At 37.7% G+C, this 144,179-nt stretch overlaps 1 long non-coding RNA gene across 1 annotated transcript; it reads left to right on the top strand.

The window, feature by feature from the left end:
* Window positions 1-58,260: 58,260 nt before the first annotated feature.
* On the top strand, window positions 58,261-127,064 carry LOC135580012 (uncharacterized). Its single transcript, XR_010474011.1, has 4 exons — window positions 58,261-58,568; window positions 59,123-59,164; window positions 116,684-116,751; window positions 126,934-127,064. It is a non-coding gene; the product is annotated as an uncharacterized LOC135580012 (long non-coding RNA).
* The last annotated feature ends 17,115 nt before the right edge of the window (window positions 127,065-144,179 follow it).

The following is a 144,179-nucleotide window of genomic DNA, read 5'->3' as shown; positions in this document are numbered from 1 at the left end:
TGGAGTATTAGCTGAGGTTGGATTGACTTTATACTGAGCCAATCTGCAAATTCTATAAGCAAACAAAGGTGCTGCAGCATTTATATTGCATGTGTGTTGTTTTACAAGACATTCAGGGCTTTCAGATTCAAGAAGGAAAGAACTGAACCTAACATTTCTCCTTTAATCTATGAAGGTGCTGTTGTTTACAATTCATTTTTATGTGATTTTAAGGCAATTTACTTCTACAGCTCACTTGTGAAAGCATTTATTCAAGTCAAAACAATAACACAAAGCATCGAGGACAAGGCAAATGAAATGATCTTCCCACTCTCTCCCTATTAGCAAGGATATTGGCTTCTGATCCACATTATAGGGTTGCATACCTTGCAGATAGTGTTAGCATTCTGGCTTTTGTGGTGTAGAACTGATTTTTAAAGACCTTAATTAAATTTTTTTGAATTTTTCTGTTTTATAAGCATGATAAATCAGACTACTCCACAATGTTGTTTTGAGTGCATTTTGTCAAAGCAAGGTTAAATCTTAGATTCCTGTCTGAATGCATAAGTCATTATTTGTTTCACTTTTTAAAGAAATGTACTCCTTTCTTCATTGTTTTCCTGTTTTCAAAAATAACTGTCAAGTCATCCTATGAACTTGTTACTTGACCATGTGTTTGTTCATTTAGAGATGAAGGAAGTGTGAGAAGGGAAAACAACCTTCCCTACTAACATCCAGTCTCAAATACTTATTTTTTTATAAAGTAAATCAAGCATGAAAAGAACATTTTTTTAAAAATTAATGCAAAAAAAGTCAAAACTCTTTGAAAGCGTATTTTAAAACCAGATACATTGGAAACTGCAAATCCAGAAAAGTGTCTAGCAGTGTGTCAAAGTCTAGAGCAGTGGTTGCATCCATGAAATGAAAACAAACCAAAAGCTTCAACAGCAAACCAGGTTACAGAAAATTCCCTCTCCACAGACTTCTGCTAGTCTTTGTTTTGGCACTGTGGATATCCTGAGAGAAATTATTCAATGAATTAATATTTGAAGAAGCAAGAAAAAAAGGCAAGAGAGAGTAAAGCAAGCAAATCACCTGCATGAGCAAACAAAAAAGTACCCTAATGGGAAAACGAATTTTATTCAACTGACCAAATTTGGCTTCTATGTAAGGTGGCAGTTCAGGATTCCTGCTGACTTCACAGATCAAATGTCACCTTGTGTCAAGGGAAGCAGCATCTCTGCCTCTGGTGATGCCTTGGAACTATTTGGGATCCTGTGACTCTCCCAGAGTTGCACATTCAGCCAAATTGCAGTGCAGCAGGGTTTCAAATCTTCACAGAAGTGCTGTCATCAGGTTAAGTCAAAACACCACAATTTTCACAGGGATGATTCTTTTCAAGGTGTAACATAACCTTCTACCTTCTCATTTTGAGCACTCTTTTAGTGAAGATCTTATTCATGTTTATGCTAATGCTGCTTCTGATAAGAACTCTTCTGTGACATAGGGGACTGCTAGCAACAGGGAAATAGTTTGCAGGGGGGTTCGGGAAATAAAAGAAGGGCTTGGAATCCTGCTCTCAGGAATAGCATACACTTCCAGATGTAGCAGATACACTTGTTTCTGACTATAACACTTTTCTGACCAGCTCTCCCTCATGTTTGTAGAGGAGAGGAAAAACAAACACATAGGAAGTCACCACCTCTTGAAAAAAAAGAATAACTTCAGGGCTGATTAAGCTCACAAATCAAGGACAGACATTCAGACAGAGGCCTTTTTAGAGCAGGTCCTCCAATGCTTGACAAAATCCAAGGAGGAACTGTATTGCTATGAGCCAGAAGAAGGGATAAAAATCAAGACCCATTTTCATAGGCTCCCAGTGGAAATATTCTGCTAGATTTTGATGGAACTGGATTGTTAATATTTATGAAGCCAGGCAAGACCTCCAGATGGAAGCTGCTCTGTAAGTGCAAAGCTTTGCTATTAATATTTATTAATCTGAAAGTACTTATTTAGTTTTTAGGCAATTTTTGTTCCATCTTTTTCTCAAGAAAACTAACATTAAATCTGTGGGATCTGTGAATTCTCAGCTCCCCACTGCTGCCTGTGATGTAAATTGCACTTCAAATTAAAATTAAGGGAAATACAGAAGAAAGTTTAGAAAGTCACAATGTGAAGGCTCCAGAGCTGCTTGCAGAGAGCGTTCCTGGTAAGTGCTGAACACTTGGACTGCACATTGAGCAACATAAACAAAGTTTTCAAACCTGATCCTGTGGTCCCTAGGAAGTATAAAGTCACAGGGAGAAGTTCGTACCCACATGAACTTTCTCCCAAGGTCATGGATGTTTTGTTCATGTTTATACTGACCGGTTTTACTAGATGGTATTTCATGATGGCAAAGATGCACCCCACCTTGTGGCAGTTGCACACCCCTACCCCCCTATCACCACCCTCCTGCCCTGGGATGAGATCGGGAGCTTTCAATAGGGCAGTTGATGGCCCTTTAGCACCTTTTGTGCCCCTCTGTGCCTGCCCTCACCTCACAGTCACATCTCCCCTCAACCCCAGGGCACGGTGACTCCTCACATACACCTCCCCACACCCCCGCTGGGGAAGCAGGAGGGATGGGACACTCAGTCAACAGGCAGGGTCTTCAACCACAGAGGTACAGAGGAGCTTCTGGGCCATGCTCATAATGGCCACTGCCAGATCCAACCAGGCTATAAAATGGGGCCTACGCCAAAGACGCCCTTTTAGTGGTCTTCCCGGAGCAGTAGGAATGTGATTGGGGCCCTCCCCATAGATCAGGAACACTATTTCAAGAGCCTTCATGGGACTGAGAGCCCTCACTTTCTCCTTGGTGAGTGATTTTCTTCTGATGTGTCCTTGTTTGAGTCCTTGCCCACCCTGAACAAACTATTTTTTCTTCTGCGTACTCTTGAGATGAAGAGGCCTCATGCTTTTGTGAGCATGTGCATGCTACAGATCGTTATTCATGTGTGGTTGTATGCTAATATCCTCAATTGGTATATCAAACCTGCAGTTTATTAAATGTTGCCAGAGTGCTGAATAATTTAGATAGACCCTGTTTCTAGTTAGTTCTCTGCTAAACAGTTCTGGTTAGAATCAAGCCTATTGGGAGCTTATCGCCTGCATAAATTGATTTCTGAGGTGCTTTCATGGCACACTGTCATGCCAGAGCCATGTGGCAATGCTTCATTAGTGCTAGTACTCAGGTAAGGGAAGTGAGAAGGCAGTTATGTGGGCACCATGGCTATGTCTACACTGCAGCCTGGACAGTCCTGGTCTCCTGGTCACCCAGACTAACTCACCCAGATTCCCTCTGTGTTCACATTGGGATGTCCTCCCATAGGAAGCCGAGGAATTAAACACGTCACGTTTTGTCATTGTGTGCAGCTGGAAGATGGCCAAGCTCTGCATCCAGCAGCCAGGACTGCACAACTGTCACAGCAGGGCCTTACGTGGCCCAGTTGCCCTTACTCAGGGGCCTAAATGGTACTACTGAGTTTAAAAAAAAGAAAACTAATTAAAGCCTTTCTGTGTTCAGAAAAAGGAATGGAAAGAATGAAAATTTACTGCAAAGCCTATGCAGGCAAGTAAAGGTTTTCTTTTAACTCATAGGCCTAAACCTAATGACTAGAAAGAATCAATGTAATTTACTGCCCGCAATCTCACTAATTTGAAAGAAATCACCCTTAAGTGCAACTTAGAGAAGGTTCATTTTTTAATCAAGTATGACAAAAGAAAACAGAAACTCTACTCTCATTAAAAAAACTGTTCTATAAATGGCCAACCTCATTTTAGCCAATGGGTTCACATAATTTTTTAAATTCCTTTTGGAAAAAAAAGAAGCAGAGCATATTATTAGTTCTTTTTTCTTCTGTCAGTCATATATCCTTTAATTTTTTTAGTGAAAAGTAAGCTGATGGTTTGTTTCCCCCTTGACATGAATATGCTTCTGATTATATGCAAATATTTTGAATAATTGTCCTTGCTTATTCAAGGACCAAGATTCTGGTATTTTGTTAATAGAATTAAAATCTCATTCTCCCATTAAAAGAAATACAAATCTTTTTTTCTCCTCTAATGAAACAGAAACATTAAAATAAATAATCTTCAAAGCAAAATAAAACAAGAGAAACTCCTCCCTAACCACTGAGTCTCAATGTTAGCATAGTATTATTAGAGACATGAGAAACCTACTAGCAATTTACATCTCCTAACACACTCCACCTTTTTGTCTAAATGATCTAATATGGGGTGAAGTGAACTCACTCTTATTAGAGTCTTGGTGGGACATGAGATGGCCTAAATTTCCTATCAAAGTTTGGTAGCACAAGTGTGAATTTAGTACAGCAAACCACACAGCAAAGTGAGTTTCTTGGGCTTGGCAGTGCAATAGTACAGCTAGAGGCTGTTGATTGACTCAGAGTGGTGTTTGTGAGATTTCTAGTCAGATCAGAGGTTCAGCCTACGCCTCATCCCTCCATTCTTTCTAAGTCTTCCAACAATTTGGAAAAAATGAAAGAAGAAAAGCCAAATGGAGTTTTCTGTTCTCAGCAAACACTGTAGATGCTTCTGCTTCCTAAGATCAGACTTCCAAAAGTTTTATATAATTCTGGATTCGGCACTGGCCTGACCTCTTGTATGGCAGGAATGAGCAGAGCTGTGGGTGCCACAGCCCAGTCCTCTAAGAGGTGCCCTGTGCCCAGCTCATCCCAGGGCAGCAGGGAGGCTGGGGCCCTGTGCTGTGCACATATTTATATGAGAAATGCTTGAGTTGTTTGACTCATTGTGCTTGTGGTTCAGCCTGCGCTTTTCTGACCGTGTCCTGCTCCAGTCTGAATGGTGCATAAGTACAGAGCTCCAAGTGCTTTCCTTTCCCCACTGTACATCAATGATTTCTTCTAATAGGTGATCCTGGGTATATCTTGACTCCTCTGGGGTGCCTAGTTCTGAATGACAGAGGTGGTACCATTCTTCCCTTCTCACTGAGTTCTGAATTTACATGTTAAAGATGTCTGTATGAATAAACTTCAAAGCTTGCTTCATTTTTAGAATACATATCTGCTGTTGGTAGCAGCAGCACACCTGCAAATGTAATCCCCTACTCCCATTCTTACTGGAAAGGAAGAAATTAGTGGAACTTGACAATGTGTGGTTATTTGTCCCTTCTGTATTATGCCAGGTATTTATTGTTGTTTTCCTCTTGCCTTCTCGTTCTTTCCTTGTATTTTTATAAATGTGGTTTCTCAGATGTACACCTTTATATCTAAAATTACATGAATAGGCAACAGAGCAGGAGGAAGAAAATCTCTGCTGATGATGTTGCTCATGCCTCCGCAGTCCTTGGAGCTCTTCAGCACTCTCTACTCTCTCAAGGTAGAACTGTTCTCAGTGTAAACTTTGCCAAACTTACAAACTGCATATAACAGTTTGGCTTTTGAAATCCTTCCTCTTCTTTCATGTTAGACACCATCCTCCTTATTGTGTGTTCCTTGTTAGCTGAAGACAAATACCCTCACACACACACACACAGCAACACAGTTCAGTTATCACACCAACGTCTCTCTGAGATGTGTTACAACCTGCTGGTTAAAAGGAAAAGTTGCTTCTTCCCATACTATGTCCAAGGTTTAACTTCAGGGGAACTGCCAGATGCTTCCAGCATGTCATTGTCTGCAGGTGTAATACAGATATTCTTCATTCCGTCACCCAGGTTCTTAATAACTTGGGCTGTGAGACTCGTGGGGAACCTCACACAATATATTCTTCTCTTTTAACAAGAAAACATTGATATTTGCTTTGTGGTATAGTTTTGTCACATTTCAATTGATTTCAAAGTACAATTTTTTTCTAAAATTTTAATGAGAATTTATTAAAAGAGTTACCAATGTGAAGCTGTAGCAGACATGTTACTTCTATATACTACTTCTCTCCTGTTTATCTTGCATGGACAGCCTCACTAAATAAGCTACTGAATCCAGTCTTACCCCTTTGAGTAATTACCGTTGGAGTTCAAAAAATCTCTTCATAAACTGCAAAATTTTCTCTTCCGTCAACAATATTGTGTACTTACTGCCACATTTAGCAGCTTCTGGTATTATGATGGCCTACAATGGATAAAATGGTTTTCACATTATTAATTTCCCAACTTCAGGTATCCAGGGAGCTAGAGGAATGATGACTCTTATCTACTACTTTGTTGATCAGCTCTTATTCTTAGAGCTTTCTGTTCTTACTACCTGCTTTGTCTCTTCCTCCAAGTGTCTCTCCTCACAGGTGTGTGTTTTCTTAGGAGAAAACAAAACTGATATTGTTTTGAGTCCTGAAAGTGACTCCTCTGTTAAGTGCAGATAAGTTCTCATTCAAGATGAAAAGGCACCTCTCATCTTCCACTAGGATAGTCTATTTCCTCTATAGCAAAAATCCCTACACTTCAGCTCCTGTCTGTCTATTTAATCTCCATGTGTATCTTCCCCAGGCATGTTTCTTCTATACATTATTTTCTTCAAGTTGCATGCCTCACACTCAATTTTTTACGACGTGTCTCCCAGTGCACACAATACTCTTCCAGAGAATCTGGGCCTGAGGCTTCTCTGTCCTTCTGGCATATGCTTTTGTCCTTGTTACCTGAGGTTTTCAAGATGGAAATTGGTCATTCTGGTTTCCTGGAAATGCAGTCCATTGTCCTGACAATGCTCTCTAGGGAAAAAATATTGAATTAATTTAGTGATGATGACACATTTATTCCATAATTCTCTTTAGAAACTGGAAACAGAGACCTTGCAATCACCGAAAGTAGATCTTCCATCTCTAATACAATTATGGCTAAGGCTTTAGCTGGTTCTGATATAGCTTGGATTTCTACTTATTTACGGAAATTCAATAACAAAGGCACCACAGAAAGCAAAGGCAACCACAACTGCTTTCAGCTTATGGCCAACTGGTGGAGTCCACCAGGTAGCATAAAATATTTATATTCAGATAGCAAATCACTGCAATCAGAAAATGAATTTTCATGCATTATTTTTCACACAGGCAAACACATGCATATCTACTCTGTCCAAAAAGCCTTTACAGCATGTTTAGTGTACCACACCCATAAATGGGAGGCAAACTTCAGCTCATGCTGCTTCTGCAGAGAATGCCTTTTCTTGGCTTCGGGTGGTTTCTCTTCTTTTATAGTAGTGAGAAAACAGCTGGACACTGAAGCTGTGGCACTGAGAGTAGTGGGCAGCTCAGGCAAACAGGTCACATTACATATAGGTAGTTGCATTTTTAAATCTTCTCATTTTCTTTGAGTCCTCTTCTGTCCCCCTCTACACACACACACACACAGGTACACACACACACAGGTGCACACACACACACACACAGAGTTTCCCTCCTTCTGTCTGCACTTGATTTCAGGGTCACACAGCTTAGATGTGTTCTCGTGATAGTCTAGTGATTTTGGAATGTACTGGCTCAGTCGAACAAAACAAGACAGTGGAGGGATGAAAGGAGCTGTGCAGTTACTGGTGGGGAACGGGGAGCACTTCTGTGGGCTGATACCTGTGGATAAGGAAGGAGCTTCAGGAATGAGTCATCTGTGTCTCACAGAGAAAATGATTCAGGCCTTGGTGGTAAGGAGTTTCTTTTCTGTCCCGGAAGAAAGTGCAAAGGGGAGGTGTCAAAATTTCTGTCTGAAGTGTGTGTGTGAAATGCTGATTCACAGGACACATGGCTTTGCTTGTGAATCCTTAGTTACATTGTTCCCCACTCCCATCCTTGTGCAGTGTGGTGTGCACTGTTTGCCTGCTTCCGGCCTCCCCAAACTTACCTCACACCTACACTGTGTAGGTGTAAACCTCTGTTTAGATACAGGCTTAAGTATATCTTATGGCCAGCTAGCCCTGACCTAATAATGCAAAAACAAAAGTAAAACCTCTCTGTTTTCTTTTTGCTGTATGCCTATCACCATGTACCTCACTTGTTTTTGCAATGTGAGATCATTGCCAATGTCAAGGGATCCAGTCAGTGCTGGGGCATATTCCAGACAGAACTTCATAAAACGTGCCATAAGAGCAAATGGGGACGCCTGGAGTTTAAATTGCTTTGCATACAGACAGGATGCACTGCCTTGTAACTCGTGTGTTGAGCTGAATCAAGGATTACATCAGGCTGGCTTTTTGGCCTGTCACCCAAAGCATGATGTGTTCCTGGCCGCTGATTTTTCTGGATGGAAATAATAAATCAGTTTGCAAAGTGCAAATACTCTTTCCGGTACAGGTTTCCCTCTCCCATGTGCTCAGGGTGTTCTGCTCAGGAGCTGGGGTTCAGCTCTCTCTTGCATTTAACTGAACTACACTGGAAGCTCCTTCTGTGTCTGAAGGGAAGTGAGGATCATTGCTGCCACTGCCCAGACACTCAGTCCCAGAGCTGGCATGATCCTTTGGTCTGCCTTGGTGAAGAAAGGACACAATCTACCATGCATGCCACATGATTCTCTTTGCAAAGGTCTTGAGTTTCATGTGTGTATTTTACACAATACCACAGGAAAGCCCGTTGCAAGTTTTTACTAAAGTTATGAAAGTGAATACAAATCTACACATTCCAGAAGACAGATACTGATATCTTTACCATTCTGAAAAGAAACCTTTTCACAAGCATAGACCTATACACAGAGGGAGAGATGCTCTTTCCTCTTCCCTTACACCCATTTATTTTATCCAGAGAAATATTTGACTGAAAAAAAGATGGTTTCAATTATTTCTTCTTTTATAATAATGGATCTTTAACATCTGCTAAGCCAGGTCAGTCCCACTGAACAACACCCTGTTGTATGGGTTTTTTTTTTGTTTGGTTGGTTGGTTGGCTGGGTTATTTTTGGTTTTGTTTTTTTTTTAAAAAAGAGTCCTTGTGTTCTCAGTAAATAAGCAAGGGCTGCATCTGAAAAAGTCACAGGCCTGTCGAAGGAACCATTGTGCAGTATGACCTCTGCTATAACATAAATCATCGAAATGCCTGGAGTTAAGTCCTGTTTAGACGAAAAACATCCCTTGATTTTAGAAAGACAAGTTACTCCAAATCTGCCCCAGTCATTGGTGGGGTGTTGCAAGGATCAGTTACTCTCAGGAAGACCTCCACTTTACTAAATGAAGCACATTGTGTTTTTCTGAGCCTATTCCCTTCAATGTTATTAAAATATATAGCACAGTGTCCTAGAGTATTATCAGTGTCCATGTGACCGTAATTTTTGAATTTGATCATTGGACTGGTTGGCTCCCAAAGGCCTCGACCATTATTGTAATACAAAAGGTGTCTCTGATGGAACAGTTCTGGAATAGTAATATTTTGAGATAGTTCTTCGAAGTCTTGGACAGATATAATAATCGATGCCATTTTGTTCTTTTTTACTCTCCTTTCTGTTTTGTGCTTAATGGTTATTAATTTCCTCCAATGCTCTTTCCAAAGAGTGTTGCAGGTGTAAAAATTTGTGTGAGTTCAAGGCTGAATAAGAGTTTGGAAGAAATAGCCTTTGGGGAGGTAAGCATACAACATAGATTCAGAACCCCCCCTGAGCTAAAATAATTGAAGGTTTGGGAGAGTATTAGGGAGCAAATATAATACATCCTTGCCTTGTTCTTATTCTCTTCTAGGAGTTCACTTAAGTTCCGTGCTGGATTCTGGCTAGAGACACCCTGGCCCTGATTCAGCAAGACTTTTCTTTTGTCTTTTCTTATGGCAAGTGCTCATCCTAAGGACGAAGAGTCTCTTGATAGTGTTTTGTTTTTGTTTTGTAGAGGATGTCCTGCCCTCTTGATTCATTAGGTTGCTCATTTTCTTCTGGTCTCTATTGCTCTATCCAATACCAGAAGGAGTCTACAAGGATCGTCACATCATCACATCTTATTATTAGGTTAGATTTGTGTTCCTATTCACTACTCAAATCTTTGGGTAGATGTTTTTGGTTATGCTGCTTCAAATAAAAAACGTGATGGCTCTATCTTTCCATTTATACACCTTGTACTAACAGTGAATGAACATTACTAAGGTGTGTTAGGGTCTAGATTGCTGGATCTACCACGTTAAACCTTCTGCATTCATCTGTACTTTCAGCATATGCCAAATGTGACTTTTGAGTAAACCTGTATGAAAATAGTTAAGCAAGTAAGACTGAGAAAACAGTGATGCAACTACATTAGCTGAATTACCTGGGCTGAAATCACTTGCCAAAAGACATACCACAATTAGAACAGAATTCAGAATTTTAACTAATTTCAGTTCAATGGCTCTGTCCCAATACAGTTCTAGTTCTTTATAAGATGATTTTAATAAAAGTCACTTAATAATGCAGTGTTTTTACTTCATCAGAATTATGCTGGACTCTTAAAAGATAGTCTCCCTCTGACATAGGTTTGACTCAGTGTGGTTATTGTACTAAACATCTACTGAAATGTCATCCATATAGATTATTTAATTTTCATTTCTAACAGGACTGTAGCACAGGCTGCCTGTTCAGCTTGCATTCTCTTGTGATTTGTTACCATTACCTTCAGTGCTGTCTTTGCACACAAAGTTATTAGAAAGATGGTGCGATGAGAGATGGGTAGTTACAAGGTGCATAGATGCAAGATAGAAAGAGGTTGCCTAACTATTTGGGTAGCTGGTGCACAAATAAAAGTGCATATGATTATGAGCAGTGTAAGTAGGCCACACATCTTTATCAGTATTAGCAAAGCTTCTTCACTGTGAGGATGGTGAAGCACTGAAATAAGCTGGCCAGAGAAGAGGATGCCCCATCTCTGGAAGTGTTCAAAGCTGGGTTGGATGAGGCTTTGAGCAGCCTGGTCTAGTGGAAGGTGTCTTTCCCCGTGGCAGGGGGCTTGGAACTAGGTAATCTTTAACGTCCCTTCCAACTCAAAGCATTCTATGGTTCTATTATTCTAAGAAAGCTGACTGTCACAAACAAAAAATCTCTGAGAGCAGGTCATGTGAAGCTGTTGTCTCTGGTAGGAAATTAAAAAGTTGAATGTCAGCTGAGAAAACAACAAGCACTGCCAGTCCTACCACTTTGGAGACATAGCCAAATACAAATACCGAGTACTGGGAGGATTGCAGGCTTGATTGGAAGCTTAGCTTTATCTGATTTTTTTTTTTTTTTTTTAAATAAACACATGAAATGCCAGCAACTACAGAAACATTTAAATGTAGTGCATTACAAATATATTTCATAGCATCATCAGATCAAAAGAAGAAACACACAAATAATTAATTCTTTACATTCCTATTCTAAAGAAGAGTAGACTGGCAGTGACAGCTCTTTAGAATTTATTTGATGTGGTAAATGACTAAAAAGATTTCAAAACACTTTTTAAAAAATCTTTTTACAAAGCACCTGTTTCAGAACCAAATGAAGAAATGGAACTCCAAGGAAACGACAAACATATAATCTGTATCATTCCAGTGCCAAGAAGCACCAAACCCATGGAAACATTTTTGTACTTTGTGCCTTGTCAAAAAGATGTTGAATGATAACCCTAGGCTCAAGATATTTATGCCTTAGATTGATACAGAAATGGAAAATATGAATTACTGTTATCCCCTTTTTACAGAAGTGAGAACAGTAGCACAAAACAACCATGTGATTTATGTGGGTCACAGAAGGAAACCGTGACTGAGTCAGGAAGGAAATCCAAACTGTTAAGATCTCCTCATCTTGGCACCCCTCCACTTCATAAAGATCTTGAACATGCAAACAAGGTCAGGATTGGATTTATCATTTCCAGAGTGTGGCATGGAACTAGTTCTGGGTTACCTCAGTTGAAAATATCTTCTAGCAACAGCTTTCCTTTGCCGCTGTATGACTGATGTACGTTTTTCAGTGTTTTCTTTAAAACCTGTTTTTCCCTCCAGTTGTAACGACTAGTTAATGACTCCTTTGTTGGAAACATGGACTAATGGCTCAAGCTTTGGCACAAACTATTACCAGGACAATTAGCCAAAAAGTTTTAATCAAGAGGTTTGCCTCTAGAAACATTCCTGCTTCCAGGCTAATCAACTTGCTGTAATGATTGAAAATGCTGATTATGTACAAAGCACTCAGACTAAAAATTTTTGCCATCACTAAACTTTCAGCTGTTCAATACCAGTATTTATTACACATCACAGCTCTTCAAGCAAGATTTCTTATTCAAAAGACTTTGTTTGGCAAAGACCAGTAGTCATGAACAGATAGTGTTTGTATGATCTTGAATAGTGTGAGAAAATAGGATAAAGTTTTGAAAATCATGGCTTCATGACACTGACCTGTGCTTGTAATTACCAAGAAAGAGTAGGGGGTTTCTTTGTTAGGTCTAGCAGCTAAGAAAAGCTTCATCTGCCATTTCAAATGTTCTTCCATATTGTGCATTCCCGACTTCCTCCTTCATATTCTGCCAGAACGTTGTTCTGAAAAATTCAGTCACTGAAAAGTAGCTGTTTTCCACCAGCTGTGATGGAAAATAACCTTTGTGAGTCATCAAAAGTAAAGTGATCACTTGTTCATTTATCAAGTACAATTCTTTATGAGCAAAAAGATTTTTTTCTAAAGAGGAATGGGAGAGTCAGGACTGCCACTGAACCCAGCCTATGTTATTATAGACAGCAATGTCAAGTAATTCCCTTAAGAAGTTTATTATTGTCTGTCTTAAAACTGTTTACTCACTGATACTCTTGGAAGTCAGTTCTACAATCTTACTAACCTAGTGGGTAGGATACGTCTGCTAATTTGCAATTTTAATTTATTCAATGCAAGCTTATGTCAATGTATTAATGGTCCCAAATTATCACTTAATTTAAATATCTCCTTTAGCTCTTCTTTCTCCTTGGAGATTCATTTTGTCCCCATGATGTATTTATAGGGATCAGTTCTATAATCTCCCAGATTGTCTTGTGTTAGAGCACAAAGGACAAACTCTTCCATCCACATGTGATAAGTTCTCCTTGCCTCCCATTAGCCTATCAGTGCTCTCTGCAGCTGCTTCTGTTTAATCTTACACTCCTTGAATGCAGATGGCCAGAACTGTACACAGTATTCCAGACAAACTCCCCATATCCTGCTGTTAATATTTCTCTGTCCATAATAGAAAAAGTTTGCCTGATTAGTAGCCAGGATTGTGTTTGAGGTTTTGATGTAGTTTGAAGTGTTGTCCACTGCACCAAATGTCTTGTCTCCTTCTCTGTAATCTCCAGTTTCTGAGCTCACAGCCTATAGCCTGTTAGTAGCCTCCAAACCTTGTGGTTTACACTATTATGTTCCATCCCATTTGTGCTGGCATTTTCAAGGTCATCCCACTCATCCTGACTGGTATTCTGATTATCCTCTATTAATGATGCTTTTCAACTTAATTAGAGCACTCCCACTTTTGTGTCGTGATTCTTAATGAAAATAAGTAATCTTGGAGGAATTCCACTACTAATGTTTCTTGAACAATAGTTCTCATTTTAAAACGATCTGTTGTTGTATCGCCTTTGGCAAGCTACATGCTCACATCAATTAACTGAAAAATGTCCAATTTTTTCTGCACAAGGAATGCTTCCTGATAGAACCATCTTTTAGCTGATGACAGTAGATTATGAGGATTAGATTCTTTCAACATTTAATGCTAAGTTTGAAAAACATGACCCACTGTCAAAGCACAACAGAGAGGAATCTTGCAGTGCTAGTGAGCTAGACTTGATGGTCAACCAAATCAAAATTTCTACACTTTGTGGCTGCCTGAAGGAAATTAAAGGAATTTGCAATTGCAAGCAAAATAAGTATCTACAGCCTCTGCAATGGAAAATATCAGTCAAAATCAAAATAACTATCAGACAAAATAATGTTCTACTGTGTCTTGTTAGCTTGTCAAGCTAATCCATGCAAATAGACTTTATGCATAACTGTCTTATTCAGATACTTGGATGTAATCCATCAAACACTTCTCATCCATTAAGTATGATTATATGCTTTGTTGGAGTAACCAGATGTTGAGTCCTAAGCTGAGCAGATGTCTGTGCTTCATACCGGAAGGTTATAAACCTATTTACACCAGCAATAAACTACAAGTATTAAAATGATGGAGGAAGTGAATAGTTCTCACTTCATTTTGGGAAATTGCCAGTAATTAATGCTCTTTGGATAAGCTTAAAAAAAGGTACTAAGCTTGCTACAGGGTAAATTTGACATAGGATTTTGTAAAACTTGGCTGACCTTTAGTAATGAGTATAATTATGACCACTTTGAGTCCCTTAAACAGACTTAATTTATCTTGCAGTGAGTTTGTTTTCGAAGATTTTGGGCCAGATTTTGAACAGGGATAAATAAAAAGAACACTGTTAGAATGATTCCCTTTCACTCCAGGAATGTCTTTCGGGTGGGGAATGCAGCCTATATTCTCTGAACAGTCTTTAGAATTGTAAAACTGAGTTTATGCAAATCTTTCCCTTTGTTCAGTGCACCTTCTCTTCTTTCCCAAAATCTGAGATCCAGATTCAAAGCTCTCAAGTAGTAGTCCACTGAAATGTCCAAAACATGTTTATTCTGAGACAAAAATAAGTGATGGCTGAGAATTTTTTTCTTTCACACAAATATATAACCATACTTGCCTGAACTTTAATCTATTTTCATTGGTTTATCTGCTGAAAAAAAAAAAAATCCAAGTAAAACTCTGCAGGAAACATGGATATTGGTATTTTTTACGGTGGTAACTGGAGTTGCAGGAATAATTTCCACATGAGTGCAGATGCCTATAGTCAGTAAGCTACTTAAACACTTATAAATACTTATAAATACTTTTACAGAATCCACTTTATAGAAGTTTCTCAGACACATACAATAAATATATTTTTATTTAATAATTTTGATGATCTAGAGAGATATCTTCCTTTTCTGTTTGTGGAATTCTTTTAACTTCTAAGCATTTCAGCAGCATCAAGTAACCCTGAACTATATATATTTCTTAACTGAAAAAGTTAACTGGGACAAGTAACTAATTAGTACATCTAATTTCTTGACTTGAAGCAATTCAGCGTAAATGGTGGCAGGAAGAGTGACTCATAAGTGATGGATCTTAGAGCAGGAAGAAAGCCCAAAGAAGAAGAGGGCTGGCTTAGACATCTTTCTCTGTGGAAAAGCAAGAAGTATTGCTCAAGAGGTGCTAATACATTGGGAAGACATGACGGATCCGATAAACTGCTGACTTCTAGAAGAAAAGTCTGAGGGAAGTAAATTGTGCTAGCATTTTGTAAACAAGGAACATGTAATGTGAGGTGTAAGAGTTGTAAAGAGTAAGGTGTAAAGAGTTGTGAATAGCAGTTGAGGGAACAGGTGCTCGTTGAATGGACATCTGTCTGCCTACTTGGGGTTTATCTGTTTTTCAAAGTAGGATTCCTCTGGGGTTAGTAAGGAACAGAAAGAAACTACAAGATAGAATTACTCAGGAGCAGAGAAAGAAAGTAATTTGACATCGGTCAAAACACAGTTATGTCCAAAGAATTAGACAGGAATCTGAAGGACAAGACTATAGCAGCTTGCGCAAATCTCTCACCAGGGATGCAGAGCCAAGGAAGATTTACTTCCCTACATTGCACCAGTATTGTGGTTCAGGCCTTGGTTCAAGAAGAAAGAAATATTTAAAACAGTGAAAAAAGCCTCACTTTCCTTCATTGATTATAGGAAATTGCTCCGTAAAGCCACACAACATCATTTCTGTTTCCTGACTTGATGAGCTTTGCAAGATTTCTGGAAACAATTTTTCTCTAGTATTCATTCCTGCACCTTTGAAGAAAAAATTATTTTTTTCATGCTCATAAACTATGATCAGTTGCATTTATACACCCTGAAATTGTGGTTACAATTGCACTGGGCAACTAAGCTAAAATTGGAACGGGGGACCTCTATATCCATTTCTTCTCCATAGAACACATCCCAACCTCCCACAGAGCCTGAAGAATAAGTAGATCCTTTTTAAACATTATCAAGGAGACAGCTTGTCATTGTATGTTAGCTGACTCATTAAGATTTCTATATCAGTGGTCATCTAGGCTGACGGAGGACCATTGAGCTGTTAAAATAATCCCATTCTAATGTCTGCAAATACAGGTTCTGTTTTAAAAGTTTTCATGTGGTTTACAGTTATTGAGTCATATTTTTTACTTCTAAATGAAATAATGAAATGTTTTCTTCAGTAATGGCAAACCAGTTTGAGATTAAATTATTGAATAGCATCTATTAGATCTCTGTATTTGTCTTCAACTGTGAGAAATGCTGTTTGAGCAGATCTGGTCTGAACCTTTCTTTGGGTGCCAGATTCTTAACCTCTTTTACAAACTATTAGTTTATGTTACTTAGCACTGGGTAATGCTGATGGGAAAAGGAGGGCAGTCTTGTGACAAAGAAGTTGGGTTTATTCCTGGTCTGTGGCAGAGACCATCTGTGAGGTATTAGATAAATCACAACATTTTTTAAGTCTTGAGTTATTAGAAGCAATAGACTTTACTACTCTATTTCCATTATGATTTTTCCATTTCATTTACAATATCATGACAGTGGAAAGTAAAAGAACATTAGCATGAATGTCCAGGTCTCAGGATTTGTCTTCATCATTCTTAAATCCTAGAACTTCAATTCCTGTTTTTCTTTGCTACTGGATGTTGCAGGTACCCAAAGTTGTGAGGACTAAAATGTATTTTCACTTTTTAATAAAAGTTGAGGTTGTTTGATAACAATATGATTCCTGCAAATGAGCTCTAAAAAGACAGCAACTGTGGGAGCATCTTGTGTTGTGTATTGCAACTGTCTAGAATAAAGAGAACATTTTACCATGAAAAAGTTACAATATTAGAACCTCAGTATCCTATTTTATTAATCTGGATCAAAGCCCATTCCTAATGCAAATTCTTTGACATGTCAGCTGAAGCACATTAAATATTTCTGAGGTTTATTTCTGCATTTTTAATTATACAAGGCAATCAATTAACAATCATGCTTCCCAGGGATTCTCTGCCAGAGGAATGGTATTAACTAAGGGATTCAATTATCACTTCTGTTCACTTTGAATTCATATGGCACCATGATAAATGGCTCCTACTGCTTGTAATAACAATAGTTTGCACACATTTATTTTCTCTTGTTTACTTAATAATTAATATGCCACCCGCAGTGACAATATGTGGGCTTGTTTACAAAACCTTCAGTAATCAATAATTGTCACCCACATGGCACCAACAAAACATAACCCCAAACACTGGCATGGCAACTCTTTTCTAATGCTCTCACAGTAAAGCCCTACATGGCTTTTGGCACTGATATGAAGGTTGAGTAGTTATGACAGGTCCCGCTTTATATTTGGGAAAGTTGTTTCGAGGTAGTCAAGCTGGCTTGCTTGGGGCAATTTAGTAGTGGTAACACAGACTATCACAGAGTAAATAATCTGGGAAACAGGTTTTGAGAAGTAGTTTGGGTATCTCAGCACTATTTCCTGTTGTGCAAGGCAGAAACACCCGACTCAGTTTCTTAAGAAGGGCACCAAAACTGTTTCTCACTTACCAAATTAGAGGCATAGTCCTCTGCAAAATACACAAGAGGATGGGCATGAATTGCATTTAAAGTGTTTTCCACACACTGCTTAAAACATAGACTGCTTCTGTGATTAAATAGTTAATTCTGGTTTTGGTAGCTTTTTTTTCTTTTTCCTGTAAAAACCCAAAAGACCAGACAACAAAATATTAATTTACTGAAACACTTAAATATTAATATAATCAGTCAAATCAGTCACTGAAAACCCTAGGCTGCCAGTTATTAAATGAAAAAGAAAAACTTTCAGCCCCAGATGTCTGTGCTTTCCCAGGCGCTAAAGAATAAAGAATCTCCATTTTGCTGATTCAGCACACATATGTATAAACAAACAACATAAAGGAGAAGAGGGATCTACACAGTGATTGATTCTGTTCCTTTCTAAGTGCCCATCATCATCTGCTCTAGTTGGGTATCTGGCAGTCATATGCACCAGAGAGGGTACTGAGTTCCTGTAAGGAGGCTGGCTGAGGGGTGAAAAATTTTCTATCAATTTCCAATACATCTTTTAAGAATTATTCACTTCAAGTTGTCCTGTAACTATGGTAAACCAGTCTGAGTCTTGTTGACTTTTGGTTTAGGACAACGTCTTTTTTTAAGGAAAGCTGTTTACTTCCCAGAGTGGCAAGTCTGACTCTTGCGAAAAGCAGTGCAACCTCTAATGAGACTGAGTCCTACCACAGCATCGCTAAACTGAAATCCTCAGTGCTCTCCAGACTGGGAAAGTCTGGACTGCCCAGCTAGGTGCATTCCTAGCTGGATGGCATGCATCAGCAACAAACTCATGACCTCTTCCATTTCATACAAGATCTTTGTGTATTTCTAGGAAACACAGGCTCTTGGCTTGCTGTTCCTCTGAGACCCATGACAGTCCAGATGCCGTTGCTCTGGGCTTTTGGTGGATTTCAGGCAGAATAAGGGGAAGCAGGAGCACAGGTGTCTGTGGATAAATAAATAACCGCATGTTCACATACCTGGACAGGTCACACAGAAATCTCCATGGTGCCCGACCACCATCCTCAACTGCTATCTCCAGTTTTGATTAGGATGGGAATAGAGAGTGGTGGAGCCTTTACTTTCCCAGGCTCTGCATTGTTCAACCCAGCCTTGGCCTTTTACAGTTCACTTCAGCGTTATTTATTTGCTCAGCTCTGCGCATTGCTTCTCTAGATCAGGAGGAAAATCTGAACAAAGAGAAACGTTGGTTTCTGCTTTACTACATTATACATGTAACAGCCAGCTGTAAAAATTCAGATCTACAAGCCTCAAAGTTTGTCTTTGAAACTAGGTTTCATCTAGGCATGTTTATTCTAAAGCCTACACATATATTAATTGAAAATGCTGTCAAGTACAGCCAAGTTAAGTCTGTGGGACTTCCTCGATTCTTAATCCAATCCATACTCTGCTAGATGTTGGGAAAAAAGTAATGTGATAGCATCCTCCTGAACACCTGTAGAGCTGGTACATAACTCAGTTTTGTTAGAAGTCACTTTTGTACCAGAGGTAGCCAGAGTAAATTTGATTGCTCCATAAAAATTCAGACCTTTTGGGCTGCGTTTCAAGAAGAATCTTGTTTCACAGTCTCCTTTTGCGAAATGGTATTTGCTATTAGAACTCCACCAAACAGGCACTGATCAGTCTATTCAGGCAGAAGAGATTAAAGGCTAGCCAAGCATCTCAGGTTATTTCATTCATCCAGTTTGGTTGCCAGAAAATTGTTCTAACGGTGGAGTAATCTGTTTTCTCTCTCTCTTTCCCTCTCGTTCTCTCCCCAGCTTGGACCGATATTATTGTTGAGGCCTGAAGGCAGATGTTATTTCAAGTTTGTTATGCTTCCTTTTTTTTCTTTTTTTTTTTTTTTTCTCTTTTCCTTAACCGGGAAGTTTAGTAAATAAATTAACTAAAAAGAAAGCACACCATGCTGTAGAAAATTATGTGAGTAGCTGGCAGCTCAGTTGTGTGCACTGGTCCAGCTCCTTGTTCCTGGGTGGTGTCCAGAACTGCCATGCTACCAGCTTACTCCCATTTCAGGAAACATGAAACCAGCCTGAGGCCCTGAAACCTAAAACTAGGTTATGTTCCCTTCCTTCTGCCTTTAGTCGTACAAGCTTCTAGCAGCAAATACCATGCAAATAACCCTCACAGTTCCGTGGTACCAATGTGTTAAGGCAGTGCTGAGTATAAGCAAAAAAGACACACTGATCTGGACTCTATAGAAACTGTTGCACAAGTTGTTGCACAAGTAGTTCTGGAGATGTGAATAGGGTGTGACCTGAAACTAGCTGCTTATGTACCACCATATGAATTTGCTTGTCTAGTTGTTGGCTTCTAGAACAGAAGTCAGAATTGAAATTGTCCCTCTACAGGTGTAGTGGTGAGTGCTGCTCTTGTAGCTGTTATGGATGAACCTGAGATATGGAATAACTGAAGCTTTACCACCATCAAAGGAAGGGACCCTCCCTGTGACTGGGGCTATCTGCACAGTTTGATACTGAGAGCAGATGTGGAGAAATTCCAGTCTGAACTGAGAAATGACATTTCTGCAGTTAAAACAATGATACTGGTTTGCAATAGATCTGCTGGTTGAAAATTTGGTGAGGAGGGAAACTGGTTTTCATTAACTTGAAAATATTATTAGAGCATACCTTTTAGAAAAGGAAAAAAAAAAAGCTTGTATTTAATTGTGGCTCTACCAGAAACATTTCATTTAAATTTAGAGATAATGTTCTGTACCATTTTTCATCTTATTTCTAACCTTGTCCTCTTGTTTTTTCCTTGTCCATTTTTGTGATCTAAAAGCTTAGTTTTGGAAATGTCGAAACACTTTGAACCTCTCTCCTTCCCCCTTTCAAAATGCAATGTGAGACAAAATCTTTAAATATTTTCTCCAAAACTTTATTTTCCTTCAGCAAAAGTTGCTTTCTTAACAAACAAGAAAATAATTGTGGGAGAGAAAGGAAGTTTGCTCTAGTTTGGCAGAATGGAATCAAATAAGATGAGTGCCATCTACTGGTTGTGGGTTCTAACCTGTAGATTGCTTAACCTGCTATGCACTTCGGCATTGCAGTGCTTGCCTTATATTAGAACTCATCTTTATTCAAGAAAGATAATAAAATACTTCATCTCTCCACTGTCTCATGCTTCTAGATGAGCAAAAGACATTTTGTCGTAGTCTTAAATTACAAGTAAAGACACTTTATAATTAAGAAGGTGCCATTAATCAAGTCAACCAGCAGCAGCTCAGTGTTTTAATTACACACAAATATTGTATTTAGTCTCTTCCTTTTGGTTATACATCATCTCCATCCACTAGACTGCTGTCTGTTTATTATTTATTAAATCCTACTGAAGACTTGTTATATTTTTATGAGCATAAGAAAGGTGCTTCAAAATTGATACCACCATTGCTTTTTTAACCATAAAGCAGAAAGTCATATTTATATTTATAACTGGATTATGTGTACTGTACTCTTGGCTGGATATGCATTTGCCTGTAGCAATAATTTCCATTTGTTATATATAGTGACTTTGGATAATTCTACTTTTTCTTCCACATTTAATGTGCATCCACACTAAACAGGATTTCTAACGATTATTCACCTTTCTCTTAGGCAATGAAGTTAACTTGCAAGAGTAAGGGAAAAGACAATAGCAGACTTTAAACTTATGAAACCAACAAAATGCATCTTTGATCTTATGAACTTGGATTCCTGAACCACATAAAGTTGTTAAATCAGATCACAATTAGCATGAATCAAGAACTCAATACTGTTTTAAAATAACTGATAATCTTGTTTTTCTTACTAAGAAAGCAGAATTGGATCAAGAATTTCAGGTTTCCAAAATTTTTCAGGGTTTCAAAGTTATCTTTCATTTTAATTACTGTAAACCTTTGACCTTCCCGAACACATAGTTGTTGGGAAAGAAAATCCCAAACCCCCAAATATATGATACCTGGATTCTGAGAAATACAGGATTTACTACTTGCCAAGAGGATTGAGATTTCAGCCTGAATATTCTCAGATGGCAGGTCTGACTACTGTGCTGTTGAACACACTCAGGTGTATCCCATAGGATAGTTCAAACCCTCAGATATGCCCAGCCATTAAAAAATAATGATAATGGGGATATTGAGGTCAAGTCTTGAGCTAGGATCCAACACTTTGTGAAAACTCAGTGTTATGCTTAATTTCTGATGTCAAAAGTCATGAGCTGTTCAGAATGTTCATCGTGATGCTGGACACATCACTGAGAGCTCAGTGTGTGTCCTGATCATGGAGAAGCAATTTGACAAACAACTACAAACATGAAAAAAGTAAGGGAAATTTAGTCAAAAAAGCCAAAAGGCTGGAGTCACCTGCTAGGAAAGAATGAAGCAATTACCTCTTTTTCCTCACAATGAACCAGTGTATATCTGCTTCATCCTAATTGATTAGATGTTTCTCCTGTTCTCCAATTTCCAGCTCCCCTTATTCATTCATTGTTGTTGTGATGAGCACTTAAATAGAATCACAAAAGAAATGTAAACAGAATTACAAAAGCTAGGTGTGGGTAGAGATTATTTGGAGGACAAGGAACAATTAAGGCTTCCTTGCTTGTAGGTCTTCAAATATCCAAACTTTCATTCTGCACTCAACCTATCGGCTTCTGCATTTAGTAAAGAGGAAGAGAAAAAGAGAGAGAAAGGAAACTTTTGGAAGATCTATTGTCACTGAAGTTACTTCTCTTTGAGAAAACTTCCTATTCTCTTCTCAACACCAGGGCCACAGTCACAGATGGTGTCCAGCAGCACTTTTCATAGTTAGAAAGGATGCTGGACTGGGGACTGTGTTTGGATTTGTGAAATGAAAAATGGTGGAGTGGGGCAGGACAAAATTGGGTTCCTTGGATTCACAGTGGCATGCGTTCCTGGTCTGAGTCTTTAGGATCCTTTAAGATGACAACTGCTGCCACAACTGAGCAGAAAGAGAACAATTTGTTTGCAGCATTTCTCTTATGACCTCATGGACTGATTGGCAGCTTTATTTGCAAATTGTGCCATTTGGTTTTGGCCTTTTGACAAATCCATTCACAAAGGGTAGTTCATGCCTGAAGGAAAGTCATTGAAATACTTCTTTTGATGGCAAGATAATGATTCAGTCATTTTTTGTGTGCTTGAAGGGTACGGTAGGATAGATCAATGCAAATGGTGAGTTTAAATGGCATGGACATTGTTGGGAGTCACAGCAACACTATCATAAAGCTCAGGTTTTAACATAGATGTAATGAACTGGACTGCTGTAAACTGAAATCTATCATGGAAACTTTTTAATGAAGTACCATGCTCTTTTTCTCCTCATTTGATCTCATGACTATCAACAGTAACCTATACTGTTCTTAGGGATGGTTGCCTAGAAACATTGATTTAATTTTAGCTACTTTTAGCCTTCCTAAAATCAGGCATCTAATTTAAAACAGTCAACATCTGTAGTCAGAGGGGATGGCTATTCCCTTCCAAAAGGTGCCTCCCAACTGCATTTGGACAGGACAAATGATTGCTTGTGTCCATCTCACTCAGAAGAAGTTAGTGCCCCCTGACCTATTTCCGACAGCCATCAAGAGCACTTGGCAGCCACAATCTCCACTATGAAATCTCTTCTATTTATCCTGCCAATGGCAGTCTGGATCTGTCCTGGTCTGCACAGACTGTTTTCTCTCTTTGCTCTCTCCTCCTGATGTTAGTACAAAGGCAAAGCCACATGGACTAATTTGCACAGCTGTTTCTGAGATCTCAGATTCTAATGACATTTGCCTCCAGAGTCCATCAGTCTCTTATCTTTACGAGATTTATCTGCAGTGGAAATACAAAGTTCCATGGAGGGCTCAGTTTCACAAAGTTGTGGTTTGATTTGGTTTTAATTTTAAAAATGTTTTTGTAGCTTACATAATTGTAATCCCATTATTTACAATCCTCTCATCCTCTAGGTCTTTTCTTAGCTTGGTATTTATGCTGATAGCTACTCATGATAGAAGAGAATACACATGAAAATCAATATGAATCCCTTAATTTAGAATGTACTTTATCTGAGTTTTCAGGAAAAAAAAAGGTAGAAATGCCTGCAGTACTACATGATGTGCTTCATGTACACCGTGGCAAATAAATATTGAAAAATGTGTCATCTCAGCTTTTCCAGAAGCCTCATCTTCAATTCTAAATTATTTGATGTGCTGTTGGATGATCTACCTGGAGCATCTGTAGGGTTATTTTTGGACAAAAACCCCTGTGTAATTTAACGCAGATCCAGAAGTCCAACCTTCAAAAACTAGCAATCAGTAAGAGTGTGGAACTTGGAAATATGTGTGGAATAGTTGACATTACACAGTGTAGTTTGATGAAGAGTCACGTAAGGTAGCACACATCCAGCTGGCTCAATAACTACAGAAAGAAAAACCCATGCACACAGAACCCTACTGAAGCAACCACACTGCTGTCAGGACTGGGTTCACATTTTTCTTCACTTCTATACCATAGTTTCTGGTCACATCACTTTAACTAAGCCAGAGTCTGAAAGTGTTTGTGCTGGTCACATGTACACAGGCCAGGGCAGTCAGATCTGAAGTTCACTTCAACCTAAATAAAATGAGCAAATATACAAACCCCTGAAATCTCTGTAGCAACATGCATCATAATGTGTAAGAGCTTGTAGTAGCTTGAGTTTCTTGATGGTTCTAGAAATCTTAACACTTTAATTTATTAATGAATTTAATTCCCCTTTTCTGTCTGTAAATCATTCAAAGAGAAATCTATACTTTCTCACTGCCATACATCTAACAGTTTCTGAAAATAATCCCCAGTCTCTTGATTAAATGGGAGACACAGTCTTTGTACATTTCCAACAACCAATGAAATTCAGTTTTGAATTTGAGAAAGATTATATGTTCTGCTCATGGCATAGGGAGGGGTAAGGTGTCACTTCCAGGTGTCTGTGTGAATACTAAATAGGAAATTTGTCTGCTGTGAATGTTCAGGAGCATGTACATATATTTTCTAAGTTTCATGAATGGCTTTTCATCAGCTCTGTAAAGTGATTTATAGTGATGACTCTCATTAAATACTAGCTTCATATTCAAGGGAGATTCTTCTTCCAAACTAGGGTGTAATATGCTTGATCTCCATATGTGGAGATATGTGAAAGCTGTATTTAATGGTGACACTAATCCAAATCTGTGAACGTTAGCGCTCCTGATTTTCAGACTTTTCACAAAAGGGATAGATTATGTAATCATTATAGAGAAGAAGAGACTGTTCATTAATAAGTATTATGAAAGGGATACATCTTAGATAACTTTAGCCATGTAAGAACGAGATATCCTGTCTAAAAGTTCTCTGTTTTGTCAAAGAATAAAAAGAGGTATATCTAAAGGATCACCGAATTCACTTGTGTGGTATCCCATTTTTGGCAGCTGGGATGGCCTAAAGACACCACTGTTTTGGTTATGATCAACTGAGACAAGGCATCTAGCTTTTCAGCAACAAAAAATTCAAAGTGAATTAAGCTATAATTATGACTTTGAGGGTAGATAAAATGGTAGAATAAATAAAAAGTGGAAGAAATAAAATTAAACCAAACAGATATTTTACCTGTCCTTTTAAGATCTCTGTTTAGTGATATCCTCAGTCTGTTTTCTTGTATTCTATAATTATCCTTTTCATTGAGTCAAAATCTATTATCTTGCTGTGCAACATTTCTTGTTCCAAATCAGCACCTGCCAAATAAAAAATATCTTCACTTTCATTGCCTTTAATTTTCATGTCTAAATAGTCCTGAATATACTGTGGAGTTAGTTAAAACTGAGATTTGGCTGCCACTCTTGTAGCATTCAGTTATCCCTTTCTCTTACAAATGTTTATGAAATGCTCTGTGATCAGAAACCTAACTTCTTTACTGGATCACAATCACTGATAGAAAGCAGCTGTAAGTGTTATGATCTAAGGGTTTAACTCCAAAGTATGAAATTGTCTGCTGGGGGAAGAGTAGAGAAGTGAATAGTAGATCAAATGAATAAGGAAAACATCAAAACTCTAGCTCATGATTTCAGTAAATCTAGAATAAGGTGTCCTTTTTTTTTCCTTCTTTTTCCTACTGGCATTTTGAAATTCAGCCTTTTTGGCTCAATACTTGTAAACTTAAGATGAGCTTTGTCTACTTGGTGCTATGTGCACGTCTCCTTGTATGACTATGCTGTTTTAATAGGTGTCCAGCATAAAGAACAATGAACCAAAGAATAAATCCCAAAAGAGCTGATGCTAAATATAATTCCTGCAGTGTTTTGATGGAATTGTATCAGCACCACACTTCCAGACACAAGGCTATTGATGGTAGATAAAAGAATTATTACTAGTCATGAAGTATTTTATGCTAGCAGTTTGTTCTTCCAAAGAACAGTACAATGTCAATTAAGGAAAATTCTGAAAAAAATGAACAAACAAACAATTCTTTTATACATATATCTACGTAACTGTAGGTATCTAAATGCTTGCACACCTGTAGAGACTTCTTTTGTCCTTGGGAGCAGTCTACATCAGTGAAGCCTTGTCAGAGCTCTACAAGCTTATTTAAGAAGTATGGCTCAATCAGTGCAGTGCTGTGCTTGTCCTAATTGTACCTGCTGAGAAGAATTACCTCTAGTGTAAGTTAATTAGTCTTATAATAAGCTATTATCCCTGTATCGTGCAGCACTATGGTGTATGGCCATGCCAAGGTCAGCCGGGTTAGGTCACATTCTTCTTACATGAATTGCAGTGAGCCATGGAGATACATCTCCAGTAATTAGTGACTGTGAAATCATGCCTCCTCAGTGGAAGTCAGGGTGAACGGTATCCTGAACAGTCCTGCCACCGCTCATGCCTCAGAAAGTAACTGGTCTCAGTGGATAAGCATAGTCCATGCTTTATCATACACCGTCACTTCCAGTAAAAGTGATTCTCAATGTCACCTGTGAAGGTTATTTTATGCCCATCTATTAAAAACTAATGAGGTTGGCATGAAGCATATAGAGTACTTCACTGGCATTTTTGTCTTACGTTTTTTACATTTATGGTGTTTTCCCCAAAAACTTCCTACACATGGTGGACATTTTTGGAAGAAACATAGCGTAGCACTTACCTGAGATTTCTAATAATGAGTTTTGTGGAAAACTAAGAATCACAGAAGTTCAGAATCACTTATTAAAGAAGAGACTGCCTCCAGCAGTCTCAACCCCTGCTCAATCTGGGCTATTATATTCGTATGCTGCTTAAGGACTATGAAAGTGATAACTCAGTCAAATAATCTGTATTTTTTAAACAGTTCTTGAAGCAAGTAAATATTTTTCTTTTGGGTCTGCAACTCACTAAGATCAAGGAAGATTTTTTTTTTCTGAAAAAAAGTGCTTAATATTGTAAAACTTTCTTAACAGAATTTTGTAGCCTGATCTTGTATCCGTAATTCTTCATGGTCATCTCTCTTAAAACTCACCAACGTTCTGAGTTGAATTTCTAAAAAAAATATCTAAGAAGGGATTTGTTATTTGTAGAAGTTCAGTAAGGCAGAGCCAGGACTACAAGAAGTTTCAATTGTTTGAGTCAGATTATTGACGGTCGTCCTCACCAATTCCAATAGCATCAATAGAAACCAATCAGTCCATCTGAGACTATAACATAAGTAGCAGTTCTTATACATGTTTTTTCAGCACTAAACTAGAATGGTATTGGTGAAATCAATGGAACAGCATCAGTTTGCATCTGCAGAGTTTCTGGTACATCAGTTTAGGGATGCTTTGTAACCTTTCGCGCTCATGATACTCACTTTGAACTCAAAGAGGATTTCAGCTTCATAGAGATATGAATCAGGCCTTGCATTTCAGATTTATCTAACTTGAAAGTTATATAGTTATCCATTTTGGATACCTCTCACAAGCATAGCTTGAAACTATCAGAACAGTTCATTAAAAACAACATGGAAGTTTTAACCTACTCAGCACATTGTCAGAACACACTTTGCTCCTGTTTTTACTTTACCAAGCATGATGAGCTCATCCAGCTTTGGTGTTTTCTGGGGTCTCTGGGATCTGCCCTTATTTCAGAAATTTAGCATATTGTGGAACACTTTCTGTGTTACCTAGTGATTTTCAGGAGCAGAATACATGAGCTTGACTCTGTAGCTTAAGTTTTGCCACCCTTTAAATTCTTCCAGCAAAAAAGCAGGTGGTAAATTCAAGCTTGTTTGGGACCACTAGAAAAAAAAAAAAAAAATGGAGTTGAACAAGGAAAACCAAACATTGCCAAAGAAAAATGAGTGAAGAAAAGTGAGTGAAGAGAAATGAGTATGATTACTGAATTCTTAACTCGGAAGTGGAAATATCTTGTGATAATGTGTGAGATTTTGAGATGTGAAGCTGTACAGTTCACTGATGTTTTTACAATGATCTGAAGTTTTCAAGTTGGAAAAATATGAACGCTTGCCTCCCAATCAGTTTCCATTACACATATGCTACATTTTGACATAGAGAAAAACAATATGGATGATTATGATTATTTCCCATTATGATGTCATCCTATTCTGAACCGAAATAGATTTATAACATTATTTAAGTCAATTACTTAAATGTCAAAGTCCATGAAGTTTTCATGATCATGAATTTATATATGTCTTTTTTTGTTTCTTTCATTTTCTTCTCTTTGATTTTCAACTCCTCAGTGCTGTAGGGATCTTAGGGAATTCATCTTTGTTAACAAATGAGGCTGTGTGAAAAATATTTATTGGCTCTCATTTCAAGCAGTCCTCTTTAGTCATAAAAGAGTATAAGGAAAGCACAACAAGCAATTTGCTTCATGGTAGATGATATTAATGACCTGCCACACTTATACCTCCTTGTATGATCTGTGACTATTTTTTTTTTTTAAGTGACAGATTGCAACAGAGAATGTTTGGTGTCAGTTGTCTCCTGTTCTCTGCTCCTTGTTAATAAGAAATGAGGCAAATAATTTTATTAGATGTCAAACCCAGGCACGACCAGCACAACCAGTGTACCTCACCTAGGGTCAGTAGAGAATGTCAAGTGAAAGAACATAAGAAACCAGGAAACCACACTATCTTCCTGTTAAGCTGGAGGATCCCTTTTTGCTGATAGTGGTAGATGTTCAATCTGTTGATTATAAACATTCCATTCATCATATTTAACTCTGTCATCACTCTGTGACTTCTCTCTGAAACAAGCACAACTGTCTTCTGTAATCAGTCAAGAGTCCTAACATATGAAGGTCTTCAAAGTCTTGTCATTGAAATTGATTCGCAACTGGCAAAGTTGATGGAAACACTTCAACACAAATGTGTTTGTCAGAATAATGATGGGGCCTGAGAGGCCTGAAGAGGTTGGAGGCCAGGCTGAAAAGCTGAGTGACAGTGGCAGGAGCTGCTGCAACAGCACCCAAGGCTGCAGCTTGTTGTTTGGGCTCGCGTCCCAAGCCCGTGAGATCTGGATACCTTGGGAGAGCCACACTGCCAGAGCATAAGCTCACAGTGAGTGTCTGGTCTGCGTCCCTCTGATCACATTGAGAGTGCTTGGGCTTGAAGAAGACACTTATCTTATCTTCCTCATTCCACTTCATTGCGAGATGGAGAAACACCAAATTTATCCATCAAGGTTATTGTAATGTTGCATATATAGGGCTTGGATTCTACTTCCAATTGGGCATAGTGTTTTCCCACATTTTCCACACTGACCTTCAAGCACTGGGTGCCAATGCAACAACCAGGATGTTTCAGACCTTAAAATATGAAAAAAAATTACAAGAGCCTTAGGTATTCCCAGTGGTTTATTGTTCTGATTATTTTTTTTTTTTTGAGCAATTTTACTTTGTAAAAACAAAGCTGCCTGCCACCGTTCAAAAAGAATTTTAAATCCTATGGATTTCAGACTGGTTCCTTAAAATACCAGCCTCCTGATAGACTGGTGTGTCTTGAACTATCTTCTGCTTTATAACCTTAACAAGAGCTTTTAAACTGGAGATGGATAAACAGAAATGCAATGTAGTGTAAGATGTTGTGGGAACTGAACCTCTTAATATTGTCAGCTATAGGAAGGGATTGCTTAGGAAAGTCTCCATTTGGAGCTCACCCGTGCTGCATATAGTAGTAATAACTACATGGTAGTTAAGCTCTGTAGCTGATTCTGGACAGTTGTGGTGTGTTTGGTGTTTTTTTTTTTTTTTTTCTTTTTTGTTTTGTTTTGTTTTTTTTTGTTTTGGTTTGGTTTTGGTTTTGTTTGTTTTTTGGTTTTTTTTTGTGTCCTTTTTGTTTTGTTTTGTTTTAATTCTGGTCAATGAGATCCATTTAGGTGTTCAGTGTGATATGTTTAACATTGTGAGTGTGGTGGGAACGTTAATGAAAGCAGCAGAGAAAATTCGAGATTTTGTGAGAGTGGGTGTGATTCCATTACAATCAGTACAATAATTATCCAGCCTTTTGTTTCATAACTGCTTAAATCTCTTACAGTAATCCACTTCTAAACCTCAGAGTAACCAAAAAGCCTCAAATTAAGGTAATACCTTAATTATATATAAGAAGTAGAAATTATTCTATTTTTTTACATATCTTAGAACGAAACAAAATTAGGGATTTTGGCAAAATGTGGATCTAGGCTTTGTATTTTTATGTACTTTGCAGATAATAATGGATATATCTTTTGTTACTGATTTATTTATGTCAAAATGTCCTGGAAATTTTGTTTTCATAATTTTCTAATGCAGCATCAGTGAATGTGAATGCACTACTTGTGTTGCAATGCATTGAAATCACCAGAAAATTCAAAGGTGTGTTTCCATTACTGTTTTCGCTGTTCTTGATCCACTCTTATTTCTGCTATATAAGAACTGGTAGCTAATTTGAAGGAGACTAATTGGGCTTTTTGGAGAACAAGCTGGGGTATACTCAGAGGCTCTCCAGTCTGGGTTTGTTTCATTTTTCTAAGGGAATGGTGCTCCTGTTCCCCTTTGATGTGTGTTATTAAAATCAACCAACAGGAATAAATCATTGGTACCATCATTTCATAGAGACTCCATCATCATGGTAACTCCTGAACTAAATTCAGAATAAGCAATTCAGTTAACACGCTGATACCAGTAATTCAATAAATTTATAATGCATCACCAGTAAACTACGAAACTGACAAGTTTCAAGTTAATAAAAGTTAATAAGCCCTCAGAAAACACAGAAAAAGGGAATCTGAAGGGGGGGCAGTCCATTTGTTTGTGAGTGCTAACTGAAGAGCTCCAGTGCTCACAGCTTGCTGTCTGTCACCTCACACTGCTACCTCACCACCTGTCACACCATCCGCTACAGAAATGACCTGCTGTGACATGATGCCATTGTGGTTACACTCAACTGTGCTGATCCCACATTCACCTCCTGTGTCAAGATTTGATATTACTCTTTGTAGTGACAGGACCCTGAGCTCTCTAGAGTGGTAAGTTAAAGTCAAAAGACCACAATCCCATACCACAGGAAAAATAAGATATTGAACTGGTGAAAAACAGATCAATGCAGCCAAGATATTGCTTCACTTTGCCACAGAATACATCCTGTGTATTTTTGATTGATACCACCCCAAGTGATTAACTTAATGTTGACAATTGAGATAGCTATCACAAAAAAAGGTACACAAAACTAGGAGCTGAAGAAGGGATTTATCCTTATGGAGACTGTAATCTGTAACATGAAAAGTTTCGAGCTCTGCTATAGGAAGTTGTGTGTTCTTATTTTAAGATATATTTGCTGAAAAGTTATTTCTTCCCTTTGGAGAGCAAATTTATGAAAAAAAAAAACACCAAAAAACAAAAAACAAGCAGCAAACTATGTAGTATACAGAAATGCAGCAAATAAAAGCACATCCTTAATCATTATGAATGTACCTACAGGGCTCAGCCCAAGAGACATCTGCATAAAATTGCCCAGATTCTTTCAGCTGAGCGATAGGCACAAAGCAGGGGATGCATATATGAAGTATATTAAGCTAGACTGTTATATATGGAAGGGTCTTACAGTTCAGCTAATGTTACACTTGAGGCTGTTCTGCAAAATATGCCAGCACAATTAATGTCAACACCAGATAACCAGTCACTGTAAATACCCTTGGAGGGATTTCTTATATCTTTTAGTAGAAATCCCATTTAAGAAGCAAAGTTTCCAAATGTATCCCTGAAAACCAGAGGTCAATTCAATAACCTACAAACCAGCAGACAAATTCCATCTCCCATTAAAGGCAAGTGTTATCTCCTTTGACAAGAGCAAGCTATTGGGAAATGAAGAAATGGATGTCTTTTTTTCCTAGGACAGACTCTGTATTAAGCACTGACTGTCCTTTGTACTTGTGTTGTGTTTGCAACTGTTATGCAGGACCACACCATAAACAGCAAGGCAAGTGCACTTTATACAACAGAATTTCATCTGTCCCCTTGAGGTTTCATGCCATCCTTGCAAACCTACTGACTCCATTGTCTTGCTAATACTTCTGCTTGAGCAGGACTGCCTCGCTGCTACTTTACATAGATTTATTCTCATTATTAATGAATTACCTGTTGCACATTAGTTTTTTTTTGAGGACTAGTTGAAGACAGAGAATTATATAGTATGAGTCATGATAACAAAGCAGCAGAAGGCAAGTTTGATGTTTAGAAATGTGACTGATAAGGAGAGCGGCAAAAGCAGATACTTAGCTTAGAAAGTGAAAGGCAAAACCAAGGACAGGGTTTGGCTCACTGAAGCTCTTCTCACTGGGCAATGCTGTCCTGCATAAAATTGAATACCATGACTTGATGTAGATATGGAACTTATTTCTTCTTTTATAGACCACATAGTGAAAATCTCATTTGCTGGAAAGAAATCTATATGGGAAGCCTATTGGAGGCATCTCAACCTTTTATAAATGCTGCTGCATCTAAGTAATTGTCAATCATAGCCAGATTTGAGTCTACGCCTACTTTTTTTCTGGACACTGATACCAGAAGGCTTCTTTTGTTATCATAGTATTTCTTCCATCCAAGTAAAAGCAAAGCAGAAAAGTAATTTCTTTTTGGTTTATCAGATTGCATAGGATTTTACAACATGATTCTCTACATGCCACTGAGAGCACTGCATTTCTCAGCATCTTTTTTTTTCCTGCAGCTCTGTTAAAGAAATGATTGTCCTCAAGCTGATGTGCTACTATCAGAACTTGTTGTTGATGTTGTTTGTCTTATGACAACCTTTAAGTTTTCATTTCCTTTACAATCCCACTTAAGTAAGTAGGAACTATTCTAGAAACTCACACTTGCCCCAAACCTACACTAGATGATTAAGAAAGATTATCTTATGTGGAAAGGCAACCGAAGGAACCTGATCTAAATCTATTAAAGTTATGAAAAATTCTTATTTTCTCTGTCAATTTACTTTACTTGAGGTAAAGTTTGAAGTAGCCATGATCTAACCAACTTGTGCTTACCATGTAATAACTGAAAGACAATAGTGATTACAACCCACCTCCCAAAACAATGACGTGTGTAGAAACAATGTCACTGCACTTTTTCTTTCTTCTGTAGTTTTTTCCTGTCAGCCCCATTTCAGTGCAAGATAGGGGCAATTCCCATTATCCACCAACAACTGCAACCTAATTGAATTCCAAGAAACTCAAAGAGATATAAGATGAGGGGTAAAAATTATCTTTGTTCTTGGTTCATGAAAAAACAGTGGAGAATTCAGCAAATTTTGGATTGCAGTTTATTGTTAAAATAGAGCAGAAAAGTGATTTTTTTTTTTTTTCAAATACAGCAGCACTTAAAAAAAATCACAGTTCAGAAAAGGTGAAGTTTCTCTTAGAGCTTTCCTTCCATAATATGTCTGTGACAGAAACATAGAGAATGTCCTTAGATGGGATTAAGAGGTAAAATATGTCTAAGCCATGCAGTAAGATATGCAGAAGGTATGCATCTTTTAATTGTCTTATGAAGCATTTTCATTTTTCATGGTTTTAAAAATAATTTAGGAACTGTCTTTGTGTGTAATTGACAATTAAGTGTTTCTTTAATGTTTAAGTCTCTTAAGCAATGTGTCTTCTAACCTCTGACACTCAGAACATTTATTTTCTGAAATAATATCTTAGAATGTGTGTTACATATTTTACAAGAGCCAACTTGAACAATAATTTTCTAAAAAGTAACTTTTACAGCAACAGTGAGAGATTAGGAAATTTATCTGCTGTAATAAAAAAAAAAGAAAAAAGAGAAATGTAGAAAACTGAGAGTGGTTCTTTTAAAAAATTCTTATCTTTCAAGATAGCGTGGGTATCATCTAAATCAGCTTTGACAGAATCAGCAACATCCACATTTCTACTGAGGAATCACTTCAGCTCCTGTATAGCGGGAGGTTGTGAGTAGCAGAGCTGCAAAGGGCCTGACAGGTTGGCCTTGTGACAAACTTTCAAATTTGTTCTTATTCTGCCACAGATAAGAAACAGACTTGATTTGTTTGCTTTGTTGTTTTATGAAACTGTATCAAAAGATCTAAATCTGAATCAAATAGATGCATCAGCCTGCATCTCCCTCCCCCTGACCTGAAGTGCATTGTGCTCACCTGCAACATGACGCCCTCCTGTGCAAAGCCGCTGCTGTTGGATGTGGTCCAGCAGAAGTCAATACTGCAGAGAGGTGTAGGGATTCCTGGGATCAGCTTTCTGATGCTCTTAAAATCTTGAACCTGAGTATGGCATAGCACAGGGCTGTTGTGGGAAAAACTGATCAAAGGAAGAACTGATTAAAGCTGGTTAACGGCAAGATACTCTGCTTGGCTATTTTAGAAGAGACAGTGGTACCACCACTGTAGGTCGCAGTGGACTGGAAATATGATTTTCAGTTTATAATTTCTTTAGCCAGCTTCACAACCTTCAGGAAAAAAAAAAAAAAAAAGAGAGAAAGCAGGTAAATTTTTTTCAGGTTTAAGAAAATACCAAAATTCTCCCCTAAAATCAATAATAACAGTGACATGAAATGTGTCATCCTGTCTCTGGGATTTTGTACTCTTTTACTCCTCATACTTCCTCTATACACATTTTTATCATTTAGATAGAATATGATTGTGGTTTATTACTCGATGAAAAACATACTGAAAATTAATGAAAATACGGTAAATAAAAGACCTCTCTTTCTGCCACTGAACTGAATATTAAGGATAAACATCTGTTTATCAGTTTATCAGTTGATTCTACAGTGTTATTATCTTGGCACTAGGTTAAGTGTGTGAAACAACATTTGTTTGTTTAACATTTATGCAGGAGATATTTTACTTTATTTTTTTTTTTTTGTCTTATGAGCCACATCATGTTTATTCCCATAACTGAGTGTGTTCTAGGTGGTGTCTTTACAGCCCATGCACTACTCATGATCAGTGAATGATGGAGCATTTTATCTGGCCCTTCATGAGGCAATGATAAGGGTAATTGGCACTCCAGACTTCTAGGCACTTAAGCAGCAACTGAGTGATGGAAAACAGCTATTTGCTGAATCACAGCTTGCCATCCAACTGCCAAAAGGACTTCTGTAAATTTTAACTGACGAACTTAAATATTTCCAATTAACATATGTTTGTCTTTAAGAATAAGTTATCTTATTTTCTCTGATTTTCTTTTTGCTTATTCTGCCATACATATAATTTGTTGGTACAGTTCTCCCAGCTGTAAAGCAAAACAACTCACTCCAGCAGGGCTCTACTCATTTATATTCACAGTGGACCTGCTACAAGTTCTTTGGTTTTCATTTACCTTTGTCACTTCTAAAATTCAAAAACGGCACCAAGGGAGTGTAGCTGAGACTCCAGTTCACTCCATCGTGGACACTGGGCCATGTAGAATTAATGCCATGAAAGGAAACTGCATGTTATGTTTTCCATAATGCCTTTCATGGAAATGTTTGTATTCTTTTTCACTTCATCAAGACAAATACCACTTGTGATCAATATAGTAGGCATCACAACTCCGATATTTCTGTACATATTATATTCACTCTGATTCCAATTATATGCATCTTCAGCATTAGGTCAGAGTGGGATGGAAGTAGATTTTCAATCGACTACATTAGATATAATCTTAAATCACATGTTAGTTTGGCTCATGTTTCCTGACAAATTCTAATTCTTTTGTTTGATTTTATGTAGTTACCCCCAAGGTGAGGGAAGGGAAATAAAGTACAGTTTATTAATATAAAACCCTCAACAGCAGTGTGTAGCACTATTGAAAATGGTAAGCACTGAAGGAAAATACTTCAGAGTTTTTTTTATTATTTTTTCTAAGTCTTTATATTAAAGAATTGATATCAGATGCAGAACAAGACTAAGGTGAAAGAAAGAAAAAACATCTTTTTTAAGCTGCTATATGGACTCTGCTATCTTATTCCTTTCATCCCTGAAAGAGATGGGCAAGAGTAAAGAATATAGCTGTTCTGAAGGAGCATCTGAATCAGTTAGATACGCATGCATATTTATTTTAAGCATACAGATACTTTCATAGTCCTCAGCCAAAACTGCAGATAATTAAGTTTGGCATAAATGGAGGTTAAAAAACCCTTAAACTTTTTTTTTTTTTTTTTTAAGGGCTTTTGGCTTCATACTTTAAATTAAATTTTAATGGAAATTACAGAAATCATTATTTTATTTTGTTTTCTAAGTAGATATATCTTTCTATGATTGGTTCAAATGTTGTTTCTGAAATAGAACAATATTTCAGTAAACCTGAGATTTACCATATAAATGCATTTATTTTAAAAATATGTAATTTTTATACTTTTTTTTTTTTTTTTCTAATCACCTATTTACTGCTAGACAGGTACTTAATTATTCCCTTACCTAAAATTTGAGGAGTAACATTCCAGCTGCTTGTATTTTAGAGTGGGTGAGTTAGCTAGTTGACAGCAATTATTGGTTTTGAAGCCAATTATTGTTTTAGGATTATGGTAAGATCTATAGTTATGGTTACCTGTGGACTCTCTGCTTCAGTTCATTTGGGTTTTTCTAACTGTACTTTGATCAGGATCAAACTCTTTCATTGAAAAAAATGCACTAGACAGGGATAGCTTTTGAATATCTTGTTTGCTAGTAAAACCCCCTGAGATTGTCCACTTCTACCCAAATCTCCAAATTCCTTCTTGGCATCTCAAAACTGTACTCAACTTTGAAAAAAGCAAGACTGACTTCTATTGACTCTATTGCTCCGCCCCAGTGAAACAGGGAGGGCAGCAGATTTCTGGGAAGTCACTCAGACTCTCAGATTTGGCCTTGGTGCATTGCAAGAGGGTTTGAAGAGAAAAGCACTGAGCACTAAAAGGTTGAAAAGACCAAAACCTGGGAAGACACCTGGAAAGGGTTGGTGTTTGGGCTCATATGCATCTGCATAGATGGCAGCTGAAACTAGGCTACATGGAGAGGAAAAATGGGATGCTGTGAGTGAGAGCATATGCACTTAAAACCAGACATCAGTTTGTTATTTTTCCCTAGTTGTTCACTGTTTGGGTTTCTGAGCCAGAACTAATGATATGACTGTGGGCAATGTCCTCAAGGAGTAGGTCTGACACCTGCCAGAGCCCAGAAGACTAGGGTGTAGATGGGACCAGCGTGCCAGAACAGAAGCCTCCACCAGGAATGAACATGATTCATATCTAGCTCAGACAGTGATTTTTCCAGTCATCAGTTAGTTTTCTCAGTAATCACCAATTAATGCCTGTCACAGCACAATTCACAGGCAGTTGATAAGGACTGATGTTCTGGCAGGCTGGTGATAGGACTTGGGCTCTGCAGCTAATAACTGTGACATTCAGAGCAGAACTGATGTTTGTGCTCAGAGCAAGCTCTTCCCTCCATGTAAACTGATCCCTCAAGAAACTCAAGACGGGATTCCTCTCAGTATAAGTTATTAAACAAAAAAAAGCCACAATTCTCCTAAATGTCTAGAAAGACATCACAGAATACATTAACTATATTTTCAATTTTTACAGTATTCCCCAAACAGAGAGGTGCTGTTGTTGTTGTTGTTTTTCTTTCTTTTCTCTGCAGGTGATTCTCCCAGCATAGTCTGAACTGCAGTATAAACTCTGCTTTTTATAGGTTACAATTTCTACATTTTTATTCATGAGTTTGAATTTAAGTACATGAGCAACTTTATTGGAGTTTGTAGAATGGCATTAACCATATGTTTCATTAGATTATTGAATCAGGGCTCTCATTTCATCACCACTGAAGAAAATAATGTCTACACAGAGTCATGACTGATGAGATCCATTTGATGAGAGTTCTTCAAGGCAGAGGTCAGAACAAAAGTGTCCTCAAGGTCCTCTCCAGCCAACATTCTGTGGTTCTGTGAAAATATCCTCACAGAAGGTTTAATGGAAGTTATGATTCGTACAACTGAACCTGGGAACCAAGGTCATTCATGGTACATAACAATCACTTTTGGATGAGATACCACCAGTAGTAGAGCAATTAATATTGTTTAAATATACTTAACATAGGTACATTGCCACATTAGTGACTGATCCAAATTTTGGGTAATGTTGGGAGATGCTAGAGTCTGGCCATGGGACTGAATGAAATTATGTTAGTAGAGCTTACATTACCTCTCCTTTTGGGAACCTCAATAACTGACTCAGCACATAACCAGCGATTTGTTACAAAAATGTCCTTTCTTAAACCAGCAGAACCAGTAAGTGGATGAACATCTGAGTGGCTTGAGTGAGGCTGGTAAAGAAGATCTGAGTTGGTACAAACCAGGGCTGAGAAGTGTCCCTGTTTTCTGCAGCTTCAAAACAGTGACACAGCATGAATCTGTTACAAAAACAGATGAAAAATAAATGGAGAAAGATAGGTACAACTCAAAATATTCTTACAGATGCCCAGATATTTGCAATATGTTGTTTATTTGTGTGATACTACAAATGTTAAGTTACCAGCTGTAACATTACGTCGAATTTAAGCTCAGCACTTTGACAAAGGTATGGCCCATCTGAAAAATATCCAGAGTCCAATGAGAATGATGTAAGACCCTGGAAGCATGACCTGTAAGAAAGGTCTGAGAACATGGCTTATAAATACACTATGAAGTTATTGGGATTGCTTGAGAAGGAGGGAAGGAGGGAAGGAAGGGGGGAAGGAAGGGGGGAGAGAAGGAGGGAAGGAAGGAGGGAAGGAAGGGAGGAAGGGAGAAAGGGAGGAAGGAAGGAAGGAAGGAAGAAAGGAAAGAAGGAAGGAAGGAAGGAAGGAAGGAAGGAAGGAGGGAAGGAAAGGAAACATCATAGTGATCTTCAAACATATAAGAAGTTGTTGCAAAAAACCAAGTGTATAATCTTTCATTCATGTCCACTGTGAATACCGCAAAAAGTAATAGACTTTTTAATAGTGGCAAGGGAAATTTTACTCAGACATTAAAAAAACCCAAAACAAACAACTTTCTAACAGTAAGGATAATTAGGTCCTGGAATAGATTGCCTGGGGAGGCTGTGGGAACTCCATCATCATTAAAGCCTTTGAAAAGCAAGCTGGACAAACATTCATTTGGAATAACAAAGATCTAGTTGATCTGTGGAGAGCAAAAGATGAACAATATGATTGACAGAAGGCCTATATAGATCTGTTTTCTACTATTCAGTGATAATTGCTTAGTAGTATGGGGGATAATATATACTTGTCAAACACAAATCAGATAGACCTGACAGTAGCAAAAATATCATCTATCATTTTGGATGGAAAAATATGAAAATAAATCAAATAATGTGGAAGACCTGTCATATATGAATAACAATTTTTCCAAATGTAAAGTTATATTTCTTACACTGTGATGACAGATATATCAAAAGGCTATATTTGAAAAATAAATGGACAATTGCAAGGTTAGAAAAAAGCATGTCAGTCCCTTTGGTAGTTTTAAACATAATTTTTGGCGACAAGAGGAAGAATCAAGCAGGTTAGAGGATCTGTTTACATTTAGGATTGTAGAAGCAGAAAAAGTCTGTTCTTTCCAACAATACTTCATTTGCACTATTGCAGATTTCCAGAGCTATAACGGAGATCAAACTTCATTTCCTGATCCTTTATCCACACCACATCCAAATTCAATTAAATATTTTTCAAGGGGTTCCTGAGCACATCAACCCAGGAACAGGAAATAGCCTTCTAACTCAGTGACTTACATGGAAGGGGAGATAGATAGATGATAGATAGATAGATAGATAGATAGATAGATAGATAGATAGATAGATAGATATGTGCATTCATGCATGCATACATAGGTACATAGATACACAGATAGAACAATATTTTCTTTGGTCTCATCTGGGTATCTATCTCAGGACTCTTGAAGTACAAGCCTGCTGTAATCATTAGGGCATGGTTAATGAAAACAGCTCATTATTATCTTGGAGATACTGTCCTCTAATGATGCCCTTTGGATTGAAATGTATGCAAATGAAGATTATTTAATTTAGAACTTTTACTACGTGGACCTTGTAAATAGGAAAATTTAATTATTAAGTGCAATACTTATCGCGAGGAGGTCTAGGTCTCCTCTTTACCAAGCGAGTAAGAAAATATTCTTTTTGAAGTAGGTGCTTATTTAACAGATGCTTCTGTCCAGTGTTTTCACAAACCTGTGCAGATAAGCACCAGAACCAATATGCACAGATTTAAACCCTTATCCTGGTGAGCATTGTATTAACATCATATACACTTTTGTAAGAGTCCAGCATTTCTTGACTGCTTTAAGAGAACTTGCACATCAATCCAGAAGGAAGTAAATTGCTGAGAGAAAAAGTACGGTGTAACAAAACGGCCGTCTGACAGCATGAGAACAATGAAGTGCTTTCATAAGTAAATGGTGCATATCTCATCGTCTGAGGCAGGCCCATACAGAGAAGAAATGTTTCAGACAGGCATATTATCTTGCCCATATGGAGTAGAATTTGAGCTGTTGGAATAATTGATTGTTTAGTATTTCTGCAGTTCTGACAAATAAATGCAGAAATCCAGAAAGTTACTTGGGTGGATCAAACTTCTTTGTGTGTGGGGGAATCATGGATGAACAGAAACATTAAAAAAATCCCAAATAGTAAACTGTGTTTTGATTTTTAGGCATGTGGTTTTGTAAAATAGAAAGATCTCTTCACATATGAAGGTAATTTAATACTGAAAAATATCCAAGTTTGATTTCTAGAATAATCAAACCCAGAATGTTTTGATGTTTCAAAACTTCTTTTGACTTTTTTTTTTTTTTAATATATATTGAAAAACCAATATAAATTAAAAAGAAATTTCTGTATCAGCATTTTTTTTCAGTTGCATCATCAGTGTGGTAACCTCTTTCACCCCTGAGCATAGAATATAAATAGATAGAAAAGGACAGGAAAAGTTTATAATCAGGCAAATGGTGAGGAAAGGCAGATCTCCAGCACTTCTAGGAGTGGGCTGCTTGTCAATCAAACAACATCTTCTGATTCCTGCTTTTCTCCTTTTCCCAACCCCCTCATCCTTCATGAGTTTCAGTTTTTCTTGCCAGTATTTTTCCTTCTGAATCCTTGAGCTCCTAGTTACCACCGTCTCAACCATTACAGCTTTGCTTGTGTTTTTGTTTTTCTTATCTTGGATGACGTCAGATCACGGACTTTCTCACACCTTAGCAACAATTTTCTCAGTGAAATTTAGTCAAGGTCACACAGCTGTGCTTAACCAAACTGGACTTTGGGTTACAGACAGCTGGTCCTCAGGGCTGAAAGCTAGAAGATGACAGTGTGTCCACCTTGCTCACAAGCAAAGGAATGCACACAAGCTGTGTGCATTGCTCTGGACTCAAAAGACAGGAATGTTTTTGTTTGTCTTTTCAAATGCTCTTTGCTTAGATGTCAAAGCAGCCAGGAAAAACAAAACAAAACCAAAAAACAAACACCACTTTTCATAAAAGATCCAAACATTATTTCTTTCCTTTATTTCTCGTCACAGCAAGAAGATTCTTAAAAGAGGAAAACACAAAAATAACTGTCATGACTGACGTTTATTTAGCTATTTTAATCTTTGAAGGCACTATAAGAAATGTCTTAACCACATATATCTATGTTGTGCTTTGTCCTTCAGCTTATATTACAAATGTCAGACATGATCCCAGTATTAATCAATATAACTACTACAACATTTAATTATTCTTCCATACTCAGCCTCACCGTTCATTTAAATCTGGAAAATAATAGCAAAATGTGTCTCCATTTTTATTTTTTTTTCTGCTAACTGGTTATAGCCTTTGCTAAGAGACGAGAAATCCCAGCATAGTAGCTGGGTTATACAAGAGGTCTGAGAGTCTTTCCCCTACACTTTTTGTGTTTTATTACCAGTGGTAGAAGGATGACCCTTGCACAGATTATTTGGGGTTCATATACTACTGTTTATTCTCCTTAAATCAGCCAGTCCATATTCTGGCACTTGGGGTGGACAGAGACACCTGGAACAATCCTACTGCTTTAACATCCAGGGAGTGCTGTCTTTAGGAGAAAACATCAGCGTGACCTCAGGGTTATGAACCGGTGCCTCTGTGAGTGATTTGCAGCCTGCAAATGAAAATGTTGTCTTGACTTTTCACAGTTGGATCCTTCAGGAGCTACTTTCAGCTCTTTGCAGCTTCTCTTAGCATCTTCCCATTGTAGTTGTTTCCTTGAGATTGGGCATAAGAGGATGTATCTTATGTCCACACAGTGCCCCTGAAAGTTGGTAAAAGGCAGCAATGCTAAACTGTTTTGGAGTGAAAGCATTATACAGTCCACTTGTCACTTTAGCCCTATAATAAATCTTTTCCACATGATCCTCATTCTCCTGAAGCCTCTCTCTATCATTCATGTCCCACAACCAAATCTTTCTCAGGAGTTTTCATTTGTTATCTCTGGATCTGAGTGGATGTTTTTCACTGATGCACCATAATCTGCTGCTATGAAACCCCCAAATTTCAGGTTCATTTGTGTTGAAGTCTTTCTTTCTCTGATTCTGTCTCAGTATTGATAGAAAGATATTATATATAAGGTATATTGATATAAGGGTCATCATTGATATAAAGATCCGGGATGCTTCGTAATGCCATTTTCACTACTCTGTCAGGACAGTAATCACAAATTGAGTCACTAAGCTTATTTGTACCCATACTGATCCCAGCAGCTCCAATCCTACCGCTGTGCACCATGATAAAGCTCACAGGCTCAGTACGGGAGGATGAAACACTTTTCTCAGATCTTTGCTGAACCCATCATCTGTATTTATGGATAAATACTTTGTAAAACAGCTCACATGTGAGCAATTTCTTGCTACATGACTAAAGAGACTGGGAAATAACATGTGAATGATGTACCTCACTTTGGACAACGAATTTTTTTTCTTTGTTGGCCTTTTAGATCTGCTGGGGTTTTAAAGTTGTATTTCTTTGTTATAATCCCAGCCTTTACATTTTAAAGATGTAGGCTGATACAAATGTGTGATTGATGAACAAGAATCCTAATACAATAATGGTTCATAAAACAGCAGACATGAGAATATATTTGGCAAAGACCAAGCCATCTCCCAGATGTGAATGTCTTTTAAATTAAACTTTACAGAGAAATGAATGAAAACACTCAATTAAAATTGTCAGTGAATTTAGGAGAGCTGCATAAAGAGTCTTGCTCAGGAAACAATCAAGAAATAAAATAATTCGGTTCCAAAGAATGTTCTGAGGAAGTGAGTGACAACTAATAGAAGACCAAATACTTGAATTTCAGCTTGCCTGCTTTCCTTTGAAGAGGTGTTGCTCTTTGTCATCCATTCATTCCACAGAATGGTACTTGGTAATTTGTTCAGGGAACATTTTTGAAGGAGTGTATCCAACATTTCCAATTACATCTTGAAGGCTTGGCACAAAGAGGGAAGAGATGAGAAAGATCTTAAAAATGTGGAAATGAATTAATACTTTAGGTTGCTTTTTTTTTTCCCTCTGATTTGATATTCTGATCTGCTGGAGGTATTAAGAGGCCTTATTTAGTAGCAATAGTCATCAGACAACAGGTTCTAAAAACAAGCAAAAAAACCAGCAACTAAACAAACAAAAAACCAACCAACCAAAAAGACCCACCCCAAACCAAACCAAACAAAAAACAAACAAAACACACCAAAATTAAAAAGAAACCCACAAGAATAAGAATCTACTGTTTGGTACCCGGTATATACATGAGCTCTCAGTTTCACACATAACTCAGCTGAACAGAATACTTTTAAACAAGTGATAAGAGTGGGCAGGAAAAACATTCACTACTATCATAATCAAGCACTTCATAGTCTAATTAATTACAAAAAGCCATAAGGCATCATAGGCAAATACTGATGTTAAGTAAGTATTCATACACTGTTCATTCAGACACAACACTGGGTTTTGTATCCTGTTCTGGTCTCATTCAAGTCTCTTGTAATTTATATAGTTGATTCCTGGACTTCACTAGCCAATGCAATACACTGTGAAAAGGCAAATGTATTTGTGGGTTATCTAATCCAGGACAGAAGAGGGAAGATGTGAAAGAAGTCTTCTAATGTGTGAGAAATGTCTGCCAGAGAGGAAAGAATAATTTATTCTCTACAGCTCCTGTAGAAGAAGACATAGTGAGTTTAAATTTCAGCAAGGGAGGTTTGGTTTAGATAGCTGGAAAACAACTTTGTGAGAGAAAATAGACCGACTTATGGGAGTTGTTTTGTCTATGATACTCTGGAGTCTCCATCTGTGTAACCAGTCATTGTCAGGAACGGTTTAAGATTAGCCCATTCTGCTGTGGGACAAGAGGAAGAACCAGGCAGCTCCCAAAGGATTCTGCCACTGTAATTTTCTCCTCTAAATTGTCTCTGGTGCAACATTTTACACTTCCCCTGTAGTCTCTCTCCTCATTTCAGCAGGATATTATTGAAATAATAGAAAATGTGCAATGAAAGCAGAAGAATATGTCTTCTACCCTCAGCCCACCTCTGGGTGAATAAAATCTAGAATTGCATGTATGAATTTGAGTTGAGCCTCAGTCCCCATGTGTGATATGTAGTTAGAGCAAACACATGGGGACTGTGGTGGAGTGTAAGAGTTTCTCAGTCTTAGCTGTCCATGAGAACTGAACTTCACACTTACCTTTCAGTGGCATATTGCTCAAATGATAAGCTTTACAAAGTTCTGAAAGAATCTTATTTTTAAGAAGTGCATTAAAAGCTCCTTTTTGAAGCACGGACTGAACAAAGCTCTCAGCAAGAAGGTGTATCTGAATGGGTACTGTGAAACCTGCAATCTAAAGAAGCCTCAATAACAAATCAAATCCTTCCTGGCATGGTTTTCTGCACTGGCATGTGTTTATTCTCTCTGGGAGGTCTTCTCTTTAAGATTCTGTGTCTGGAATGTAAAAGTGGAAAGGATTTTCTTTTCTGAAGTGAAGGAAGTTTTGCTGGAAAGTTTTCTCTGGAATATTTTTAAAAGTCTTTGAAGACTCTTGTTTTTTTCTTCCCCACCCCCCACCCCCCCCATGCCTCTGTTTTCATTAAAGCCTCAGTCTTAAGGGGTTGCAACAGTACTTTGTAGAAGTTTGAGCATCCTGCATTTTTTCTGTCATTGATGCTAGGATTTCCCACCTGGATAATTTCTTCTCTGCTGTTTGTTATGCCAGGATTCACATGGTACCTAGGGTAAGCAAGCAACAGAGAAAATGGTGGTGAATCACAGGAAATATAAACCCACAGAGAAGACTGGGAAGATGAGAGCTCAAAGCAATGGAACACTGTGGCATATTGAATCTATAGGATGAGGGAGATGTCACAGGGGCTATATATCTGGAAGTGTTAGATATATATCAGTGCAATACTCCACCTAAGCAAATTAAGACCTGGCTAATTCATCTTCCTTGTGCATGAAGACCAAGGTAGCTCACCCTCAAGGGATTTTTCTGTGTAGCTTGAACGGTAAATTGGGTTGGCGTTTGCCTAGATGTGCTGCACAACCCACAAGGTAGACCTTGCCTATATTTTTTCAAGGTCATGGCAGACAAAATCCTCAAGTTTTGAAAAAGCACTTTGGGAATGAAATTTTGGAAGTTAAGAATTTTTTTTTTTCTTCTAATATAAAATGTTGACAAAAATTACTCCCAAAATATTTGCTCATGAGCAGAAGTACAATTTTGCCAAAATCTCGTATTGATTGTCATCAAATTTTGACAAGAGCTACAAAGAAACCATTGCTGTAATACCATGTCAGCACTGGCTGTGCTCAGAGCTATTTTATACAGGTCTCTCAAACAGTAATCAGAAAGCATTTTGTAATCAGAAAGCATTTGGACTTGGCCATGGATTTCCTGCAGGCAGCTGCTCAGTCCCTGACAATTGCATCAGATATGCAGATTTCAAACAACTGTAAGAAAGTCACTAGTTATGCAGAGCTGTTTCCAAAAATAGCAATAATGAACACATGTACAATAGTTCTCACCAGGGACTCTCTGTCAGTTTGGGGTTTGCATGCTCCTGAAATGTGAATATTAAATAGCAATAAACACGCACCTGTTGAGAACTTGTGCCTTCTATATAAATATTGCTGTATAAACCTCAGGTCAGCAATTTTGTTTTTATTCTGTCTTTGATTAAAAGGGCTATAAAATCATGAGGCTGGACAGTCTCCTGTGCAAAGGCTAGGCTGGCCACTGACTATGGAACAGTGTGGTTTTTCAGGGGCTAATAAGGCTGAACCTCCTTGTGTATCACTTATGTACATCTATACTTTTGGCAGCAGTCTTTTGTTCTGCCACATTTCATTTACACCAGCGTTGGTCTGGATGACACTAATGATGTTGAAAGTCTGAAAGATGCTCTTAATAAATGTGGCCTAGAGGCCTGGTGTGTATGTGACCTTTATCTTTCAAATGACCTGTGTAAATTCAGTCTCGTCAATACAACCAGATAGATTGCTGTGTTTCCAGGGCTATGAAATTAGGTTAGAAAATTCCAGTACAAGAGAAATTGATGATATTGCCTGTCTGAAACTGGCTACTGCTGCAACTTGTCTGTGGGGACTCACTGACGTGATACCTGGATCCATCACATCTATGAATGGATGCAGCTGTCTGCTGAAGGTTATTGAAATCTTAGGCGTGTATTGTTTCCTGGGAGTCCTGGGCTTTATTTTACTGTGATTACACAGAGTTTCATTAGCACAGAATATAGACGGATGTATACCTAAGATCTCTGTTTCAGATAGATGCTGTGCATGATGTCTGAAAACATCTAAAATCATACACATTTACCCTACTGAGACATGCTAAAGAGAAAGCCATAAAATCCGTCCACTTCTTGTTCAAACTTAGCTTAAAGACACTGGTATGTTTCTCAGGTGTTGTTCAAAACTGTTCTCTGAACACGACTTCTGCTTTCCTAAAGTTTGATCTGAACTCTAACAAATAAATTAGAGACAGATGTGATTTTGTAAAAAAAATTTTAAAAAACCCTTTTTTGTGGTTCAATTTCAGAAGCAATATTGGTTTAATTCCTTAAATAACTGTTTTCAGACCAAAAGTACTACTTAAAATGCCCCCAATATGACTAATTTTGGATGCTTACGGAAAAACTGGTACAGGCTGTGCAGCATAGTATGATTATTTCCCTAGTTATGAAGCTTCTCTGTTTTACCCTACTTCTCATCATATGGTGCACAGAGGTTAAGAGATTTTCAGGGATAACTAGCTTGAATGTTGCTCACAAGCCTGACTTAATGGTTGGTAACTTGTCTAAGTTAATAACTAAGTAACAGGAAAAAATAAATCCTTGAATATATGCTTGAATTTGGAATATTATCAGGTATCTTGATAAGATAGGGAGATTATGCCATTTATTGTGTTGTTCATGTTTAAATGGTGCCACATTTACTTCCTGGAAACACTTGGGCAGCAGAGCAGAGCTGGAGAAAAATACTCATGAATAGCAAATAATTAAGTTCAGGTGCTTGAATATTCCTTGAAAATAACTTCAAGATTGTCTGTTCCATTTTGTCATTTGTACATCCTTCTCTAGCCGTATACTGTATAAATCTGCCAAAAAGAGAAGGAGTCAGGAGTAAAAAAATTGAAATAGGCCTATACCAAAATTCACACTGCAACACATCATTCATTAAATGATCAGAATCCAAGAAGAGTGTCTGGAGTGAAAATACACAGAAAAAAAAAAAAAAAGAAACCTGTTTACAAATACAGTTTATAAACAAGAAAACAGTTATTTTTACTTGGATGATCATTTGACCATGATCAAAATGTTAGCTTCCATTTTAGTGTTGTCTTGGAAAGAGAGCAAAATTAAATATTATTACCACTTGAACTTTAAGAGATAACTCATCAAAATCACTCTGACTGGTGTCAAACTCCCCATCCTTTCTACAGGGCATTTTGCTCTGAGCAGTTCAGCAGGTACATTCTTACTGAACAGTGAGCCTGCTCATGATAACTTGTCTGTTCACCTTCATGAGTACACACCATGACTATAGTTTTACAATTACATCATTTGTGTTCTGTTTTGCAAAGTGTTTTTTTGTTTGGTTGGCTTTTTTATTTGTTTGTCTTTTCTTTTTTTTCAGATTTCCTGAGACAGAGGACAGGTACAAATGATAAGACTATCAGTGATGGCAAAACATTTCACGCAATTGGATAAAAGTAACTCAATAAGGATCTTACAGCTAGGAAATTGATGGAAATGATTGATCCATAGAGAGAGATCAATGCAGAAACAATTAAGAAGTCCCATTTAACTTTTCAAGCTCCAGTCTCATTCTAAAGCTGAGTCTCCCCTTTCAAGACAGTCACTGAAAAGCCTCACACGTGACATAAGTCTCTTGAGAGTTTTAAATTTTCCTCTGCATGCTAGTGAATTTCACTGCTGTTGTCAAAAAATGTTATATATACCATATCCAATTTTTCAAATAAAGTTTGATTGTTAGCTACTTAAAGTTTGATTAGTTAGCTAACAGGATGGCAAACATTAACTATACATGAGAACTGAAGTTGTATTTGGATATAAGTTGCCTGTCTACCCATCTCTTTTTATAATGTTACATTTTAACATTTTAATGTTACACTCATTCTAGAAAATATATATTTTTTCAGAGGATAACCCCACTCCTTCCTATTTAAATACCCTTTGATTCACACAAGCACTTAATTGTGAGTTATGTTTTTGTCTTTCTTTAGATGCAGATTAATAGGTGAAGAGCAATGTTGAGGACCTGCAATAATTGGTATTTTCTCATCCTTCCTGTAGCTGATCCTGCCAGAGAATTTCAGCTGAACAGAAAGAAACAGAAAAGCAATGGATGAGATTCCACTACATTAGGTTAGACAAAGCAAGATCTAGAGTACAACTAATGCCAGGGTAATGTTAAATACACTGTGTTTTCCCCAAGACTTTAAATGGTAAATTGTTTTTTCCTTTAGTAAGATAACAAGAAATGGTAAGTTAACAACTTTGATCATTTAAAATATGGCTCAGGATATAAGCATACAACAAAATGTTTGAAAGAAAAAATTATTATTGAGGCCACGCCAGTAAAAATAATTAAAGGCAATTACAGAGAAAATATCACTTTAGTGTATCATGATAAATATTTTTTAAAATTTATTTAAACAAATTGAACTACATGAACAAACAGGTTTTCAATTCCAGAAATGTTATAAATTTTATCATCTTAAATTCATCCAAGCTACTACATTCTGTCACTGGAATGAAATATTAACAATAGAATAGACATTCTAGTTAGTCTCCATTCAACCCCAAACTTTAATAGAAATAACCTGTCGGTTTTGACTGAGTGTGATATCACTAGAGAAGCCTTGAGTTTAAACTGGCTGGATAAGGAAAATTGCATGGTTTGTGAAGGCAGCTTTGAATAAAATGGAAATTTTGCTTCTATCTCATTTAGCTGTCAAAAGGCCACTTCTAATACTTTCATAAAGCTATTTGCCTACAGAGCAAAGATAAAGACCTGGAAAAAAATAACAACATAATCCCAAAGCAAATAACCAAAAGATAAAAAACAACAAGAAAAATTATCCTGATTTTCTAATTTCCTTTGTTTTGAGTTTAATTTGTATGTGTGTATGTAAGCGTGTGTGGTATTTCTTAATGGAGATTCAAAATGCTAAAATACCCCGATGAAGATTTATTCCAATTGATTATTAGATTGCAGCAAGGTTATTAAACACATTCATTTTAGTTAAGATTTTAAACAGGGAAACAGCAGAGAAAAACAAAAGCCAGAGTGACATGTAAATTAATGATAAGCAAATTTTAAAAAATACTTTTGAAGTTACAGGGAAACTTACATCAAAATAGAAAAAAATTATAATCGGAAGCTCTAGGCAAAGCTGAAACAGGGTTTGGAGTTTCTGAAACCTGAGGAAGAAGTTAATGTCTCCTTTCTAGAAAAAGTGCTGCTTCTTGCAGTGATGTTTGCAGAACATAACAATCACATATATACTGCTCTGCTCTGCATGGCCTGATCACTCACAATCAGCTGGTTGATCGTGAAGGTAAATGCCATGTTTGTGATAGATATGAAAATGTGATCAGTAGTTAAATCAGTGGAGAATGATTTCACAAAGACGACACTTGATAACCTTTTTTTTTTTTAACCCTCTCCATGGGATGAATCCGTTACCTCTTTGCACTTCATCTAAGTGAACTATGGAAAGAATGAGCATCCAACAGATGCTTCGGAAGATTTTAAGCCCAGAGTACACTATGCTCCTCATCTGACTTCATATGTGATACAGGACGGTGTGTTCACACAGTGGTTTTTGAATGAGAAGAAGCTATTTTACCTCATTATAATACTGAATTTTTTGAACAGCATGATCCTATACTATGCACTACAGAAACTGTAACACAGACACATATAGAAATATCTGAAAAGGATGGCAATACTCATTCCTGTGAGAACTGAAAATGCTTCTCATTCAAAAGATGAGAACTTTCTGAGTGTCAGTTATTCACTTAGCTCCCCATTAAACACAATCCCTGAAGAGGTTTCCTCCTTTTTACATCTTGCTGGAGAGTGGGCATCAGAGGAGACAGCACTACTGTCCCTACTGCAATAGCTCAGGGTCACAGAACACTTGGGTAAAAACATTCAGTACACTCACACAAATCATTCCTCAAAACTTGGCTTGTTCCCCTTTTCCGAGCAGTTGCTCTATCACATGGCTGAGCATCAGTCAGGAATGGCAGATATGCAGGTCTGCTACAGGCTTCCCACTGGAACACAATATATATGTACTTTTAGGCTTTTAGAATATTCCTGTTGTGCTCTGGTTTCAGAAAGAGAGTTGCCTAGCATAAGAAAGCAAAAGAAAGAACCACAGTGAAGGAAAAGAAAGAGTTTCCTTAGGTGAAGGAAGAGTCCTGTCTTTGCAAGAACACGGCAATCTGTCTTCTGGAAGGGAGGAGTTTCATTATCCAGGAACAGGGGATCAATATTTGAGGTGGGGAGAAAAACTCTTCCAGACCTATCTGTACATCAGAAATGCCATGGTTCCTGATTTGCTAAGCTGTATGGCAGCATCTTCAGAAAGATGAGAACCACGAGAAATGTAAGACTGCGGTTGTAGTAGTTCACAAGGGGAGATCCCTACAACTGTTGTAGGGGCAGTGGTGGAGTGAGTGGGTATGGAAATGGAACACAGGACCCCTCAGTGCCTTTGGACTCAGCCCCAGATGTCTAACTTTGTCTAGCAGAGAAGGATTTTGATTATTCAGCCCCTGCTGATGATGAAACTGGGCATCAGAGCTGTATTTGAATGGTATGTTTGATACAAGCAAGGTGGTAGCTACCCAACAGCCATGCCTGCTGCACGTCACGGGCTTTAGGAGCTTTGGAGGGAGTTTCATGTTTAGAAGGCATTGATTCTGACTAACACCGTCCCTTTGTGTGTAGCAACATTCAGTCAGAGCTGTTACAACATGTGCATGCTATCGGGTTCAAATCTTCACGAGGGAGTCTCAGGACTTGGGTTCACCTTTGGATCCAGTTCCTGACCTGGCCTTTTCCAGGGGCATGTTTCAGCTTCCCTTTCTTACAGTGCTGGAAGGAATTGCCTGCTTGTCTGGCCTGTGCACCCTGCTTACAAGTTTTTGGAAACTGCAGATTTATAGTAGATTTGCTGTTATCATGGGGTAGCAGATTCTCCTGTTCTGTAATGAATACAACGTGAAGAGAAAAAGTGAATGTAATGGGATTTCATCTGCCAGCCTGGTATGAAAATGTCTTGTATACAAATTGTTTAAAAAATACACTAAACCGAAACAGAGTGTTTCACTGAGAGAAGGAGCCTGATTTACTTGCATGGATTATTACCTCTTTCATCAGGTAAAGACAAGGATGTCCAAGTGAATTAATTCATTACTTCTGTTTCACTACAACAGGCACACTAGCAACTCAGAGGTGAAGAACAGTTATTACCATAAAATTGAGAAGAAAGAGCAGGAAACAGGGGGACACATTATTATTATTATAAGCAACATTAAAGAATAAAAAAAAAAAATTAATCCTTTTTCAGCAAAATTCCTAATAGTGTGCATCACTCAAAGTGTGTGAATAGTCCTGTTGACATCAGTATAGTCAATCCTGATCCCTATTTCACTGTTTTGCTGAATGGGATCCCAAAAAGCCTACAACAAAGTGTGGCTTATGATATTTTGGAGGGGAGATAACAATGCCTCTAAATCTTACGATAATTAGCATTAACAACAGATATATTTTTCCATAGAAGGGATTGTTCCTAATCCAGCAAGAGATTAAAAACATCATTATTTTGCTGTCACCTTTCTACTAGGTCCTTTTCCTTCTGGTTGACAATTGAGATAACAGACAAGGAGACTATCCACCTGATATACGATTTTCCTTTCCTTTAGAACGATCTGTGACAACTACCATTCATGACAGGCAGGCTGGGTTAAAGCTGCTTTTGCTTCTCAAATACAGCTACAGAATAAGCATGCTTGTTTCCTGACCTGCATTATTTTAGAGAACATTTGTGAGACTTAAGAGAAAACAAAAACTCAGCTCACCTCCCAGACTACACAGGACATACAAACAGAATTCATACAGGAGAGAAAACACTGAGAAGCAGCAGGCTGAGAAGAAAACAAACAAATAAAAACCTCAAGTCAAAGAAGTGGCAGCCTCAGCAGGGCACTAAGAAGGGAGGTTTTGCTTGCTTGAAGTAGTCAAGTCTTAGAGCAGTTCTCACTGTCCCAATTAAATTGCAGACAGCTGGTTACATTGCCGAGAAGCAAGAAGAGGCAATTGCTATGAAAGGAGAGAAGTAGAATTTGAAGCACTGAAGTGACAATATGTTTGTTCAGGGGTCACCTGCGTGGTGGGCAGCAGGCACAGGGAAACTTCCGCAGGAGATTTACTCTCTTTCGATGAGGATGATTCAATACTGATGCTTCTGAAACCCTAATGGATAAATGACAAAATATCACTGTAAGGGAGAAGTTGCAGTCTTATGGGATCCTAATTACACTTTGTCAAAATTCACACCTTGTTAGAGCTGGTCAAGGTCAGCACCTTCCTCCTCTGTGTCAGGAAGGACTGCCTGGACCCTACAATATAGAATAATGCTTGCTAGAGCTGAGGGACCGCAGACATAACTACAGCTATTATTCTGCTTCAGTGTATACTTTGCCGGGCCCCAGCCTCTGCTGGCTGGAGTCCTAGGGTGAGTTCATGTCTCATGGGAAGCTGCTGACAGCAAATGTCTGGTAGCAAGTGAGCCAGGGTTTCACAATATTCCTTACATTTTAATCTGTCTCAGATTTGAGGATCAAGAGTTATGTTTGACTTCATTCTTCTGTGTGGGGTTTTGATTCACAGCCCAAATTTATTCTGACCGAGTCTCTGTAGTGGAAAACTATAGACCCTGACACCTGCAGAATCAGTGGGAAGAAACCAAAGGCCACTTTTCCATTTAAATCTGAGTTTCTTTCTTTTCTTAATGGGTTATAGACCTATACAGATTTTATTTTCATTCTGTAACTGCTCTACTGAGGATATTATTTTTTCCTTTACTGACAGAGCAAAAGACAGAAGTTTTTGCTCTAGTGACTGTATACCAGGGTTGCTGTAAAAAGGATTCTCACAGAAGAATATTTACCAACTTTCACAGAGAACTAAAGAAGTCAGTCTTCTAACTCTAAATATTCATATGTAGAGTTTGGAGTTAAATATAGAGGATGACCATCTAAAGGTCTACATGGGGGCATCTCAAGTATGGAAGGTGATGGTGACAATTCTTAGATTCTAAAGTAATTTTCAGAAGCGCAAGCTAACTGGACTGTACCTTTTAATGAGCCAGAGGCAACTTTGGAGAATGTGTTCCTAATTTTCAGGAAGTTTGGGTTCAGAAGATTTGAAGTAGATGCTTAAACCTATCTTGCCCTCTTTCTCATCGGACTGCCTGAATAACTAGGCTATCATGCATACTGTGGACAAGCTCTCCTCATTTCTTCTCTTGCATATGTTTCACTTTACCTCAGTAATTAAACATTCATTGGACAAGAAAGAAGAGAAGTCAAGCAGGAGAGAGGAAAGCCAGGTTACTGCTCCAGTGGTTTATTAATTAGTTAAACAAAGTTGGACAGTTTCAGAGGACACAGCTGAGAAGATCTAATAAGTTTGTTGATTCAGTTACTCTGTTGGAAAGACAGAAAACTTGTGTTGGAGTCTGTTGTCCATATTAAGTAGCCTGAGGACAGAGAGTGGGTCCTTTGCAAATGAATATCCTAGTGACTATTTTTTATGGAGGCATAACTTGTGAGAAAATGATTTCACTGGATTTGTGAAATCAAATCTACTTGGAGAGCTGGTTGGGAGGTGAAAGACATGTCAAATGCAGTTGCCAATAACTACGTCCTGCATTCTCGTGGTAGGCTAAGATGAGATCCTCATGTGGATGAAAATGAAGCCTACCAGCAGCATTTCGGTTCAAAAGCTAATTTGTAAATCATATTGAAATTCAACACAGGTGTTGTTTGTCATGTGTTGACAAAATGCCTTGGGAATACAGTATGAGTAATCTGATGAGGATTGTATTAGAAAGGGAAGAAAAGGATATCTTGTTGCTCTTTATAGCACATAATACTGTTTTTTAATGGATTTAAAACCATCTAATGGCTTTTTCCTCTAAGGGATTCATCACCTGTTCAATCATTTACACTCTGGTTAACAGTCCTGCAGTATCATCTAAATGCTATAAAAATTGTTCTAGTTTAGTAAAGTCTCTCACACTTTGATTTATCCTTGCAAGTCACTTCTTGTAGATATTTTTCCAGCCTACCAAGACGCCATGCAGAGAGTTTCCCGGAGTTGTTTCCAAGCACTAAATCACCAGCACTGGATTTTCTGAGGGAAAGGCCAAAAATCTGTCACATTTAGACTGTGGGATCTGTGTGTTCATGAAAGTGAATGGCATACAGAAGTGAGAAATGAGATTTTCTGCTGGTGCAAAGATGAGGCATGGGACCATAAAAAGAAATAGGACCGTTGTTACTGTAGGAGTAGTAAACCTCATGAAAGCTTAGTCATACTTTAACTGCTGCAAGAGACAACCTAGTTTAAAGTAGGAAGTGACCCAGTACAGCAGAAATGTCTTAGACTCCTATCAGCCAGAACATTGTATTTCTTTAGCAATCAGCAGTTTTATTATGATAATTGTTCTGATTTGTCTGCTCTTAAATGTCTACCAGATTCAGGAGAATTCTGGAAAGTGAATGACCAAAGTAATGTTAGAAAAAAGCAGTGAAGGAGGACAGAACAATAGTAATGGTTTGGTGAGGTTTCCCCTTCTAGATCATTGATTCTGGGGTAACTTGGAAGAGACAAAAATTTGTTACTGAACATTTAGTTGCTTTGGAGAAATGAACATTTTTGGTCAATTTCCTATCTGTTAGAAAAGAGATGCCCCTTTGTCAAAATCAACATTGTAGCTTGCCTCAGAAATTTGATACATCAAAATCAGATCCTCAGTCTCAAAGATGAGGCTTTTAGGAGACTGTGAAAGCAGAATTTTAAAAGCCTTCGGGCATCTATTATGTTGAAATGGTCAGTCTAATTCTCTGCTTTATCTAGGAACTGTTTAAAAAAAATAAATCAAATACATCTTTACATCTTCACAAACAGTGTCAACCAAATCAGGGTTATAGGTATCAAAATGATGAAGATCTGAGGAGCAGTTTGAATTATTCAGATATTCTCTTCACACATCTCCATTTCTTTTTTTTAATGAGACTGCTGGGGATGAAAGGTGGTTGACACAAGGGAGGACATTCTCTGACAGAATAAATTCCTCATATATAATGCAGAGGGTGAGTCCTTGAGGTAAGGACCAGACTGTGTAGTGATGAATACTGTGTGACTGAAATGGGATAATGTCAGTGATACTTCTACCAGCCATCTCAGAGCATTAGACAAGTAGGAAAGTGCTTTTTGACTGAAGTATCTCTGGACAAGGAGTTTTTATTACAGAAGGTTTACATCTCAGCTTCCACCACCATGTATTAATGCATAAATATGTATAGCCTGTGAGATCAGTGTTGGAGATGTCTGATTCCATTGCGTCCTGCTGTTTGACAGCACAAACCTGTGCCCTCTGTCCTCAGCTGCATCCAGCCACCGTGAGCTGCTGACAGCTCCTCGGGTGCTGTGAGGACTCTACAGGGTGGCTGGGGAGACCACGGAGACAGCAAGAGCCTGAGTGAGTTACCAGAACAAAGCGATGGCTGGGCATTGAGAAAACAGTCTCACAAATCTCTGAACTTTTCGCATTTCCAGAAAGACTGCTACATGTTTTAATGGTCATCTCTCTACTGCCATTGCTTCTGACTGCAGATTCGCTCAGGCCTCTATACTCTTGACTCAGAGTCTGCTTTTAAAATTCATTGTTTTTCCCTACTTCAGTGGTCACTCAGATGATGTATCTCCTATGTTTGTTATTTTTTGTGAAATGGTCATTTGTTTTCTTTTTTTCCCATGTTTCACATTTGTTAGGTTTAGGCATATATTTTGTTCTCAGTCTTTCTTAAAATAATGCATATCCTTATTGATTCATCATCAAGATCATTATTATTGCTATTATTATTGTTGTGGGTCAGGTAATTTTGTCCAATTTTGATAAGGAATATGAACAAGACTCCTGGTTTTTCAGATGCATTTGTTTTGTTTGAAGGAAAAATCTATAGCATTTGTTGTTTCTCTACATAGCAGACATGACTGTTAGGTATTTTATTTCTCTTCTCTCTTTTTTTCCCTCAGACGAAAACTTAGCAAAGTCAGCATCTGTGAACTGTGTTTCAGTCTTTGAAGGGCCTTCAGGACTAGGCACCCTAAGAAAAAAGAAGAAATCCTGCAGTTTAGGCTTATTATAAAATTCCTTAATCTCTGTGCCATTCTCCCTTCCTGACCCCAGAGAAAGGGAGCTTTTTATTATTTCTCCTGGTTAATGGGAATACAGCTAACTTTCAAAAGGACTTCCAACCCCATATTAATCCCTAATAATTTTAGGAAGCTGATTGTGACAACTGTGTTGGATGTCAAGTCCTTTTGCAGTCCACAGGGAGTGGTGTCAGCCAGGGAGATCCAGGCCAGCATCGGGCTGAGCATCTCGTCAGCTTGCAGCCCACCCCAGACTCAGCCACACATTGATAAAATCAGAGCCACCACATGGCTGGTTTTGGATGGGGTGTTTAAGAGAAACTGCAATATACTATGGAGCTAAGAAGCTCTGCTGGACTCCAGAGGAGTCATGTTTGCATATGGACTTAATTTGATTTTGAGATGATGCCAGGAATCTTTTCTGTATCCCAGCAAGAGTCTCAATTACAGATTTTACAGAGTCTCTCCCTTGTCAAGTCCATGCCACCATCTACAGAAAGGGGTCAACTTTTTAGCTGGATTCTCAAGAGAGCCTTGCTCCAGACCTGGTTGAAGTTCTTCCTCTGAACCAGGGAATACCCAAGTCTAGTACCCTGTGCCTTTGAAAGCGCTCTGGTGGGTTAGTCTGCTGCAGGCCTTGCAGGTGGAAGAAAGGCACAATCTTATGCCAATGCAAAGCAGGAAAAAGCCCCCAAAAATTCTTGTTCTAAACCTTAGATTAATTTTAATTTTACTTTTGTATTGTTAAACAAAGAAAGGACATTTTTCGGACAGCACCATGATTACTTTGCAAGTTTTCTCTCCTAGTGTTTTTTGTTCAGGTCCTCAGTCTTCAGTTGTATTATGAAAACTCAGTTTCATAACAAAAAAATGGGAAAGGATGAACCTGCTATTGAGAAGATGAGAAGACCCCAGGGATTTAGCTTCAGGCACAGTAAGAAATAGATACTAGAAAAGCTGTGAAATGTACCCAATTAGCTGGTCTGTAAGAAATGTTCTTCTCTTGCCTTTTAACGGAGAAGCAATTGCATCTGTGGCAAGAGATCTATTTCCTCTTAATGCAGGTGTGGCTTTTAAATTCTCCTCCCATGATTCATGTCCTTTCACCTAGGCTTCCAGGTAGCATTACTGGAGAAGACTTTATATATCCTGTAAGCTAAAAAAAAAAAAAAAAAAAAAAAGAAATGCCTTCATTCTTTTAAATGCTATTTACAGAAAAAGCTAGATAGATTGTTACTACAGCTGTTTTAGCTTTATGCTTGTTTAGCTTTATGCTTGTTTAGGAGAATATGGAGACTGTAGAGTGAAATAACAATGGGAAGGAGTTTTGTTCCATGCAAGGTAATGGTATAGGAATTTGGAGAAGTTAGGGCTGAGATATAGAGTGGAAAAGTGAAGAAGTTCCATAGTAGGGAAGAAGGTGGTAAATAGACATTTGGAGGTGGTAGTCAATGTAAAAATGCCTTGTTACATGGTAAGACTTCATACTTTCAAAAATCTTTAAATCTTTTCATGAAACTTTATCAAAAAGCCTTGAAGCTTAAGGGAGAGGAGAAGATCCTAGAAGCACTAAAAATTATTTCAAGAACTATAAGAGTAGAAAATAAATTACATCTTTCAAATAGAATAATTCTAGAATGTCTTCCTGAGTGCAAATATATTTTTAAATTAAATCTACGTTCATAGACTTCTAGCCATTTTCTTGCAAATGCAAAGATGAGCCTCAACCCAGCTTCTATTGCATCTTTAACTCCCCAAAGCTTTTGTGACTTGTTAATTACCTTAGCATCTTTGCATGAATTTGAAATATAGTACTTAATGAGCAGATCATATGAGCAGCTGCATTTTATTTAAGGCTCGTGGTCACAGATCAGATCTTAATTATGTTCCTATATGAAAGAACAAGCTACAGACAAGGTTATGTTTAACTAGCTTCTGTCGAGAAAGAAAATGGGGATGGGGTGGGGAGTCTGCAGTCTTTTTTAATGGAACTTCAGGTGATGTTACTCTTTTTGTTATTGTTTTCAGAATATGTGTATGTTTTCCTAAGGTCCGAGATCCTGGAGTCAGGTGAGAATACATACATTTTAAAATTTTATTTTCTTGAGTATAGAATGTAGATCCTGCTAGGGTTGAATTGGCAAGTGAAGCTCCTGCTTGCTGTGAAAGGTCTCTGACTTATTCTTATTACACTTCTAAAATGAAAGTTCAATCTTAATTGGTTTATAGGAGTTTGATAAAATACATAGGAGCGCTTTGGATATAAGCAGCATGTGTTGAATGGTTGTAATCAGGTTGTTTATCAGCAACAGTTTAGCTGCTGAAATACTAATTGTTCAGCACCCTTCACTAATCAATGACTTATTGCTCTTTGTTTTCTGTTAATTGAAGATGTATGGGTTTTTTGGTAACTTTTTAAAGCTGATGTTTAGAAATAAAAACTGTGAGAGGATTGGATCAGGAAAGGAGTGAAGAATGGATGAGTGAAAATCAGTTGGCAGATGATCTTTCCCACCTCCAGGGAATCTGTGATCTGTATGAAAGTCTCTGACTCTTAACTACAGAATAACAATTAAATTTCACTGAATAAAACCAAACTAACTAAAAATGAAATACTCTCCCTTACAAACCCTAATGTTCCTTGGGCGTTTTGTAGTTGTCGTTCATGTCAAGTGACAGACAATGTGACTTTAAACAGAGGATGTAACTGTGAATGCTGTTTATCACTGCAGATAGACTTTTTTTTCACCTCCTCTGTTTTAATTTTGTGCTTTCTGTTCATATTTTATGTTTTTAGGACAAAAGTTCCTTATGGTACCTATGGGCAGCACCCACATACAGGGAATATACTGAGACTGAAACTTGAAGGTGCATTAGGTCTCATGGCAACTTTTTTTGTTAATTTAGAAAAATCTTTCCTTCCCCCACTCACAAATGCACCTTTCCTTATTCTCTGCATTTCTGTGAGGCTGATCACAGCTGTTCTCTTTAAACTGTGAGACCTTTGCCAGATTTCTTCAGCTGAGGATCTGGCTGCTTTTCTCTCAGTGTCTTTGTCCAGGGAAGACACCTTTATGCTCTCTCTGTGAGGTGGGAGGTGTTGTTGAAACCAGCTCTCAGTGGTGCAATGTCAAATTCTTAAAATGTCGGATTTATTTGTGCATGTGATGGTGTAATTTGGCTTCCTGCTGTGCAAATGAGAGGATTAATTTCCATAATATAGAAATTAACAGTGCAGTTGATATTTCTCCATCTCTCAGCACAAATTAGCAGCTGTGGGTGGCAGCAGCCAGTTTAGCTTCCTTTTTGTCTTCGCTCCAAATGGCCGTTGACGAAGAGACTTGCCCCAATTAAATAACACTGGATGCCAAATTGGCATTATCTCCTCCTGTTCCATTTTCCTCCTTGTTTGTCTGGTTTTGAGGTTTCAAGTGTTTCCTATAAGTCATGGCTCTGACTGCCCTTTCTTGAGCAAGAAGTTGGGATGGGGCAGAGTTGCTCCATCCAAGCTGTGAACCTAGTGCCAAAGCAGATGTGAACAGTCCCCTCTGCAAACTTTGCTGTGGACACAATATTTCTGCTCTGAGGAACAAGGCAAACAATTGGGCACAGTCACATTTTAAGCCACCCCGAAAAACTATTGCAAAACCCATCTGTTAGAGCCCTTGCAATTCTTCTGGTGGATTTACAGGCAATTCAACAATGTAATGGACTTAGCTGAAGACATATCAAACACATTGAGCCCCCACAGGCTGTGAGGTAAAATCATCTTGTTACCAGGCACCAGGTCCTAGAATCACAGCTGGAAACTCTTGAGCCAGTCTACTGATGAGTTTTTTTAGAAAAGCCTGAAATCTTGGCTATAAGCTTTTAGATATCAATAGCTTTGTACCTAGGGTTGGGCAATGAATATATAGTTCAATTTGGAACTTCAAACACAGCAGGAGAGCTGTGGAAAGAAGGGAGTCCTGCTCTGGTTCCTTTTTGTTCCTTCAGCCAGATCTGCTGCGGAATTTCACTCAACTGAGAAACTCTGAAAGTTTCTGCTGAAGTTAACTGTAGTGACTGGCACAGGTGTGTTTACTCACATAAAGCAAACTACAGGATCAGGACCATGTTTTTTAAACTGGCAAAGGTACATAAATGGGTCATAGAAGCTTGTATGTGACGATAATTCTTCAAGGATATGGATAATCAATAATGCGTTTTTAGAACATAAGGGTGTCTTAGGACAACACTGGGGTGAATTTGTGTTTCTCCACTGAGTTAAAAAGATTTTTTTTCTCGGAAGTTTCATGAAGCGCAAGAAAGGTCTGAATTTGGCTTTTTATCTCTTAACTGTTTCATAAAACATCATAGGCTTTGCATTATGTCTGCGTATAAGTAATCAAACTCAAAAGAGGGGTGAGAATTAAAATGCTAACACAAGTCAGTGTCACATATCCTGATAGTGAAACCAGCTAGGATTCAGTCCTGTTTGATGAAATAATAACTGAATGTGCTAGATTAAAGAAAATGACCTTATGGTTCTCTTCCTTGGTTAAGCATATTGAAGATAATGTAAAAATAAAAAAGACAGTGCAATTTCAAGCTCAAGTCTGATATAGAATAACACAGTTATGGGCAAGCTCATGTTGATCTGTCATACTGTTTGTCTTTTCCAATTAAGAGTTAAACAAGGTGTTATAAACTTGATAAGAGAAGGAAGACAAAATTTCTTAGGGAAGATAAAGATCCCAGCCCCTTCTTACTTCATAACTCAGTGGAGGGGAGAATGTGGACCCTCATGATTTTGCAGATGCTCTCTTACTCCAAATTGTGACTCCCAGTTTCCATCTGTCCTCTGCAGTGTTAAAAATCTGTACAAGTGCAGCTGGATACAGTTGTCCCACAAGCTTCTCCCTCCTGTAATTAAAAAAAAAAAAAAGTGTGGGTGTTGTTTTTGTTGGTTTGTTTTAAATCTGAGAGAAATGTATTCTCACAGTATGCATAGTTCACTAGTGCAACTCACTGCTTCAGTGACATTAATTAATGCCAAGTAAAAGAATAGGTGATTGCTTTTAAAAATATGATTGAAAAAATCCATATCGTATAATAACTACCCCATAGTTGTTAGTAAGTTTCTGGACTTTCTGCGATTTTGTAAGTAGGAAGATACTTACCAGTAGCAGTTGAGATATTAAGCTATCATTTAACAGTATATTCAAAATCACAGTCATTTGCAGAGCTATTTGTTACTAATTGCTAACAATACCATATTCAATACAATTTCTAATGCTGATGAGTGACACTGCCCACTTGGGACTGGGAGTTCCATGTATCCTCCTGCTGGGCTCACTGAAGTGTGGGAGCAAAGAATGGCAGTGCAAGGATGAGTGTAGAAACAATAATACTATATGCTCTATATGTGTAGGTTTTTCCATATCTAGCAATAGGACATGTCTCTCTCCCCATCCAGGTATATCAAGTACTTACTTTATCGCTGAATGCTTTCCATATATATATATACCTGATATTACTGAAGGACATAGTGAATTTAGTTCTTCTGACTGACTTTTAAAAGTAAACAAACATTTGGAATAATCTGTTAACTACAGAAGATGTCATTCTTATGCTTGATATAATGATATTTCATGCAATTTCTGTATTTTTATGAACTCATTCAGGACTTGATTCAGGGAATAAAAAAAAAAAAGTGCTTACATCTGCCTTAATGTATGTGTATGATATTTCTACAGTAATGTCTCCAGGAGCTGCGAGCTTCAACACTGTCACTATGCTCAGGATTGCTATTACCAAACACTTTACCATATGGTGATTCTTCATGGATAGAACTTGTGGAATGATTCAGAAATACTTTTGTGAATGAAAGGGACACATTTATTATTGAGTGGGGTCATATGATTCATTGGACAGTACATGGGCACCTGCCAACTTTTTGGTGAAAATTTTTTGATTTGAGACATTAAGTTTTTCAAACTGTCATGCTGAAGCTGTGATATCTGTTAATGATTTTTAAAAATCTATTTGTTTAAATGCATGGATCATCTGCTGAACTATCTTGAGCCAATATATAGCTGTGTAGTCTAAACTGTCAGATCAGTCTTCCTGTGCCATTGGTGGAGGGAAGGAATCAGAGTCAGTCCATCCTAAGACATGTCTCTGATGTGAATTGGTCTCTAGAGGATCCTATCTCTTGTCACTGATTGTGAACCATTAAATTGCAATGCTTTCTCTAGACAGCTAAGCTTAACTGAGACAAATCCGCTGGTGAAGGAGCAGAAGTACTAACAAGTGGCTTTGATAGGGCAAAAATGAGGATTGGTATTCAAAAGTAAAGCATATTGGTTACAAAGAACCTATTGCAGGAAAATAGTACATCAGACTAAGGTGGCAGCACTTCTGAATGAGGAGTTACTGAACCCAGAATGTCCTATACCCCAAAGTCAGCTTATAAATAATATACTGAGTAACTATATGTGTATACCCATGGCTGTGCCCATTCAGAGTCCTGCAGAGTGATGACTGTGTGCACTGTCACTCTGTGTTAGTGTCTGATCATGACTTTGTGTGGTAACAGGGAAATGCTGCATGTAGCTTGGAAACAGTATAACCACATTAGCGAATGAGCCAAGGCGTTGCTGCTGTATAAATATTAATGATTCAGTTTCTCTGCACAGCTCTGTATTGCAAAGCGCTGTTCTATCTACTCTGACTTCTGGGCCAGTTGGGATGAAGCATGTGCTGTCTTTTCCTTTCTGATCCAACTGTGTTATTAAGAAAATAATTTTCTGAAAGAACTGTTTCAACTTGTTTTGTTTTCCTTTGGCTTCTTCACAGCAGTGTAGACATTGTTCTAAGAGGCACACATTGGCTGCACTTCCATCTGCTTCAGGGGTGGTAGTCACTTGCAGCACCATCAACAGTATTAGAAGAAAAAACAGGATGCTCATCCATTCTAGACACTTGTGCTTTGTGTCTCTATTATGTACTTGAAAAGAAAAAAATATGGGGAAAAAAAAGAGGCATTTTTATCTACTTGGTTTAAGCTAGGTGTTCATCTTTGTGACTAGATTTTGCTCATGTTCTAACATTTTGGTATAGATGCAAGACAAGGTGGGGATCTCCTCTACACCTGTTTGTGTTGAGATGTGCAGACAGTCCTTGACATAAAAGAAAATACAGTTGAGACAAATACAGAATTGGTTTTACCATCTGAGGAACAGGACTGGCAGCTATAACACAAGATTACATGGACTTGTTGGTGGCTCAATAAGAAAATCAACCAGCATTTACCTACCACCCCCACCTTCCCCAACAAATACACTACATTAGAAATATTTCTAGAGATCCTACAGAAAGTCAGACAAATTTGTTTGGTTGTTGGCTTTTTGGTTGTGGGTGTGTTTTTCTTTTTTTCTTCTTTCTCCTTTTTTTTTTTTTTTGGCTTTTTGTTTGTTTGTTTTTCTGCTCTTAAAGGAAGGTTTTCTACAGAACTTCATCACGTCCTGATTGAGCTCAGCTACCTGTGCAGATTCAATCAACCACCTTTGGTGATAAAGAGAAAAGAGAAAAGAAACCTGAATCTGCTGAAATAGAACATCCCTTCCTCCTCCTTATGTATATTTGTTTCTTCCTCCCCATACTGCCAGCTTTAGACTTCCCTAGCCAGTTAGTGTTCAAGCTCCCTGTATTTATGTGAAGCGCCTGCTTGTGCCTGTATAGCATTCAGATATCCCAGAGTATTCCTCTGCTGCTTTGTTACAAGTAAGCAGTGACATGGCACAGGTCTTAAGATTGTTTTGCGAAGTGTTGCTCTGTTTTCTGGAGGGCAGGGTGGACTTTCAAACAGACTCTGTTATACGACTTGTCCCTGCACTTGACATGGTATGAACAAACAGCCCTCCGAGGCAATACACCTTATTCCAGGGCATAGTCTTTCACTTCATTAAGGTAAATCTAGAGCAACACAACTGGATTTTCCACTCATGTGGCCGCAGAGTTGAGCAGAACCTCCTTCTGTTACTTTATCAATTTAGTGGCTAACACGCACACCTGAAGTCCTGCTCTTTTCTTTTTCCAATGCACAGAATGTTAGGGATTGGAAGGGACCTTGAAAGGTCATCTAGTCCAATCCCTCTGCTGGAGCAGGAACACCCAGATGAGATTACACAGGAGTGTGTCCAGGCAGGTTTTGAATGTCTCCAGAGAAGGAGACTCCACAACCTCCCTGGGCAGCCTGTTCCAGTGTTCTGTCACCCCCACTGTGAAAAAGTTTCTTCTCATATTTAAGTGGAACCTCCTGTGTTTCAGTTTGTACTCATTGCCCCTTGTCTTATCATTGGTTGTCACTGAGAAGAGCCTGGCTCCATCCTCATGACACTCACCCTTTACGTATTTATAAATGTTAATAAGGTTACCCCTCAGTCTCCTCCAAGCTAAAGAGACCCAGCTCCCTCAGTCTTTCCTCGTAATGGAGATGCTCCACTCCCTTAATCATCTTGTTGCCCTGCGCTGGACCCTCTCCAGCAGTTCCCTGTCCTTCTTGAACTGAGGGGCCCAGAACTGGACACAATATTCCAGATGTGGTCTCACCAGGGCAGAGGAGAGGAGAAGGAGAACTTCTCTCGACCTACTAACAACCCCCCTTCTAATACACCCCAGGATGCCATTGGCCTTCCTGGCCACAAGGGCACAGTGCTGGCTCGTGTTCATCCTGCTGTCCACCAGGACCCCCAGGTCCCTTTCACAATACTGTCATATTTGCACTAAGGTAAATCTTTAGCAGTCAGTAGGAACAGATTTCTCATTTTTGAAACGGATGGCCCTGGTAGGTGTCCTGATCTTGTGCTGCACAAAGACAGCACGGAAAAGGTGAGTGAGACTCCAGTTAGCAGGTAAAACCAGATGTTGTTTAGCTCATATCTCAGTAGGCATAGAGTATTCATCCAGTGATCTTTTACTGTGAGGATTTAAGTTTTCAGTTCTATGCCAATGCTCTCTGAAGTATCATCTAATTAGTAAAAGGTGTTTGAGATTCTTTTTTCCAATGTCAGATAATTTTCATACTCAAAGTCTTCTGCTGATGTTTTATGCAAGTCAGTAAGAGTTTTGATAATGTTTCATGATTTTTTTTTTTCTTCCCCATAGAAGCAAGTTAAAAAAACACCCCTATCTAAACTGAAGGAAATCCTTGTTTTAATTATTTTGTTTTTACTTTTACTGTATTTATTTTATGACGACAGAGTTGAGATTTTTCATATATTATATCAAGGGTTGTTATAATTGCTGTTAAGAGTATGACAGTATCGCTTGCCAATAGGCTGAGAAATCTCACTAGCAGAACCTGTAGGAAATGAAGTCTCAAATACATGTATGTCAGTGTGCCCACACAAACAATTTTTGGCCTCTTCTGATTAAAGCTAGAAACTTTAACAATATACTGCAGAGAGTAAGATCTGTCTTTTTCAAATTGTTTGCCTTGAGAGGATCTGCGCGGGTTTTAGAAAACTTTTACATTAAGGATGTGGTGCGAGAGGCAAGAAAACCTCATTCAGTACCTCTTGTTCTAGTCTGAAAGGCATGAGAAATGTTATTGTTAGAGCTGTAGGATAACAATACACTCATTTTCAATGCCCAACAGTCTGTGGTTCTAGTACCAAAAATCAATTTCCTCTGGAGGACCAGCTTGGACAATCCTTGGAATCGATGTTTTAAAAGCAGGGGGTTTTGGTCTATTTGCTTCTTGGCTTTGTATTTTGAATGTCAGCTGCACTATTATCCTCCCTTTCTGGAAAATGAAGAATGAATTATGAAGGTGGTGGTCATGCTTTTTATATTCTGTCTATGAATATTGTAACTTAAATTTAGAAATTACTTTAATAAGTGTTCAACAATCTCCTGTGGGTTATACATAGTTCCTACTATTGTACCAAACCCTTGATATATATTCTGAGAGCAGGATGGGTGCCACTTTCCAATTTCTACATGTTTTAAGTCTGAAAAGTGATCCGGAGTTCAAGCCAAAGAACAGCTAACAACAAAGCACAGGGTTTATTTTGTGCAGAAGTATGCTGCTTACATTACAGATTAAGCCTTTACTTTGTATAAAATCTGTGCTACCCCGTTTCTCACAAGAGACAGCTTTAAGCCTGACAATATCTTGTTGAGAATCACCAGGTGGAGTTATTGCACACATTTTAGAGATTATTTTTCTGACTACATAAGCACTGTTAAAGATATAGTTACATTAGTTTTCATTTTGTGAAATAATTTCTGACTCTAGGATGTATCATAAGTCATGAGAGATGCTATTTTCTGCTCTTAAACTCCCTATCTAAAGCCTTTTCTGTTAGCCCCTGGGAAGTAAGCAGTTATATCTGGTCCTAGTGTCTTAAGACAACTGTCTACATGTTGTTTGCAGTCTTCACGGTTTAATATTGTTTATGCAGTCTAAGTAATCACATTGTACAAAGTATAAACCTGAACTGTGCATCACACAAGTTTGTAAAGGTAATGAAATAGGCAAGAAAGGATGAGATGTGTTTGGGTCATTCTTGCTGAGTGTGGAAGAGGAGTCAAAATCAACGGGGATCACAGGAAGAGCAACAGGAGGAGTGATGAGGAGTATGGCAAAAGGTCCTTGAAGAGAAAGGAGAATGAGGGTGGGTGAAAGTGGGAGATGAAGGAAAATACTGTAGGGAATACCTGGAAGAGAGTACAGAAGGCCATAAGGAAACAGAAGAAAAGGCATGAGAAAGATGGACGATAGAATGCAGGTGAGAGACATGCTGAGGACCTCAGAGTACAGGACAGACAGTCAGGTACAAAATACATTTGGAAAATGCTGCAGGGAGAGTTCTGACCTGGCTTGGGATCACTCTGGCCACCAGCAGCAGTGCAAGACGAGTGAGAATATGACAGGTGTCTGTCACCATCAGGCTTCCTGCTGGGGGGACACAGGAACTGTGTCTGTTGTAATATAACAAAGGTGTAGTGATTAATTGGGAATCTGCATGTGCAGTTATAGCTGTTCTGTCTGAATGTCAGTAAGATAATGTGAATGCCTACTTTAAATGTTAAAATATTCTTTAGATTGTAGTCACATGTGTTTCTTTTGCTCTTTGGAGTCAATCCACTGAGAACTCTGACTCAGAGACAGTGATCTTTCAAAGTCAAGTTGATATTTGAACAGCACTTAATACCTGTCCTGAAAAATCTAGACTAAATATCCATTAAATGAAAGCATGTGACTTCACACTCTAAACTGGGGTAACAAATACCTAAGTAATTTAAGATTCAAAGAATAATTAATCAGAATTTACTCCTTGCTTACTGTGGTTTTGTTGGGGAATTATGATGTCTGTCCTGCTTGCAAATAAAAACATATTAACAAAGTAAAAGCAAGGAAAAGTTCAACACATAAGTAATTTTCACTGAAGAGCTTGGCACTGGATTTGCTTCCTCTGTCACTTCAAATCACTATGGAGGACAGGGTGATTAGAGATTGGTATAGATTTACAGAGAGAAACTGCTTTATGATTATGCAAGAGGTCAGTCACATTGATCTTCTCTTTCAGTTTATATACCCATTAAACGCCCTATGGGAGAAACAAATCCACTAGTTCTATAGATGAAAACCTCTCTGTTTGGAAAGGGTGGTTCAAGCACAAGTACTACCCTGTGTAAAGATACCGAACTATCTGTATGGCAAACGGAATCAAAGTCCGGCATACATGGAATTGATTATCCCGTGTAAGCTGCAACTGTTTAGTCCACAAAAAATTGACTTTTACCTGGTGAGCAGCAGAGGCAGAAACCAAATAGTGGGTCACCCACCACAGGTATTTATGCTGTCACTTGATAATATGCAGACAATTTGGGAAATCCTGCCTCTCATTTTTATGTGTGCTTTGCTCTACACCAGACAGAATACCTCATATCTCACTGAAATAAAATAATGATAATTTTCCCTTTAATTTGTTGAGTCAGAGATATCCTGCTTTTGAAACACAAGATCATTACTGAACTTTAAACTGCAGGATGTGCGACAGGGAAGTAATTCCACATGGCACTCTTATACTACTGGGTTGACAGACACAGAAAAGGAGAAAATGCCCTAAGAAACACTTGAGGACTTGATTCCTACCTCCCCCCACTTCCTCTTTTTAGCTCTAAGGCAGAATAAATTCCATTTGTGCATCTTTCCCTCCTTCTCTTTGTGCTTTTCTTGGATCATGTTTTATTGTTCTCCTGTTGCTAAACTGATATTTCAAGATATTACCTGTTGTGAAGCTGGAGAAAGAAATATTGTTGCTGGCTTCTGTCACCTTTCTAGGAGTTAAGGTTACCAAAATTAAGATTAAGGGCACTGGAAGAATGAGGGAACAGGGCAAACAAATCAGCTAAGTGGAAAAAATGACAGCGCTCTGTCTAGGTGGATTCTCTGTGAATCCAAGGAAGGTGTTACTCAAGTAAGTGATTGCCGTCACTTTTGCAATGTAGGTATCTGTACATAATTAGGTGTGCAAACTGGCAAATCTCATCTAAGGCATGCCGTGAGGTCTGAATCATCACTAATGATCTTTCACATTATTGGTATGAATGCAAGGAATGTTAATATCCCTGTGCATTTACCTTCCAATAGATGTACATTTTTCTGACAGCAACTTGTCCTAGAAGGATGTGGAAAAGAGAAGAAACATCTGTTAATTCCACTGAAGGCTTCAATACGCTGATATAATTTTGCTAAGAAATTCTTTGATTCCTCCCTGGGATGTAGAAGTGCAACAGAATGTCCTTGGTCTCCCTGCATTTTATTAGAGTTTTTTTTTAATAATTATTTTTCACTTTTAAGGCAGAAAAACGTTGCACTATTACCATCAGATTAGTTAATCTACATGCCTATATTCTAGTTTCAGAAATTCCCTGGATGAGAGAGGTGTTTTGTTAAACAGTTAAGAGGGACGTGTGACATATTTGCATTTCTTGAGAACTTCTTCATACAAGTCTCTCCAAAGATTTAATATTTAAAAATAGTTGTTGTCTTTATTGACACTACTTAACTGTATTGTATTTAATGAGGTCATTTATTTGCCCTTTGGTATTGGCATTGTTTGCTAGTTATTATGTGCCCATTCTATGTAGTGTACGTAGGGCTGGACACAGGTACTGTCAGACTAGATCAGACCCAAGGTCTCTAGCCTCCATATTCTGGATCCAACAGTGATGGGCATAATAATTTTTACAAGGTATAAGAATTATCATAATGAAAATTTCTCATGTGTTTATTAAAAATACCACTCAGTTCCCAGGTAAATAAAGACTAGCTTTAACCTCGGTGTTTCAGATTTCTCTTGCTTCTAAGATGTTTCTCTTTTTACCACTAATAATTTTAAGTCTTAAAAACTTTTATATCTTTCAATGTGCAGTTGCTCTAGGAATGTTTCCAACCTCTTTTGCCCACTGATATGCTGTGGCAGTGAGGCTTACAGTCTTGTGGAAATTTTTAACTACATCTTAAGTACCATGAACATACCCGTTTTGATATTATGAGAAGAGGAGAATAGGATTCCAAATCTGAGTTTGGGGTGACTGATTTTTCTTTTATGTTTTTAGATTACACCCTGTTTTTTCTGTCTCTTTTCTAGAATAAACTTCCCCAACACTTAAAATCTCTGTTCACATAAGGGCACTTCCCAGGCTGCTGTTTTCTTTCCTTACCAAATCCTTTCTAATTTTGCAGTGTTGCTGGGGAATGGAGCAAATAGAACAGTGCTGGGGAATGGAGCAAATAGAACAGTGCAGATGTAATAGATGAGTCTATACTTTTTTTTTTTTTTTTTAATTCAATCATTCCTTATTCTTCATTGCATCCGACATATCACCTAATATTGTACTTTACTCACTTTAGTTTGAGTTAACTTCAGGGCTTCCTGCCTAAAAGACAAGGTCAAAGTAATGAAATACCATAAAAGAAACACCATTCAGAGAACCTCAGTTTGTAAAAGGATCACTTGAGGGGATTATCTGCAACCAAAAAAGTTGGAGTAAGTTGACATAACCATCTCCTGGCTGTATACTTCTAGGGGGTATGTGAAATAGCAGCAGCAGGTGTGTTCTTATGGGCTTTCTACTCCTGAAAGATGGCAAATAAGGCAGACTTGGATTCCTGATTTGGGATGATGATTTCAACTGATATGGGGCATGCCTAACAATTGCCTCTAATCTTTGAACAGTTTGGGGCTCTGCAGTTACTCTGTTCATGTGCGATACCAGGTCATGTGTACCATGTATGAATGAGTAATTGTGGGAGCTTTGGTACAATAAGCACAACCAATGATTTGTGAAGTCAGAATGATCTCAGAAAAGTGTCACCAGTTGGTACATACCTCATGCTGAATTACAGTGTCATATCTGACCCATTTCACCTGAACTGAGACATCAAACCTTAGGCTAACTGAATGTTGCTATTTTGTTTACTGTGAGCAAGATGAGGTAACCTGCTTCCCTTCACAACCTCTAGAAACCCTGTGTTTTCAGCTAAGCTCAAATTTCATGTCTAATATTATGAGAAATATGGTGTTGTGAGGTACTGCTTTCTTTTGGGGACCCCAATGGCTACTTCTAGGGGCCTGTGAAAGATAACAAACCAAGCTAAGCCTGTTACCCATAAGGTTAAATTTGCAGTGTGATAGTCTGCATGGATGTTGTAAATTAAAAACTGTTGAAAACCACTTCAGTCTGGTCAACAACTACTGTAAAGTGCCACACCTGGCTTTTGTGATTTGAAAGTAGTCTTCACACAGAAACTACTTCTAGTTTCCTTGAATAGTTTGGAGAGGTTTTCTTTCGTTGTCTTGTTATAATTGTAGAATGAGGCAACCTCGGAAAACTGTAGGGAGAATATTAAAATACAATGAAATGTCTTTAAGGCATGACAAAACAACACAGAAATAAATAGGTAGGTAGTCTCTGCTGGAAGAAAATAAAAAAATAAATAAATCTGTAGATCATTAAACTCAAGGCCAAAATGAGTAATCAGTGAATTTGGGCTGCCATTTCATACGCATTAGCATCTTAACAGGGAGAAAGGTATTTCAGCCTGGAATTTTGAATTGTTTGGAAGAGAGTCTGCCCACTTTTCAGAGGGTGGGTAGGGTAGCACAAAAAGCAACAACTGTGGAAACTAGTTTAGGCTTTCCCACATCAGGAGGAAAAAAAAAAATGAATTATTCTGAGGAGGAAAGGTTGGTACTTTAACAAAATATTAATGACCCCAAATAACCATAATCTAAAAATTAAGTAAAAATTACATAAGAAAAGTGAGCAGTTTGTGGAATTCAGAAGTGATGTTTAAGAGCAATGAGATGTTTTTTGGAATTGAAATGCAATAGGATGAGAGAGATTCATTCTGTTCTCATGTTAAAAAGAAAGAGCATGCATCTGGTTGCTGAAGGCCCAAATATGAGGAAGTGTTGACATTTCCTATGTACAGTGAAGTGGAAAGCAGAGCAGCTACAGGAGTACTTTGTAGAGTGCAGAGCTCCTCTACAGCCCTTTGTGTAATCTGTGTCTTTCCTTCATTTGCACTGCCCAAGTACAGAAGTTTGACTGTTACAATGCAAGCTGAATTGTTTTAGACTAGCAAACGGAAACCAGCAGCTAAGAAACAGTGGGACATGGTGTGGGAAACCTGTTCTGATCTTAAAAATCTCTTCTCTGAAGAGGAACTGCAGCTCAGAGCAGTAAACCATGCCCTTATACTGGCAGGAATGTATTGCCCAGAATGACGGTGACATTCAGTGGCCTCTGCCACAGCATATGCTATTTATGTGACACTTGTGAATATAAGCAATGGAGATGTAGTGCTGAGAAACATGTGGCTCTTATCATACTAACAGTAATGTAGTTTTTCATGCTTGAGTTGTTCGTTAGTTCAATGGATCCTATTTTTACTTAAGAATATGCGGTGTCTAGTCTATGAATTGTGAATTATGAGTTAGGATGTCTTGTGTGTCACCTTACCTGACGTGACGGACCCCAGCCTGATGTGAGCTAGCTGCTGCTCTGGACAAGGAAAATGATAGATAATTCATTTGAGCTCCCTTCTTACAACATGGATGCATCTGATTCAGGTCCCTTGGGCCCATAAACTCAGTCCTGAATTACTGAAATTGATGATAGTGGGGGGGAAAATACACTAACAGAAACAATAATGGCAATGAAAATGTGCTCAAGAGAAAGCTTACATGGCTGGCTTCGAAGTTAATGTTTGGTCACTAAATAAACAACAAATGGCAAGCCAGCTGTCTCAATTTAACAACACCCCTCTCCAGACAGAATCACTAAGGTGTATGGCTAATAGACAGCCAAGCTAATTGCCTCTGGTTCTGTTCATATTCAGATTCTGGCAAGTCCCATTCATGTAGTGCTTGCCTCAAGCTATTTAGCCCTGGGCCAAATTGCCCTAGACCCATCTGATCAATCTGCAGAACTCTGGATTTTGCAGTAGACTAAAGGTTCATGGGGCTGGGGATGTCAGTGTGACATTCTATGGCACAACATAGATGGATATCTGCACCATGGTCCAGCACCTTTACCCTCTGTTATCCAGTTCCTGCCTTGACCAGCCTCACTGATGAAACTGATGCGGCTCTGGGGACAGCTATTCACAGATGCGGTGGCAATGGCCTTAGGAGGCAAACTATATTGCAAATACATTAGAAAGTGTGTGGCCTCCAAAAGCCATTGTCCGAAACCTTGATGGGGAATGAGTAAATGCTCCCTGCAGATTTATTCCATTATTTACCAGGCGAAGACAAAGCTGTCAACAATGATATCTCCTTCCCAATTAAGCTCACTATTACAGTCCATAAATCACAGCATGCCTTCTCTGTGGGGAAAGAAAACCTGTACAATTTCTGAAAATGCTCATAAACACAGTGTGTAGGAAATAGCTATTTTTTTTTGTTTTGTGGGGTTTTTTTTGTTTGTTTTTTTTTTTTTTTTTTAACCAAGTGCATTCCATCATATTGCCTTAATATCGAAGCATGACTAAGGCTATTAAAGAGATCAGGCAGTTGTGTTACACTTTAATACCAGATGAAGGTCACAGAAGACTGCTGATCATTTTGATTAGTATTGTCTTCTAGCCCTTTCCCACCAAATGGCAGAGAATAGGACTACAGGTAATTCTATTCCCTTGTCCCAGATCAGGATCAACTCTGTCTGTCTTCATAAGAACATCCAGTGACAAGGCTGCCAACACCTTTCCCAGGGAACTGATTCCAGTGCTTTGCTACTTTAATTCAGGAAGCTTCTATTTCTTCCATGCTACAATATGAGCTTATTGCTTATTATTTTGGGTGCTTTCACTTGCACTTAGACTAGGAATTTGTCATAGGAGACTGGGGTTGATGTGGAGGGGTTTTTGTTTGTTTGTGTGTGGTGATGGTGGTTGTTGTTGTTTTTTGTTGTTTTCCCCTGGAAGATGCTGTAAGCAAATTATGTGAGCCTGGTGGGACTGCTAGTCCTTTACACATTGGTACAAATCAGGATGGAACTGCAGAGGGTGCTCATAAAATGACAGTTCAGATATCCTATGAGAAAAAAACCTCCCAAATTCTTTAAGAAGGTCTCCCTACTCTGAAAATGTGAAATAAAGTAATAATGAAATGTGAGATACTACTGTGGCAACGCTCATTAATATGCTGGTTGCAGGGAGTGATATGGCTCTTCCTGTACTCTAAGTAACTGTATGAAATACCCCAGTCTTTAGGTAAGTAGAGTGAAAACCCTGGGAAATATGTGGCATGAGGTTTCATTAACGCCTGCCTTTAAGGAATTTTGTTAATAAATCTCTCCTTTTAAACATGGAGAAATCCTAAGCCTAAGAGCTAATGCACAGAACTCAGATTTAGTGGCAAAGGTGGAAGTTAGTTACAGCTCTGTGAATCTTTCCCATCCAGGCTGAATGTGCTAGGTGGGATAAAGTACATGTCTCTCACCTGAGAAGGGACATAAGCCACTATTTTTGTTTAGTGATGGTTTCCTACAACCATGATGGTTAATATAAATCAGATTAACTTGTCCTAGTCACCTGATTTCACCTAGTCACCTGATTTCACAGTCTTGACCTGCCATTTTTTGCAAACTGAGTGTCTGGAGTTTTGTTTGTTTCTTTTGGGCTTTTTGCCTTTCTGTGTTGTTTGTGTGGTTTTTTTTTTTTTTTGTGTTTTTTTTTTTTTTTTTTTTTTTGTTTGTTTGTTTGGTTGGTTTTTTTTTTTTTTTCCTTGGAAAGCTGAAAAGTTGCTAATCAATAAGCAGTTCAGCACAATTATCTCTTTATTGATGGTGTGCCTGCCTGGCTGCCCAGCTGTCTGGAGAGAACCATAGTTCCTGTGTCTCATGGTCCATTGACCAACAAGCCTGAGTATGTCATATAGTAATAAAGCACAGTGCACTTTCCATGAGACTGATAGAATAGAGGCTGAAATGTGTCTGTATATAGTGTTATGTTTTAGCTGTTATGCCTATTATGTGATCCCATAGAAAAAATTTGTAAAAATTAATCCAAATAACTTATGATGTATTGTGCATAAACACTATGTATATTCTGATTGATGTAGTACTGAAAATGTCTGTGCACATTTCCTGTCTACAAACTGGCTTATTTATCGTAGTGGCTACACACACAAGTCACTTTGTGTACTGCTGACTTCAAAATGAGAGAGAGTAGATAGATACAATGATCACGAAAGACCAAAGGAGGCTTTGGAGAAAAAGGATAAAGCTCTTGGTTTGCCAGATGAAGCAATTGTGCTGGGTCCATACTGCTGCTGAAGTATGCCCTATGGGACCTAGCTGATACAGGGATGGAGAAGCACAACTCATACTGGACAAGCTCTTTCCTCCCTGCTCTCTGACAAGGTTCAATGCAGGTGCCCCACTCAAGCAGGGAGTTTTGTGTAAGAGACACCTGTCATTCTCCTATACTCCTTATTTTTTCACTTAGAGGGGTCAAAGGTTCCTCCATAACAGAATCCTTCTATTATGTGGCGTGAAACAGAGTTTAGGCAACCCAATAGCAGAAATGAAAAATCTGCACTGTTTAGTGTGACAATATCAACCTCTCCATATATCCAGATACAGGTAACTGAACCAGCACTGGTTGAACCAAGTCTTTCAAGTTAGCTCCCTAACCATGGAATATACAAATAAAATACTTATGATGACTATTCATTTTTTTTAGGAGGCCAGGCTGATATTTTCTGTGCCTCATCTTTAAAGGGAACCATGAAAGTTTATCACATACAGGAAAAAAAGAAGGATTTTATATTCTTGCTTCAGGTAGAATAAAAGCACTGGAGGAGTTGGAAATGTCTAGAAAGTAAACTAAAAGCATGAGATTTTAAAACCTCATGAGGGATTACACATTCCATTTAAACTAACAAATCAGACATTCTTAATCTCAGGAGAATATATGACTAGAAAATATTTCCTGGGTGATCAAATCCAATGTCGTCTTCTAATACACAGTGCTGACCATAAATTGATCAAAATAAAAGGATGATGAGGGTGCCTTTCCTTCACTACCAGGAGGCTTTTCTGGGATTTCAGTGCTGTGGGGGTTGTAAACATTTTTCTACTTTCCAGTACGGATGTATTTATGGCCAGTTTGCTGTAGTATAGATTGCTTTACTTGTATGACCTTTACACGCTTACTGTTCCTGATAAGATCACAGGTTGTCCTTCCTCAGGTAAGCAGGTGCTTTAGTGAGTGGCAGAGTTTGGATACTTTGGATACTTGGCATGAGAAGTGTAGTGCTTGTGGAAAAGAAATCAAGATTTGAGATAAGGGTGGCTGCAGCCACTAGAGAGAGACAAGATCACACTTACTAGGCCTAAGAAATGCCATGTATATTAAAAAAATAGACCAAAACAGACAATAGCCCTAATATTAAAATTTGCTCCACTACTCATTTTTTGAACACCTCTTTTGTCCCTGCAGTTCTGAATCACTTAAGTTGCTTACGTGGGATGTGGTGGTACAAGGTACAATGGGGGGTGTCACCAAGTGTGATGAAGAACTATAACCTCAGGACTTGCTGAGGTGTTTCCATCCAGAATATAACTGGATTGAAAGTCTGAGATACCATTATATTTATTACGTGGTTGATGGATAATGCATATTTCATTATTTATACAGGAGGTCTACTCTGTGCTTTCGAACCTAAACTGGAAACAATAGCTACAATAAAAAAAAAAAGAGAAAAAAACCCAAAAACCAAACAAAACAAAAACAAAAACAAAAAAACCAAAAAACAAACAAAAAAAATCCTGAGTCTTTTCAGCAAGAGAAGCTGCTGTCTTTAGGCCTCTTCTGAAGGAAAAGTACACAAAGTAACCATTGTGGAGTTGGATACATAATAGTAGAAATAGAGGATATTAATAGAGGAAAATCAGTGACAAGAGAATACACAGATTGCTTGAGGTGAGAGATTATCCTGCATCATAAACACATGCTGTTGTTATTTCTAAGCTGGAAGATGGAGAGACCCTGGAAAAACAGACAGACATCAAGGTCTGCAAGATGGTGTATGCTCATTTGCTTTATTTTATCCAGTATCTTGTGTCTACTAGTGCTCCTAAAACTAGAATTCTAAATTAAATTGGACTTCTTTCCTTGCATGAAAACCTGTGTTACTAGTTTTAATTTCAAATTATACATGTAATATACTATGGACAAATGCTAGAAACCTTTGAAGGAATCTGATCTAGTGGAGCATGAAATGAAACCCATGGGCTGTCCTGCAGTGTGAGAGTGATTTAGAAAGATAAATAGCAGTGCTTATGTTTTCTGTACATGTATGTGTTTTTGCACACAACTTGCAATAGCAAGCTTTCCCTATGTATGTGACACAGGCTGCCTTTCCCATAAAAGGTTGGATCAGAAGATGTTTCCAAGTCCCTTCCAACCTGGGCTGTTCTATGAGGATGAATTGTTACTTGTTCAGTGTCCTTGGTGCAGTTTCATGGTGAGATCAAGCATCCCTGGACTGGCTGTGTGATGGGCAGAGGCCAGATTTACTTTGCTGTGTCCCTGGGGAGGGAAGAGTAATCCTCTGTTAACAGCTGAAGATTGCTTCCCAGAGACCTAGCTGGTGAAAATAAGGAACACATTGTCTCTAGTAGTGGTCTGATTATGAGCCTCACTTCCCTTTCATGCTCCTTAAGCACAAAAGAAAGTGTGATACTTGGACTGTAGTGAGTACTGGAAATCCTCTGTGGGCTGTACAAGGGTAGAGCACATTACTGACAGTGACTTGATATATTAACTAGGTCAATGGAGAACAAAGACATTTTTTTTTGCAAGATGAACCTGTCTACAAATGACCCCCCATAGTCTAAATTAAAGAATCCTTTATGAAGCAGTCATCCTTCAGGGAATCAATGCTCAAATATCAGTGGCTCCAACCTCTAGAAATGCTCTCTAAAGATTTAAATTAGAGACTGTGAGGGTGGGATTCTATCTGCTGATCTATGTGTGTGGTATGTTGTTTTGCTTAGATACACAGGCTTTAAATATCTAATTAAATGCTGCAGTCATCAAAGACTTAAGACAAGGATGGGTTTTAACCCTTCTTTAAAAGAGATGTTAACAGAGGGATTGTTCAGTAGTGGGGAGTTCTGAAGAAAATAGATCAATGTCTTTGTGTTAACCTCACACTCTGGCATTTTTCGTGAAAGCAGGTCTGAAATGTGATGTAACAGCTGAGACTGCTTCCCAGAAAGTTGTTATACCTTGTCTGTACAAATATGAGCTTTCTGACATATTCAATTATTCTTTTTTTAGTATTTTACCCTTTTGAAAATTAATTTTGAACACTAGTTATGCAAATATCCTGACACAATTGAAAGGGCTGTGAGGAACAAGCAAATGTGGTTGAAGGCAAGAATGATAAACTGAATCTGTTGCAATGAAGAATTACGCTCTGATTAACAAATGCATATCTGTTCAGGGGGAGTTCTGGGAACCATTAATATTCAAGCTTGAATATATTCAACCCATGTTGTCGTATGTGGACTGGATTTGTATCGGAGAGATATTGCTTAGTTTGATAACTTTTTCGTACTCCTCTCTCTTGTTTCTGCTCTTTCATTCAATGATAGATAGGCTCCTCTACTGTTTCTTTGATAGCCCAAAAATATAATGTTTGTAACTTGACTGCCTCTCTTCCAGTGTGTTGAGATAGTGTTTTCCAGTTGGAGCCTGCCTGCAGCTCCAGGTTTTTCTCTGGGCTGTTCTCGTTGTTAATCCTTGTCTTCAAGTATTATGGCAGCATTCACACATCCTAAACTGTTGGGACTCTGCTGTACTGTGCACTATCCATGCAAGCAGAGCAGTGAGGTGTGGAATCTTGGAATGGCTAGTTCAAACAAAATGCTGAGTATATTGACAAAGATTTCAAATAATGATGCTAGGACAGCATTGTGAAAAATAACGTTAGCGATGGTTACTGAAAGTCTCAATAGATTTGGAACTATCCTGTCTGATCATGATTTTGTTCTGATTGCCCCATATAACTGGTGAAGTTCCAGCTTTCACTGCAGCTTTAACTGGCCTTAGCCCAGTTACATATCAATCCCAGTTGCTTCATGGGGAACATGGCTGATAGCTGCTAATTGCTGCAGCTGTCTTGGATCACTTGGGGATCTTTAAGGAGCTGTGCACTCCTGGAGATTACTCTAAACCAACAACAACAAAATTAACCAATGTAAGCGCAACAAAGAAAAAACAACTAAAGTGTTGTGGAGAGAAGGCTGTTCAGGCATTTTGATCTGTATGTGTGTGTTAATAGTTAGTGTCCTAATTACTTATGTTCTTAACCTTGTCTTTAAGTTGCAAAAATTTCAATAGCTACTAGAAGGTAGCTAGTGCTGAAGAAAGTTCATATTTCAGCCTGAGACCCTGCAAAATGTTCCTTTAAAAAGGAAGGAAAAAGGAGAGAGAGAAAAAAACAAAAGAGAGAAAAAAAGCCAAAAAAAAAGCCCTAATGTATCCAAGGCAAAAAAGATGAGAAGTCTCTTATTCCAACTGAAAAAGAGAATATGTATGTGTGTACAGCTATAATTTGCAGCTCCTAACTAGATAGTTCTGAGCAAAACATACAAGAAACTCTAGCAGAAAGCCAAGCACTTTGCTGTGGCTTATATAGCGATTCCATTACTATGGTGCTGCACAAACGATGCTGACACAGATTCACATGTGTGAAGATGTTGTTTTTCGAGTGAGGTCTGTAGCCAAGTGACTGTAAGAACCAAAGTAACTTTCTGGGGAAAAAGACAAGATTGGAGGGAGGATGAAGAAGAGGGAACTCTATATCTCTCCCAGTGAAGGATTATTTAGTAATCTTCAGCCACATGGCTTTACTATCAGTGGTCAAAAGGTCAATCCTTTTCAACATTCAATGAAACAAACACGGTTGGATGCTTTTCCTTTCCTCATTCCAAAACTGCAACTGAATGTGACTTTTGCTATTGAAAATACCTCGAGGTGCTATATTGAGTTCTATCAAGCATTGTTTTACACCTGGTAATATTCACCAGAAGTGGATCGGTATTTCAATGCATTTTCAGAGAAATTGTTGATCAGTTTGACTTATTACTGCCTCCAGAATTTGATGATAGATTGTTATAAATAGAGGTAAGAAGACGAAATAGCAGATGCAAGGAAATATGATCAGACTTGTACTTTTGAAACTGGTTTTTAGACAGCGGCATTGATAAGCAGGGACCTAAGCTTCTAAAAGCTATTTGTGATGCTTTTAAGCAGCTTCTGTGGCAATGAGAAAGTTATTGGGGGTTTGAGTGTTTTTAAGTCGCTAACATTAAGTGGAATGTTAAACTGAATAGATTTAACATGTGTTCTTTGTGAAATAAAGCTTTAATGTTATAAAAGATAGGAAGAATTTGTTGTTTTTGGATGCAAAGGAGCAGATTTTTGTCTGGTTCCATCACTGAAAGGAAATTCAGTTGAGGGTTTCTGATCTCCTGAGAAGGCGAAAATAACCTTAAGAATAGGAGAACAGAGCATTTTGCTTGTAGCCTTGAAAATAATGTTTGAAACAAACAATGACATTATTTGCACACCTGCATCAGCACTGCAGAAAGGTAATAATCTGTAACCGCACTGAGGACTCCTGAATTTTAACAGCAATAATTCTGTGTACTTTAAAATTGTTTGTCTTGAAGTATTTTATAACTAAGTGAGCATGAAACACAAAGAAAAATGGTAGCTGACAAAAAAAAAAAAAAAAAAAGAGTGCTCAGCAGCAAAAGGAGAAGCATGTTAGCCAGAAAGGTGAAGTTACACCAACATTCCAGTCAGTTTCTCAGAGCCTGTTGCTTGTAACCTCATCAAACCTACCGAACATAACTTAGGCACTCCATGGAAATCTCTGGAGAATAGAAACGACATTCATCACATTGCTAGAATTGGTCTTGGGGTTGAATAAGCAGACAAATCAACTAGGCTCCCAGTAGAATGGAGAGAACCTCACAGAAACCAGTTTCAGTTTGGGGCCTCTGTGTGCCTAGGAGGAGGAAGAATGATGCTGAATCTGAAATGCATTCATAAAACCTGTTCAGAAAAAAAAAAAGGCCTTCAAAGTAACAAATTAATTCCTAACTATCAGGATCGTATTAGAAATTAGGATATATTTTCCGTAAATATCACAGACTACAAATAATCTGATCAGCTCTCTCAGTAGTTAAGAAAATGAGATCCCATTAAATCTCTTTATTAGACATTTAAGATGATGCCATATGTTAGCATCTTTGTAATTTCCCCAAGATTTGCAATGAAGGCATTTGATCAGTGATTTGGAGATGGACTCTCTTAGTGTATATCTTCTTCAGTTACCCGAAGAAGTATACAACTTCTGATGCAGTGCATGCCTGCTTTATGACTGTTACTTATTACCAAAGGCTGATAACTCTGTGTTAAGAATATAATAAATAGATGGAACCTGTCTATTGCCTCATTCTTATTTCATCAGCCCAAAGAAATAATAAAATGCAGCCATTCTAAGGTGAAACTATTTTTTACCATGAAGAGAGAAAGGATCCAAAATAAGGCATAATAACAAAAGATGCTGAGGGAAAGCACAGGGCCCAGTTTAGCAGCTCAGAGGGTCATGTTTACTGGAGAATCAAACATTTCCTACAAGTAAGGAAGAGGGCCTTCTCTGTTCCTAGAATATGTAAGGCTGTGCTCACTTGAAAGATGATGTAGAAATACAATATACTATATAAACACATCCATCTATGTGAATTTTGAATGCACCCAACTGTGAGCCTTCATACTTCATGAGTATGCTTTCTCAAGCTGCTTACTGCAGGAATCAGTGCTCTCTGCAGCTCTGTTATAACATATTGCTGTTTGACAAGAAAAGGAAGAATCTCAAAGGGGATCAATTTTGCAAATGACTTGCTTCTAAAAAACACCATAGAGTGTAGCTCACAGAAACAAAATAACAAGAAGAAGTCAAACCCAAGAACAAAGTCCTAGAGGCTCTGATGTGTCATCGATGCAAATAACTAGAAGATCCAAGGCTTAAGGAAATTAAATTGTCATGCTTCAGTTCAGTTGTAGTTCTTAAAGTTATGTTTATTTCCTGTTATTTATTCATGCAATCTTTAATATACTCACAAATGTCAAGGTAAGTGCTATTCTTGTTCATTAAAACATTTTGTGGATCAATGCTTTCATGATATGCAAAGAGAAAACAATCTTCTCCATTATTTTCTGTTTTGACTGACAAATTAACTTGCATACACCTTCAAAGAGATCTGATGATAACAGAAACATATCTCTTTTGCCACATATTATAAATATTCATTAGAAGACATGAACACACAGTGGTTGTTCATGAGGCAAACCCTTATTAAAGCAATAATTGCAGTGAGAAATATCAGTTAGCCAGTTACTTTATCTGTCTTTTTAACCTGTTACACTCAGAGCTTGATAGCTCTATTGCAGATCCTCTTCATCATTTTCTTGTCCTTTACTAGCTGAGTGAAGACTAGGTCCTTCACAGGACAAATCAGTCATTTTTTGGTGTTTTCACTCCAAGTTACAAAGTCTACATGAAAGTCACTTCTTTCAACTAGTTCTCAAGCCCCCCAAGATAATAATTTATTTTATTAACTTGACTGAAGTTTTTGGTATCAGTTGCTGTGCATGAAGACTTGGTATGCTTAGCAGTTCTGATTAATAATTCTGGTAGCAAGTTTTGAACACTTCTGTAAAAATCTTTAGTAAACTATTTTCATGCAATTAATCAAGATATTTGCATCATTCTCCTAGTGGTCAACTGAGTCACCTATGGACAAAATACTTATATCTCACTATATATCACCATTACCAGAAGAATTATCACAACTGTTCTGGTAAAGCTTTTTGCTTGTATGGTACCTACCAATCAACATTAGTGAATGAATCTTTACAATACCCTTGAGGTAGAGGCTTTCTAATGCAGTTGCGGAAGCTGAGGTGCAGAGCTGTAGTTTTGCCTGAGGCCAGATATGTAACTGTTGCATGCTGGAATCAGAATTTTTCTCTGTAGCGCTTCCAACAGAGGAGATTGCACTCTTGGAGACGTATGTTGGACATCACTCTGGTAAAAAGTGAATGAAGGAATGAGGTTTCTGACTCATTGTGTAATTATTGGCTCATTTCTGGGGAGGAAAAAAAAATCTGTGATAAATCAAAGTTGGAAAGCTCTATGCTTCCTAAATGCTGAACTATTCGCATTTTTTTCTCAAGACCATGCTAGATTAGAGAAAAAAAATAAAAGCAAAGTGAGTTACTTTTAATTAAACTATGGTTAATGTTTGAAGGCATTATCCAAAGGCTACAAAATTCCACAAAATCCATTAGTTTATCTGGGCTTTAGCTCAGGTTTTTATTGTGCTTAGAAGTAAAATTTTCATGAAAAGTCTCAGATAAGTTCTTTAAATGCTCATTGACTGAGACTCTCCTCATCTGTCAAAGGCTTGATCTGAATGCAATATTTTTTAGTTAAGACAAAAGAGCTTATTTAGTCTCACAGTTTATTATTTCATATTGGGAAAATACGCTATAAACTGGTGAAACAAAGGCAACCCAAAGGAAACTTCCAACTTTAGTTACTGTGTTGATTTGGATAGGGACAAAACACACAAGGTCGATATTATGACTATGGTATAATGCTGAAAGTGCTGTTACTGTGCAAAACAGTACCTTTTTTGTCTATACATTTAACTCATTGTTTTACCTGATACCACTGCAATTTCTCTAAAGATTTGATGTGAGAATTCTGCTTGAGAGGTTATAAAAGAGTATGTTAGCAACATCTGATTTTAACCCTCCTGGCAACAGAACCATTTGCAGGAAAAGAAGTCTAAGGACAGTAGTTTGAGTTCAGCCATGACGTGTATCGATGACAGCCGTATTTTGGAATCTGGAGATTTATTTAAATAAATCAGAAATGTTTCAAGTGGCCAAGTATCATCAATATCTCAAATTATTCCTCATTTCTTTAAGTCAGACTTATCTTTTGCATTTTAATTAACTAATTATTCTAACATCTCCCATGTCCCACTGTCTTTACTAACTCAGTAATTTTTTCTCTCTGATTTACTACTGACTTGGTGTATAGTACTATATTTTTATGCTCTTGACAGCTCTATCTCTAGTTCACCTCTTCTCTGGAGCCACTGAGTTATTCTATTCTTTCCCTTATTTCAGTGCTGGAGTTTTGAAAATTATTCCATGGATAAGGATATAGAGCTCTATTGAGTGTATTACAAATTCTGAGTAGGTGGTTGTAAAATTTTAGCTCTAATCTATAGCAATCTGAGTATTTTATTATAATGTGGACAAAGCTTTTTTTTTTATAGTTATGGTGGATTGGTTGTGCATAATTCACTGGAAACCTCAGCTCAGATCTCAAAAGCTAATGAATTGTCAAATTAAATATTGCAAGTTATTAGCAAAGGATTAGACAAAAAACGACAGAATATCATTGTGCCATTGTCGAAATCTATGGCATGTCTTGAATACTGAACACAGCTCTCACCATCTCATCTCAAAGGATTTAGCAGCATTAGGAAAAGTACAAAGAAGGGCAAAAAGGCAGATCGAAAAGATGGAACGACTTACATATGTAGACAGACCAAACAAACATTGAGTAAAATAAGCAGAAAGAAATGGAGGAAATCATAGAAATTAACGAAATACCATGGAAAACACATACACAGAATGAGTGTCCACTGTCTTACAACACAATAACTAGGAACCAATGCAATCATAAGGTAACTAGGCTAAGCAAACAAAGATTACCTTTCCACTAAAGCAACTAATTCAGTTGTGGAACTCTTTGGCACAGCACGTCTGGAGGACAAAGGTAAAAATGGATTTGAAAGGAGACAAAAGTAGCTCATAGGATAAAACTCTTCAGAATGTATTTTCACTTAACTGTTGTGACACAGGATAAGGGTGAACCCTCAAAGGTGCTCTGCCTCAAATAGGGAGATACTTCCTGCAGCAGAGTTTTTATTCCTGGTCCTCACTGTTAGGACAAATCAAAGGCAAACAAGGAACTCAATTAAGGTCAATGGCAAAGTTAATGAGACTGCGGTGGTAACAAGGAACAAAAGTAGGAAGGCCTTTTCAAAGGTGTTTTTATTTAATTTTTAATGCAGACCAGCCGTTTTTAAAAAAGTTTCTGAAGCATGAGCTCATTTAATCTTCAAAATCAAATCTAATACTGACTTTTTTAACGTGACTTCTGCTGCTTTCTCAGATCACCAAGCTATCTAGCATTTTTCAGTTCTGTGATCCATATTGATTTCTCTGTTTTTAATAAGGTCGCTAAAAGTGAATATCACAATATCATAGCCTCCATGCATAATTCAGCATTTGTTGACACTGAAGGCAGCTAAATAAAGAAAATCTGATTGCTTTTAGAAGAAACTCCCAGAGACCTTATTTATAGAGTTGGTGGATAAATTTCCCCTTCTTTTTTGCCTTAGATTTAGAAGAAAAAAGAAAAAGAAGATTCTTTCAAGTCAGTTTATCTGCTTCAACTATTGTACTTGCAGCATTGCCTTTTCTGTATCTCCCCAAAGTCTTGCTTGAAGATGATAATGCATACCTTAAAGTATTTATTTGCCTAGGGGGAAGATCCTTCATATTCATTAGTCTAATACAAAAAGAAGAATAAGACCCATACTTTTAAACTTCTTTTCTTGCTGAAGGTGTTCTTAGCTGTTGAGGGGTTTACTTCTTTAAATAGCTGTTTGTGAATGAGAAAACCCTGAAGAAAAAAAAAAAAACACAACACTTCCAGAACAAAGAAACAACCTGAGAATCTGCTTGTCCTCTAGAGCAGTTCCTTCATTGTGTAAATCAGATCATGAAACAGTTCCACTCTACAGCCTTGAGTAATTTGGCCCTCTGTCAGCTGCATCTCTCCTGCTAAATAAACTGTTTCATTTGGGCACTGAAGGCCTCTAGCTGCTGAGCATGTTGGTCTCCAAAACTGGGATCTTCATTCAAACTGCCTGTTAAGGATCCCAAAAAACCTGAGCTGCCAGACTGTGCTGAGATATGAAGATATGCTGTGAAAACAGTGATTTCCCATGCTCCTTCCCACAGAAATCGTCAGAGTCTGTTTAATTTGTGATATTAAGCTTGTAGTAGAGTAACACCATTTCATTTTCCTTCAAACGTGTCTTTTCAGCTTTTAATCTGAACTCTGGCTAAAATAAATTTGAAGAATTCACAGTATCCGATAGCATAGATGCAAGGGAACAGCTGCTTTTATTTTCCTGAAAGCTGTGAAGTAAGACAACAGTTGTTGGTGCACCTGGAAGGGAAGCTAAGAACTTGGCTTTTCAATATTTTTCTTTTTCCTTCATATTTCTTTCTAACCAATATTATTAATTAGCTTTTGCATGAGACCCCTTAGGAATTCCGATTAAAGCAACCACTTATGTAAAAATCAATCTTTCAATGGCAGGCTTTCTTAATCTTCCAAATACAATTTCCATTTCTCACATTCTAGGTTTATTGATTATACTTCAAAATGCTCATATCATCTGTTGGGCTTATTGAATTAATCTGTATCTAATAACTTAATTGTCTTGAAAAACAGATGTGCTACTTCCACTGAACGCTAAAATTTGGTTACAGACATCTAAGGAAATGACAGCACACAGGCACATAGTTATTTAAAATCATTTAATTACCTAAACTTTCACACTCAACTGCAGTGAGATTTTTCAGTATGGAAGGATGAAAGTGTAAGCAGACTACTCTGCTATTTTTGAGGAAAGCAATAGATACTTTTTTATGCAGAAGCTTTGGAATATCCATAAGTGAAGTTAGGATGCTGTTGTACTTGGTGTTGGGCAGCCACAGAAAAAACTAATTTCTCCTCTGAAAAGCCCTGGTATTTAAATGTATAAGAAAGACAGAAATACAGTGAAAAGAGAAGGAAAATGGCTTGTCTGTCATTATATAAGCAAAACTGTTGAAATGTGAATCCCTTCCTGTTTATTAGGAAAGGATGAAGAAAGTAGTGAGCTGGTCATTAATTAATAAATGACCTGGAATTTCTTATACATACCCAAAATAATGATTTGATTTAAGTAATTAAGTATAAAAGCTGAGGTTTATTGGAATAATTGAAATAACTTCTGTAGTTATAATAAGTGGCTAGAGCTTATTCAGGCAGTAGAAGAATGAGGGAGGGTGAGAACTTGTGTGTGTCAAGCAACCATGTGAATATATTTACTGTATATCACCTGGTATTCTGGCTGGTAAGGAACCATAGACACCCCATGAACTCTTTCAAGGTGAGAGTTTACTTTGAAGGATCAAGACTAGGACATCAGGTAAAAGACATCTTTGTGAACAGCTGAAAAACAAAAGCAGAGCACAGTATTTCATATTGGCAAGGGTTTTTGACTACCTAGATATCAGTTGAGAATGGACTACATCAACACCCATAATTTTTATGTAGAAGGCAGATGAAACTATTAAAGGAAGACTCTGAAGGTTTCATTCTGATAAAGTGATAATAACTCCAGGAGGATGTCAGGGGAGAAGACAATATTACTGAAGGTAATAAAAGGGAGTACACAGAGTTTACCATGCTGGGAACAGGAAAGAGCAATAGCAATGCCCAGTTCCATCAAAGTAACTTACTTGGTCAATAAGGCTTTCCTAGCAGCTGGTACCTGAAAAAAATATGTTGTCATTTATTTTGACCATAGGAAACCTTCTGATATTTTCTCCCATCACTTTCACAAAAGCAAGATAAGGAATGATTTTCTGATGAAAGTACTACAAGGTGGTTGCAAAGGTGATTGGAAAAAAAAAACCCTTACTCTGTTTGAATAGCTATCGAGGACTCTGTTGTTCTCTTAGAAGTATAGGAATTAAATTGCAGGAAGGGAAGCTGAAATTGCAGTCTGGAAAGACATGTGTCAGTAAGCATTGTGAAGCACTAAAAGAGCTTACAGAGAGAAGGCACGGAGTGTTGTTTATTGTTAGGAGTACTTAAGAATTGCATAGACAAACATGGCAGAAATGACCTGGGTAAGGATAATCTTGCTGTGGTTTACCAGAAGGGATGAAATGAGCACTTGAGGTGCTTTCCAAGCCTACAGTTTTATGATCCACTAATTTTTTTCAATGGCATATGATAGTCTGTTATTAGGTGTTCCCCCAAAAATTTGGGGTTTTGCACCTGAAAACATTTCCACAGGTTCACATTTCACATAAATTGATCTAAATGGTAATGTTGCATTCCTGTTTCCAGATATCATTTGAATGACTGCATGTAAACAGGAGCATGAGACTGAATAACACAAAATACTAAAGAGAAAACAGTATGTAATCGATTCTTCCAGTCTTAAAGGGGTCAGCATTCATAACCCTGTTCAATAATTCACAAATCAATTAAAAAAACATTATAATTATCTTTCCACTTAGTAACAACATATAAAGGTCACTTGCCATCTAGTCAGGGAGAAGGTGGCAATTAACATCAGAGTAACACAAGAATATTCATTTTCTGTTTTGCAATCTAAGCATGACATGTTTTGTTACTAAAATAGAGTCTTCAGTAACAGCAGTGTTGAGTTTTCACCTCACAGAGAAATTAAGAGTTTCTGTAATGTTGCACTGACCCTAGAAATCTTGTAATTTTGTGTGTAAACAGTAGGAGCCAAAGATGTCAGAGGTGATTGGAAGCCTGATTCGTGAAATGTCAGCAAAAATACCTCTAGGAATAGTTCTGAAACATGAAAGGAGATACTTTTTTCTACTTGTTTCTTGCATCTGGAATATTGTGTCCAGTTCTGGGTGCCTCAGTTCAAGAAGGAAGCGTTGAGCTGCAACTTCCGTGCTTACTGGCTTGGATTCTTGATAATTCTGCATTATGCTGCCTCTAACTGTGTTACTGTGTTCCATTTCCCTGTGTTCATTTGAAGTTTTTCAGAGGTATCTGACAAGTTTATGCCAAATGTTCAAAGGCTTTCTGTGTCTCTAGATAAATCTCAAAAAATAATGAAAGCAATAGCAATTTTGTTTTTTTTCCTAGTTGTAAAAGTTCTTTTCATCAAACCATAATATTAATGTTTATCCTTTGAAATATCATGAAGTTGTTAATGCTGCATCAGAAATAAGGGATAAATTTGATCTTTGTTTCTTAAAAATATGGCATATAGGAATTTGTTAGTTTCAGTCTTCCATCTTTCCTAGTTTGCATTTACTACCACAAAATGTTTTGGAAACTGTTAAGCAATTTGTATTGACACATTTGGCCTCAAAGATGCTAAGTTTCTTCTTATTTTAAGGAAATAATGCAGGGGAAATAAAGGGTAATATTTCTTAGTGCTGCTAGCCAGAAAAACACTGAGGCATGACCTCAGTTTTATTAATTGATGCCAAGGAATCCACATGGGTAAATTCATATAAAAGGCCACCAAAAACTTGGCTTTGAGTTCTACTAGAAAGACTTTAGATTCCAGTCCCTGTGGAATTGCAAAATGTTGTTTTTTTCACTCTTTATTGATTGTGTTTTGGGCATAAACTCTAATTCAGACTTTCTTCCCCCTCATTGTAAGAAAGCAGACATGCAAAGTATCAGATGCCAGACAAAAGCCATTTTCTGAATCTTCAACAAGATTTCTTTCAAAGGTAAACCAGTAAGTGCTTTCTATATGAACTCTATAATTTTCTGAACACAATTGGACACAGAGCATCTTTGTCAAATTACCATTTCACTTTGAGACACTAAACTCTTCTGAAAATCTAGTGTCAGATTTGTCCCTTTTCCTTTAACACTGACAGATTTAACAAATGTTACGCATTTCTGTCATTCTCATGTTAGCATATGAAGTGTGAAAATTAATTTTACTTGCTAATTGAAAGATAATTGGTTTGGGGGTAGGAATTGTCATTCCACCAGGAAGGGGAAAAAAAAGAAGTCTAGGTCTACTGCAAGCCTGCAGGAATGGGTAGCATAGACCTTGTTTGGAAAAACCTGTCTGTAAATTAGCAGAAAAAGAGTTGTAAGATGAATCTCAGTCAAAGTCAATGAAAGAAAGCAACACATACTTTCTTTTAAAAAATATTCCTCTTCTAGAAAGAGATTAACATACATTGTTATAAGAGAAAATAACCTTAACAACTAACTAGTACCCACAGTGGATAGGACATCCATAAATAGAGTATGAGCAATGTTGCTAAATGAAGATCTCTCCTCTTACCTACTACTGAAAGAAACTTCTGGGTAAAATGTGAAGAAGAATGCAGTGTATCAAGAATTGTATAAAGCTTTTCTGTAGTCTATCTGTAACACATACTTTGCTTATTATTGAGATGTCATTTCTTTCTTTTGATTAGTCCATCAACTTGATCTCAGCTGTGCACTGTTAACTTTCTGGAAAACAAACATAAGAAACCCTTGAGATTTCTGCCATGCTGGGTCACACTGAGATGGGGGGAGCTACCCTGCTGTTCTTCTCCAGATGACTTTTCAAAGCCTTCCTCTGCTGGCATTCTTGCAAAAACATAATCATTAGGGTTATATGCTGGCTGAAACGATTTTCTATTACAGTGCCTTGTACTCTTTTACTGGTTATTTGCTGCTTCTTCATATGTCTATTTTATTTACACTGTAAACTCTGTGTGATCAAGATCACCTTTCTAGTCTGGATTTTCAGAGCATCTAGTACAGCATCAGTCTAGACCAAAAGTAGGAGTAATATGAAAGGTAACAAACCATTTATTGTATGTGCACTGTTGGAAGTTGTTGGAAGGCCCATCTTTTAGTAGGTTATAAGGAGGAAAACATACAGAACAAGATGACAGAGATGAGTGAGGTAAAGAGGAAACTCTAGGAAACGAATACAACTTTTTAGATAATCTCTGAGCTTTAAGGACAGTGTAAATGATTAAAATGCACAGGACAGGACAAATGTAGCCAGGTCTTTTAAAATGATTAACACACAGTGATGATAGGCTTAGACCAACTTTCACCAAAGGCACAAGGGCATCTTTCTGATATCTTTGTTTGGATCCAGGTCTAATCTTATATAGCCCCAACAAAGAATGTTTTCACCATATATAGACCAGGTAAACTGAGCATCTGTGATTGAAGGATGTATTATTTTCCTGAACCAAAATCCTGAGGAGGAGAAATCCTGTCCTCACTGTAATGGTGCTTTTATCATTTAGTTTGGTTGGGTCCGTATTTCTCCGCTAGTATCTTTATAACTCCCTAAATCTTATTTTTTTCAAGGCAACCAGCACAGGTTGTCCCAACTTTACTATACAAGTAAAGCCCTTCTCCTGATGCGCTTTGTTTTGTTTTGTTTTGTAAATGGGATGCTTATTTCACAATGATTGCAGCTAAGTCTGCATTCAGTGGCAATCCTAGCTGCTCAGCAGCTCTGAAAATCAACCCAGTGGCTTTTATCCTCTTTTTATATCTAGGCAAATAAAAGTTAAGTATTTTGCTATGAATAGCATGATAAGAATAAAAGCTTTATTAATTATTGTAAGAGCATTATAAAGGCTTTGCAGAGTCCCTAAGTTCAGCTATAATGTCCAAAACTAAGCAACAATGAAGATCTTTGAACTAAAAGTTAAGAGCGTTACTGAAACACAGAATGGTTTGGTTAGGTAGCTACATCTGACCATAACAAGGAGAGGACAACAGCAGGCAAAGGTATCGAAGTGATCGCAAGGGAAAAGCATATAGATGTGGGTTCATATATATAAAATTATATATTTGTATATATAATTATATAAAAGCTACTGGACTTGGCCATAATAGTGTTGAAAATACGTTTGTTCAGAAAAGAATATACTGGGCTGATAACACGTTCCTTGGTACCACTAACAGTGTTGTAGATGAAATACTGGTTCATGTGCTTATAGACTATGTTTTAACAGGAAAACTTTTTGCTGGAAAAGTGAATATGCAAAAGTGCATTGCCTGGCAGGCAGTAACAAGCACTATAAATTTGCCATTTCTAACCTTCATCTTCACGTGAAAATCCTCGGGATTTTTTTCCATGATATTTACTATGAAAGGTATTAAAATAATATTTATCCATTCCTATAAATGCAATTATAGCAAAGTGTTACTTACAGAATAAAAAAACCACAGTATATATACATCAGGTATACATACTCAGAGGCAATCTAACAACTTATTATTAATCTGCTTGATTTTTACACAACTGATTAGAAGATTTAATCAAGGACTGACCAGGTGAAATATCCCTTGAACACACTACAAACTTTTCCAGAAGAAACTATAGCTGAAATAGGAACAGAAGATATAAGGTGACAGGGAATTCAGAGACATGTGGATATATAAGTCTTAATGAAAGAAAAGAATCTAGAATTCCTGGCTGCTCTCTCCAAAGTTCTGTCCATTAAATTGCATTAGTGTAATTGCGTGAGACTCTGGTCTCAAACATTCTGTTATTTCAGTTCTGTGTCCAGTATAACTGATACAGCCTTTTCTAAAGTACTTGAAGTGAAAATGTAATTTGTTTAGGCCTTTAACAGAGTGAGAGGAAGTTGTTTAAAATAATAAAGAAAATTAAAAATAATGCAATTCAGTAAGTAACAGGAGACATCAGACCAAACGAAAGGACATTTTTTGCCAATCTAGAAGAATATACTCATCTTTTGAAACCAGGACGGTTTTCCTACTAATAATGAAGATATGAACTTGAGTCCAAGTACCTTTTCTGAGGTGTATCAAATGTGTGGTGCTGGTGTCATGTGGCAAGCCCCTAATGCATGTGGAAGTCTCAAGATAAATTTTAATATGTAGATGTTTATTTTAGGACATTGGGAATAATCTAATCTACCATTTCAAATTTAATTTCATTTTAAGAAGGTTTTTTATCACACTTATGCTGTGTCCCTGCCACAGTTGCATGCTGAGAGTATTGCACATCGCATTAGATTAAGGTCAATTAGCAGTGTTATGGGGATTTTTTTTCCTTCCTCTGTCTCTTGCTCTTTCTTTTATATATATACATATATATATATATATATATATATATATTTATATCGGGAATCACTGCAGTTTTGTGATTACAACAGTGTGTCTTGAATCATATCAGATGAGAGACCTTGGCTGGCCTCCAACTATGATTAAGGCTCTGATTTTTTGCCTAACAGGTGATGAGGATCCAGAACTTCACTGACCCTTTAATCAGAACCGATTAAGAAGTGGTGGCTTGCTCTCTGCTTGGTACTCCAGTACCTACCATGTGGAGCTTATAATAAGGAGATATTGATTTGTCTGCAGCCCTAGGAAAAATCAAGCTTTGAAAGCTTTTGTGGTCAAGATCCTTCAAACTGATAGAATATTTTTAGTGTTTTAAAATTTTTTTTCTTTCAGTTAAACAATTTGAGAAGAGGCTGAGTGTTAGAAAGTCCTTAGAATCCTATTGATTAAAAGGTGGATATTTCAAAGATGTATTTAAAACATAATTACCTGGGATGTTGTAAAATTCTTGAGACATTTGGTGTGGTTTGTACAACTCTTTCTGAAGTCCTGCACAGGCAGAATTAGGAGAGAGGGGAGCAGTGGCATCAGGTAAGAATTCACTGTTGTACACGTAGTTTTAAAGGGCAATGCAAAGAGTGGAAAATATGGACAAACGAGTGATGACAAAGCAATATGCAATTCATCACTTTGTGTCTCACATACCTTCATTTGTCTGCTGCCTCTTGGATAAAAGGCTACTAAAATCTCAGCTGGAGAGCCTCCTCATCAAACTAGTGAGCAGATTTATGGAGATGCTTGATAGTTCAGTCAAGAAGTTAGTTATCACAGACTGTAGAGCTCACAGGAAGAGTTTCAAATTATCTGGAGTGGTAATGATTCCACTGACACAGGAAAATCAATCATCTTTTTTCCAGCTTCAGAGCAGAAGCTGTATCTTCCAGTTGTTGAAGACTTTGAGAGTGTTCCTCTAGTACCTAACTAGAACAGGAACATCAAAGTTTGAACACTGCTGCCTCTGAATACCATTTTTCTTACTTTTCTGTAACTTTGTTTCGGGCACTGGTAGATTATAGATTGTGAGCAAAAAACACCTTTGTCCATGTTATGATGTGTGTGTATGAGTGCATGCATGTATGTACATATGTGTACATCAGTGATTTAAGTCTCTGCTCCATGAATGTCACAGCCCAGAATACCAGGCATCTAAGTGACAGGGTTTTGTCAGTTCCTGTAGTCGAATGAGTGACCATTGTTAACCAAATGAACTGAACAGAAAGATTCCCATCGGCTTTATTTGGGCTAGGCCAATGATAATCTGACGGCATGTCAAAGAAACAAAGAAATATGCACTTTTAATGGACTTTATAGTCTCCTATTGGACAGTCATTAGAGGACAATTTTCATAACATGCATACTCCAGGGCTTTATCATCTTGCTTTAAATGTCATACAGACTTGGTATGTATTATTATGCTTTATAATGTATATTATAGCCAGTGATGTTAATAGCCTTAATGTGCCAGGCAATGTTTCTACAGATTAGTGAGTCTATGGCTTAAGAGCTTACAGTTCAAATAGAACAGACAATGAACCAGAAATAAGTAAATATTCTATGAAGACATTAGGACTAATAAGACTACCAAAGAATGACTCGGCTGGCTATTCTGCATAGCAGTGTGTTGGCAATCCCAGGAAGGCCTGGAAAATAGGAAATCTAATTATGGTAACCATGCAGTGGGAATAATGCCAAGCTAGTGATTGTGCCCAAAAATAGGGCGAGATAATGCATTAACAAGTGGAATGTCTGTAGAAAATTAAGGGACTAATGAGAATCTACACAAGGGGCTTTTGGTCTTTAAGAGGGGAACACACAAGTTAGGAAATGACAACATTTGAAGAGGACCTGGACACCTAATGCAGATAATGGCTGGGTCTTGCATGGATGTTGAGCATACAGGTAAAGTAATTTAGAAGTGCAAAATAAGACTCAGGGTAGAAAATGATAACGAACTTTGGATTGTACATTGAATAAGGAAGTTATTCTAGAAATAAAAAGGAGAGCTTGTATTCTTTGTTTTTATATTGACTGGCATCTTAACCTCACTATGACATTTTTCACCCCTGTGTGAGCACATCCTTACAGTGCCAGGTTTACTATGCACTCTGCAGTCCTGATCAGAGAAACAGGAATAACACATCCAATGATGCACAGAGGTGTGTCAGGACAAGCCTGAGTGTGTCACATTACTAGAAGAAGGGTCCAAAATAAGAACTAGAAACCCACAGTGCTCAGTAGGTGAGCAATTGTCCCTTGGATTTCGATTGGTGAGCTGAGAATCAGTGGAGTTTCTAGGGAATCAGTGGTCCTCAGAGAGCTGAGAATAGTTAATATGGTAGTGCAGTAGAAAGATGGACACTGGAAAGGGCAAACGGTACACAAACTTTTGACCAGTTAAACCAAGAAAGCAAATATTCTGTCTTGTCTTTCTGAAAATGTTGGCTATGAGCTGAAAGCTAACATAGGATAACATTACAGATTAATCACACGGTTGGATGTTTTTAAAAAATCTGGCTTTAATACAGGTGTGCTTAGGAGAAATACACAATTAAATTACATGTTTCTTCAAATATCTCAGGGAAGATGGGTGAGCAACCGTAGATTAGAACAAGATATATTGTATTTCCCTTTAAAAGCAAGGAGAAAAAAAATAGAGAATATTTTATAGACCTCTAGATTAAACTCAATCCTCATGAAAAAAATAATTAAAACCACAATAAGAACAACACCCTCCAAACTGAAACATATATTCATATAAACCCTTTTTTAACAAGGAGATGAGTAGCAGTCAGAATATGGATGTATCAGGAGAAATTATGTCAAATAAACATAATTGTGTTCTATGACATACTTAGTGGATAGAGGAAAGTGGTAATTGTCATATGTTTTGACTGAAGTAAGGTTTCTAACTGTCTTACATGATGTTCTAATATCCAAACTAGAGAAACACAGACTAAATTACTCTTTGATTGGTGGATGTTATACTATTGGAATACCATATGTAAAGGGTGGTATCCATAGTTAATTTTCAGTAGCTATATGGAATCTGCAGGTGTGAGCCCTGGATATGATGTACTTCACTATCTTATTTTCAGATGATGTCTAACTGAAAGGACATTCAAATATTTTTTGGGAAAAAAATTAGAATGTGCAAATTATTTTGAAGTTTTCAAACTCACTAAGTGTATTGTGTTAGATAGCCTAATGATTTGTATAATTTCCAGAGGGTCTGTTTCATATTGTTTCTTCAAAAATGAGGAATATTATGGCTCTTTCATACAAACACATCTACTGGGGCTCACACTACTGAAATAAGTGGGAGTCTTATTGTTGAATGTCAAGCCCACAGGGATTTCACATGGTCTATATATGAAGACAGGGTCAAAGCTAAAAGTCAAGCCAACAGCTTTTGAATTCAGATTTCATATCTTACTTCAATGTTCACTTACCCTTTCTCATATTCAGTGTGATTTTTATTCCTTGGGCAATTTTCCATAGCTTGATAACTCTCTTCATCAAGAAATTTCCCCTTAGAGTAGTTTTAGTTTGTTCACTTTTTCCTCATTCTTCCTCCTTATTTGGGCTGACTGAGCACTAAGACTGATTTCCACAAAGGTACAGGAAGGTCATGGGATGTTCCCAGGACAATCTGAGACGGTAGAAAGGTAAGAGTTTCTATGCTGCTTTTAAATTCCCTTCCCTTAGTGCTGACATCAGGATGTTTCCAACAGATTCAGCTTTTCTCCAAAATTACTTCTGCTATAACATGATAAAATACATTATGCTAAAGGGGGCTTAACCAGAAAAATCTACTTATGGCAGATGTAAAGCTTAACTAATGAAAAAGTAAATAACAGAAAAGTCTTTGTGTTTAAAAGCCAGAAATTAACTCCATGAAATATTCCAATCACATGCAGAATGCAGACCATCTGTAATGATTTTTTTTTTTTTTTTAAAGTTGTTGGGAATAAAGACAACTATGACAGTGCCTTTTAAAATTCTGCAAAATAATTTTCAGATGATGGTGTTGAGTCTTTATTTACATGTAGTTTTGCCCCAGTGCATTAATTCCACTGGTTGCATAGAATATAATGGTGATAAGATGCAATTTATGTTTTACCTTTCTCAGGGTAGATATTTTCACAGATATTGTCTTTCTTCTACATGCAGAATACCACATGATTCATCCTACTTTGGTGTTGAATAAGGGTTTTTTAGCTGCAAACAAATACTGCTTGAGCTTATTGTTCTGAATATTAACTTGAATGAATAGATTCCATAAATTCTAGAGGCTGAATTAAATATTTTCTGATACATCTTAATAAAAGACAGTTTGTTCACTGGATGAATGGTGGTCCTAATATATGCTGCTGTATGCTGTTAGTGATCTCGGATCATTTTCACTGTGCAAGGTCTTGTAGTTGTTACTAAGCCTTGCCATTGCTTCAATGCATTTGAATGAATGGTACAAAATATTCATATGGGGGGATTCATATGGGGGAGCATAAGAGGAGTGATAGTAGAAAGCCTACTAAAATTGAGCTAACTAGTAATCTCTCAATCTCTCAACTTTCTCAACTTCTGGACGTTTATTTCTGTGTCTTATCTTTTTTTTTTTTTTTTTTTTTTGGTGCAGTTTTACAACTTCAGGCACATTTCAAGTTCAAAGAATGGTGTTTAACTGACCATCAGATATTTATCTTCAGTTGTAGGTACAGACCTTTCTGCCTCTTAGGCACATTCAGGAAATTTTACTATACTATGACAGGGATTATATTTTAAGTAAGATATTTTTAGTGGATTCACCTAGTTTCACAAATTAACTTTAGCAGGATTAGAATATAGGAAGCTGTGGAAGTGTGACTCAATTGCTTTCTAAGTGATAAGCATGAATTTTGGTTCCAAATGTTGGCCAGAGAGGGTTAATTAATTTCTTTCTGCAGACTTTCAGCCTGACAAGAGCATCAGCTCTATTGAGCTAAAGATCAAAGTAATAAAAGATTGACAAAAAAGTTTGAGAACTTCAAGAACTGTGTGATCTTAAAATCATAGAAATGATGCAAAAACCTTCCCAAACACATAAGAAGCATAATTATTTACTGCAGCTCATGAAAATCCAGTGAATTTTCAAAGGTTAAATAAAGTATCAAAAAGTATTAGGCTACAACTGAGTAGCTGAGAGAATGTTGCATTGCTCTTCACAGTGCAAAGCAGTTAGTAAAAGGAGTCACAATTTAAAGGCAAAAGAGGTCCGAGGACTTATTTTAAAACTGATTTTTCATCTGGACAGGTCTTGCAGTAGTTGAAAACTAGCAGTTTCAAATATAAGGTTCTTTCTACTTGTGAGATTTCTGAACTGAACTGTAGTTTGGAGGCTCTCACTAAAATGGCCTAATAATAAGGGGGAATGGAAAATGGTGGCTGAATTGTAAAAATAGCTCCAGGAAATTACCAGCCAATAAATCTCTTATTCTGTGTTAAGTGGTAGAAACTATGGCAAATAATTGGATCATTAGAGATGTGGATTAGCGTGACATAGTGGGAAAGGGTCAAACCAATTTTTATGGAAGAAGATTCTTCCTTGAAAAGTTCTAAACTTAGTGAATTTCTTCAAATAGCAACAAATGAACGGGCAATACATGTAAGGAGTGGAAAGGGTTTTAATGAAACTAGTCTGTTGTGAAATAGAAAGAATGGATAACGGAACAAAAAGTAATAAAAAATTTTGTCATACCTTAACTAATTAAAAGATAAGGAAGGATGAGGCCACAAAAAACATGGTGTAGGTGATGTCATGGGTTGCCACAACGATCCATAGGAAAACCTAAGTTTGTCTTAGATTATGTAGTAAAGAGATGAATAAAGATAGAGCAATGCTGGCACAAATTTATTCATGACAATCCATTTTAATGAAGAAGTGACAAGGAAGATTGCAGATATATCTCACTTAGGGACTGGGCAACAAAAGTACTGGTGGAATTTAGTGCAGATAAATGCAAAAGCCAACACCCACAAAGTGAATTACTCTAGCTACACATACATTAATGGGCTATAAATGTCTTTTTACAATTCAGAAAGGAGGTCCTGAAATTGTTATGACTATTTTTCTGAAGCCATCAGCTTATTAATTTAGGAACTGAAAGCAGAAAATACAGTTATAATATTGTATAATTACACCTGGTGACCATTATCTGAAAACTGAGGCTGGATCTATGTAATCATCTTAGTTCCTATCAGCAGTGCAGTTCTGATACTGCTGATTGTTTCAACTTTGCTTTGATTTATCCTGCAGGGCAGTCTCAGAGCGCAGAACATTACTTTGTATTGGATGAAACTAAGCCATTTAGTGCTATCCAGTCACTAATGGGTGTTAGGCTGCAGGACAAGAATAGACCTAACTTGCACCAACTCCCACCTCTTTCCACATATGTAGAATATGCATTCTGGTTCCTCAGTTGCTCTTGACTTCTGCTACTAGAAGACTGCACCACTGTTGAGTGCAGGCATAGCATTTGTCATCCCTTCTCTGTGAGCATATAACAAAGCCAGCCACTGTAGAAAGATTCTGCAGAGGAGCAAGATGGGAAAGGGGTAGCAGCTTCTGCATTAAGGTAGTCAAGGACTCCTACATTATAGGAAGATGTGGAAGACATGAAGAAGAAAGAGTGCTCATTAGACCTGAAGAGCTGGAAGACACTCAAAAGGCAGCAAGTCAGACTGGTTTAGTTAAAACCAGTGACTAATATCAGTAATATTCAGAGAAAGTTCGCTCTCTTTGAAAGCATAATGATGAGCAGATTTCAAGTGACTTTGGAAAGCAGGGTCCTGTCATTATGTCTGTTTTCAGCAGGGAAAATTGAAACGTGAAAAGGGAAAGGTCCTTGTTCATGGTCATGCAGGAGGAAAATGGCTACAGCATGAAACGTGTGTCTCCTGAACTCTGTCTCTGTGCTTGCCCTGACACTAATGGGAGTCAAATCTTTGCCTGGAAATAGTGGTGGATGAATCAGACAGTCTGTTCCCTTCTAGAAGGGGTGTTTGAGATACGTATGACTGAGGGCCTGGTAATTGCATGGTTAATACTGAAAGGTTTTAGACAAAGTAGAAGATGGGGAAAAAGCCTTCATTATTTCAATTAGAAAAGTAGGCCATGTATAATGAATTCAGACAGGAAAACGGTTCCAGTCAGAGTCAGTTTAGGTTCAGAGATGGGTGAATTGGAACTCTGTATAATGGCTACTCCTGAGAGGAGATGAAATAAATAACACAGCATAAGTAAAAGAATTGTGCAGATGGTGAAGGACTGTTATTTATTAGCTACTTAACTTATCTTAGCTTCTTGCCAGTCTCCTATCAGGAAGGGGAAGGTATGGCTTTTTTAATGGGGTAAGTAGTGATTTAAAAATTATCCTGAGAAAATTAAAATATGTGGCAGTAGAACTGATGGGTACTGAGGAGTATGATAGGCATCTATCTTCCACGAGCTTTATTTCTAACTGAGAGAAATCTGTTCTGACACTGAAGGGTCTTTTGATCTAGCAGATAATGATGAAGTCACTGAAAGCTAGAGATTAAATAAAAAATCAAATAAGATCAAATAAAATGGACCACTTTTCTTTCCTTGTGATACTCCAAGTAAGGTACCAGTAGAGCAGAGGTAAGTCTCAGGGGAGTATCAACGGCTGCAAGTTATTAGAAGCCTTTCTAAAAACTGTGGCCTAATTTGGTTGCAAGTTGGTGGGATTTATATAGGCTTTCTGACAAAGTAGGATATGTTTTTACTGTGGCTTGAGATTATTTTACTGGGGTTATGGATGAGCTTGTGACTTTTCTTGTGTATACCTCGGCAAAGCAAATTAATTTTTCAGGGATAGTAATACATGTAGAGGAGGCACTGATGAAAACAAGTATTCCAAAAACCTATTATCCATGCTATTTTTTCCTCCACAATTTTTGTGTAGTTCTAGATGCTTCTCTGTAACATTTTTCTTCTTGTGTTTTTTACTGAGCTACTGGTCTGTTTGGATTACAAGCAGCTAAGCTGTTTTGTCTGAGCATGTTCTTACTGACAGATATTGAATACCTTCAACTCTTTTGGCCTCCCCTGGGTGTACCCGACCAGAAGTCCTCTCAGGGGCCCCTGACATGAACATCCAGGGTTTCCATGCTGGAGCCGGATCATGTCTGAGCAGCAGGAGAACATGTAGTCTCAGATCTGTCTGCCCCGTGAAAGCAGTCTATACTCTCGTTCTGTAGGTGTTCATATAAAGCTCTGCATAAATATGATTATTTATTTTAAAATCATGCTAAACCGATGATAGTCTGAGGACAGCTGCATTACTCTAGCACACAACAGTCATCACAGTACTGTGTAAGTAGTTCGTTTAAAATGTGTGGAAATATTCCAGGAAAAGCTTTTGTGAGCTATGCCAATTTTATCTTGCCCTATATTCTTTTTCCCTGTTTGGTAGATTTTAAACCATACAATAGTTATATAATAAACATGTTCAACATAAAGTTCTGAAACCTGCAAATTAGACCTGCATTCCAAAAGAGAGAACAATGTTTGAACTGTCTTTTCATTCTGAAACATTTCCTCTTTAGTTAAACCTTCTAGCTTTTCTTTAACACCATAATGCTTAGACTTTCTGAAAGACTTTGGAGCTGACATGACTATATGCATTAAAAGTGTTTAAACTATCTTACAATATGAAAACATCAGAGGTTTCTAAGCATCTCTCTATATTCCTTTACAATTGAATAATGCAAATTAAAGACTGGAAGTTTACAGTCTCGTCACAACAAAAGTGAATTTTTTGGGAGAACCATAATGAAAAACCTGTATCTGGCAATACTGGCTGATTAAACATGTAAACAGAGCATAATTTATTATTTTCAGACTAGCTAAAGGGTAGCTTTCTAGAGTTTCTTCAGGGAATTTTTTTGTGCTGTCTTCTCTCATGTGTTCTTTCCTCCCGTTTGAGACATCTAATTAAATCTATGTTTAATAAGTAGATATTTTGTTCTTCATCTAGGCACCCTGTAATTTTACCATTACTGGAATGAACAATGTGCAAAGTAGTGTCTTTTCTACCCACTCTGTTGTTACTCATTCTGACTGTGAGTCCTACTAGAAACCCATCTATTCCTCAGCTGGTCACACACTCCTCAACCTCGGAGCTGGGGTTTGGACAACCTTTGCTAACACAGCCTGTGAACCATCTATTTTCCCTGACTCTGCCAGGCAACCAGGGTAAGAGTTTTTCACGCTCCATCCCTCCTTAGTAAACAACTATTTAACTGCCTCAAGTCTTCACACTAATCACTGTGGTTGTCCTTTAAAGCTTCCCCTAATGTTGTTTTGGTTTGTCGGCTTTCAGCTGGTCACGCATTAGGGACAGCTGGCTGGCAATCTATCACGTCGCTTTATGCGCCACAACACAGTTTGACTGACACAAGCTGACATGATCCCACACTTGGTAGCACAACATGACGGCTTAAAATATGGGAGTGGGTCATACCAGCCCTCTTAACACTCTTTACTCATTTCAGAACCAAAATCACCTCTTTTCCCTCTATAAAATAAAAATATCCCCCACTTTGAAAAAAGAAATAAGAAACGCTTCATGAATTACAACTATTTATTTGTTTCAGCAATGGTGAATTCTGAATCCGGCTAATTACATGAAATTTTGTTATTATTAATCCTTTTAAAAAAAAATACTTCTCTAGTCTTTATTTGATATTGAAGCTCTGGGAGGCTGAAAGCTTATGGGAGTAAGGCAAATGGGAAATGCTCCAAATCTTGGCTTAAGTTTCTGTTGTGCTACAGTCTCTGTATGACTGAAGGCTAGTAATTTAAGCTAGATTTTTAAAGGCACTTGGATGCTATACCCTCATTTGAATAAATAAACATTTAATTCTTGATACTTTTAAATAATTTTAGCTTCTCTGTAAGTTTACCTTCTCTTCCTTTCAATGTTGTTTCTGGGAAATTCCTGGTTTTATCACCACTATGTGGAAATAAAAATAATTCTGAAAGTATCACAGGAACAACTGAGGAAGATGGATGGAAAATATCACTTTTATTTTCCCCATTCTGATAAAGACTCCAGACTTAAAATGCACTGGGAACATTCTGGTAAAAAGCTTTCAAAGCTCCTTTTTTTTTTTTTTTTTCTGAGTGCATCATTTTGGTGTTCTGATACTATTGTTTTGGCATCTGGCATTGACTCTACTGGTGGAGATGCCTTTACTCACAGTGTATCACGTAGCTAGAAGCCATCTGTGTTTTAACTTCATTTCAGATGTAGACTATTCATTGAAACTTGAATATTGCATGGCAGTGTGCAACACAGAGGAAGCTGTCTTGTTTGTTTTTTTGAAGCAAGAGTCTGGTGATGTTATGTAGAGATAGGAAAATCTCATTCTGTTACAAATAGTCTTTCTATTTGTCTTCTGCAGTTTTGGCGACCATATACTTTAGTTTTTTAAGTATCACCATCTCTTTCAAAGGTAAGAAACGATATTAAATTCTTCCCGTCTCTAATCCCCCACCCATCCAGTTTACCTCATTCTTGCAGCCTCCCATAAGAAAAGAAAAAAGATTTCCCTGTTGACAGCTGTGACAAATGTTCATCTATCACTTCCATGCATAATTAAATGATTTTCTTAATTGTATCTAATTAATTTTTAAACTCTTTTAAGTTCAAATTAAGACACTTGACTTGTAATAAGAGAAGTTTCTCAGAGTTATGAACAAATGAAACCAACTTCCTTGTATTTCATATTGAAACTAAAAGCGCAAGTTCAGGAGGGTATGTTTAAAACAAAACAAAGGTGAAGCCATGAGGAAAATACCCTTTGGTATTCAAAGCTCACAGCCCAGGTCCTACCACTTTTTGAATTTATGCACAGGCACCTCAATGGAGCTACTGATAAGAGAAGCATAAATTGTACTTAATAATTGAATGCAGCTTTCATGCATCTAGAATTTGGGGTCACATCTGCCTGCCTTGCTGCATCTGGCAGAGTGTAATAATTAGACTCTCTCATAAAACTGTGATTTATGAAAAAAATCTTTGCAGATATTATTATCCTTTCAGTACATTTCAGATCCATTTTTAATTGATATAAATAAAAACAGCTCTGCTGAAGCTAGTTGAACCCTGCTGATACCTGCCTGCAGGGGATCTATCCTTCCGTTCTCAGGTCAGGTTTGTGAAGAGTCGCATGATCCACTTTTTTTTTTTGCTTTGACAATGTCCAAAAAATTTTTTATAATTTTGTCTTGATGGGAGGATTACTTCCATCTATTTTGATTTCAGATATTTTAAAATTTAAAAAAAAAGTTAAAGCAGAAAGAAAATTTAAACCACATTTGTTTACATAGATAATGAAGTATTTTACTAAAAACATCAAACTGATTTAGTTTTGGTCTAAAACATTTCTCTACAATTAGCACTATCTAATTCTGTTCAAAAGCACAAGAGTCCTGTCTACATATAATATATTTATACAGGGGGATAGTACATGCTTTCAACTCAGAGAAAAGAAGCAGAATTTCTTCACTCTTGGTAAGTCAAATATTAAAAGAAGCAGCAATTAATACATCTCATTATGGGCTTTTGCACATAGTTGTATTTCATCTTGAAAACAAGCTTAAATGCAGTAGAGCTGCTGTTTGTCCTTTACCTTTCCAAATCCTCTGGGACCTTGCCAGATGACTTCATGCTCTGTGCTGAAAGGAGCTACAATAGATAAAATAAGGGAAGGATTTTGCTCTTATTTATCTGTTTTTTAAGAATGGTGTTCAGGATGGAGGATGAGGTATACTGATGCTGAATCCAGCCCAGAAATACTTTTATATGAATCTTTTGTGCCAAATTTAGGCTTATAATGCTAGGATTGATCAGGGAGAAGAAAAAATCCTGATGGGGAACTGAATTTGCAATGTTATCATACAGGAAGAAGTGCCTTCTTGACCCCAAGTTAGTTCTGAAGAATAAAACCTGATAGAAGCTGTCAGTTTTATCAGAAACTGCAGAGCTATAAGGATTATTTCAGCTGAGGATCTTAATATTGTTCTCTGCCTTTATACAAGAAATGATATGTGTGTTAGGATACAGTGAGAGCTTTAAGAATTAAAACGAACTTAAACTGCAGGCTCTGTAGGGTACTGATGCGCTTTCTGTCTGGATTCACACAGACACTACCGAATTTTCCATTGCTTCTTTAACTTTTGTCAAAAAACAAGAGAAAGGTCAAAGGCCTGATTTGAATGCAGTAGTTGGGTTGTCTGCTGCAGTCCCTGGTGGAAGTGGGTAGTGGGGAGGGGACAATTGTGTCTTCTAAGTAAAAATCCCCATTCCCATTAGAAGAGTTTGTCACTCTGCTCCCCTAATGTCTCTGTTACCCCTAAGGTGGGGCTGTGCTTTTCCAAGGCTCTGGAGCAGATAAAGGAAGTGAAAGGGCTGTGGCAATTTCCGTCTTGGAGGTCTTCTTGTGTGCAGACATAGGCTGATCTCCAGGGTTCCATAGCAGATCCATGTACTCTCTGTCAGTGGAGGTGATAAGGGGACAAACCACAAACAAAAACCACGAACGACCCCAAAACCAACCAAACAAAATCAAACCAAAACAGAAACCTATGAGCTTCCTATTCCTCTCAGTGCAATAAAACGTCTTTGTGCCATTATAAGTAAATGGTATCTGGATATGGATATGACAGGTTAGGTGCAGAAAACTCCATCTGCTGCTTTTATCAGAGTGCAGCAAATGTCACCCATTCACTGTTTTACCACAGTGAATGGGAAGGATGAGGATGCGGGAAGCAGGGGTTTAGTTTACCTAAGAATTTTGTTGCTTAATGCTATTAGTTCACTGTGGTAGTTCAGGTCACCTAGGAGCAATTCCTCTACTTTCCTCCTGTGGTAATTAACCATGGAGAGAGCACTGTCTTGCCAGGTACTCGTGGGACTGAAGCTTTTTCATTTGTGAGGAAATGTGCTATCCTTGATGAAAAATTGTTCAGATGGCAGAATGGAGAGAGGAGGAAATTGGTGCTTTTGAGCCCGCAAAGGGAGTAGGATGTGGCCACACAGTCCCAAACAAAGAGTCAGGGGAATGGTTTTGTTCAGACTGGTTGCAGCAGAGTGTTTTTTCTTAATTTGAAACTTGGGTGTTAAACCAGGAGATGCGCACAGCATGCGGCTAGAGATGTTGGAAAGCATCCAAAAAGCTGGGTGGCAAGGAGGGGCACATGAACAATGTTGGATGAGAGGGTGAATCCTTCAGACCACTTGCAAGGTCAGGATATGAGCTGGCCAGGACTTTTTTGCTTTGACTGATTCCTGTGGAAGAGTGGATGCCTCTTCACAAGAGGCATCTCATAGAAGAGAGAACCATATATTACATGTCCTGTGCTTCAAAAACAAGGAAGGCCAGAGGCTTTTTTTCACAGGAAAAGCTGCACAGCAAGTGATTTGGAAAACCACTTGCTATTTGCCTGTCTTCAAGGTCTCTGGAAAAGGAAGGTCACATGCTGTGTTATTGGGAGTGACTGAACCTAGGAGACAATGAAAAGTCAACCAAGGTCAAATTGACAATAAACCAATGTATTGCCCTTTCAGATAAAATAAAACTAATGTATTGCCCATCACAACTTTGTCTGTGAAAAATAAGGTCTGCAAATATTGGCAGAGCAGTGTAGATCAGATTTCTTGATTCTTAATGTTGTTACTTTGGGAAATGGGGTCAGAGCCTGAAGACTGGCACTATGCCTCTATCTCAGCATGGCTCAAGGAGGACCAGGAGAGGAACAACTGCAGGTAGAGATTGATGGGTCAAAGCAAACTTGGGAGGACATTTCCTCCTCCCTTCTGGAGACCTAGGCAATTGCTCTTAGTTACAGAATAGATTTTGGGAAAGGATAAAAGTTGTCCTGGATAGGAGATAAATAGGAGGAATTATGGACTGATTAAAGAGCTCTCAGTCTTTCACACGTTCTTTTATATTTTCCACTGAAAACTAGGGAACAGGAGATTTTGGGGGGGAAAATGGCTGAAAGACCTAAGGGGAAAAAAAAAAAAAAAGGAAAAAGAAAAAAGGTGTTGGCAACTGTAGAACTCTAGGGAATTTGAGGTACCCGCAGTAAAACACTTCCCTAATCACAGTCATAACTGCTTGCCTGACTAGATGGAACTTCTTTATCAGTCCAAAACACCAGCTTCAACAACTTTTCCAGTTTGCTATGACTGTGAAAGTTATTTCAGATATATTTTTAGCAGCCTTAGGGATTCTTGTCTTTCCAAGACTTACCTTTTCAATAGAAACAAATTATTTTTGTTCAGTTTTAAGGAGTCATGCATACAATATTCAGCATAAGACAGCATACAGTGGTCTGTTGGTTAATAATACTGTCCTCATTTAAAGCTTCCTAATGAAAGGTCTCTGCAGGTCCTATAGAAGAAAATGTCAGGGGTTAGCCTATGATCTCCTAATGTTAGCACAGAGCACATGTGCAGCTCAAACTGCAGTGCTCACAGTTCCTTATTTCTATTATCAAAATCTTTAAAACTCAGTTCAGGAGTCTCTAGGCAGCTAGGAACTTTGCCTTTCCAATTAGTACGCACTCAGCATTAAATATTGGCCTAAATGCCTTAACCTTCCCTTTTAATTACGAATTAGTCGTATTCATCCTCACAGTATCTTCTGTAATCATTTAATGTGTATCTATTAAGAAATGTCAGCTGAACAGTAGAATTACATTTTGGGGAGTTTGCAATAATGCAGGAATCATTTAAGAGTAGTTGTGGTGTAATTAGCTTAAAATTATGTAAGCAGTTAATGTATAATTAGATTTTTTTCTTTTAAATTGCTTAATTTTGTATGGAATATTAAGGCACTGAGCTGTCACACATTGTAAGAAAATAACATGAACATGGCTAGACACACAATGAAGGAGTGTTCTTAGTAAACATTCATTAGAATATTTTAAAATAATCCAATATTTAAAAAGATTAGTTACAGGAATACTCAGAAGTCATGAATCATAAACAAACATGTTTATTAAGCTGTTGACACCTTAGATGCAAAAATGCCTATTGACTGCAGTTCTCGGAATAGCAGCTCAATTTTACTCATGCCACAGCATCTAAATAAAATCTTGGAAAGTCAGGAAGATTATAGGAACACTCAAGAGTCATAATGAGAAAATGCAACAGAGAAAAATATATTATAGATTAAAAAAAGACCACCCTGTTTGTGCATATTAAGAAAGCACATTGATATGTCATTTATGGATTGTAGATAAACCAGAAAAATAGTTTTCATCTTTAAAAATACTTTCTCCTCTGTCAAAAAACCCTCCAGAGCCTACTGTGGAAAAAGGGACCCCAGTAGAAAGAAAGTAAATTATACATAAAAAAGAGTTTGTTTCTTTTTTTTTTTTGCCAGGTTAAACTTGTTCATAGAACCAAGTTAAGATAATAAACTCTTGGGAATTACAAACAAATGAAGAAGCATTTTGAAATATGTCTTATCTCTAATTAATCATGTAATACTCAGAACAAAGACCAAATTTCTTCAAAGTTTCCAGTTTTCCCTTTCATGTAAAACAGAATATTTTCTGGGTTCAACGGTTCAAATACCCTTCAGTTTATAATTGGATTTTTCTCCTCCCATCCTCCCATGCCAAATTATTTCAGCAGCTTCGGCCTATCTTTATGGAAGTTTAATTTTTTTTTTTTTTTTTTTTACCAAATGTGTAGTAGAATTGTTGCACTAGTCAAGGTTTCATATTTGGGGCTCGTAGTCACCCAAACTGTGCCATATTTTATTTAAAGGAACCACGAAACTGCCGATGGAACTTATATTAAAATAATTTTGGTATCTGTGTGTGTCCAAGTAGATAACAGAGTTAACAGAAATTGTCCCATCATCAGAGCTGAAGGAGTAGTGCTTCTGCTTTGCTCCTCCGCTGTTTGTGGTCTACTGTTTGTGGTCAGCATTGTTTTTCCCTCTGCCTTAATTAACACAAGGAGCCTATTTGTTTCCAAAAGCAATGGATGATTTTCGGGACTGGATGGTAGTTGAGAAGCTCCATCAGGTTATTGTGGGTAACCAGCCCAGCAACTGAGGTGCAATTGCCATTCTTGGAAATGTTGTTTCATGTAGCAAAAAAAATTTAAGAAAGCTTCCAGATTGCAGCAAGTGTAAATTAAGTTGAATGAAAGTATTTCTAGAGTAGGTATATGCAAATGGTAGCTACCACAGATTAGTTAGTCCTGGGTTATCAGATCATGTTGTGTAACTTCTGGCATCACAGATCTCTGTTAAAAGACAAAAGTCTTTTCAACTTTTGCAACATAAGAATATGTTTGTCAAATACTTTGTAAGCATTCAGACATCATATGTGTGAAAGAGTGCAAATGGAACAAGCTATGTTTTTATATTGGAACTGCATGCACAGAAATAATTTTTTATGAATGTTCCAGAGGTAGAAATTAGGATCAGGTTAATTGTCTTGGTTGAACAGGGTATGTCTAATATTTTGTACACACCCTTATTTTGTTGACATGTAATGTACTGGCTGGCATATTGCATCAGAGAACTCCCTCAGCTGATGCAGAAGGCTAACATGCTAACATGAGTTGTTTTGTTTTTTTTTTTTAATACAAATCTCTCCCTTTGTGTCCCCTCTGCTATAAAATCAGGAAACAAATGAGAGCTTGATGAATAGCAGATTAAGTTTATTGACAGTTACATTTATTTTTCTATCATTTATATAAAATATGAAGTATTAATATATCAACCTTTATGCATGTAACTGTAACTGTATTTTTCCAGCCTGAGCACAGTGTTGTATTTTAGGCTCATAAGCTGTGTGGAAAAGGGCCTCTGGGTGTTTGAATAACTCTCAGCACAATAGAGCCTAAAGGATGATTTGTGCCTTTGGGCACTACAGTCATGCAAATATGGAGCATCTGAAATATATTCTTGAATATGGAACTGAAAATTAGATGAGAAATACTTGTTATATTGCATATGTTATGATCAGTCCAATTTGTAAGTGCTGAAGTGGTTTGTCTTCAAAGGGACATTAGGAAATTTCTGGCCAAACTCAAAATACCTTTGCCTCAGATTTATAGTATTATTCAGGAACTTTCCTCCTATTGATTTCCAAAGACACTGGGGACAGACTGACAAGGTTGTAGTGACAACCACCACCACTTATTCTTTTTATAAAGAGGCTGTTTTGGAGCAGGTAGGTCTCATAGTATCTATTTTCTCAAATGGTGATCAGTCTTAGACATGTGATCCACACCATGACAATGAGCCTAGGGAAATAGAAATATTTATTGTCATGAACAGATGCCAAACTGACAGAGTTTTGGAAAATTGAAATCTATACCTGGACACTGGTTGCAGACTTCGAGCTTGAGAAACTGTTGATACTCTTTCCAACTTAACCCAAATCTTAAGATTTAGCTATTATAAGGCAAATTGTTCTTGTGGATGGAACAGAGTATGAGGGGTAAGGCTGGGGTGGGGAAGGTGAGTCTGAACCTAACAGCTAGGGAGGCAGCTGGGTCTGGGGCAGGTGTGACTGCCCCCCACACAGGCAGATCTGGAAAGCAGGCAGCAACAGTACTTTATGAAGCTTGTTGGAGACATTTTCAATAGCCTAGTGTAAAATGGAATTGAACTACCTCTGTATACCTAAGCATATAATTAATTATGTGAAGCTTTTCTTCTGCATATCTTTTGAACTCTAGAGATGTCTTTGCATGCCATAAATAATTATTGATATTTCACATAAGGCACACTAAATGTACTCAAGGACTGAGATGTTATTGATTTAGCCATTATTTTTCACATTTCTTCTTTACCATTACAAGACTTGCTGCTCACCGTATTTTATAATTATTGCACTCTTGATTTTTAAATACTCCCAGAATCACCCTTGCATTTTAGCTAATAAAACAAGTAAGACTAGTGTATTAGGTAGGTTCTTTGATTTCTCATCTTGGGTTTATGTTTTATATTATCATATCTGGACACATAACAAAGTGAATCACAATATATAAATACAGTCTCACTGTCCATATATCTACATGGAGGAAGACCCTAGCTTTATCAGTACCTTGCACTGGGGTGTATTTTGCAACACTGATCTGAGAAGTTGTATAGAAATAGGGCAGCATTAGCTGCCACAAATGAAATCACCACCTCTTTCCTGCCATACTCCCACACACCTTGAATTCCAGTGTTATCTCTTTACCAGTGAACATGTCCTGCTTGCAGTAGCACACACCACAACACTGAGTGTCCAAAAAAGTGCAACTGTGACCACTTAATATAAACAGCACCTTCAATCATTGAAAATTGAGTTTCAAGTAAGATTTCTGAAGCATATGAATTGGTTCTTCGCTTCTTTATGTATAATTTTCACATGTGCAAATGTAACTATATATAGGTTGCTTATACGTGCAATACACAAGTGCTTGCTATGAAGTTGAAGAGTTAACATTAGACTGGTACTTTTTCATTCTGATCTACAGATTTACTCTATTATCTTGCCTAAACAATCTATCTTAATTCTGACCCAATTTTTTATACCCATAAAATGGGAATACTAATGTTTGCCAGTGTATGGTGCTAATTTAGATTTACATGTAGTCAGTAGAAAACTACCTGGAAACAACATAACTGGCACCAAATATGGGGGGTATGGTGGCTGATTTGTGCTGCTTGATTTTGCACGACTATGAGCAGAGTGCTCAGTGTTTTGAATGATAGTTTGTCCTCCTTCGCAGTAAGGATATAGAATGATAAAACAGGACAGAGTTGGCATGCTGTGACCAAGGTCTTGTCTTCTCTGTGTCTTAGCTGCCATAGCTGGCTGGGAGGATGAGGATAGGAAACACATATGCAGTAACTGTCTAGCTTATTTGCCTGAACACGTCTTTTTAAACAAAAAGAAAATTTGGTGTCTTTTCCTTTAACAAAATATTGACAAAGGACTTGCAAGCTAAGATATCAAGTTTCTTCTAGTTCTTATACTAGAAAGCTGAACTTTTCTTTTCCCCAGGTTTCTGGCAGATACAGAAATTCCTGGAAGAATATGACTACTTTAACATTAATATGAAATTTATTTAGCAAGTAGGTCTAATTATTATCCGCATGCAACGTGAATTGGCATTTCAACAGTGAAACCAGGGGAACTGTGTCAGTTGTCAGCAGCTAAAAACATGTCTTGGAAAATATGGGCATGAGATATTTAAGCATGTTAATTGTTTGGCTTATTTTTTCACTTCATTGATATGGTCTCTTCTCTGAGTCCATTTATTAAAGCTGTGATCAGCAGATAATTCCTTTTGAGCAGCTAAAGCTCACATTAGTGGTATTATTTTAATAAACTAATGATTAATTCATTCAAGTTCTTAATCTGTTCTGTATGCAACAGGTTAGTCTACTTAAGCCTTAAGAAAAATAATTTGAATACCAGTCTCCAAATTTTAGTTTATCTCTAATCAATATCAGTTCTAATCTTATCTGTTTCTAAAGAGTATCACAGTCATGCATCTATCCAGATTTGATGTCTGTGACTAAGAGGTACATTTTCTATGCTTATAAGTACAGAAACAGGTATACTAAGATTTTGTACACAATGGAGTACGGTAAACCTCAAAATCATATGTTGACCAATTTAATATAATAATTAGCTACATTTCTGAAACTGAGCTCTTTGGTTACTCTTTTATTTGTAACATGGGCAGTCTGTGGATATGAAGCCACGTTTTTCTGTTAGACCCTTACCTATGAAAATGAAAGCACCTTTTTCAAAGGGTGTTATAAGAAATATACCTTGAAATTGAAACACATTTGCATAAAACTGTGAGGAAGAATACTTTTTCACCTTTCAGGAAAAACAGGTCACAAGAGCTTTCTCAACGTCCCCTAACCATCACAAATGTATTTTACTGTTTTGAGAGCAAGAAGCATGAGATAAGACAAATGTGTAATTACGTCTTGACCCACTCTTCTGGGTTATACATTTTCATGAGGTGCCACGATTCATTATTTGCATTGATATGTACAGAAGGATGAGACTGCTTAGTTGATATTCATTTATTCAACAGTCTGTAATCTATATTTAATGGAGTACCAGACTGTGGCATAATAAACCGTTTAAAAAGATAGCTGCTGCTTACACAGGGGTTATTGCTTGCATAACCTGTACTTATTTTTCATTACAAAACTAAAAGAGCAAAGCATAATTCACACAAGAAAATGAAGTTAACATTTAATGGCTTGAAAAATGATAGTGTACCATAATGCTGTGCAATACTCTGAACACTTATAAAACAAAACAAGGGACCAAAAAAATAAATACAAATAAAAAGGCATTAACAGTGCACTGTGATATATGGATGCCAAAGCAAAACAGTGCATTGCAGTTTGCCAGCTGCTTAGCATGACCACTCAAAGATTGCTAATTAGTCTGAAACAAGTAGATTTGTGAGTTACTGAACACACACAAACACCTACCCATAACAGTGCCACAAATGCTGAAACTTTTTTTTTGTTGCTTTTCCCTTCCTTAAGTTTTCCTCCATGGAAACAGATGTTTTATATCCTGCACAGAAGTGCTGTGTGGACATCTCCGCATATATCTGGGGAAGCTATTGACAAACATTGTTGCCTCTACCAAGAGATCTCTCTGAAGGTCAGATACCATCTGAACTTTAACTATTGTGAACTCATTCTGACAGCAGAATGAGAGAGGTCTGCCCTGGTAATCAGGATCAATGAGGAAAACTCCAAGGCAGGTGATGGGATAACTGGGGGAAGCCCTAAATTTTGGGGTGTTTACAAGTCTGACACCTTTGACTATGTCTACAGTAACAGGGTTCTCCAAGTCATCTCTCACAGAAATACTGAACTTGTTCAGAGCAACTTAGCTTCTAAAAACAAATGCTGGTTTAGTCAGTATCTGCTAGCCTCACAGAATTTTTAAGTGCCTCAAACTGGGAAATATAAGCTTTTTTCTTGGTGGAAGCTTGACAGGGATGTGTACTTGTGTATGCTGGAGGTTATTGAATGATGGCAGCAGTGCAGTGTGGATTCAATGTGTGCAGCTATTTCTTCTTCAAGGAGATATACAGTCCCCAGCACCACCATGCACTGGGACACCACTGGAGGCACCCAAAAAAGAAACCAACAGATTGAAATGTCCATTGAGAACCAGATCTGTAGCCATAATTCCTCCTGGCATAAATAGATGAGTTCACCTATACTGATTTGAAAAGAGACTTTCCCCTTGCAGTCAGCAGAAAAATGTTTCCTGCAAGGTGCGGTGACCTCTGTTTCAGACAAAAAAAGCCACATAGAAATCTTAGATTAATGTCAAGAGAGAAAAAAACAAAACAAAACACCACAAAAACAAAACAAAAAACCCCCGCAATACTCTCAAGGGTTTTAAAAATACAATTTAATTGGTGGCTAAAGGATTTCAAGTGTCAATTAGGGGTCGTTGTGTGGTTGAAGAAATTGGAGGAGTTTTTTTTTTTAATCTCGGTATTTAAGAAGCTTTTTCTGCTTGTAATTCTATCACTTTGTATGATTCAGTGAGCTAACGTGATATACATAGAAAATTAATGATCATCATGCCTTGTTGGCTTTTTAAGCTTCCGTTTTAAGTATATGTCTGCTGAAGAACTTTCTATTTTAGTGTCTTTGCTTGCTCTCTTCTGGGAGTTGTATAAACACCACAGAAAGCTGACACCTGGGACTCCTTGCAGTTGCCTTAAGGGCAATTAGCTATAAAAGACAGGGCTAAAAGCTAATTGCTCTGGTTTAGTCCTCAAAGTGCAGGTGAAGCTTGTTGAGAAATGAAAGTCAGGCAGGAGAAAGGCCAGTTAAAAATTTCTCTCTCTTGAATGTAACTAGAGCTTCTTAGGACTGAAAAATCCTGCCAGTTTGACAATATATCTCATGTTCTGGTGTCTGCTGGGAGGAGATCCTGAATTTTTACTTTGTGGTTTAAAAGTTTGGGATATGTTGTGCCTTTCCTACCCTTGTTGTGGGGGCAGAGGGAGAATCAACATCAAAAATGTGATGAGACCGGGAAGAAGAATGTCAGTGGTACAATGATTCTGGAGTCCGTGTGGTTTCCAAGTGTAGTCTGGTTGAAAACTGGGTGTATGATGATACTTAGAGGACCTGATTAAAGGGCATTTTTGCTGTCCTTCATTTGCCTTGATAACTAGAGTCAATACATTTTCTTCCCATATACTTTTTGCATTAGATATGTAGTAAAAAATGGCTGTTTAGGAAAGATTTGAATCCGGTTCTATTTATTTACTTTGGGTGTAGGAGGAGTATAAAATAGCTGCTTTATTCTTAAGAGTTGATTCACTGAAACTAGGAGGGGAAATTGTTTTCCTATGTTGAAGTCTTTAAGTCCTCAAATAATTTTCCTGTCATGACTTAAGATTTTAAAAATGTTTAGTTTGAAACAAACACAAAAAATGCTTGTTTCAATGTCTCTAGAGCATCCTGCTTACACCCTTTTATGATTATCATTTGACTCTACTATTTGAAAACAAAGTTGAGACAAAGAGTTTTCCCATCTTCAATTTGAAATGTCAGAAACATTGTATGAATAATGAATGAGTGGGGGAAGGAAATAACAAATTTTGGATTCAGAAATCTGCTTGAATAACCCATTTCTACAAATAGCAGTGAAAATGTAACATGTCTTCAAAAAGCTCCCAGCTGGCTCTATTTCTGTGAAGCGTTTTAGACATAGATTTATGGACAATGTTGAACAAACTGTTTTTTGTTGCCTCATACTTCAAAAATATGTCTTGGTGTAATGTATATATTTTGGAAATGACAGGGTGCTTATGTTTGCCATCTTCCACAGGATAGCTGAGTTTCATCCCCTGATATTTGTCCACTTGCAGAAGGTCAGCCAAAAAGAGCCCATTCCAGGTACCTTTTTGCCTAATTTAGTTTTTCACCTTCTAGCTGAGAGAAGTTATTGGACCTCTCTTACTTCCATATCCTTGGAGGGTGGTGTGAAATTGTGCTTAACATTTTGGAGGGGAGTGGAAATTTAGGAAGGAAAGAGGCCAGGCTTGCACTCATGACCTGACCAGATCTGCTACAATTCCTTTGCTAAGACTGAGACAAACTAGATGTCAGAGGACCCCACAATTTTTACATTTACCAAATTTTTATTCTAACTGTTATAAAAGTTGAGATGGAGTTTAGCCATAAGGTTACCTAAGAAAGGTTAATCATTTTGGAGGTCTGAATCCAGGGACAGCAAAATGGCTCAACTGGGGTCTGCAAAACGCTTCTTACTGAAAAAAAGGGAGAGAAGTAAGGTCTTGATATGCCTTCAAGAATGATGCTCTGAGACAAGTAGATAAATGATTTCCCAGAAAAAAGAAGCAGCTTAGTGATTTGTGATGTGTAGTATGGAAGGCTATAGAATACATTTTGCCTGTTTATATGCAAATGTGCATGAGTATGGCTGAAGCAAGGTTATCACACAGCAATAATGGAAATCTAGGAATAGTTTTCCCAGTTTTCAGAGCTCACTGTTGAGACTGGTAAATTGCTGGTGCCAACCTTTCCAAAACAATCAAGTGGAATTAAGTGCTGAGATATTGTGTTATCTTCAACTTAATGCAAAAAACTCTCTTTCTGCTCATTAACATCTTCACAGTTCCAAGCAAATCAACATTACTTTGAAATGCATGAACAAGAAAACCCTCAGCTGAAATATTCTTTAGGCTGGTAGTTATAGCACGTGTGCAGGCAGTGTGGGTTCAAACCCATGCAGGTGAAGGATGAGTTAGGAGTTGGGACTCCCCTTCTTTTCATAGCAGCCCTAGCCACCAAGCTTATAGCTGGAAAGACACCACCACAGTCCCCTCTCTTTTCCACACCAGACCCAAACATCTGATTGTAATCTGAGAACCGAGACTGTGATCATTCCCAAAGACCAGTTAGGAGTGAGAAAAAAAAAGATGACAGCTGATGTTTTAGATAGAGGGTTAACTTTGCAGTTCCAGGCAATACTTCAAATGGCCACAAAAGCCACCAGAGATAGTTGTCATTTACAAAGATAAGTATCTCAAGAGTCAGAAGTGGCACAGGTTGGGCAGATCTCTCTTTCAGATTGGGATGTTTTGCTAATGTTTCAGGTATCTGAGTCAATTATCTTGGTAAGTGCACTTTCCTAAGATAAAACTGAATAAGGCCAGCAAAATCAGCTTCTTTTGTTCAGCATTAGAGAAGACCAGTTGTCTACAGAGGCAGACGGCTGCAGCAGGGATAGGACCAGGTTTCCTGGCTTGCCAGACTGATCTGAAGGCTTTTCTGACTGCGTCTATCTGCCACTCCAGTGGCAGGTGGGGGCTGAAAATGAACCCAAGAAACAAGTAGCAGGGAAAACAAGTATCGTGGCATGAAAAGGAAACTCTTGCTGTTTTAAAAAAGCCATTTCACTGAATAATTGAGTTCCCCCTCCATATACATGCTCATTCCATATGCTTAAAGTTTAAGCTAACTGTTTCCTTCTTTTTATTACTCCTCTGTTATCAGTACAAACCTGTAATCTTGAGATTACTGCTAAGTGTGTATTTATCTTCAGGTTTTATGGTCTGTAATTCCCAAAGAAATCAGTTCCTGATATCTTGCATTGAAAAACTATGCTCACTCAGCAGGCTAGAGGAGTTTTAACACTGTAGGCAATGATAGTAATCCTTTGCTTAGTTACACTGGTGTAAGGCCTGAATAATTGTATTGTAGGAAAGAGAAGAATCGGGGCTACTGTTCTCAGGAGGATTTTCACTAATTATTTCTAGATAAGGTGGTGAGAGTAATTAGGACTAAATATTGGAATCAGCACTCAATGTGATTTGTGTCTACACAGTAATACCAACATCTACCTCTGTTCAACTTCTATTATCACTTTTTTATTTTTAATTGAGAAGGGGAAAAATCCTACTAAAAATACGTGAAGTGAGCTATACATGTGCCTTTTTGGACACTGCAGATTTGTATCAGCTAATGACTTTTATGATACGAATGGATTTGTGTGGCAGACAGTACTGGTAATTGTGGCAGTTGTAGGTAATTGTAATTAATTGTAGTTAATGCAGCAGAGTGAACATGTGCTTGGTTTGAACTGGAATCAGTGGTGGCTCGAGTAGAACCTGTGCAGAGCAGACTGACCCACTTGCTGCCCTTCAAGGGAAATGGAAGGGGACACAGAGTGGACTGGGAGAGAAGTGCAGGGTTTCCCATGCCAGTTTGAAGGTATATTTTAGCTCTGATCAGGTACCAATCATTCCTAGAACTGTTTAAAAGTCTTATTTCTTCTCCAAAACAAACTGCTGTGTTTCCAGGCTGGTTTCCTTCCCACAAGGAGTCCAGTGGAGCCCAGGACATTGCACTCTTTCTCAGAGCAAAGCATTCTGAGCTAATTAGGACCTGGAGGTCTCAGGAATATGTTTCCCATGACATTCACAGAAGCATATGGAGATTAATGTTGTCCAAAGTATAAACGTTTCATTCTGAGTATTCTAATATTATTGGCATTAAAAAAAACACCTCCTTACTTTGAGAAAATTCTTCAAAACCTTTTTTCCCCCAAGAACATTCCCATTTCCAACAGTGCCTCGAACACTAACACTTCCTTATTTTTTTGAGAATTATTTTTCCTGACCAGTTGCCTGCTCTAGGAACTCACCCTGGCAGGGTGCCTAAATTGTGCTTTTTCCTATGTAAGCCAGGTTTTAAGTATAGATTTCTACTTTGTCAACCAGACCACTTGATATACCATTTCAGCTGGCATTAGTATAAACTTTTGAGGACAGCTAGGTGCTGACACTAAGGAATATTATAGTATATTAAGATCCAGTTTTGGTGTTATACCAGTAGTGACCTCACAGTATTTCACCTGGAATTTCTTTTATTGAATCCATGATATCTTCAAGTTATAAGCAATGTGTAATTTTATCAGGCCTTCACGTGATGCTCCCACTCACCCATTAGGAATCATCTGGAGACCTACCTTTTCATTTCCTGCAGTCACCATGAGGTGGCAGTTGTCAATTGCTGGAATCGCTTCACCCCATTTGAACCAAAACGACTCAGAGCTTATTGATCCTTGGAGACACCGAGCTTTCCAGTTTTGCTGTTCACAGCATGCAAGTGTGAAACTTTACAAGTGACTTCTAAAGGCAGCCAAGGAATGTGTGAGACAGATTGTTAGGAAAAGAAAAAAAAAAAAAAACAACAAAACAGCCAACACTCCAACCTTATTTAATTTGATGGTGCAGAGCTTTATGCTAAAGTAAGGCATGTGTTTGCTGTTAGCAATCAAAGGGGCTTAGCGAATGAAAAGTGACATTTTGTTTATGGGATTTTACAAGCAGAGGATCCCTAGGGAAATTAATTTGGCCCTCTGGAATGCTGCCCTCCTCCATGTCACTTCCCTAGCAGCCCCAGCTTTTTTTTTTTTTACCACAAAGCTTGATATAAGTTTTTGGGTAGATGGAACCCAGAGGGAGGGATATGGGTGCAGCAGGTAGCGCCACATCATATTGAAAACCCATGGCAGGTTTTCATAGCAGGTATTTTCATAACAACAGTGCTCCCTAATAAATCATCAGGCCACAGGTAATGGCCCAGATCCTGGACTGCAGCTAATGAGCTACCAGTCAGAGAACTGGGTTTTACTCTGTCCTTTCAGCAGAATCCCAGAGCACAAACCCAAGATTTTTAAAATACTGATCCCCATACGTAGCCCAGAGGCAGTCTAAATAATTTAGATTCTTCTTCATCTCTGTTATGGTGTGGGGGAAAAAGAAAAAAAAAAAAAAAGAAATAGCCTGAAAATTCTCAACTTATTTCTAAATAACAGATTGCTCCAATTTGTGTCTCCATTCTCTCTAGCCATGTTCTCACTCCATTTTCAGCTGGACATGTTATTCTGATTTTTTTCATGAATTGAGTGTTTTATAATTTTTTTTCAATGTGTGCTGGTAAACAGTGGCTCCCCTCCACCACGTAGGTGGCCAAATGATAGTCACCCAGAAATCAGTAGTTCCTTATCTTTCTAGCTTCCAAATTTTGCCATCTAATTTTCAATGTAGTTTTAGGTCTAAAAACATGAGAGGGCAATCCAGTTACAACACATTATAACCATTAATAGTTAAAACCAAAATCAATAAATGACATCCTGGCTGATTATGTCCTGGGGGTTGAAGAAGTAGAAAGTGATATACACTCTTGAAATTACTATGTTTTTGGCCATGTTTTTGCAATGCCAATGCCTTGAGCGGTGGAACTGATCTTCACAATGTCAGCTATCCCAGTCTACAGGACTGATAACGCAGGATGAAGTTGTATTTTCCAATGCTTAGTTTACTCCTATTTGAAATGAGTCCCAGATTTGCCTAGGCTAGAACGGGCTGAAATGTGTGTCTGGGCTCTTGTATAACAGAACATTAAATTCCACCCAGTTCTTGTAACAGACAGTCTCACAGCATAAAGTAAGATTTGGTTAAGGAAAGGCATGAACTGGTGGCTTCGAAGAGGTGAAGAAGAATTTCCTTAAGAATTTCTTAGTCAATCTCTTTGTCAAGCATGCATGTAGCAAATTTCTCGCTGTTACTGTACTATTACTTTTCTGATTTCAGTTTCCAGGCCCTGGTCATGCCTTTCACCAAAAGATTAAAGTGTTCTTTATGCACTGTGCCTTTACTCTGCAAAGATACTTATGTATTTCAATCAAGTCACCTCTCACTCTTCTTTTCTGATCAGGTAAGCAGATTGAGCTCATCCCACAGGCTTTTTTTCCCAGCCTTAGAAGAAATTTCTGTGAGTCTTTTTCTGTCTTTCTAGTGTTTTGCTACTCTTCTTGATTTTTCCTTGCTCTTCAGCATCCCCCTCAAAAAAAAAAAAAAAAAAATGAAAAGATTTAAAAGATCCTTCAGTGGCCAAACTTTTCCAACCACAGCCAGTTAGGACGGAAAACTGATCTTGTTCTGCCTTGGAGTTCATGAAGGAAGATGATGGTAAATGAACTTCTTGAAGCAACAAAATCAGTCAGCTTAGGCACGTTGTTTATACAAAGCAGAACAATTTTAATGGGAAAATAGAAGTCCATTCTAGAATAGCCTATAACCTGCTGTTTTTCAGCAACCTTCTGCTTATGCCTGATGGTCTCTAGCGAGTGCCCAGTCTCAAGGGGATTGGGTAAAACACTTTTTTAAAGTGTCTGTTAATGACTGCTCATGACTGTGGTGCTACCATTCCAGTAATGATATCAACTGTTCCTCTCTTTCTGGGGGAGAATCTGCTGTTCTCAAGATTATAATCCTCCATGAGCTTCCCCAGTACCACATCCACTGTTGTTTTCTTTCCAATTCAGAGAAAAAGAGCACTGGAAGAAGCCATGCAGAGGAGGACCAGTAGATAGGTAGCTGTAGCGCACCATGGATTGATTGCCAAAACGCATGTTAGGGAAGCACTGTGTACAACTTTGAGAGTTTGATATGTTTGTAAGAAAATATATTAAAGGATAAAACTAAGTGAGAAGAAAAAACAAAAGTAAGCAAAGTTGTGGCTGGGGGGGATGGCGTCATGAACATTTCCTTCACGAGTCTGTGCCCTGATTGGGAACTAGAAATAGGAATCCTGTGAGAAAAACAAAGTGAGTAAGGAAGTGTGGAAGAAAAAAGAGGGTCCAACAAATCAAAAAGATCTTTAAGCACTCTGGCACGTTTCCTGGAAAAGATGTCTGTGACACATTGGTAAAATAAGAGCAGCATCGGGTGGAATATCAGAATTTGGTTTCTGCTAGGAGGTGGATTTTTTTACTGAAAATTTTATTTTTCTAAATCTGCCTTTAACAGCACAAAACTTCAGTACAGCAAAGGACATTACATCTTTTTATATATATATATGTATACAGACTACTGACATAACTTCGATATTTAAAGACCGTTAAGTCTTTTTGTCCCTCCTTTTTCTCCTCTTTTCAGATCTTTCCCACCTTTTTGGCTTAGCAGTTCTCTTTCACTTCTAGCAACAATATATTATGCATGCATACTTAAGTAAAGCTAACAAGAGTTCTGCGGCACACAAGCTTTGTACATAAGTACTCCTCCTGAAAGCATAAAATAAAATTGCAATTGTTTAATAACTGCTGCTTTTGCCATAACAAAAGAAATTATACTCCCTGAAACATATTTTTTTTTATGGGGATATAAACCCTGTAGACACTCTGCAGTTTTTTATTAATTTGATGATCCCTTAGATATACACAGAAAACCATTTCAAGACATTATTTGTTTTGCCTGGGTTTGTTACACTTACTTGATTTATATTACTGGAGCTGCTTATATATGTAGGCCTATTTCTTAACAACCTACAAACCAAAGTTTTAAAATACTAGAGCTTTGCTAACATTTTTTATGCAATGAAAATGTCTCAGTTTTAGAGAGGGTATTTTTTGGAACTTGTAGAGGGAATTAGATTGTTTGGTTTTTATTTGTAACTCCTACATCTCTAAGTTTGGTATTCTAATTGCACTGGAAATGAAATTGGTTTATTAAATTAAGAATTTCTTGGTATGTGTGACTGGTAAATGTGAAATAGGTTTGATATGAAAATTATAAAAATAAAATCTCAATTATGATTAGTGTTTATTCACCAATAAAACATTTATAAGAAAGTGTCAGTGTTAGTGGCTGGTAGCTCAGAATTTCGTGGATTGTAAAGAGGATACACATTTGTGTGTCTCCAAGATATGAGAAATTGCATCTGCCTCCTAGGAGGCATTTGTGACTTACAGGACAATTCCTTGTTGTGAGGGGAAAACAAACCAAACAACAACAAAAAAAAACCACTCCAACAATCTCTCCCACTTTTTGCTGGAATCACTGTTTGAGCCTTAAAGGTAGAAGGGGAGAGGCGCACATCTGGACAGGTGAAAACAACAATAAGTCAGAAAACTCTGACCACATCCCTGCATGATGTAGAAGCCAACAGTGAGATACAAGAGGACTTAGAGTGTAAATATACTTATATATGTTAGCAGCCACTTAGTCTAGCAATACACACAGGGCATGAAGGTATTTACTGAGTCTTACAGTATGATTTTACATGTCTACATTTTTCTTTTTAAAACCAGAGGAACTTAGTAAAAATAAAATAATTCACTTACTATGTCCAAGTTGCAGAATCTGCACTTCAAGTTGTTATTTTTTTTCTTCATTTTCTTAACTAAAAACATTTTTTATCTGGAAATGTTTGCCCAATTCTTACAGCATCAGCAAAGCAAGGGGGAAAGCCCAGAATATCAATTTGACAGTGTATCTGTTTCTTCGTACTTACATTTGAAACAGCTCTGATGTACGAACAGGCTCAGACTTTCTGAGGAACAAAGATGGGACCTGGGGTAAGACACACTCTGCTTGTGTGCTGGTGGATGACAGGAGGGCTCGGTAAATGACAGAACTGGAGCCAGGAGGGGATCAAACACGTGGCAGCAGCTGTCACAGGCTCCTTGCTGTGAGTGCATGCAAGGGACTTCAAAAGCTGGAGTTCTCCAGGGATTCCTTGAACTTGTCTTTGTTTTGCTTTTTGTTGTTGTTGTTTTTTCTCCAATCATGGCTCTCTGCTTGGCTTTGCTGTATTGCTACGTCTTTTTCTCGTCCCTTCTGAGTCAAACTGTGAATATCTCCTGATCTCCTGTCTAGAGGGAATATGAATTTTTAATCATTACTATCATCCATTTTCATCATTATTTTATTGTATTTATGTAGTGCTGCTGGTCTAGCTGATGTTTTTATTAAGTGATTGAAAAGAAGGTCCTAACCTAAAGGATTTTACAGTCTATTTATGAGACAAGCAACATCTCAGTCACAGCACGATCTGGGAGCTGATGGGGAGCACCAGGATAATGAAGCCAGAGGAAAAGGACGTGTCATTTAGGGCATATTTTGCTCTTAACTTTTTGTCTGTTTATTGATTTTCCTTACCTTGCAACAAAAAAAAAAAAGTCTGTTGCTTTCTCTCATCAAGCATGAAATAGGCAGCAGAAATGTAGAAAGAAAAAACAGACAAAAAAAAGCCAAAAAACCCCCATCAGGCAGACTTCATGCACTTAAATTCAACTCAGGCTGACACAGTCAGGTCCACCATCCTTTTGTTGGAGCCTGTCTGAAGACCAGTTGCACACTTCAGCTGAGGAAGATGATGGCTTTGACTGCTTAATGGGTCTGGGTGCAATGAACAAATTAAATGTACTTCCATCTGCTTCTGGGTGCAATTCAGCATAATTTAGGGCTTAGTTTATCCTGGCAATGTATGAAAGCAGTTCTCTCCTTATGTCTTGTTTCAGCACTTGCTGATGCTGTTGGTTCTGAAATTGGAAGACCGTAGGTGATGAGTAAGAGCTGTCTGCTCACAGGAGCTGGTCCTTACATCGCTAGGTGTTTGCATGCATTTTGCTCCACAATCGCTTTCATAAAGGGAGGCCCTAGGCTGCAGGTGGCTGATAAGACCCACTGTCAGCTCTCTGTGACCCAGTTTGTTAGAGCCCCTTTGTTAGGGGAAGAGGATAAATTATATCACAAAATGATAAAAACTAAGGTGTTTGGGGAGAAAAATTTGTTCAGAGAGTGATCTGCTATCTCGTTACCCCTTCCCCATGACACACCTGCACACTATGATCAACAGAGATTGGCAAAGGTTTTGATTTGTTAGAGTTTGTAATGAGACTCAGGGATTCTTCCAAATAACAAATTATTTGACCTGCACTTCAGTGTTAGAACAGGTTAAAATTATAAAATACTGAGACTCTTCAGAAGTGATTATTCTGATGATACTTTTTTCTTTACATGGAAGGCAAAGCCCACATACTGTGGGCTTTTGCATTTGTGTAAAAATTATTCTGATTTTTTCCTAAAAAAGCTTTGAAAATTGTTCTTTTGTAAATGAATGCTAGGAGAAAAAGTTTTATCTCTGGGTTTAAAAAAAAGTTTGTGTATTTGTTGACTTATCGAAATGTCCTTTATGTTCATGTTCTCATTCTTTAAATTATATTTCTCCTGACAAACTCATTTTCAGTCACAGTAATGAGCAGATAAACAAGGGATAGCAGTGGATAGCTGCAGAGTGAGTAGAATAATTCAGAGGGGGAACAACTTTTTTCCCTGAAGAGCATGTCAGCTCTTAAAAATTTATGCTTCTAGCCTTAACATATGCAAGCCATATGCATAAATAAATAAGCGTTTGAATGTATGCCATAGGTTTTGGCAGTGCTGGAGATATTGGGTGGCGGGAACAAAAAAAAAAAAATAAAAATCAATTGTCTTCACTATTGAAGATGTACAATTATTTGGTGTAGTAATTAGATAATGAAGCTGTCCCTAATGAATCCTTCTTACAGGTTTTGGAACTTTGTGTAGCCATGAGCATGAGGTTTTTACTGAATGCAAATCTGGATACCACGATCTTTTGCTGAGCATATTTTCAACTTATGAAAATTTAAAGTTTTGAGGGAGGAACATGTCCATCGCATAATTTCATTATCAGAGGCAGAAGAGACACAGGCTAATGATAAGAAATGTAATAGATACATTACCTTTCCAACAAACTAGGTAAAACAAACTCAAAACAAAATCAACACTTCATGCAGTGGTGCTCATCCTCTCACCTGTCACCAGCTGACGGCCTCGTGACTTCACTGGAAAAACTCACAATTCCCTTAGCCAACTCACTGCCTGTAAGGAACTAGATTGGTGCTCTGATCTAGGTGTGTTTATATGCTTTGTTGACCAGGAATCTTAAAGTATTCTGCATTGATTCTGAGACAAGAGGGAAGAATATCTTTGTTGGTTTTTGTATGGGGAAATCCTAATGTATTTTCCAAAGTCAGTGTAATTTCTGTTCTACAGATGAATGTATATAAAGAACTGGTAACTGAGCTGGTGGGCTGGTGGTGGACTTCTTGCAATTATACAAGACATTACCCCGATTTTGGTACCATTAGTAGCTTTCTGCATGGTGAAGAGTCCTGTAGGATTTACTGACTGCCTGTCAAGCTGAGGAGAACAATGACCTCTCCTGCTCTGTTTCCCTTAGAGAACCTTACAGAATAACACCCGAAAGGCTACTTTTAGTTTATAACTGCATGATGTTGTGGGTTGGCAGACGGCTCTGGTGGGAACCCTGCAAATACTTGTCAATGGCAGTGACCCTCAGGTCTCTTGAAGGTATGTCTAGGAGAAATCCATGCAAGAATCTACCTGTCTTTCTGAAATACTACTTTATTAACTGGAATACAATATTGTATGTTAAAACCAAAAAGAACAGAAAGGAACCTGACAGGAAAAAAGCATCCAGATCTTCAGAGCTGGCCTAATCCTTATCTGGCTACTACTAGTCCAGTCACGTTTTAAAAGCAGCTCCTGGTAACACTACCAATAAGTTTTGCAGTGTCTTTTTTGCCTTGAAAATGCTATCTGTAGGAACTGGTTCTTTTACTGAATTTTTCAGTCATTTATGTGACAAGTAGCAGCATGTTAATTTCATAGTTCCTTTAATACTGGGATGCTTTGAAGAGTTGAATGAAAAATGCTTCTTTTCCTGGGAGAATCATGTACTTTTTGATCGTGTGTTCCATTTTTTTTGAGTTTTCACTCCTATTTTTGTAAATTTGCTTCTTAGTAACAAAGGAGACAAGTTTTTTTCATTTAAGATTCTGTCAATGACAAGTTTTTAAAGGTAAAATGATTTTTTCAATTCAGAATTTCATTTAGTGAAATAAAATTAACTTTTAAACCCATCATTTCTAATCAGTACCTCTTACAAAAGCTTTCATTCATGGTTTACAGAATGTATAGCCAGCAAGTTAGCTGTCAGAACTTGGAAAACCTGCAGGTTTTTCCCCTTTTTCTGTATGTTGCCTACAACTTGACAGGATGCAACTTCATAGCTCTGCCAATAACTTGAGCCTTGCTGGTATGTGTCTCAGCTCGAATGTATTCCTGCCTTCTCCACCTCTGAAATGAATGAAAAATACCATTTGTTTTATATTAAGTTGCACAGTAGAGTGCTTGAAGCCAGTGTTTGCATATAGACCTTAATACAGACACCAGGCTTTTCACTGTCATGGGCAAAATTTGTGAGTCTAATATTCCAAAATATTTTGATCTGAAAAAAACCCTGACATTTAGCAGTTGAAAAGTTTCATTTGAACTTTTTACAAATACATTTCATTTTACTTTCCTTTGAAATGTTGAAATTAATTTGATGGCTGTATTTTTTTAATGAAGGCACTTGCTGCCTTTTTTTTCCCTTAGATTTTAAGTATCTGAAACAAGATTGGGCTTTTCATTTCTTTTTTAGACTAAAATTCCAATTCCCTCTTGTACTCCCACTTTTATTTTATTTTTGTTTTTCTATTTTTTCAGCTAGAGAAAACAGTTAAATTCATCTAGCTGTGGTAAGTGATGGTAGGTGATGGCTGTTTGATAATGGATTATTCACATGTATTTTGTGCCAAAACAACCAGTTATCTTTGTTAGCCTGAATTGCATCACCTGTTATGTTTTACATTTTTACAGGGAGCTCTTCAGAACTGTGTGCTTACATATTTGATGCTGCAATATCACCCTGAGCTGGCTGAGGGTCCCAAGCCATGACTCTAACAGAGGCTTTAAATTGGGTTAATATTTTCCTGATTTATTATGAGATTATTCATCCCTTCTCATGGCAACAGTACAGCATTGTGTAATACATTTGCCCTTGCAAAGGAAGCATCTCTTGGGTCTCTGCTTTCCATAGTGCTCCTAATTTGATAGATTTTGGGGTTCTGAGTGTTGCTGCAATCTCTTCTGACTTGAGTGTGAGAGTTTATAGAATTGGTCCCATATGTTTTCACTTCTCTCTTCCCTATTCCACACACACACTTTATACTCTTCAGAAAAAAGCATTTTCACACATTATTCATGACCTTTCTTAAGCTTTGCCTCCTGTACATATTTAATATATATTTAAAGGAAATGTCCATAGTCTGTCTTTATAAGATGGAAACTATCAATATCTTATTTTTTTCCTTATTCTGTTACTACCTTCACATTCTGATTCCTCAGACAACTCGTCTTTTTCTAAGTGTTTCTTAGTTGTGACACATTTAAGCTATTTTTTTCTGCAAGACTAATTATTCTCTTTTGATCTTCATTTCCAATTTGTATGTAATTCCTTGCTTATCTTCAAATCTTGAAAGGGATCTTACTTCTTATGTCACACCAATAACTTCAGAGTAACGCTACAGCAATTTCAGCTGGCACTAGCAAGGAAAAGAAAAATAATAATTCATTTTCCTAATCACTCTTCTGTTTTTAATCTTCTTTGGACACATTACCAATGCAATTCTGTCCTTGAAGACCTGGGGCACTATCCCAGCCAGCAGAGAGTACATGCTGAATGCACTCAGAAAAAAGTCCAGATTTCTTCCCTACCAATACATGGAACCCCATGCATCACCCTCAGGTAGTGAAAAAGGAAAAGAAATGGGAAATTGGCAGGTCATGTAACATGCAGAAAACTAAACAAGACCATTTATAGTGTGATTGAGGAGTGTGCTGCCTTGAATAGCTCTTCAGACCAGGAGCTCTTGGCACTGACACTGGCATTTCACGTGTTCTGTGTGTTTGATGCCCGAGACATCATGCAGAGGGACTGGGCATGTTGTGGAACACAAAGCATGTGATGTCACATGGTTGTTCACTCGTTAAGTCTGCTGCATGTGGAAATGTTGCAAAAGAACCTTTCTGCCAATTTAAACATAACGAACATGGTGATTTATAACTATTGTTCAGTAGCACTAAACTTTCCACTGCGGGGGGGTACAGGTATTTGGACACTTATTTTGGTAAAGAACTAAACAATCTCTATTGATTTTATTGGGATAACTTCCATTCCTACAAGCTTGGTATATGAGAAACTGTATTTGAAAACTCATTTCACACTAAATCTGGACTCTATTTCCTCATTAGCTTTTAAGGGTGATTTCTGAAGGTTAGATATAAAAATCCAAGGGATTTACACTTGATAGTTAGAGAGTTTGGATTGAAATGAAGACAGGGAAAAATAAAAAAGATAAATTAATGATCTTATAATTCTACAGAATCCCAGCAAGCAAGAGCACATAAACTTTTAAATGTTAAAGTAAGGATTTTAAAATCAATGGAGTGTTTAATAGAATTCAGTACAATGCATGCAAAATGAGGGAAATGTGGCAACAGGCAAACTTAGAATGAGTTAAAGTTTGAATGTGCCTTGGTTACATAATTAAAACTAGACAAGCAAAGGAAAATGTCAATAATTCAACCAAGAAGTTGCACAAATATAGATTGGTGTCTCACTATCAAGGAGAAAAGTAATTAACAAACCAAAGCAAACCCACAACTTGGAAAGCAGGTGACATTCTGAGAGCCAGTAAGAAAATGGATTTTGAAATAAGAATAATATATGACTTGCTCAAATTATGCACTGAACTCCATGGTATATCATTCAGTTAAGTGGGATACTGGGGTGACTTCTGATGCGAATACACACGTTGTATGCCTACACCCAGGAGTGTCCAGTACTACATGTAATGTTATCCCTCTTAACAGACGTGGAGCAGGGGATAAAAAAATGCAAGGGTGTTATCTAAGCAGGCAGTCATGCGAAAGGAATTGTATTCTTTTTTTTTTTTTGGATGGCCTTGTCTGTAACAGGGTCTGGAGGTCTGAGGTTTGAGGTTGTCGAAGATGGCTTGATGTAAGGCATTTGTATTTTGGCAAACAGGTACAAATCTCAGCAACAGACATGTTGATAACAGACAAACCCTTCTTATCATGGAACTTGTCTTCCATACAGAAAGAAACATTCTTGAAGCTTTCTCAGTAGCTGATGCCCTGATGTACCTTTCCTAGAAGCACAAACAGGCTGTTTTTCCTCTGTGCTCTGCCCGGTCCCTCTCACAAGAACAACCATGAAACTGGAATTTATCATGGGCAATAAGTTCCAGCTGAGGGACTGTCTTGCCGTGCAGACACTGATTCTGCTCCCAGCTTGGCTACTCTTATTATGGGATCATGGCTGATGATATGGTAGAGATTCATTCTCACTATGATTCAACAGCACCCTCATCCAGGCTGGGGCATCTCAGCACTGTAGCAGTTACATTGCAATTCTGTTCTGTGGTTAAAGAGAAAAAAACATGGATAATCGTAAGAGTTTTAGGAATTAAAGTATATTCTGCAAATAAGTGGTTTGAAGAATACCTATTTTCCCAAATAACAGGGTATTTTAAAAAGAGGTATTTGGATTAAAGGAGTCTTGGTTTTATTTTAGAAGTCAATGATGTGTCACACCTTTTTAGCAAAATGTGATTAATTCAAAAGCTTACAGTCAGTTTCTAATATTAGTGTAAAAAAACAGGCAGAAGTGGATAAATATCCAGTCAGCTGTTCACTTCATCACTCATTAATCCCTTTCTGAATGAGAGGCATCAGATGCAATTTTGAGCTGACATCGTATGAGCTTACTAGTCCACTTCTCTAGCTAAATGGCAATAGGTCTGCTAAAATCTAGTCCAATTAATTTATTTCACCAGAAGACTCCAAGCTCTAGTAACTGGCACCAGGAGTAGGATCAGCCAAAGGAGGCTGTTCTTTGATACCTGATGAAGGCTGAATTGCACAGTGGCACTGCCCTGGCTACCGAGGGCACCCATGTGGCCCTGGCCATTTTCACAGCTCTTTCAGAAAGGTGTTATTGTGAGATCTTTAAATTCTGCTGTGTTTGTGGAAAATTATCCAATGGGTCCCAATGAAGAAATGGAAAATGGCTGGTACCCCATCCCTGCCCCCAGTCCACACCCAAACACATGCATTTACACGCACACTGCTTTCTTAAACAAGGCTAAAAGGTCTGTACACACTCAAAAATTTGTTTCACATAAGCAGTTTAAACTCCTAAACCAAACCATTTTTCTCTCCTTTCTAAAAATAATATTGTTATACATCATGGCCAGCACTTTTTTTCTCCTCAGAGTAAAAAATAATTAAAAGCTTTATCCTCTCCCTCCCTCTTGCTGCCCAGCTCTACAGTATCTCCATCCATTTTTACATTGTGATTACCTATTTTAATCCATCCATATTAATCCTGTGGTGACCTTCAATCATTTCTGTGCTTTGAGTCCATGAGATGAGCCTGTAAGTCTAGGATGATTTGTAGGATTCTCTCTTTCTCTTTTTTCTTTTTTTTCATTGCTGATGTTCTTAAAAAAAAAAAAAAATTCCAAAGAAGAATGAAAATACATTTTCCTGACAGGCAGAGATAGGACAGCTTTGTTATGATTGAAAAAAAAAATGAGGAAATTGAGATGCAAAAATATTGAAAAGGTGTTACTCCTACTCACTGCACAAATGAAAGTGCATGTACTGTGGGCCTGTTTCTGCTAGCATGGGTATTTAACTGGAATTTTGCACGGTACAGGTTTCTGAACTCCACTTGCATGTATATTGTAGCATTTACACATCCAAATTTATTCTTTGAGGCCTTTGAATTGCCCTGGCATGATGATACTGCACGTAAGAACAGCTGGCAGCTGTGGGAAAGGCTCCATGAGTGGGAATCCATAGGATAAACTAATATGAATTTACAGTGAAAAGGGACCAATAAAAAGTGTAGTTACTGAGGGACAAAAGCATGTGTTTATGATGTCCATAGAACAGGCATCTATTATGACAATAGAAACGTGTTTCTCTAGCTCTAAATTAAAAAGTGTGTTTCCTACCTACACACACAAAATTACACCTTAACTTGATTTATCTCCTAATCTAGGAATGAATCGGGAGCATCTAAAGACTACATAAACTAGCACATGTAATTTGACTTGGAAAAAATTCTTTGCACCCTATTTTGCCTGGATGAAGAGCAAGGACCCAGCGGAGTACCCAGCCAACACTGACAGTGCTGCAGTGTTGCAGTTGTCTGAGGCCAGGCCCTCTTGACTGATGGACGTGGGCTTTCTTTTCTGAGATGGGACAAAACAGAACTAGGGAGAAGAGGTCTTAACTCTTGTCGCCTTACTCTATTGTAGCTGCTTTGCTGGGATGCTCCAGTAAAGGAATTCAGGATTCAAGTGCCCATAGGGTCAGGGTGTCCTTAAGGCCAAATCCCTTAACGTTGGTCATATATATTTATATGCGTATGTGTAGTGTCACCAACTGACTACAGTGAGTTACTCTCACATCTGAGTACTATTTAACCAGCAGAGATGCCAAAATCTGCCTCTTTATTCAGACTTTCAATTCACATTGGATCAAAGCCCCACTGATACGCCTCAAAGTTGCTGCTAACTTAATACCTACTGCTTTCATTTTAAGTGACTGATTCGTTTCCCCTTGTTATGTTCAGCCTGCTGTAAACACCAGCACTTTCTGTAAGTCTCTTTTTTCACCCTTCTGTTTAATAATCGCCCCAGCCTTATTCCATGACAAACGTGTTCATATTTCTAGAAAGCTTCATGCTTATTGCTTTTGTCATTTAAGCCCTCCTAGCACTTTTGCCCTCTGTTACAGTCTCCTCTGCATAGTTGTATCACAATGACGTGAACAAATGATCATCTGTCTGGATTTTTGTGCTTCCTTTTCATGTGTGTTTCTAGTTATTCCCACAATTTACAAATGGGCATTATTAGCAGATTATTAGATATAATGACTATCTGTGATGAATTTGGCCATTTCTCAGGTTAAAGAACAATATCTTCATTGCACGAACATTTGTTCTCTTTTATTGTCAATTTATTAAATAATATGACTGGGTGATGCTTTCATGTATGGATCCAGTGAAGCTGTTATGTCCATAGGCCAAGTTTAAAGGTAACACTTGACAAATATTTTCCAGAGCTGTGTGACAGGCCCTAAGGCAAAAAATCTGCTCAAATCTTTTCAGATTCTTGAGTCTTCCTGCAAAGTATGAGCATAGCCTCTTAATCCTCCTCATTTTATGTCTTATTCATTTATTTATTGTTGTGCAATAGCTGTTATGTCATGAGACTGACCAGAAATAGAAAAAACTATGCTGGAGAACAGCTAAGTTCTAAAATTGTTCTAAAGACAACAAAACATCTGTAAATCAGGGATTCAATTGTGGAGATACTTTTATATGTAGATATATACACACTATATAGCTATGTATGCATATATAAAATATATTTAAGTATATGATACTTTATTGTATTAATATTATTATATTTTATTATTATTATTTTAGGGAAGTAAGTAATCAACCAACACATATTGTTTTAGGAATATATATAACCTCTCTATAAATAATGATAAGGATTAAAAACAATTTTAAAAGCCAGGAAATTAAAGTTCTTATTATGGCAGTTGGATTTTGAGAGAAATCATGTAGTAGCCTTTTATTTTTCTTTTCTATTTACAATGACCAGAATGAAAGTCCTTATGATTGATGTTAGTTTTCAATTCTATGACTTGTTCCAGTTTATGTCACAATATTTGACTGATGTAAGAGTGTATTGTTTTTTGTTTGATTTTTTTTTTTTTTTTTTTTTTTTAATTCAGTGATGTGTGACAGCATCACTTTGAAATCAGTACAGAAGCAGGGAAACATGTCAGTTTGATTTATTTAGTTGCTTTACTGTTAACACTTCTCACCACATTGGTAGAATGATCAGGTAGCTGGCACTAATATCATTATGCAAGAGGCATTTTAATCATTCAACAAATCTGTATAATTTTGAGAAGAAAAATGGTTTCTCCATATTTGGGAAAACATGTCTGCAGGAAATTGTCCAGGGCATGACATGAATCAGAAAGTTCATTGATAGGCTTCTGGCTTAACCCTTTCTTTTTCCTTAATATACCAAATAGGATGAGCTAGCCTGTCTGATTTGATATTAACCAGATATCTTGCAAGCTGCTGCATCACAAGAAGATGCTGATTTCAATAACATCTTATTACAAGAAGTGAGTCTTTATTAGTCTTCTTTAGCAGACAGATTCCCAGTACATGTAAACTACTAACTTATACTGCATTTCTGACAGTTGTGTTTCCCTGGACACCATGGTATCTGGATTAGAAATTAGATATTGATATTACTCAGTAATTTAAATTGTTCAAATAAAGCAACACTTACAGCTGTTGTCCCTGGTTTAAGTCTTTATTATCAAATATTTTTGTACCTGGGTCCTCGTTTATATCGGTAATTTATATTTCACCGATCGGCTTATCCTTGAGTCTTCTGCTCCAGAAATCACAATATTAATTTTGACAATTGTCAAGACCATTTGATAGCTTACTTTTTTTTTTAAATTCATGAAAGTAAAATGCCTCTAGTCCTATGGAAGAGTTCATCAGCCTTGCTGCATCCAAACAACTGTAGATAGGATGACCTGTAAGTTTACATAGAAAGAAGGGACAACTTCTCTGCTGATTGCACTGGGAATATCTCACAAGTGTCAACTGAATCTTCATTGAGTGTAAATTAAGTATCAGTCTTTCTGATTAATTTACATAGGTGTCAACAAGTTGTTTAGGTTTCATTCCGATTAGTTCCTCACACTACCCCACACTTTCAATTCTAATAGGCAATTAGATAGCAAGCTTTCATTCTGAGCTGCAAATACACAGGCCATTGCTTACAATGTCAGAGAGGATGGGTAAAGGTATCCATTGTAAAGTCTGCAAGTAAACACCTTGATCCACTGACAATGTGATCCACAGTCTTGAGACTGAGGTTAGATGACTTTTGTAATTTCGTTTCCAAAACTCTCTAAAAGCATGACAGAAATTGGATAGAGAATTCTCTTTACTGGGTAATTTTCCTTTAAACTTGTGGTTTTTGATGCTTTGAAATGTTTATTAATGTTATACTGGGGTAATATAAAGGAAAAAAGTGCCCACACTGCACCACTGATCCTTGCTTTGCTCTCACCTTTAATTCTTTCATGTTTAATAGATTTCATCCATGGATAAGAATTGTTGTAAGCTTTTTGCCAATGTTTAGTCTATGAGCCAATTTTCTACATGAGGCAGTTACAGCAGCTCACTTTGAAGAATGCTCTGGCCTTCACTTATATCGAGAAACCTAAACTAGTGAACCTGCATAGATCAATATGTAGTCTTAAGAAGACACAAATCATTCTTGGCCTCAAACCAAAACTGAAATGTTTAAACTTATGCAAGATAATTTCCAAAGCTAGAAGCTGCTGAGTTTTTACTTTGCTTTACATTACCACTTTGAGAAGGAAAGAAAGAGTCAATGTTTCTCAGAGTCCTTCATCTCTGGTTGGAGCAGTGTGAACCTGTGCCATATCTCCCTGTTAGTTCCTCGTTATAAGAACAAGCAAGAGTCTTGAGTCTGATCTACAGTTTAGTTAATTATATGGACACAGGGATGCTGGGAGGTAAACACTCTGAGAACCTATGAGAAACTAGACAATTTTCCTTGGATTTTTTTTGGTGTATTTATTGTGTGGAAAGCTAGGTGGCGTGGTGGGGTTTTTTGGTTGGTGTACTTACTGGTAGCATCTTCTTCACTGGAACTTTCTCCGAAACAATGATGTTTACTTGGTAGGTGGAAATTGGTTGTGCTGAACATGCAACCATTTGTCAAGTCTGATTGTTTTTGTTTTTTTCTTAGGACCTAAAACTCTTATGGAGTGAGCTGTAGACCCTCATGTATCCTAGTCTTTAAAGTAATCTTTTAATATATCAGCAGTCATCAGTTTTCTTAAGTGGGGTGGGAGATATGAGGACAGGATGTCAGAAATATATTGAAAGAAAGAAAAATAGTCTCTGAGTCTCTATAAGGCTAGATGCAAATTTCTCTAGGATTAGACACACCTTTCCAGTGACTCTGATAGATGCTGGATGCAGCTCTAAGAATAAATAATCTATCCATTTATGTTTTATTCTATTCCTTTTTCTGTAGGAATCTCCTCTCAGTCATATCTAAAGGCAGCATCCTGAAAAAAGGAACCTGTTATTCTGAAGTGTTCATTACCTCCCACATTAATTTAACAGATCCTGCAAAAACACTTTGTGCAGCAGGAAAAAAAAAAAAAATCTAAGTCCTAGTACAACTTTAACAATACTTTAATAGACAACATAGACAATAAATAATGGTCAAAGTTGTCTTATTTCAAAAACTTTTAACCAATTCTTTTTTACATTACGTTCTTAGCTACATTGTGTGCAAATGATTCATCAGGGAGCTTTATCACTGTCAGGTAACTAGTCTGATCTGAAGAGTTTCTATCCCCAAGTCTAAGAAGCCAAAATGATGAAGCCATATCCAACCCTAATCAAAGCAGAAGAACTCTGCAGCTGCTCAGACTCTCTGTGCTGCTTAATGAAGTGAGATGATGGCAGACAATGCTGATGTGTCCTTTTTCCTCTTCTTCACACCCCAAAATATTTGTTTGGATTACACCATGTTTATGATTTCCTGTCCTCCAGTCTGTAGAGATACTAGACAAAATTCTAATTTTTTGGAAAACTTCTTTACACGTACCACTTTTACTTGTGTTTGTTGAAGACAGACTAAGTGCTAGTCTTGCTTAAAAAAAAATAAAAGAGATGACTAATATTTCTGTGAGTACAGTGACATTTCTAACAAAGACATCAAAATGGGAGTGCTTCCTCATGGTGAAAGAAGAGGAACAAAAAGCCTGAATTGCATACACTCGTTGCTCATTAAGTTCTTTTACGAGTTGTTATATCTCAGAATCTGTTTTCCCAACTAAATGTCACAGATGTCCTCTGTTTATAAAATAAACAGAGGAAATGCATCAACAAATGCAAGCTAATAAAACTTCTTTTGTTGAGCTTTACAAAAAGGCCAACAGCATCCTGACTTGTATCAGGAATAGTGTGGCCAGCAGGACTAGAGAAGTGATTATGCCACTGTACTCAGCACTGGTGAGGCTGCACCTTGAACACTGTGCTCAGTTTTGGGCCCCTCATCATAAGAAGGACACTGAAATACCAGAGAGAGCTCAGAGAAGGGCAATGAAACTGGTGAGTGGCCTGGAGCACAAGTCTGATGAGGAGCAGTTGAGGGAGCTGGGGCTGTTTAGCCTGGAGAAAAGGAGGCTGAGGGGAGACCTTATCACTGTCTACAACTGCCTGAAAGGAGGTTGCAGCATGGAGGGTGTTGGTCTCTTCTCCCATGTAACAAGTGATAGGACAAGGGAAAATGGCCTTTAGTTGCACTAGGGGAGGTTTAGATTGAAGATTAGGAAAAAAATCTTCATGGATAGGGTAGTGAGGCATTGGAACAGGCTTCCCAGGGAACTGGTGGTGTCACCATCCCTGAAAGTGTTTAGAAGGCATTTAGATGAGGTTCTTAGGGATACAGTTTCATGCTAGAATTAGATTATGGTTGGACTTTATGATCCTGAGGGTCTCTTTCAACCAAAATGATTCTATGATTCTATGAAATGTTACGCAGTGCTTGTTTCATCTGTTTTTAGCCTGGATATACGGAGTCTCAATAACTGGAGAGGGAATGTTAAAAACGTGGTGTTGGAATGGCAGATGTCAAAAGAACCAGAAGCTGTTTCTCTGAAGTTTTACTCTTTCCCTTCTAAAGTAGTCTTTCTGAGACAGACGGTAGTACTATGTATCTGGGTAGAACTGCTTTAGCAGGTAGGTTGGACTAGATGATCTCCAGAGGTCCCTTCCAAACCCAGCCATTCTGTGATTCTGTATTATTTTGTGTTTGTGCATGAGAATACTTTGAATCATAGCTGTTATGAGAAATACATTAAATATACTGGTGCCAAATTGATTTATGGCAAGCATGATTTATTTCAGTGAAGTTTCAGCTCAAGATGTTTGTGTGGTTTGTTTGTTCATTGTTTTTACATGGGACATTTCTAAAATCTCATGGAAAAAATGTTGAATATGTCAATAATGTGTTAATGTTGAATACTTTTATTTTAAGCATTTTTAACTAAAAAAAATACAAGCGGGAGACACTAATTGTGGATTAAAATGTGCAAGTTATTTTTTCAGGGTGTTTCATTTCAATGAAATAAGTATTTGCAAACAGATTTGTTTTTTTATATAAAAGTGTTGAAAACAGCATGATGTTGCAAAATGCCAATGTATTTTCTGTTTTTATCAAGAGGGAAACAAAAGTGAAAAAGGAGTGGAAAATGTTGTTTCCTACTACCTTTCAAGTAGCATTGTTTCCTAGTGGAGTCTTGCTGTTTGGATTCCCAGAATGATGATGAATAGCAGTTGGCTTTCACTCTAGATACAACAGGATATTCACTCTGTATGACCCTTTATAACATAAGAAGCTGCATTAAAGCCCTGACCAAAGTCACAATACAGCTGGTAAGTGGTTGTCCCTTTTTTTGACTGGAGGTGCTAACTGATAACTAGAGGGGGAAGATTTGCTGTTATTCATAAACAAGAATCAGCAGGAAATTAAGGAAGTCAGTAATTACATTTTTTTCTAAGAGAAAGTATCTCCACCTGGTGTAGGTACTTACAAAGCACTATGGGAGAGCAAGCAAGCATTTTGGAAGATAAGCAGCAGAGTGAAAGTCTTTTGTGATTTCAGGACCCTGTTACAACTTTTGTTACAACTATAGGATGTTTTTTGAACCTGAATGTTTCTTGTTCAGGAATTCTTGGGACACATGAGGTAAGCATTAGGGATCCGTTGGAGACTTTAGCACATCAGGGAAAAATGCATAGGGTAGGTGCAGGGAACTGACCAGCAGCTTTGGTGAGTGAACTAGAAGTGACAGGCTGTGTGTGGCTGTGAATTCAGCAAGAATGGTGATAAGAGTTGGGAGCCAGGGATGGAAGAGTTTTAAAATTTCAGTGTAGTTTATTTTTATCATTTTCTGTGCTGCACTCTCACCCTGTTGGCGAGGCTTATCTTTGCTTCAGTTACAGGCCAAAGCGAACCATTGTATCTTCAGTAGGATAATAAGATTTGAGTAAAATTCTTCAGATTTATAGGCACTGCTTTTTTGCCTTTCCCCCCCTCTCCTATTATTACGTAGCAGATTGAGAAAGAAATAGGATGAGCATTTTGTTGCTTAGTTTCAACCAGCTGGATTATTTCTAGTTGGCTGATCATGTCTCCTACACCTAGTGATATAAATAAATGATGGGCTTAGTTAAAATGTCATGTGCTTTTTAATTTATTTTCCTCTTTTATTTAAGACAATCCAGCAGATTGCTTTATTTTTCTAACTGCAGCAAAAAGAGCATGAGTGAACACTCCTGGACTCCTGCTCCCTGGAGAGCAATCATGTATTTATGCATACATGCTCCTTAGCCCTTCCTGCCCTTCTCTTTCAAAACAATGTTTACCAGCAGGTACATTGCCAGCTGTGATTGCCATACAAGTGGTGCTAATGTGAGATCGTGAGATACACAAGATGAGTGGCGAGACTGAGGGAATTTCAGTTGCAGATGAGCAGGACCATTGCTGTGCCAGAAATAGTGGTATTGCTAGAGGAAAAAAGTCCAGTATCCTTATTAAATTCTATAGAGACCTGGCTTGATTTAAGGTGTATTTGCATATAAATTAAAAGCTTAATCCTAGAAAAACAGGGCAATGAGGCCTTTCATTTGCCCATGTGTTGACTGTGTTTTCTAGAGTGTGACGTTCTCCTTTACAAGGCTTGTGTTGGTGTATTGCTGTGCGCTTTTCCGTACAGTCAGGCTGCTGCCTCAGGAATCTAAATCCTTTATATAAAGACATCTATTAGCTCACTCAACATGTGTATATTTTATACAACTATTTGACATGAATAGCTCTCCTACTGCCTTTCAGCAACTTCTTTGCTAAGCTGAAGCAGGGTGAGGACCCTGAATGGATATTCAGCTTCTCTCCCTGGAACAAGTCCTGTTGCAGAGGAGTTCTCTGTCATGCTTGGTGTGGCCAGATCCTCCTCAAGTGGGGTTTTGGAGCCTATGATCCAGTTGAAATTTATCCTGCGTTCAAATTTTCTGATGAAGACTGGTGAACAAAAGATATTTCTCTTTTTGTCTTCCATTTGTGGTTCCTTCATTCTTCTCCATCCTACTTGATGCTATCTCCCAAAATGTGTGTAAAACCAGAGATAAAAATAATTCTGGCAAAGTAGGGGGAGAACTCCTAAAGAGTGTGTCAGATAAAAGTCATCAACTGAAGAAAAATTGTGATGATGTTTTAGTCTAATGGTAAGGGGTTTTTTTTGGCTGGGAGTCAGAAAGCTAAATTCTAGCGCTTGCTATTCAGGCTTTTTTTTTCTTTATTGTTAGCCAGTGTAATTGAGAAAATTAAGTTTGTTAAGTTTGTTTGTGTGTGTATGTGTATGCCTGTCAATTCCGCCTAATAACTTGTGAAATTGTTGCCCAGTTGCGACCAAATGTGACGGGGTAAAAATATCGGGGCTAGTGTGGTCTGATAATTTGATGGGGTATGTGTATTTGTGTGGAGATTTTTGTTTGTTTGGGATTTGTAGTAGGTGTGTAGTGGGTTTTTGTCTGTGTGTTTTTAGTGCGTGGTTTGTTTTGTTTTGTTGGTTCCCTAGAAAACAAACAGTGACTAACACTGTAGAGGAATCAATGCTTCCCTGGAGAGACAAGCTGGGGGGTGAACTCAACTCTGGGGTTACACACCAGAGAATCCACATTCCTCAAATTCAGACTTTTCTGTGTGCCAGGGCAGCTTCTGTGGAAATGAAAAAGGTAGTCTAGAGTAAGGATTTGGCTTAGTTTAAGGTATTAAATAGATCTGAGGTTTAAACACTATACTTTGTAGCCACCCTTGATTTATTCTTTTAATTGAAGTTCTTATAGTGTTTGCATGTTCCATTGCCTCATATTGTACTTTTCCATCTGGTGTCTGATGTAGCTGCACCACATGCTTCGGATCTCTAATTCTTCCTGTTAGGTCTTTGTTGAGAGATATTTGATTTGGCTGTTTGCTCTTATCCTGAAAATCTGTTGTTATTTTAACTACTTTTTGTTTGGGCAGGACACTTCACAGTCCTTGAGACAGCAGAGATGTAAACCATTTTTTTTTTTTCCTCTGGGGAGATGTACTCTAATACTCTGTTCTTTGTTATAGCTCATGAAACATCTTCTGAAATTCATTTCAAGGCATTTAAATGAGGGGCAATAACACATTTCCTCCAGCTTGTCCTGTAGCCATTAACCAGGGGCATTTGTGATGACTGCTGTGTAAGGCAGAAAGTACTTACCCAGATGAAGGGCTTCCTTGTCAGGTTCCTTCTGGTAATCTGCACATGGCCTCCTGCCTTTCTGTCCTGCACCCTGGGATACAGGGGTCGAGTGAAGCGAGGTACCAGGAGTATTCAAATGCTCTGTCAGCATTCAGCCTCAGCTGAGCTGCCTTGCTGCCCTCTTGGATTCTTGTGGACCACAGATGTGCAAATGTCTGATTTCTCAATTTAATGTCAATTTAAGAACAAAATGCCTGAACTTTAGAGTTTTCTGTAAATTAAAGTTAGAAAATATATTTAAACTAAAAAAAAAAAGAGTAAACCTTAAAAGATCTCTTACCAATTAATGAAGCATAAAATTTCAAATCCAAAGATGTATTAGATTTTTCTGAGATAATTCTTGAAGAAGCATCAAAACAACTAATGTCTTTAGATAAAAATGGTGCAGTTTGAAATAAATGAGTTGCATGATGGGGGTAATGGTGACAGTCTTTGAGGTCAGTTTAACAGAAGTAAAACTACAACTACCTGTTACACACACAGATTCCCCCTTCCCCCCACATGATTCATTTGTTTGGTTTTGGAATCAGTAAAGAAAATTCCAGCCTTGTCCCTCAGCAGACATCGAGGCTTGCAGGTGGGATGGACTCAATTTCTTAGTCAAAGTTCCTTCACCGCTTGTGTGTTGCTCTGAAAGACCTGAAGGTTACTTGAAATGCTGTTTAGAGAAAAGATCGTAAAGCCATGAGGTTTGGGAATTAGGAGCATTTGAGATATCGAACTTAGCGCCATGAATTTACAAGGCTGATCTCTGTGGAAGGAAAGCAGCAGGTGACCTGTCTCCATTGACTGCAGAGCATATCTAGAGAGATGAAGGGGTTAACCTACCTGGCTGGTGTAATTACTTGTAGTTGATGTGTGAATGCTTCCCTCAGTATATTAAGCATGACAGCCTGATTCACCATGTAAGGGCTCTTTTCCCCTTGGCTTTATACACATAAGTCTTCAGAGAGCAGGGTCTGAAAAGGCCCTTAATGGGACTTGCTTTGTTGACTTACACTGCCGTGTTTAGCTCTGCTCTTGGGCATGTTGAGGTATGTTTGCTGGTGTGGCTCACTGATGATTGGACAAGCTCATGGCACTGGAAGTGAAAGGGTTTTTGGGCACACTCTCTCTCATTGGCATGCTGCCTGCTTTTGACGACCAGCAAAGCAGGGACATCCTCCCCAGCAGCTCAGAATCTAAATCCCAGATATGGAGATTGATTTCCAGCACAGCCTGTGCTGTGTATAAATCCTGGATCAAACAGGCTAATCACTGTTAATCACTGCTAATCAGCATGATGGGACCTGTAGACCTTTGCAGACCTGCTCACTGGCTAGGGGAGACAGACTGCCAGTAGGTGCTAAATCATTAACAGTTGCTGTTGAAGTTAAGTAGCTGATGGTGTTGAATTTAAGTGACTACTGCTGCAATCGTACACCGCCAAAGTACGAATTCTTCCAGAGCTACAGGATCATTGTGCATTTTTCTCAGCACAGCTGTGTTTCTGGCTGAGGAAGCATTAATCTGCCTTACCACATGAGAAAACTTAGTTGAAGAACTCCTTCCAAATAATGTACTGAGTGCTGTACTGTTGTGTTTTTTGTTTGTTTGGTTGTTTTTTTGGTAATTATTATTTATTTTCTCATAACTTCATCATATGTTATGCTGCTGTACTCTTCTACTTACAATCTAGTGTTTATACTCTGATCTTTGAATAAAAGCTAACACTGGATCTTGAACCTCATTATCTGTCCTTGGTGTCTAGTGTATGGTTTTCTCTTGAATAGCTGTGGAATTTGGGAAACTTGCTGGTAGGCTACTGTGATTTTTGTGGTTGCATTCACAATACACAGGTTTGATTGTCTCTTTTATTCTTCATCTTCTTTCCTTTTCCTTTCTTTTTAATTTACAAATTGTGTTTCAAAACAGCAAAGAAATGTGGCAGTTTGCCTGGCTGGAGAGAATTATGGCCCCGTTCTAGCACTTAATGTACCTTGAGCTTTTGGCTTTGGTGCCTCATAATGCCACATGAGGCATGCAGTAACTGCCCAGAAA

The sequence above is a fragment of the Columba livia genome, chromosome 7 (genome assembly GCF_036013475.1).
Source record: "Columba livia isolate bColLiv1 breed racing homer chromosome 7, bColLiv1.pat.W.v2, whole genome shotgun sequence".
Classification (NCBI taxonomy): domain Eukaryota; kingdom Metazoa; phylum Chordata; class Aves; order Columbiformes; family Columbidae; genus Columba; species Columba livia.
This window is presented reverse-complemented; position numbering and strand designations above follow the sequence as displayed.